Here is a 132657-nt window from a genome sequence, read left to right as displayed (position 1 = left end):
AAAACATGATCAATCGGTGTCAAACTGCATCAATTAGAATTAAATTCATGTCGTACGTAGCTAGGTGAAAAAATTAAATACAAAAATTGTGACACATGCATTTATATATAATTGCATAAAATAAAAGGGGTAGAAGTAAGAACACGACGATGGCTTTAAAAACAAAGATTTGCAGCCATTGATTCGTAAGCAGCAATGTGGCAGCATACAGCTCATATATATATATATATATATATATATATATATATATATATATATATACACAATTGAAGCATATCAAGGCACTGCTGAAAATGAATGCTTTGATCAGCATATACAGCGAAGGAGTTGTTGAGGGCTATATATATATATATATATATATATATATATATATATATATATATATAATACGTATGCATAGAGTCTAATTATGCCAAAAACGTACAAGGTTGGGCTAGTTAAAAGAAGGATTCACAGGAATGTGTCAATGCAATAAGAAGAAGCCTTCATTGCTGTTGGGACCTGTTTAGGGCATAGAGGAAATGAGAATGATGGACAACAACCATTGAACCATGTCTTGCCATAAAAAAGAAATGTTGATTTGTATCGTTGACGCATATAAATAATCATTAATTAATGTCGATATATACGTTGATTAATGATTTAGATCTATGAGTTATCGACTCACAAGTAGTCGCTTGGTTAAGGGAACCCACCAAACAAGTCTACATAGGGCATGCAAGTACTTGTTAGTTTCCTTTTATAGGAGTAGTGTTTAACTACAATTAGTTGTATATAACTTTGTGTTTATCTCAGGTAATGAAAGGATTATTGTTGTCTAATCAGTTATAGCTCCTTTTGTAGGATTGTAAGTACATGAATTTTATTTTTTTTAACATAAAAAAAAATAAAAAAAAAAGGAGGTGAAGAAAAACAAATGAAATCATCAAGAGCGTGTGTATGTGTATGTGTATGTGTATGTGTATGAGTGGTACTGCCCATTATATTTATAATTTTGACTTGAACACATGTCATAATTTTCTTTATAATTAATGTCACTTGTGCAATTACTCTTCCCTTCCACTTACAGGTGGAAACATTAACTTTACAAAAACAACAAAAACAACAACAAAAAAACAGATTCTTCTTTTAATCAAGTACTTGACATGTACTCCAATTCCTTTTTTCAAAATGAAACCTTTATCCACAAATAACTCTGCACAAACAAAACTTAGACTGTTCAATTTAGACAGGACAGTAGTTATACAGATGATTTCTTTTCTAATTTTTTTTTTTTTTTTTTTTTGGGGGAGGGGTCTTTAATGTACGGAGAGGGGGATTGAATTCGGGTACAAAGAAGCGGGCACATTATCTTAACTAACTGGCCTAACCCACATGTACCATTTCCTATGAATCATTGCTGACTCTAAAAACCAGATGAGACAAAAAAAAATGTGAATTTGTTTGTTACACAAACTAGAGAGTTGTGAGAGATGCTGAAACCGAGAATCCAATGATGAAAGGTCACACTCAGCTGAGTCAGCTCAACTGATGGCACTTGGATACATATGAGTTGTTGTTCCATTAACAGCAGGTACATGAAAACGATCACTCAGCTCCCATTACAGCTCAAATGGCCCATTTAGAAGAACCACTATAGACCTCACCAATGGCAAAAAGAGGGATCTAAGGAGATGCTCATGTTATTTCAAAGGGTCTAATAATACGAACACATTTTTGGGAAACATTGGGTGGCCGAGAGGTTAAAGCGATTGTTCAATGGATGGGGTCGCAAAACAGCTACCTTTCTTTCGTATAGTTCCTGTTTTTTCAAACTTACCTTGTAGTTGTCTAAGGTTTGCGGTTCGAGGACATATCCTTATTTCCGTCAATTGAATGGATGGTGTGGTCATGTGCCTCTCACGTGATTTAAGTCAAATCATATTAAGGGAAAATCGAGCCAAAATGTGTGTTATACATCACCATGTTTTTAAAAATAGAAAAATTCATTGAATTGTAAGAGATACACAAACTCTATGAAGTTTCTGTGAAAATCAATTGAAATTACAATTTCATTTCTTATATTTTAGCCTTTCTTTACTTGAACTTTCTGACTATTAGGTCATAATTAAGGTGCGTGACACCGTGCATAAATTGAAATAATCATCATCTCTTTTCGTGTCGAAACAATCTTAATTATGATATCAAGTTTGAAAAACGATTACAACTTGGGTGAAAGGATCATGTCTAACATTGCAAAAAATTGATCAACATTAATGGGATATGTCCCCTCAAGATCATACCAGATATCAATTTTATATTAAGGAACAAATTTACCAATTTCTAAGAATTACTCAGAAGCAATTCACTACTACTTTTGTCCCCCACTATCAACCCAACAAAGAATGACCTTTGCCGTCAATCACATTTCTTTTACAGTTTACTGCTGCCACATCTGACATCTGACATCTGTCTATTGCTTCAAGGAAGATTTGAGCCACATGATGGGCTTATTATTGCTCACCATAAATTTCTTTTTTTAACCTTCCTATAATTTTAACCAGACGAGAATATTCCCAACCAAACAACTTCAAATGGACAAATGATTCCAACGAATCTCACTAACAACTACAGCTTTTTCCCACTAACTTATTCTTGATTTCAACTAATTTTACCGACCGCTTGGGATATCGTTTGGTATTTGTTTTCAGTTTGAATAGTCTACAAAATTGATTTTGTACTTATATCTAAAATTAATTATACGCATCTTAATAGTGTGTATTTACTCAATTTAAGTCGGAGTGTAAAAAATGAACCCAACCTCGAACTTAAATTAAAAAGAAAAAAACTGAACCCTAAGTCCAAATAAAATGAAAGATACGATATATGACAACGTTGTATAGAGTGCTTAAGTCCAAGCACACCCAAATGAAGAATAAAATAAAATCAGTTTTTTATTGCTCAAAACTCTAACTAGCAAGACTCAAATGACAAGGCCATGTTTAAGCATAAACTTTGTCAGTTATTTTTAGGACAATGAGGTGCAGTTTATATGTCTGATTTGATAGACAAAAAGATCTATGAAATCACCCTTTAGTTTCCACCAAAAGTATTGCCACTTCAAATTTGCATTCAAATCAAATATCACAGGTTCCATGATAGATGGGAAGAAAATGACAAAAAAAAATTAAAAAAAACTGTTGATCAAGGGCTATGATTTTTTAGCAGTCAGCAACAACATCATCATAAGCTACCCACTTCATATGATTGAAATCAAAAGTAACATGATGGTTCATGGAATTTAGAATTAATAAATGAAGTCATAAACAATATTAAATGTAATTAATTTCATGATTATGCTTTGCACTCACTCACTAACCTCACAAGAATAATCCAAGGAATTATGAACCAGCCAGCAGCATCACCAAGGCTTGATGCCAACAAACACCCCATGATCAAGAAAATGGTCAACATTGCAGAACAGAAAAGTCAAAAGGTGCATTCATCAAGCTCATATAAAATAATTGTCACATCAAATATAATGACAAATAAAGAATTGTGGGCGGAAAGCTTGGTTTGATAATGCAGCAATGGAGCAATCTGGATGATGTATTTTTTTTTTTTTTTTTATAAAAAAAAAGTGGAAATTAAATACTGGAAAGGAAGGCTTACCCTTTAAATAAAATTAATAATTATTGCTTCCACTTATGAAGATTATGATATACTTATTATTTTAGCAAATCTACCAAATATCCCTGCCACAAGAAAGTGATGGAAGTATTTGATGCATCAAAAGTCAATGTGTATATCCACTGAGCCCGATATCAAATGTGCTGCTTTATTTGAGTTACTGGATCTGATTGCATCTCCCCTGACCTGAATAATGAAAATTGACAAAGTACCAACCAGTCAGCAATGTGCTATCTAGCTAGCAAACATCATTTTTGGCTTTGAACTTGGGATTATATCATAATTGCCTTTTGATTTTATGAAAATGACTTTTATACTTTTTTGTTATTTAGATTTTGAACTAAAATGCTCGGCTAGCAGAGTTTACTCAATTTCAAGTTCGAACACACATAGCACCTTGATAGTGTCAATTTAATTTTTTGTTTTGGGCCTTTGATCCCCACTGTTACCAAAAGAATTTCAAAAAGAAGAAGAAAATCATTTAGCATTTACCTCATTTTGATTCTATTTCATTCCAATTCCCCCTTCTATTTTAATTCCAAATAAGTAAATTTGTGAGAGATTAGTCTGACTCGCCCAAACCGGCCTACCCGATTTTCGGAGGACTTGGACTGCAATCCGACCTCGACCCAAATTCTGAACTTAAATTAAGAGTAGTCTAAACATGCTTCAGTTTGTTGACAGACAACAGCCTCTACTCTATGCTCTAGTTAATATACCAGGAACAGGAAGCACTTGAACATGTTGTCTATACCTCCTACACTCCGACGGCTGAACATGATTATGACTGGTATTTATATATAGAACACAAAGAGACAACATCTTTGCCACATGGGGCGGTAGTCAATGTGCAGAGAACAGAATCTCGCAGATTAAAGAACATGGCCTGTTGAACATAGTCTTTAGTGACTGTTTGGCATTGCTTATTTAAGGCGATAAGTGATTTTTAAAAAAAATTGAAAAGCTCAGCTCGTTTGGTAAATAATGAAAAAATCACTTACTGTTAAAAATTATTATGATAAAAAATTATTAAAAAAAATCAGCTAATAAGATACTTTAATTTTCTGATTATACAGAAATCAATTTTGAAGAGGCGATGAATTTTATGATTATGGGGGAATCAATACCAACATGATGTTTAATAAAATGTATACCAAATGCCAAACTGTCTCACAGCTGATTTCTCTCACAGTAATTATTTTCACAACACAGCAATGACTGCAAACGTTGACTGAGTTATTCATAAATCTGGGACAGCCAGGCCAGGCAGCAACAAGACCTATTTATGGCCCGGTACGAACCCAGCCCAATCTAGCCATTAATGAAGAACAAGGCTGAGCACGAGGTAGGGTAAAGAAACCGGCAAAAAGGGAAAATTTGTGACATTACTGAAAAGGAAGCCTATGAAGAGAGTGATGAAGAAGCATTACATGCAAGAACAATTACCGGCATCACAAACTTCAACTAATTGGCTATAACATTATGAACTCCACAAATACTAATATTCTTAACATGTTTTAAGATGTTTCATAATAAACAGACTAAAAAACAATGGCTCTTTTTTCTTTTCTTCAGACAATCAAAACATCAAGAAGACAAGATGCTCAACGTGATACTGCCATCCAGCCCGGCCATACTCTGTGTTCTTCCTTCCAAGTTCCAACTTTTGCAGCTTACTCCTCATTCCCCACGATAATGTTCAATTGAAAATGGGAACCCGAAACAGTCGATTTCAGGCACCGGCTAGTTCCTGTTTTTGGATTTCTCCATGGCTCTAGGAGCTAAACAAAAAAACAAAACAACAAAGAAGGGGCAGGATAAGAGTACAATTTACCATTTAATTAAAAAGGTGAAAATATCAGAATGTTTATGAATGCTAGAAAGTTACTAACCAAGCTTCACACATATTGATCTATCTTGCAAAAATATAAGCTGGGACTATAATAATCCAGAACTCTAATTTGAAGCAGTATTTCCTTAAGTGACATGGCAAATATGCAACTAGCACTAACAAATGCAAAAGCCTACTGTGATGATACATAAAGTTGTGTGGCAACAAAGCATGAAATTGAAACCATCATTTCAATGCATTCTACTTCGCACAGATATTGCAAACATCATTTATTCTGTCAAATTCAACCTTAGATAACTCCACTAGAAAATAGTTCCATGTCAAAATACCAACTTTACTTGTTAGACCCTTTCACCGCAAGGGCTCGGAAAGTCGAAACAGATTCTCCTATATCACATGATCATCTTTGCTTAGCATTCAAGTCAACTAAGACGGATATATTCATTGCTGGATACCGATCCTCAACTGGCACAAAGTAAATAGGAAATCAACAAACCTGTCTACAATATTCACTCCTCATTCACTGCCTCAAAAAATTTCAGCCTATATTGTTTTATAATCATTTAATTCCCAATATCCATCTGATAAGCACATGAAAATATTTATCAACCGGTCCAGCTGAGCACGCCAACAAGATAAATTTGGTAAAACTTAGAAATGTATCTTACTACCCTTTTGTTTATGCAGACATAAACACTCTCCCAAACCTAATACGACATTTTTGACCAAATAAGATGATTAATATCAGCCCAATCAGTGCAAATAGTAGTAGGGGAGATCATTAAAGACAAACCTAAGCCAATGGCATCGGAGCCCTTCATTATCTTCAACCTCTTGCATGAATCAATAAACATCCTGTTAAAAAGTCGAATTGGAGTTAAAATTGCAGATGCATTACATAAATAATAAATAAAAATGCCTGAGATGAGTATCATGGCCAATTGATACATGATATTAGAATGAACTACTTTTCTTGCCTTTGTTTTTTTCCCCATTATTTCCCTTCCTCTTTTGTCTGAGAACAATTAGACTACTCATGATTGCTGTTAATACTTAAAACTCTTGAACATTTTTGCATCCATAGAAGGATATAAATTATACAAAACAGAAGAATTTAATTTTAGCATATTCAACAAGGTTTCTTGAGTTGGTAGTTCATCATAAAGTAACTAGTTGAAGTCAACCTTACATCCTTGGTCACGGTGGCTTTATCTCTCTGTAAATAGGAAAATAAGGGTTGCATGATAACTTTGTTGTCCATCTCATCTTGCACCCCACATCATATAATCAATGAACTTGCATACATTCTCATCGCATGGACACAATTTGATGTAAAAATCAAAGATAAAGAAGGATTTGAATGTAGACTAAAGCAGATTATCCAGTCCTCGAGATGCTTCAGAATCTCAAATCTCTAGTTTCTTGGATGGTTTAAAATGTACAATATACTATCACCCTCCTGACATGAGGTGGGTAATGAAGTATTTCATTGATAAATCTCTTGCCCTTCTAGTATCACCCTCCTTCACAAATGAACTATAATATTCCTCACTCAACCATACATGTAAATTTTACCGATATACATCAAATTTTTACTGTTAGTTGAGTAAAAATGGCTATAAAATTTATAAATTCAAATTATATGACATATATAACTTCGAATGAAAAGCTTAACTTTTTGAATAAAGCAACAATGTTTGTACACTAAATCAGTTTAAAAAATTGTCTTTGTGGATGGAAAGCAATAAGAGAAATATTGGAACATTAAACGGGTAAATCAGAACTTACTCCCAGGGGACATCCCCAACAAGCATCCAGTCACCATCCTTATCCTCATACGTAAGCACATATTCTGATCCATGAAGAAGATCTCTCAGCTTACTCTCACTCAGTCTTTCCCTTCCCGGAGCTCCATGGGATCCATATTGCCCTGAAATCACAATAAAAAATGCACAAATTGGGTTTGTGCAGAAATGGAATGGTTTTCTCTATTTGCACTTTAGACATCTCAGATTGCAAACATCCATCAATATCCAAGCATGAAATGACCACATTGATAAGAAAAAGAAAATATAGGCACGATATTACTATTAAATAAACTAGAGCAATAGTTCACCTATGGTAAAACAGCTGAACATCTTCTCGAGAGCAGAAGACAGCTCTTGATATGTAGAGTAGGTTCTCAGATCTACCTTCCTCAAGTAGGGAGCACCATCCATGCTGACCTTGACAAAAAGACCACCAGGACCAGGTTTTCCATTAACTTCGTCATTGTTCTTTGAGGTGGTGGCCAAAGAATTTTTCCTAAATGATCTAATTGGAGGCCACCCGACAACTTGTGCCCTGTCAAACAAAGAAGAAGATACGATTACAAACAACCACAACTTTCATATAAAGCTTCACAATCCTCAATTGAAAATTTCATCTTACTTAGCAGCTGGGGCACTGCTGTTGTTAGAAGCACCCAAAGGGTTACGGCTGGCTCCATTCGTAGCATGAGACTGTTCTTGTAAAACTTTAGTGAGCTCCTCTTTTGTCATGGTTGGCTGAGTCCCAGAAGGCCTGGATGATAGCATTACATTGATTGAATTCACAGGAAACTTCCCTTGTCCAACAGAATCTGGAGATTCAGAATCAGAACCAGCTGCATGATACATCCAATTTCCTTCAGTATAAACAGAACTTTTCACCTCTGAGAATCCATCCATGGTGTCAGCAAAGCCCCTTTTGTTGCCTGAAACAACATTCTTCTGTGATGAGGAGCAGATTCCATCTTTTGACGGAAGCAAAGGAAACAGTGGCTTCTCGTCAAGTTTTCCTGAGCTCAACAAGTTAAGATCTGGTTCCCGTTCTTGTGTTTGGGATCCAGGAAGACCAAGCCTCAACTCTGTGGCCTGAAAATTCAGCTTGTTCTTCTTCTCTTCTGACAAGCTCGAAACTGTGGAGCTGTCAACCGAAGAACAATCTGACAACCCAAGGTAGTTGCGTTCTTTCAGTCCAGACCCGTTATGGGAGATACAGTCCATAGAGCGTGAAGAAGCTACCATAGATCCATTGCTCTGTCCTTCCTCCTCACCACCCAACAGTGGTGGAGACATTAGAAACTACACTGCTTTAAATGGAAACAAAATTAACAAAATTATCAGATCTATTGCTAGCAAAACCAACACAACACTGAAAACAAAACATGAAAATCCTGACAGCACAAGATGGGGAAGGTTCACTTATTAAAGGTCTAACTATTTCATCTGATGGAAATTAAATTCACAAAAAGTAATAATAGAGTTCTGGAAATTTTGATCGATTGGACATCATGTATTTTCTCATCATGATTGCCCCACTAAAATAATTGAGGGCATGAATAAAGGTTTTTCAGTACGCAAACTTCCTGCTAAAAAAAACAGTACCTAGCAGAAAATTAATGAAATTTTTAGCACCACAAAAATCTCTAGCCACTAGGTTCATGAAAGGGTAAAAGAGACAGCTTGGGCCAGTGGCCAGTGGTACTGCACATATAATCATAAGGCTTCAGAAAACATAGAAATCAAGATTCAAGAGTATTGTTTTCTAACGCCCAAAAAAGAAAACATAGAAATGAACCAAGAAGAAACTTATACAAAAGATCATACCAAAAATGGAAAAGTAAATTCATCACCAATGAAAGGTTGTAACAACACAACAAGTAAGCTCCAGAAAGTCAATTTCAGAACCTTATAAGAAACTAGGTGTAATAAAATTTCAACGCTCCATCCAAAAGCCAAAACAAATGCACAATAAAAACAAACTGAAAAGAAGAACCGCGTTTTTCTACTTCCTTTAATAGGAAAAAGGTCAACTCGGTTCTGTAGCATTTGTCTGCATGAGCTAAGCTTTACCTTTTCTTAAAAATTTGTAACCCTTTTTCTCTCATTTCCCAATTTTTTCTAGGAAACCAAACAGACAACGGAAAAAAGTAAAACATTTTTTCTGTCTATAAAAACAGAGAAAATTGTAAGATCCACTACAAGCTTAAAAAATCTAAAGAAAAAGGGGGAGTAAACTGAAAATGCTCGAGACCTTGACCTGAAATAATGAACAGTGAAATGCAGAAGTTAAAAAATAAAAACTCAAAAACAAAAACCAACCCAGAAAGGTGTAATTACAGAGAAATCAAAGAAGACTAATTTCCAGAACGAACTCAAACTTAGACAGTATCAAGATCTCAGAACACAAAGACCCAGAATTCAAACAAGCAAAAAAAGCTTAGTTTGAACCATATACCAAATTACATACAAGTAATAAGTGTATAAAAGAAGCTTCTAAGCATGAAAACAAAAAATAAAAAAGAAGGAATTTTCGTAGCTCGTACCTGAGGAACTTGTGTGGATCAGACAAAGAAGAGAAGTCCGACGAACCCTTTTCTGAAATCTCAAAGAAAATGCAAACAAAGCAACAGAGAAGAGCACAGAGAGAGAGAGAGAGAGAGAGAGAGAGAGAGAGAGAGAGAGAGCTTAAGACCCTTCCATTAAGCAGAAAGCAACAAAAGCTTTATTTTTTAGGCTGAGCTCGCCGAGGAACTCGAAGCTCACAATAGTGATTTGTTTTTTCTTTTGAAAAGTAAAAAAAGCAAGTAGGGGCAGAACCGAAAATACGGATAAAAGGTTAGCTTTTTTTATTATTTTGATATATGCTTTGTCTGCGAAATACGGACCGGCTGGTTTTGCACGGCGCCGATCTGGGACAGGAATGGGAGGATTGAAGGCTGAGATTGACTAAATTTAATGAATCTGAGCCGTCAATTCTTGGTTCCAGTGAGAACTTTATACTATTTTCTTTCTGGTCTTTTTAGTTTCGGAAATGAGCAAACAAATAGAATTTTGGCGCACAGACGGTTTGGTTACAAGGGCTTTAAGGACCCGTTACGTTATTGTTCGTGTCAAAATATTATAAGGCTTTTTCTGTCTTCCTTCAATTATTATATCTCATTGCTCCTTTTTTAAAAACATTTATAAAAATTTCACTTCCTCGACTATAATGAGGTATACATGTTGCACGGACACGGATACGAATGTATGATACAGGAACACGAGGAAGACGACAAATCTTAAAAAATTAGGATATGAGGACATGACAATTAAAAAATAAATTATAATAATACTTATATATAAAAACAAACAAAATATTAATGTTCATACTCCAATTTCACAATACTATACAGTGAAATTCAAGTTTTCCAAGTCTTTCAAATATAATTTATTAAATTTATATGAATTACAATTGAATTAACACATTAGTTGACTTTGAGTATGAGTTGACCCGTGTCCAGAGAGTTGCTGACTATGTATGGGGAGTGTCTTGACTGTGGACACAGCGTTGACTGTTGGACATGGGTGTCCAAGAAGTGTCTGTATGTCCAACACTTGGAGTTAGTAGAGTGTCCATACAACATGACTTAGTCTCCCAACTCAAATTTAGTTAATATAGTCCTTCAACTCGACCATATGTCATACCTTTAGTCATTTTCAACACTTTTGTAAATTTTTCAATTTAAGGGTAAATGAGGTTGAACTTATCCATGACTTACATATTAGTCCAAGAACTTGTATTTTAGTTCTTGTAGTCCTGCAAAATAAATTAAAAGAACATAACATTTAATAAAGTAAAAGGCAATGGAAATACATTAAAAATTAATGTTGAATACTATATAATTGATTTAACATTGTCAACGAGGTTTAGTCCAACAGAAAAAGGGTCTTGACTTGCAGACCATAAGTATCAGGTTTGAATCCTCACGACATCATAGTATGTGTGTGTGTGTGTGTGTGAAATCTCATTCCCCTCTAATTTATCCACTTTCAAACCTCTTTAGGCCCATCACCTCGAGCCTCCCTGACCACCAAGCCACTGCAAACATTGACTCATGCACCATAAACTCTCACTGTATGCCTCTAGCTTTTACCTTTAATAATCCTATTCTTCCATAACCTTTTCCTACACTAGTCAAAAGTCTAACCAAGCCAAGCTCGCCGAAGATGTTGGCTTTTTTTTTTTTTTTTTTTGGTTGAGAAATTATATGATTGCATTCATAATTCAATCAAAAAAGCCACTAGCCACAAGAGCCAATACAAACTAGCCACAAAAAGAGCCATTACAATAACAGAGTGGTCTAACATCAAAATTAAGACAATCTGGTGAGCCTTCACTAACGATCATGTAAGATTGAAGAAACTCTAGCATAGACATCCCAACTAATATTGCAAACTTAGAATAAAAAAGAAAGAAAGATAAAGCTTGAAAAAGCAAAGCTATAACAATACAAATAAAACTCTCACAAATGAGAAATGAAAAGCTCATCACAATGGAGAGGTGAAAAGCTCTCACAAAAGGAGAGATGAAAACTACACAAAGAAACCGAAAGAGTCTCTGCAACTTATTCCAAATATAAAGAAACCGCAAAAAAGATGGTGGTGGAGATCCAAAGCCGAAATGTAGCCGCATGTGATAGTTGGATGAAAATCATAACAAAACGAATACAAATAGAGAAAACCGTTTGTCGTCTTTGAGGGGGAAGAGGTGAAGGGAGGAAGAACAATGGCTTCCTCCCCCCTCAAAGTGAAAACGGCTTTATGAGTGTTTTTTGTGTGAGAAAGAGAGAGAGAGAGAGAGAGAGAGAGAGAGAGAGAGAGAGAGAGAGAGTGTTTTTCAAAGTGAAAACGCCTTCCTCCCCCCTAAACCCTAAACCCGAAGATGTTGTCTCTAGCCTAGAGGTGTCAAACGGGCTATGCCGGGCCGGCCCATCCCATTTAAACTCATGTTTTTAACGTTTTCGCGTCGGGCCGGGCTGGCCTATTTAATTTATCGGGCCGTGCCGGTCTATTTAATTTATCGGGCAGTGCCGTGCCGGCCCATTTAGTAAAATCATTAATCCCAACCTGGCCGAAAGCCCATGTCCATATTGAAACGGGCCGGGCCGGGCTTGTGTCATGCCCGTGCCGTACTCAGGCCCAAGAACCAATCCATTAAATTTAAATTTTTTTCACTTGAATTTTTTTTTCCCACTAGATAATTCAAATTATAAACATTAAAATATAATTAGAGGCAAGAAATGATAAACTATTTGAAAACATTAATCAATCAAACACCCAAACAATATGAAATGACGGAGGGCAAAAAGTGTCCAACTCCACAAAGTCCACTTCAACTTTTCATCTTTAAACAAATTATTATTTTATATGTGAAAAAATGTCTTACTTTGATTATAAGAGAAGCGTATATGTCATATGTATTGATTAGATATCAAGTCCAATATTGTTTAATTCATTTGTAGTTGATACGTTTAATTAATTAAGGACCCAAGTAATTTCCCTAAAATGAAAGACATCAAATATATATTTATGATTATAAAAAAAAAAACATATAAACAATGACATTAGATGTCAAATTATTGCATTTTGACTTTTGAGGAAGAAAAAAAGGTTAAGTGGGCCGTGCTTGGGCTCGTGCCGTGCTTGAAGCGTGCTTGGGCCAAGCCCGACCCGGTCCATTGGACATCATTTTTTGATTCCGGCCCCGGCCCAAGTTTTCGTGTCGTGCCAAGTGCGGCCCATTAATATTCGTGCTCGTGCCGTGTCGTGCCTCATTTAAACAGGCTAGGCTCGTGCCGTGCTGGGTCGGCCCGTCCCGTTTGACATCTCTACTCTAGCCCTTTGAAAAATTATAAAAGTTTAATTATTGAAGGTGACTCTACGGTTTTAATTGTTGTCTGAATTATTTGAAAAATTAAAAAGTTTGTTTATTGAAAATAAACTAAAAATTAATGTTGCAGACTATATAATGGATCTAACATTATTACAAACAATTAATTTAAGAGATAAAGCAAAACATAAGTAAGTGGCGACAAGTCTTTCGTATTCAGAAGAGTAAACCAAGGCATTAAACCAGGAATGCGATTTGATAATCAAACCAGATATCAATTAGTTTTGTATGATTTATGTCCTTGGTTTTGGCAACTTGCGTTGCTATTTATTATAAATATTAAATGCTTCCTTGAAGAAATCAATATAAAATGGTGGATTTGGTTGAGATTTTACCAAATTAGTAGGGACAAAATGGGGAAAAAAAATCAGAAAGCGCATGGATGGAGTAGGTGGGACGGTGACGCAAGGGGCAATTAATGGGGAGAGAGAGTAGGGAGGGGGACAGGGAAAAACAGGGGTTGGGAGTGTGATTGGGGGACAAGAAAACGGCAGTTGACGTCTGTTTGCCGGGTTGGGAGCAGGACATCTAACCTCCCTCCTCCATAATTTTCTTTTTTCCACAATTACCCTTTTAATAATCAATTATTATTATTATTATTATAAATGTCTAAATGAAAATAAAAACAAAAAACAAAAAACATTTGGGGTTATAGTTTGGTTTGGTTTGGTCTAAACGAACGAGAGCATCATGATGAAACTGGCAGTAGCGGTCTTGCACGCTTGGGCACAAGCATTCATGTTTTGTGCATGCCACAATGTTATCCATCATCACCCTGACATCATCCCCCACGTCACTTTCACCTACTATTTATTTATTTATTTACCTTTTATTTGGAAAAATAATTGTATTACTATTAATGGTAATTTATGTAGCTAGCTACTAATAGGAAGTGTAGGGTGGTGGGTTCATTAAGAAACATGGGGCAGTGTCATTGTTGGCAAAAGACAAAAGCATATTGGTTGCTTTCTGCTGGAGAAATTCTAGGTCGCCTGAAGCCCGCCTGGCCTGGCCTGCATTTTCCTAGTGATGAGTTCCCTGGCAAAACCAAATTTAATGCACGAGATTTTGATTGGGTTGAATTATTGCTTCAGATTAGACAAAGTTTTTGGTGTCATATGAGATTGGACATTGCATGTTTTTGGTGTCATATGAGATTCAAATACTTTGATTAATTGAGTAATGTCATCTTGCGTTTGGTATTGACACATCTTCCCCATCTTACTCTGCGGCCTAGAGTAACCTCGAAGTTGATGCATGTCATAGAGGAAAAGAAGACAAAACCATGTCACACAAATCGACTCCACAATTCGTGCAACGGTTAAACCAAGGCTCATAGAGTCGATCGAACATGAACCGGATGACGTGTGAGTTTACTGTTCATAACACCGTCGTATTAGGGTATTTTGGGTTGTAGCTCAAGTCACTCCACCCACTCATCCAAGCCCAATTTTCCACACTAGCCCAAGTTAGATCCCAATGAAAGAAAATTCCTACCTAAGATTCTAGGCTTAAAATCCCCAAGCCCAATCAAAGCCCATTTCCCCCCACCTCAAAGCCCAATGCCCTTTGCTTAGATTTGAAAGTTCCTACCTACAATAAAACTTTTTTTATTTCCTTTCTAGAAGAGCTAACAAGGAAAACCTCACGGCTTATTTTACTATTTGGGTCCAGTAAATCTGAGTGTTGCATCTTTGAATCTTGATGGAGATAGTTGAAAATCAATTGACAGCACCCAATTCCGGATTGGGCTTGATATGAGTTGAACTTGGGTTTTGGTTGGGTTCATATCTCAATTTGAAGCCTTCTTTGTGGATGGGCTCCATCTTCCAAGGCTTTCTGTGCAACAAATTACAAAGTTAATAAGAATGGTTTTCAAGATAGAAAAAGTAAAAACTGACCCATTACTTAATAGGAAATTGCCATCCATACAATGGATTGGAATAGACCATATCAATTAAAATCTTAGACGTTGTTTGGTGTGCTTAGTCTGTATTTGTTAAAATGGATAACAATTTAACATATTGTAAAGACTAGTTTGGACTTAACTCTAATCCAATCCAAATCGAGCCACCAAACGAAGTCGAAATGTGTATGAATAATTGTTTTTAACCATCTAAGCTACAAGTTCCTTTCACAAGAGATAGGCTATCATGTTTGCTTGCTTGAGTATAATTTTCTTGAAATGTCAAACAAGGTAAGACCAAAAATGAAGCTACCAAGAAGTTGCCTTGGTGTGGACTCATCAATGCTCCTCCAACTGAAAGGAGACTGTTTAGGCACCCTTCTTGGGAAGCAACCCAGCTCCGTTGGTTCTTGCAGATCTCTGTCGAAAGCATATGAAAATGACATACATATATGACCTCAATTAGCACAGAGCTCTTCATAATATTTGGAGTGTACCTAAGGACTGGCAAGAAAAGGCAGAGCCATATTTCACTCGGCTCCAATAAGCACTAACAGCCCGGTTGCTGATGTTGTTTTGTCTTTTTAGGGTTTCTCCTTTTTTTTTTTTCCTAAGGATACAATGAACGCATCTAGTTCGAAATCAATTGATAGTTAGTAATAAATATGCCCGATATCTTATACACTATTATGAGAGGCTCTATTTTCTTTGGGGAATTGCAAGAGTTCAATTGTTACTTTTCCTCTTCTCTTTTTTTTTTCCACTGGGTGTGAAGAGCATGTCAATGAAGTGAAGGTGAAACACACAAAACTCAATCAATTGGGTCAATCTTTTTAGCTTCATTCGTAGAACAAGTCCACATCGTGAAGAGAAAACAGTACGGAAGGATTTTGCTAGTCATTGTCTAAGGGAATTTGGAGGTTATTTACAAGTTAAAAAAAAAAACACAAGTCAAGTCTTTGCCAAGTATTTTCAAAATTTGAGTTCCACACGGCATATCTTCTAAGATAGCAGCAGCAACCATGTTGATGTTGTTGTGCTTGATCACGTTCTTTTACGGTCGCTGAAATAAGACTTTGGTTGTATTGGCAACCACATGGTATGGTCGGTTTTTGGGTCCATATTTCTTTAATTAATTTGTTCACAACCGTAGCCATCTCTTCAAAAACACTCAAATGGAATTGCCCCATAGTCCAAGGCACCACATTAAAAAAATCTGAGTACTTTTTTTGCAGAATCCATGAAATCCTGATCCCGTTGATCATTCTTTTACTTTTTCTCAAGATTCCATGAAAATTTGAAATAAAAATTGTGCAAAATTTTTCTTTATCCAAGAGTTGGTTGACACGTTGGGGATGTAGGTTTGTATGGAAAAAGTGATATCAGTCTCATAATTGGAAAAACTCACCAAACTCCCTACACGGCTGCTTTTGCTCAGAAAAGCTCATATGTCTTAGGTGTCTACCATTTTAGCCAAAAAGAGGAGGAAAGAAAAGGACTACGGCTCCACCCCGGTGGTAAGGGATAAGCAGCACTGCACAAAATGGGCTCCCCTTCATCATATAGCACCTACCACAAAAAGAAATGTTAATTCAACACAGTTGTTCTTTTAATTGAGACTTGCAATAAATCCAAGCGGTTAAAGGTTTATGTACTTTACTTGACGTTTTGTGTTCGATTTTCCCCTATGATCTGCGCAGAATACTCACCGACTTCATGCATGCATATGATTGAATGATTAAAGGAGTCTATTATTAGAAAGCAGGTGGTTACCCAGTAATGATTTACACATGCTAATTGATTAACAAGTGCTTGGGAAACATATTAAAAAGAGGGTTTTGGGAATACAATAATTCTTCCTTGGACACAATAACATGCACCAGAGCCATCCATACCTGAACAAAAAGATGAATGGTTTCCGTTTCCTTCAAATAGTAAGCATCAAGGCAGCCAGCTCAAGGGCATCTTTCCAATTCCATTAAAATTGCTTTCACATTTAGATCCAAAAATTTCCCAACTATTTTTAATGTTATCTTGTTTTGTTTTTTCTATCATTTTGTTTCTTTATTGCCAAGGAAACAATCAAAAGCATAACAAAATAAGGTCCAAAGTCTAATTCATTATGCTTAGCACCAAGCAAGTAGACCCCACTCTCATTCCGTACCATGGCCTGGACATTTGAGTGTATCCTTTACACGTACTCTCTCTCTCCCCCTCTCCTACTCATTTTTATAAATCCCCATTTCCACACCCCAAAAACCAAAACCCATCTCTTTTAAATTCCCAGAATCCCATTTCCTCAACCCAAAACCAAACTCTGGCTCCTCTGAGTCCTCCTCACCACATGAGTCAAGGAAGAGGACCATCACCACCGTCGTCTTCGTCAGCAGCAGCAGCCTCAGATTCAAGTGATGGAGAGCCAGGATTTTTCGCCACCCCACGTGGATGCATCTCGGCCGTCCTTGGGCTTCCCTCTTGGCACAGCACTCCTCTTGATCATCATCTTCAGCCTCAGCGGAATCTTCTCCTGCTGCTACCACTGGGACAAGCTCAGATCACTCCGTAGATCTTTCACCCAAGACGCAGACCCCGAGGCCGATGCTGAGCCACAATCACCCTCCAAATCTAAGCCTCCTCACATGGTAATTGCAGTAAACTGTAAATTCATTCATTTTACAGTTACCGTGCATATTTTGTCATGTTATATTATCAAATTATCAATTTAAATTACGGTTTAAGTTTACAGTTTTCGTCCGTAACATAACATGTCGGATATTTAAAAACATTTACCCTGTTCTTTATATTGAAGAAATTAATGGACTCTGTGTTTTTCTTAGGATTTAAAGCAGAAGCAGAGGCAGAGCTTGCCTGTGATAATGCCTGGGGATCAAATTCCAAAGTTCATGGCATTGCCATGCCCCCGAGAGCCTCCAAGAGAAGAGAAGATTGTTGTGAAGGTGCAAAAGCAGCCAAAGCCACCTCGCTTTCCTGTGCCTTTGTATTAGCAATTTAATGACCATTTTCGTGTGTACATAATAAATATATAATTTACCATTCAATTAAATTTTAGTTCACTTATTTATGAGACAGAGCTAGAAATTTAGAGCAGGCTACATGATCACCACTCTTAGTCTAGGACCATGATTTGGTAAAAGTGTTTAATTTGAGTGGTTTTGTTACTCTTTCTGGGACTTTGTAGGTGAACATTTTCTAGAAGGATTAGGAATATAATTACATTTTTAAAAGTAAATGTTGTTTGCCTTTTTTCATAATTAATTGTTATCCAAATTTGAACAATTCGGTGCAACAATATGGTGCCAAATTGCCAATTCGAACATTCATTGCCATTTGGTGTTCCCTTGAAAAGCCGACTCCATGAGAATCCTTTAGCTAGTCCGGGTTTTTTTTTTTTTTTTTTTTTTGGGGGTATGGTAGATAGCGAGTTCGGGTCTTGGTTCTAGTGGATTCTCCCCCTCTATGTATATGCTTTGGTGCGTTTTGTTCAAGTTGTGTATTCCTTGTCCTTCATGAGTTTTCAATGCACTAATTTCGAGAAAAAAACAAGCCACCTCTGCACTGGAGGGTATCAAAGAAATTATATTAACCAAAGATCCTACATTCTCTGATTAGATTTAATTATTGATGTCCTCCCTGTGCTTTACCAAAAATTTCACTTTGCCCATTATAACTCAAACTAAGTTATTATGCACTCTGAGTTTTAGTTCGCATCATCCGTTCCCCCATTCCGTCGATTTTGTCAATAAAATTGTTAACTTAATGACGTAGCAAGGACTTTTTAGTAATTTAAGCATTTAAAAGTTTTACGAAAATAATTTTTTTTTGGTCTAAATTCAAATAAAATATTATTTTTTCTGCAATAGTTTAAAAAAACAAAAATACTTACCCCCAAAAAAAAATCTTTATATTATATATATATATATATTAATATTATAGAAATTATATATATAGCATATCGTGATAAATATTTGCACAAGAGTGTATCTGGTGGAGTTGTCTCCAACACATATCCACACTATAGAAGCGCCAGAGTTTGATGCTCACTGAAGTCAATATATTTGCACCTTTTCACATTATTTTTGCATTATAACAACAAACTTTACATAATTATTATATATATAAAATAAAAAAAACTGAAAGCTTTTTTTTTAAAAAAAAAGGAAACATCGAAGCTAACCACATAAGGAGTATATATAGCCCCAAACACTTTCTACTCCTCACCTATAAGTAATCACCACAAAAGGAGTATGTATAAGTAATCATCATCATTCGTCAATCTCTCTTTGGTTCTTTTTTCAATCCTTTGACAATTTTTGTTATTCTTTCAATTTCAGGAATTTTAACACCAAAAAGAGAAGACCCTAATTCCGAAATTTATAAAGACCACTCAAAATCAAATAGTCATATTCAAATCTCAATTCAAATTAAGGTATGTATCTAAATTTCAATCTATTCTATATATTACATGACTTATTTTATTAAATTATTATCATGTTGATGATTGGTTATATGATAATATAGTTTTTATAAATATTTATCTATTTCTTGTTGGGGTTTTTGACAGGACCCGATCCAAATTTCACTTTGGAATTCGAGCCGGACCCTGTGCGTGTCCGACACCTGGCGAATGTCAGGCACAAATGACCTATTTGCCCTTCTATACAAAACATGATAAAATAACAAGGTTGACTTCTACCGAAAAACCGGCAGAATTTCCCTTGTAACTGGCTTAATACCAATCATTTTCACCTGCCAAAACAAGTATATATATTTATACAACCAACTACCAGCATACGTAAATATACATTCCAACAGTTCAGTTCTCGATCTAGGGCAAAATATCAGAGCAACTACTAAGAATTTACAAAGGAGTTAATCCTTTTACAAAACAAAACTTCTACATCAAAGGAAAGGCGCGGAAGATGGGAAACGGCCCGGTGATGGATTCATGTGCACGTCTATTGCCTGGGGGCGCAAAACATTCAAAAATGTGAGTGGACAAAAATAAAGGTCTAGAAAATAGCATATGAACATACTAACCCCACTGTAAAAACAGTTATGCAAAACTGAATTTTACTCTTCATTATATTCGTACTAAAATCAATGCATCCACATATTTATATACGTATATGCCAATCATATTCAAGGTCAATAAAACTCTCTTAAAAGCATTAAAATCAATTTAAAACTAGCACCTAGGTGTACCTCTTTAATTATGTCAATTCCTGATATCCGTCAATTCCCGATAATCCGTCAATTCCCCTGGCAGGTCTCGGTGATACAAAGTCAACCCGAGCCGCAAATTGGCAGGATTCAGGGGACCGTAGTCAGCCTGATCCGCATTCCTGGCTCCCACGGTCCGGGAGTCCCTAAAACTCGTGAGGCAAATGTCAAGCGCGCTGACAAAACTGAAGGCAAACTGGATGTCCGTGAACATCGTCATATCTGAAGGCAACATATACCGAAGGCAACCTGTTTCTATAACTGGGTACCTAAGGTAGATTTAGAAAATATAAAATTTCTGAAATATCTGATGAATAATTGAATTTTTGTTAAATCTAGAACTCTGCTGCCATTTTATCTGATAAATATCTTAATCTTTACTTTCCATATCTTTTTAGCATTTTCAACTATCCAGCATATAAATAAAGATATTTAACTTCAACAAATCATGCTAGGAAAACTATAATCAATAAAACTTATTCAAGATCAAATAATGAAATTTATTTGCATAAAATCATTTATAAAAGAAAAGTCCACTCACTCCTGGTCCGAGCTAGCTAGACCTCCTGAAGGTCCCTCCTGCGGGTCTGCCTGGCCCCGGGTGCCTGGTTAAACCACCATGAATATTTAATTAATAAAACTGCTCGGTATAAGTATTTAATTAAAACCCTGACCCCCGGCTCCTAGAAGTGCGTGCACTAACTTTAAAGTCATTCTTATGCCCACTTAAGCATTTCGGATGGTTAGAACTGTCTTAAAAGACCCGAGACTCACTAAGTGATAAACTTTCATATTGGTCAAGACGGAACCTCGTGGGGTCCACGATCTCCAATTACCAATCCGAGAGTTCCTATAAGTTTCTCATATTTAAATAACCATGTCCTGCAAGTCTGGTCTGAATCAGACGATCGGATTGACCACGATCGTGTAATCGCATAATTGTGAGCATGTGATGGTTAAATATAATGTCAAGCCATATTTCCCATGCTAATGATGGCTCTCCAGTGTATCAAATCTTTCAAACGATTGAGTATGGTTCTTTCTAAACAGTAAATCTATTTTAGTGGTCTAACAATAATAGTTTAGCTTCCTTTTTTTTGCCAGACAATAATTGTTTACCCTTCAGTCACTCAATTTTATGGTCAGAAAATGTGCTGATGTGCTTATGCCCTAACAGTAAATGTCCCCAAAAAGACCCACTACTGAGCCGAAAAGTGCACATCATTTGCACAATTGCAAAAGTACCCAATCAATTCAAGACCAAAAAGCAACAATACCAGCAGCATAACCTAATTAAACAACTAAACAAGCACACAGTTATGTGCACGACAGATTACAGTGACACACAAAACGACCACTCTCTCATAAAATTCGTATGGTCCTCCTGACCCTAATTTCCTTCTTTGTCAAAATCAATTAGGTATGGAATGCAATGTGGAACATAAACGTCCCATTGTGACACTTAAAACACAAGGAATATTCTAGGTAAGCTACTTGGAATTTGTGTTGAAGAATCACCACAACAATTTGTGTTGTGCATTTATATTTTCTGAGTAGATTATTTCATTGCATGAATCACGACTATTTAAAGAATAAATCCCACAAGCACAACCAAAATAAATCTGAAATGGGGAAACAAATAATATGATATGACATGCAACACAAAGGGAGAAGTTTCAAGGAAATTCAAGCATTTTAATTAGCCGATTAATTTGACGTCATGGAAAGTGACCCAAGACCCAAAAGAACATGATGGCCAACAAAAACTATCCAACATTCTTTCAACCACTAAATTCCGATCAGCCCCACATTGATCAATGATCACCCTTCATTTTCATGTCCTAATTTCACTGTTCCATGGACCATAGTGTTTCAAACTTTCAAATATATCCATGACGATCTCAACACCTTTTTCCCTCTCTGTACTGAAACTTCGTACTCTCCTCCCCTTGATGTTGTTGTTGCCATAGTACACATCACTTTTCCAGTTCTATCTGATCTTTTCACCAACAGTGCCGTTTTGATGATCCAATTCGTTGCAAAATTGCAATCACAAACCAGCAAGTGGGCACTATCTGGTGTTGGTGTTGTGAAAAATACCCTACAATCACATTCTTTAGTCTTTACACAAGCTATGATATGTATGCACCCACGTTCTCATTCCTAGGGCATAGGGGTTAAGGGGGCTCAAACAAATATCTTTCCACTCTTACCGTATATATGAAAAATCACATTTTCCAACTCTTTTTCTATATTTTTGAAATGTTATTGACCAACTTTTTTTGTCGTAAACTCAAGTCTCGCTTTCTGTTGTTGTACATAATATTTTTGTGCTCATAGAAGTCGTTCATATTGATTCATCACATTATTTGTTAGTTTATGATATGTGAATTAATTGTACACGCTAAAAATTGGTATGACAAGTCCACCTGAAACGGACGCTCGGTCTTACTTTACCCGCTTAAACTGAAGTTTTCTCACTTACTCCCCTAAATCTCTAAAAATTACTGAAATTTTCTCACTTACTCCCCTAAATCTCTAAAAATTACTGAAATTTTCTCACTTTTCCACTTCTGTCCATTTCCATCCACAAAATAGTTAAGTGTGCTGACGTGACATGGACATTCTAGTAATTTTAGCTACTTATCTTCTCTCTTCTCTCTCCCTCTGTCCCTTGGCTTTTCTTCTCTCCCATCCCGAATCCAACCTCCATCACATATGAAATTACTATCCATGCTACGTCAGCATACTTAATGGTTTTTTGGATGGAAATGGACGAAAGTGGTAAAGTGAGAAAATTTCAACAATTTTTAGAAATTCAAGAGGTTAAGTGAGAAATTTTCGGTTTAACGGGATAAAGTGGGACCGAACATTCATTTTATGGGATAAAACGGTAAATAAGCCATATTTTTATGTCATGTAGTGTGCTTAGATATGCTTTAGTGCAATAACAATGTTCTCTAAAACTATATACCCTTATAGAAATTTCAGTTCACTTGGTAGCTAAAGATGAAAAACGGGATTTGACTTGTTATTTTTTATTTTTGAAGAAACCCCACTTGGATTATGGTGAAATCATATTGATATTGATCCCGTGGATCAAAATCCACCTTGAAACAACACATTTGACATGGTAGTTAGTTAGTGACTTTTTTAAGTAAACGCCATGATGATCCAAGTGACTTTATCCAATGCTTGGGCGACCAATTTTGAAGTTTCGTATACGAATTACAAGTTTGGGTTAATCTTACATAACCCCAACTGCCCCAACTGAATTTATCTTAAAACACCTCATTTCAAATCTGTCCTCCAAATACCAACTACATTATAGAGCATGAACTAGATCCCCTCCCCCGCGCGAGAAGCAGCCAGCGGCTAATTCTTTTCAAAGAAAATCAAGTGAAAAGTAAGATTTGTAAACGTACGGGGATGATAAGCAGGCTATGCATTTGGGTCCCAAATTGCACTAAAATCACATGGGGACACAGAAGCTTTTGAGGGACAATTGTTAGTGGAATCCCTAGTGGTAGTCACTTATCTCAACAGTGCCCTGGTGATGTAACATGCATTTTTGTTCTTACCCATGAGCCATCCTCTTAATTATAATTAAATGTTTGATTAATGCATGTTTTCTTGTCCTAATCACTGCTTCAATAATGCCGGGGGTGAGCATAATTGACGGAAAAAGAAAAAGAAGAGAATGGTTGATATATATTCTTGGATCTTGATCACTAGTGTGTGTGTATATATATATATATGATCACCACTCTTAGGCTAGGACCATGTTTTGGTGAAAGTGTTTAATTTGAGTGGTTTTGTTACTCTTTCTGGGACTTTGTAGGTGAACATTTTCTAGAAGGATTAGGAATATAATTACATTTTCAAAAGTAAATGTTGTTTGCCTTTTTTCATAATTAATTGTTATCCAAATTTGACAATTCGGTGCAATAATATGGTGCCAAATTGCCAATTCGAACATTCATTGCCATTTGGTGTTCCCTTGAAAAGCCGACTCCATGAGAATCCTTTAGCTAGTCCGGGTTTATTTTTATTTTTTTTGGGGGTATGATAGATAGCGAGTTCGGGTCTTGGTTCTAGTGGATTCTCCCCCTCTATGTATATGCTTTGGTGCGTTTTGTTCAAGTTGTGTATTCCTTGTCCTTCATGAGTTTTCAATGCACTAATTTCGAGAAAAAAACAAACCACCTCTGCACTGGAGGGTAGCAAAGTAATTATATTAACCAAAGATCCTACATTCTCTGTTTAGATTTAATTATTGATATGCTCCTTGTGCTTTACCGAAAATCTCACTTTACCCCTTACAACTCAAACTAGGTTATTATGCCCCTTGAGCTTTAGTTTCGCGACATCCGTTCCCCCATTTCGTCGATTTTGTCAATAAAAATGTTAACTTAATGACGCAACAAGGACTTTTTAGTAATTTAAGCATTTAAAAGTTTTAAGAAAATAAATTTTTTTTGTCTAAATTCAAATAAAATATTTAAATTAATAAATTTTTTCTGCAATAGTTTTATAAAAAAAAATACTTACAAAAAAAAAAAAAAAAACCCAGCAGCCCCTCATCCCTCATCCCTTTCTCCACCCTCCACCCCCTCTCCCCAACCACTCGTCAGGGGCAATCCTGGGGTGGTGCAAGTGGTGCCACCGGATAGGGCCCCCTATTCTTGAGGGCCCTAAAAAAAAAAAATCTTTATATATTATCTTTATATATTATATATATATATATTAATATTATAGAAATTGTATATATAGTATAGCGTGATAAATATTTGCACAAGAGCGTGTCGGTGGAGTTGTCTCCAACGCACATCCGAAAAAGGAAACATCAAAGCTAACCACATAAGGAGTATATATAACCCCCAAACACTTTCTACTCCTCACCTATAAGTAATCACCACAGAAAGAGTATGTATAAGTAATTATCATCATTCATCAATCTCTCTTTGGTTCTTTTTTCAATCCTTTGACAATTTTTGTTATTCTTTCAATTTCAGGAATTTCAACACCAAAAAGAGAAGACCATAATTCCTAAATTCATAAAGACCACTCAAAATCAAATAGTCATATTCAAATCTCAATTCAAATTAAGGTATGTATCTAAATTTCAATCTATTCTATATATTACATGACTTATTTTATTAAATTATTATCATGTTGATGATTGGTTATGTGATAATATAGTTTTTATAAATATTTATCTATTTCTTGTTGGGGTTTTCTTCCAGGTTATAGGGTTTTGGAATTTTTCTTTGTAATCTAAACATGCCACCTACTAGAAAATACGTTTCTGGATATACAAAACGACTTAGAAAAAAAAATTTTCAAGGAATTGACTCAATCTCAAAGAGGAGCTCTTGATAGATTCATTGTTAAAGAATCACATGCTACAATTGATGAAAATATTTCCAATGAACAACAAGATGATGTTGAAATCGTACTTGCGATCAACTATGTCGCAAAAAAGATTAAACGGATTAGCTTTGATTTCAATTGAAAGTAAACTTCTAGGAAAAAGCTCTCGTAATAGTTTTAATTATTCAAATATAATGTGAATGATTTTTGGATAGTTAGGTATGTTTTTGTCGTTGCTTTTGTGTTTAATGCAATATAATCTAATTTATTAATGACATTTGTGTGCAACTACTCTTTAATTTGTGATTGCCAATTTTTTTTCCTATTAAACACAAATTGCTTATTGGAGACAGCAAGGGACCTTATAGGGCCACAAGGAGCTTATTTTTATACCAAACATTTAACTTTATCAAATAGAAACATTTAAATTTTTATGAATTTGATTTCTGATTGTCATTACATATTTATTGATGGTGACTTTTAGTTATTAAAAAAAAAAATTTATGACATTATGTTATGGAAATTTTTTATTTATAATATTTATATCTTTTAGCATTTTCAACTATCCGAATATAAATTTAAAGATATTTAACTCTCAAAAATCATGCTAGGAAAACTATAATCAATAAAACTTATTCAAGATCCACCTTCCCCATCCACCTCTCCATTTATAAAAGAAAAGTGCAACCCATCCCCAACTCACTAATCAAGAGAGAGAGAGAGAGAGAGAGAGAGAAACCAGGGGGAATATTTAATTAATAAAAGCCCTCTTTTTATATTAGAAATTTAAATCTATGTTATTTTTATACAAGCGATGGTCTAAACTACAAAGGATGTGATTTTTCACACACACACACACACTATCACAGTGTCATGCGGGTTCGAACCTAAGACTACTGATATGCAAGTTAATGACATTTTTCACTGAACTAGACCCCATTAACTCTATAATATTATTTAGATAGATAAAAAAAAAAGGTTTCCATTCTTATTGTGAGCATGTGATGGTTAAATATAATGTCAAGCCATATTTCCCATGCTAATGATGGCTCTCAAGTATATCAAATCTTTCAAACGATTGAGTATGGTTCTTTCTAAACAGTAAATCTATTTTAGTGGTCTAACAATAATAGTTTAGCTTCCTTTTTTTTGCCAGACAATAATTGTTTACCCTTCAGTCACTCAATTTTATGGTCAGAAAATGTGCTGATGTGCTTATGCCCTAACAGTAAATGTCCCCAAAAAGACCCACTACTGAGCCGAAAAGTGCACATCATTTGCACAATTGCAAAAGTACCCAATCAATTCAAGACCAAAAAGCAACAATACCAGCAGCATAACCTAATTAAACAACTAAACAAGCACACAGTTATGTGCACGACAGATTACAGTGACACACAAAACGACCACTCTCTCATAAAATTCGTATGGTCCTCCTGACCCTAATTTCCTTCTTTGTCAAAATCAATTAGGTATGGAATGCAATGTGGAACATAAACGTCCCATTGTGACACTTAAAACACAAGGAATATTCTAGGTAAGCTACTTGGAATTTGTGTTGAAGAATCACCACAACAATTTGTGTTGTGCATTTATATTTTCTGAGTAGATTATTTCATTGCATGAATCACGACTATTTAAAGAATAAATCCCACAAGCACAACCAAAATAAATCTGAAATGGGGAAACAAATAATATGATATGACATGCAACACAAAGGGAGAAGTTTCAAGGAAATTCAAGCATTTTAATTAGCCGATTAATTTGACGTCATGGAAAGTGACCCAAGACCCAAAAGAACATGATGGCCAACAAAAACTATCCAACATTCTTTCAACCACTAAATTCCGATCAGCCCCACATTGATCAATGATCACCCTTCATTTTCATGTCCTAATTTCACTGTTCCATGGACCATAGTGTTTCAAACTTTCAAATATATCCATGACGATCTCAACACCTTTTTCCCTCTCTGTACTGAAACTTCGTACTCTCCTCCCCTTGATGTTGTTGTTGCCATAGTACACATCACTTTTCCAGTTCTATCTGATCTTTTCACCAACAGTGCCGTTTTGATGATCCAATTCGTTGCAAAATTGCAATCACAAACCAGCAAGTGGGCACTATCTGGTGTTGGTGTTGTGAAAAATACCCTACAATCACATTCTTTAGTCTTTACACAAGCTATGATATGTATGCACCCACGTTCTCATTCCTAGGGCATAGGGGTTAAGGGGGCTCAAACAAATATCTTTCCACTCTTACCGTATATATGAAAAATCACATTTTCCAACTCTTTTTCTATATTTTTGAAATGTTATTGACCAACTTTTTTTGTCGTAAACTCAAGTCTCGCTTTTTGCCGTTGTACATAATATTTTTGAGCTCATAGAAGTCGTTCATATTGATTCATCACATTATTTGTTAGTTTATGATATGTGAATTAACTGTACATGCTAAAAATTGGTATAACAAGTCCACCTGAAACCAACGCTCGGTCTAACTTTACCTGCTTAAACTGAAGTTTTCTCACTTAATCCCCTAAATCTCTAAAAATTACTGAAATTTTCCCACTTTTCCACTTCCGTCCATTTTCATCCACAAAAGAGTTAAGTGTGCTGACGTGGTATGGACATTCTAGTAATTTTAGCTCCTTATCTTCTCTCTCCCTCTGTCCCTTTTCCCCTTTCTTCTCTCCCATCCTGAATCCAACCTCCATCGCATATGAAATTACTACCCATGCTACGTCAGCATACTTAATGGTTTTGAGGATGGAAATGGACGAAAGTGGTAAGGTGAGAAAATTACAACAATTTTTAGAAATTTAAGAGGTTAAGTGAGAAAATTTCAGTTTAACGGGATAAAGTGGAACAGAACATTCATTTTATGAGATGAAACGGTAAATAAGCCATATTTTTATGTCATGTAATGTGCTTAGATATGCTTTAGTGCAATAACAATGTTCTCTAGAACTATATATCCTTACAGAAATTTCAGTTCACTTGGTAGCTAAAGATGAAAAAGGGGATTTGACTTGTTATTTTTTATTTTTGAAGAAACCCCACTTGGATTATGGTGAAATCATATTGATCCCGCGGATCAAAATCCACCTTGAAACAACACATTTTACATGGTAGTTAGTTAGCGACTTTTTTAAGTAAACGCCATGATGATCCAAGTGACTTTATCCAATGCTTGGGCGACCAATTTTGAAGTTTCGTATACGAATTACAAGTTTGGGTTAATTAATCTTACATAAACCCAACTGCCCCAACTGAATTTATCTTAAAACACCTCATTTCAAATCTGTCCTCCAAATACCAACTACATTATAGAGCATGAGCAGGCTATGCATTTGGGTCCCAAATTGCACTAAAATCACATGGGGACACAGAAGCTTTTGAGGGACAATTGTTAGTGGAATCCCTAGTGGTAGTCACTTATCTCAACAGTGCCCTGGTGATGTAACATGCATTTTTGTTCTTACCCATGAGCCATCCTCTTAATTATAATTAAATGTTTGATTAATGCATGTTTTCTTGTCCTAATAACTGCTTTAATAATGCCGGGGGTGAGCATAATTGACGGAAAAAGAAAAAGAAGAGAATGGTTGATATATATTCTTGGATCTTGATCACTAGTGTATATATATATATATATATATATGAGACCCCATATATATATATATATATATATATATATATGTCAAACAAGAATCAAGAATCTTTCATGGAAAGATCTGCATGTTTCTCGACTGCATGAATAAAGAAATTGCTTGGGCAGTACATCATTGAAATTAAATAAAAATTGCATCATGTTTCTTGCACAAACTTATTTTTTTGAAGATTAATTATTTATATGTAAAATTAGTTCCATGGTAGTGGAAACTTGACCTCAGTCATTAGATCGAGAAATAGAGGGAATGAGATATATAGGTCATGAGTATTATTTTGTGTGGTTAGAAATGCTTATGATTTCATTCAGGATGTCATGATTAAAAATTAGATGGAATGATTCTTTCTCGTACCATCATTCTTATAAAAAATACGGACAAGGTAATATGCATTTTAATCATTATATACAAACTTAGAATATTCTTGAAAAAAGTTGAGATTAAATGCAATATGTGCGAGAAATATTATTGAGGTTTACACTTTGTTTCTGCACCAAAATACTACTTGACTTTCTTAACTAAGATCTAGCAATTGAAAGAAGATAACATTTTTAATCTCATGCCCACAGTATTTGTAGCCGGAATGGGATATGGACACTAGTATATGTGCTTTTTAACATTTTAATAAAGGAGCACAAATTCTAAAAATAAAAAAATAAAAAAATAAAGGAGCACAAAGCCATGGCCCATGTTAAAAATATTTATCTATATAAGAAAATCAATTGGCATCAAAAGCTTTGTAGGAATGGAACTTCAATTATCATCAAAAGCTTTGTAGGAATCCCCTGTAAAAGATTATTTCCTTTCAATTCAACCACCACCCACAAAACTTCAATTAGCATCAAACCCTAAGTTTGTAGCTACGGAATCAAACAACATTGGCTTCCACAAAAGATTCATTTTCAAAAGAGCATAGCTAATTTGTCAATTGTTAAAACATAAAATGAGATTCGCAAAAATGATCGATTAACAATCGTTTAGAATTTCCATTTTCAATGGATAATCATTTCAAACTAAATAAAGTTGACACTTTCGGAAAGGTTGATAATTGGATTTGAAAAAATAAACCTCATTAGGGCAGCACTACATCACAAAAAAGGGCAAAGAACATTACCATTTGGGAAGGTTAGGTCTTTGCTCCTTGAAGCTCTAACCTAATTCAGTAAGCTGATGTTGATGGTAGGTAGTGGGGGTACTACAGGCAGTGAGGCACACACAAAATTCCATCCAGTGGGTTTGTCCCAGGATCAGTAGCAATACTAATAGTGGAAATCCATGTAGAAAGTAAATTAGGTTTAAGTCATAACAAGCATGAATTTTGAGCATTTGCTTTCATTTTCTTTCCTTTCTAGTGGCTTGTGGGAGCCAATCTGAAATGGATGGATATCTTATTTTTCTATATCTTGTGTTTTGATGGGCATTTAGATTTTGATTTTAAGGTTCCATGGGTTTGCCCAGCCAATCACATACCTAGTTAGATAGGTGTCCTATCAAATATTTTACTAAGAATTTATCAAATTGCATGAGTGGGATACTTGCTCCAAAACACACACCCTCTACTTTTTTTTTCCTTTCCTTTTTTTTTTTTTTTTTTCATTTCAATTCTTGTTTGGTGGGGGGGTTTATTCTGTATATTTTTTCTTCTTCTGTGTCTCTACTTGACATGAAGATTCTGAGACTTGTACATGTAGTATATAATTGTATATCTTTGTAGGCATTTGTTTTGCCTTCTTTTCTTCGGCTTAGAATCTTGGGCCTTTGTTTTGTTTTCTACCTCCCGTTTCATGCTGTATTCAGAATAAACTTTTATTAATTCAACAAAGAGAAGCAATCCATATTAGACCTTATGCTTGGCTTCTTGTAGAGACTAGACATATATATTTATAGTTCTTTTCTCCATCTGGAAATATGTTTATAGTTTTTTTTTTTTTTTGGCTAGGAAAATATTTTATAGTTTAAGGAGCTCATTTTGACTTTGATTTTTGTTTTTGGTTTTTTCTGAAGTCTACGTTGTGATAGGCACATATGGTAACAATTTTTTTATGGCAAAAAGTTTTTTTATTTTATTTTTATTTTATTCTATGTAGTTTGCTGGTTTCATCATTTTGGTCCTTGTAGTTTCAATTGTGTCAAATTTATCCTTGTATTTTTCAGTTTAGAGCAATTTCAATACACGACGTCTCAATTTCTTTCGAATTCCTCTCAATTCCATTACGTTCTGAGCATGTGCGCCCCTCAGGTGGAAGAATATATTTTTGTTTACTGCTTTAATCCAATGTGTCACTATCATTTTCAACACTTGACATGTGTCCATATACATAACCATAGTTTCATAAATACAAAGTAAAAAGTTAACCATGATTATGCCTTTAGATACATGACAAGTATTAAGAAAGATGGTAAGAATGCACTTTGGGTTAAACTGATAAACACAAATATTTCCCATGTGGAGAGGTAATTTGGCCCACTCGAGAAACCAAAAATAACTTTTATCAAAGAAACCAAATCAACGTTAAAAAACAAACCGGTAAATTTGGGTTTAGAATTTGGTTTTGTTAATTTCTGTTTTGCGGCCCACCGTTGTACCGTATAACGTGTGGACTTACAGAGAAGCCCACTTAGCAGTTTAAACTTTTGAATACCATATTATTTTCCCTCTCAAAAACTCTCTATATGAAAAGAAAGACCACCAAGTGTTCGCGAAAATGCCCGAGAGAGACTCCATAGTCAACACACCACAACAAAACATAACTCTCCGAAGGTCTCCAAGATTTCTTCAACCCAAGAACACTCTAGAACCAGAGAAACCCCCCAAGACTCTCTGGAAGTCTCAGAAGCTTGTCCACCGTGAAAAGAGCGCTTCAGAATCCAAAAACCCGAGAACGCCCAAGTCCGAAGGAAAAAGCAGATCTGTTGTTCGCTCTTCGAGTCCTTCACTCAACTCTAAGAAATCGAGTAAAGCTCATGGGACCAGAAAATCTCCAAGATTGAACACTGGGGTTGAGCAGTTTCAGAGTCTCAGACGTTCTTCAAGGATTTTGAATCGGCAGCGCGTCGTCGTTGATGCTGGTAAGGATTTCCCACAGAAAGTCTCGAATAAATTGGTCAAATTTGATAATGGGTCGAGTAATTGCACGGATTTGAGTTCTGGGTCAAGAAAATGTGGAAGAAAATCTCTGAGATTTTGTATTGAGCAACCTGTTGTTGATGTACGCACGAATAAGGCAACCAATACTAGATCTAAAAGTAAAACAACTAGTTTCTTGGATAAAGAGGAATTCTCAGGTGTTGGAAAAGATGGAGCCTCTATTAATTCACCCGAAGGAGTTCCGAAAAAGAGCAAAAAGGTGACTTGGAGGAGTTCAGGTGGTGGTGAAGTGGTTAGTTCAGAAGGTAGAGAAAGGAAAATGCAAGAGTTAGATGGTGGAAATAAAGAAGTTAAGGTTAGGAGGAAGAGAAAGAGAGATGAAGAAGGTATTGGGGTTGTTCATGGATGGACAAAGGAACAAGAATTAGCCTTGCAGAGAGCTTATTTGGTAGCAAAGCCGACACCCCATTTCTGGAAGAAGGTTTCTAAAATGGTAATTTGCTACTCTTTTGATGATTCTTAAATTCAGAAAATCTTGTTTTCATGTCAAGCCTTACAGAAATCTTTCATATTACTGACAAGAACAAGGATAGATACATTATTGGTTCGGATACTTTAGGCCGAATTGCATTTGGTTTCTGTACTTCTGTCTTAACAAAATCACCCTTATAGCTTGGTAACATATTTTGGTATGATCTAAATTTTCATTTCCTCCACATTGTTGATGAAAAACTGAATTTTCATCCCCTAATTTCACCAAGCCGCAAAAACTAATGTGACGGGAATATAGAACCAGACCATGGTGAATGGTAAATGTGTTCACTTTTTGATAATTTTGTTAGCCAGTGTGATAGATGTGTATGCTTTGGACCATATTGAAAACCTTAACAAATTACAAGGGCAAACTTGTTGGAATTATAACTATAAGGATTCAGGTGGAGTCAGTGTTAAACAATTGGGATCAAAGTATAATTTAGCCTCCTAATATTTAGAACAATACTGAAAAAGAGTAATAAAACTTTTGCATCTTTAAGTAGAAGCTTTTGAAGTCTACAATTTGTATTTTGTTATGAGTAAAAATGGTAAACTTTTGTCATCAATGTTGACAGTCTCTCCTGTTTTATTGGTATGGTGGGACTAGGAGTACTGCTCTTGCTTTTGTTTCTTTTACATATGCAAGTTTTCTGTTCCAATGACACTGAAAGGCAAGATACTGGAGGGAAAGATGTTATATTGGGTGTGAAAGTTCATATAATTAAATTGTGTAATGAAGATCAGTCTTAACTCTTGAAAGGATAATTTTTAAGATATAGGGTACATGCTCTCTCCAGTGAGTGACAATATTGGTTACATGCTGGGAGCTGGCCTTGATAGTTGTGCTCAAATTCAGTGTGATCTTGGATAATTTCATATACGGAGTTGTGGAGCTGATACGGCAGTCCACCTAAGTAAAGAACTCAACAGTAATGCTAGCCTGAAAAGGCTGGTTTAACGGTAATTAATGAGCAGATTATGCAAGTATGGTGATAGGTCCTGCATGATAATCCTTTCAGTTGTAAGAAAAGGCCATACTGGTGGTATAATTGGAGTTTCACGCTCCAATAATTAGCATTTTAACGTTAGCTGTAGTGTTACCCTTTTTGAATTACATCCAACTGCAGTTTTCTTTTCATTTTCTACCTTGCGAGTTACTGATTTGAAAGTTAGTTGCCATTGAAGCTTTCAGCTATGAATCGATGCTTTGTTTCAAAGTCCCTTGAATATTTTGTGGGCCCATTTAGATTTGTACTTGAGACAGTAATTATATATCTTTGTCGTTTGACATGCATAGCCAAATTTATATTTCCAGTGCTTTATTCAGATCATATATAGAGAACTTATGTTTCCATACAAATTTAATCTTAGGTGCCTGGAAAATCTGCACAAGAGTGCTTTGATAGAGTCCATTCTGAGCATATAACCCCACCTCCACCTCCACCTCGTACCCGATCAAGGGCAGAGATCTTAGAAAATTCATCCCCCCTTGGACAATTTTCACTCTCTGCAAGTAAACTGCTTAAACCCACTGAGCCAAAGTCTAAAAGGTCAAACTGCAATAAACAGAGGAGTCATATTGCCCAGAAAACTGTCAGAAAGTTATTACAAAAGCATCATCAAGTGTACCAGGATTATGAGGCAGATCTATTTTCAGTACTTGAGCCCAGTCTAGGTTCATCTACTGAGAGTCAGCCTAGTGTAATACTTTCTACCCCAAAGAATTTAAAGGGAAAACAGGGACTTCTTCAAAAGTGCAGTCAAAGATCTTCAGATGATAATAAGAAGCCCCCGTCGAGATTTAGTAGCTCATGTGGGGAACCTCTTGTTAGCCCCCCTGTATTGAAGCAGATCAGAAATAGGGTCTGGCATGAGAAGTATATTGACCAATTACATAACAGGGAAGCTAAAAGGAAAGCAGCCTCTACATGCACTAAAAAATCCACTGTCCAGGAAGCGGATACGGTCAGAACTGCAAAACTTGCCCTGGTTTCTGAAGCAAGAGATGCTATCAATAAGCTCCAACATCTGCAGGCCAATGCCATGGAAAACTCTTCTGATTTGGATGAGGATGGGATTGTAAATGATGATGAGGAAGGCGAAGACGATACTTAGTAATGTGATTTATCTCCTTTCTTTTTCTTAGATATGTAACATACTAATAGAGATGTAGCATTTCCTATCACAATAATTGAAGATGCCTTCTGTAACTGCTTACTTTGGAACCTGTAGTGTATTCTATCATTGATCCCTAAATTTTGTAATTTTTTTCTTTGGTAATAGAAATCCAAGTTCTTCTTTGATGATTTCATTATTTGTTTCATATCCTCATGCAGTGTATTTAAAACTCATCTGATTTCAGCTTAGGTAATTAAGCAAATGGAAGACAATGACGGGTGAGATATGTCGGGTAATCTTTGACTAATTAAACCCTATGAATCTGTTTTTATGCATGTTGCGTCAATTGTGGACTTAAAGAATGTTTGGTGTAATTTCGCTAACCATACCTTTGTCGTTATAAAGAATGTTTGGCCTTGCAGTGTTCCATCTTGAATTATCTAAAAAGATGAGGTCTGTATCCCACAGAATGTCTTGTTCTCGGACTATTGGACCCGACATTCTGATAGTTATATTGTCAAACTGTGAATTGAATTGCAGATTCAAACAAGAACAGTTATATTGTCGAACGTGCAAAGAAATCTTTACCCTTGATTGAAGGTGAGGGATCACATCTGATGAAGATTTCTGGGGGAAAACAACAAGGTTTTGCTAATTTATTAAACATGCACAGTCCTGGTATCTCATTAACCAAGAAGTGCAGATTAAATTAGCTAGTTTGGCCAAGTTAACTATCGAGTGAAAGGAACAACAATTGTTTTGGCTTTAAGGCCTCGTTTGTTAGGAGGACTGGACTAGACTAGATTAGCAAAATACCTACATTTTATGTGCAATCCATGCATAATTTGGATATTGTTGTCTAACTTGGAGGATTAAAGAGGGCTATTCATAAGAGGTTGATGACTAAAACTTATCCCTCATAATCCCACCATTTTTAAGGGATTAAGGGGATAAGTTTTAGTTATCGACTTCTTATAAATAGTCCCCATTATTCCTCCAAGTTAGGCAAAATATGCATATTATGCCTTGATTGCACATGAAATATAGACATTTTGTTAGTCTAGTCCAGTCTAATTCTCCCTATCAAACCAGCCCCGCATAATTGGTGGGAAAAAGAAAATTTTGATGACTCTTCATGAATTAATTTCTCTGGTTGTTGTCATGGTTTCTATGCAGTTTATCATTTCTTGTGCTTTAGTTATATTCTTCAGAGATTTAGGGACAACAAGTCTCTGCCCGTAATATAGCAACAAGAAAACATCATGTAGCCATTGAAACGCAGAAAAGAAGCAGATGAAAATCAAAGGCCAAAATCTTTATTATCTCTGTCATCTGTTTTGGTTAGAAGTGGAACTAGTGACCCTTATGTTGGAAGATATATATATACCTCAACTGAAGTAGATAATACAGAATAGACTTCTACAATGGATCTGATAAATGGACATTTATTTAAAACGACAAATATAATCACAGCTCCTCACTTGGAAAATCTCATGGAGACATGTAAAAACCCATCTCTCCAGACTTCAATTGTAATTTGTAAGCAGCCCTTTTCATTTTGCACCTCTTGTTCCTACAAACATCTTCCTCCATACCCTGCATTTCTGAACAATGCTTGCTTTATGTCCTCAGGACTTAACAAAGTTCCCTGCTCAGCTCCCTAAAAGGTCATTAGAGAAACATAAACATTAAAAACCAAAGTTTTATTGGAAGCTTTTGCACAACCACCTAACATATGCATAGGCCAACCAAGTTTATATACACAAACCTCTGAACATGAAGCTTGCATCGAAAAATCATTGAAGCAGCTTATAACACACTGTTGAATCTCAAGGCCCAGTGCTTCTATAGTATTCACTGTTGACAGCAGCAATCCTGGCTTGGCTGCACAGCAGATGTCTATCCGGGTATCCATGTCTCTCCTCTCCACATCAAACTGTATATATGGTCAATGAGGCAGAAGTGAGTGAGAGAGAGAGAGAGAGAGAGAGAGAGAGAGATTAAAGAATTGAAGTAGTTGGATAAAAACTTGATTTTGAGGTCATAATGTGAAATTTGTGTGTGAATTTTACCTTGGGGGAATTTCTGACTAATACCTCACTGGGCTTTAGATCCTTGGAGATGTCCATTAAGTTGATCTGATTAGTACCCTCTTCAATTCCTTCTTCTTGCAACTTATTGATCCTTTCCAAAAGCTCTTTCATATAATCTATTGTGTCTCCAAGTATAGATGTTCTGTCCATCTGAGACAAATTTCTCAATATTATTAGTAGTGAGGATTTGGCCAACCTCAGAAAGCAGATAAATTCTGTTTTATCAGTGGAACATCGAGAACAATGAAATGAAATGCCACCATTATTGATCTTGCACAATAATGATAAAAGGAAAAAGATGGAAACTTTCAACAAATGCAAAACATAAATCACCTTGCTTATCTTGGGGACTATTGATCTGAGCATGGAAAGGCGGTCATTTAAGCGCTTCCTCCTTCTCCTCTCTGCCATAAGATTCTTTGAAGGCTGCCCTTCTAACTTCTTAGCCTTGCTTCGTTTCTCACCACACAACCCCATATTAAAAGCTGAAGGAATATGATCTGTGGCTTGTTGTTCCATCTCAACTTTGCAAGTAGCAATGTTCTTGCTTTCCTCCAAACAGCTTCTCTGATTCTCACTTCCAAGAAACCCCCCAAACTCCTCATCTTCCACCATTGAAGGGTAATCTTGATCTTGTGATGGAAATGGGGGGGCAATAGTGTCATTGTCCTTGGTGTATGATGAATCAATCTCTGGCACCGTACAGAGTCCATCAACAAAAGGGTAAGAGGAGGAGGCTTGATGATGGTCAGTAGAAAATGGGCTTTCTTCAAAGCTTGGTGGTTGATCTGTTTGTGTGGAGAACCCAGAAAATGGAGGATTATTAACTGAAGAAACCAAAACTGGGTTCTCTTCAAAAGAATCAAAGCTCCATCCATTAATGGGAAATAACTCATTCAATCCAGAGGAGTTGGAGGAGTAGGTGCTCCAACTGTCTCTTCTTGGTGCCAGTAGTAGCTCCTCTAAGAAACCATGTTGGGTAAGCTCCATCTCTCTCTAATCTCTCTCTCTCTCTCTCTCTCTCTCTCTCTACACTGTTTAAGGAGGGAGTGGGGGAAAGGAAATCTATAAAGGAGCAAGGCTTAAGAACATGAAGTTGCAACAAGTTGAAGGAAATTCAGATATAAACATATTTATAAAATGGTCCATTTTCCTCATCAACAATGCACTATTAATTTATTACAGAATGCATATAACTATATTAGAGTGTGTGTGTGTATGTTGTGTGTGTAGCAGCACCACCTAAGAGCTATAGCCTAAGGCCCTAAGATTGAAATGGAATCTGCTTTTTCCACTCTCTCTCTCTCTCTCAATCTCAAGGTGAATTTATGTCTTTTTCACCGAAATTATTAATCAGACAAACTTGTTATTTAAATATCCATACCCTGCAAGCTTTGACCCACAAATCTGTCTGAACCGAAAAAGGATACATTTTAGCATCAGATTGTCAGGTATTTATTTATTTTATTTTTTCTATATCTTCTCAAATATGACTGGATGAACATGCAGAAATAATGCATCTCTTTGTTTCTCTCTCTAATGACTAGGCATGGATAATATACGCCTAATTTTGTTCTATATGTGATTAGTGCATGTAAGGAATATTCAACGAACAGGAAAATAAGAGTGCATGTACACTAAATTCCTATTACGGAAATTAATATAAGTTCTTTGCTATTATTTTATTGCTTACCAAAGTTTTTGCTCTATTGCTACGGTTGCATATAACATGTGAAGAAATGATTTCTTTAGAGCGGACGTACTCCCTACTTTATGCCTAAATTTGAATTCTCTTTTCGTAGTTTATATTATATTAAAAGTAAAATATTGTTTATATAAAAAATTAAAAAATTGCTCTGCTGCTACAGTGGATATAACATGTGAAGAATGGTAACCATATTTACTTGCTCTCAGAACGAACATTAATTTATTTTAGTAAAATGCCCAATATATCCATTAGTCAGACCTAGTTTGGGACATGTCTTTCGTGTTCCCTTATATACACATACTTACTCACTCTAACTACATGTAAGAGTACATATTAAGAATATAGAAGTCTCACATCTGATACGCATAAATAAATTTTCGAGTTTCATATTATAAGTTTAATAAATTTTCTTTTACCCAATTAGAAACCTAATTAAGAACTTGGTAGCACATATTGATTTATGGGAAAACAGAATTCTTGCATCAACATGCATTTCCTGTAGGCAGTATGCATATATATATATATATACACACACACATACCTATATTCAACTTTTAACGAATTGAAAACTTTAAGACTTAGCTATAGGAATTGATTCTTTTCACTCATAATCGTAATAATGTATTGCCTCTAGGAAGCTAGCACAACCTACAAAGTATAAGTATATCTATATATTATTGCAGCAAGCACATGTCAAAATGTAACAATGTGTCTGTTTCGAGTGCTTCTGCAAGAGCTGAACCGCTTTTTGACAAACAACAAGGTTTATGAGTCATAAAAGCTTTTTTTGAAGAAGCATTTTCAAACTAAAAACGGTTTTGGAACGTTTTTAACAAAAAATTCAACGTCCTTATAATAAGAGGTAGAAGTGCTTTTTATAAAAGTAGCTTCAAATCGACTATAAATTTTGATTATTAATATATTTTTTAATAATTTAAAATATATAACGTTCGCACGATATTCCATGCATTCACTCCATGGCTACTACTAGTACGTACTGGCTTTGTCATTAATTAATTACAAATTGTTTTATGTGCTGCAGAGTGCAGACACACAGTGCGACAATAATATTGGAGGAAGGGGGTAAAGTAGCCGTTTTGGAGAAGACATGGAATAATTCTACTTTTTAGCTGGCAGTGGCACCATCGTTAACCCAGTTGTTTACACATAATTGATGTACAAAATTACACTAATTTGTATGGTTGACATCACATCCTAATGTTAGGTCCTTAATTAATTATACATGCATGTAAAAGTCTTACGTGAAACATTATTAATCTTTGCGCCAACAAGACAAGTGGGACATTATTATTATTCTCACTGTGATCTTCTAGCTAGGAGGATACTGTTTATGTATTCTTTTCCTTGTCAATCTTTCCATTTTTCAAATAGTAAAACAACACATCAATGCAGAAAAAGATGCTATCGATGTATATCAAGCTACCGATTTAATCCTATCAAACATATATTATTAAATAGAAAAAACTCAACTCCTTAAAATTAAAGAGGAACTCATTCTCAAAGTAGATGAAATTTTGACAGTTGCCAAATTTTGAATCTAATTTAAATGCAAAAACTGACTGAATTGTTTCCTTACTTGTCATGTCACATAACACAAATTTAGCATTGTTTTGGGGTTTCGCACACCTTTACACCTTTTTAAAGAAACTTTTACAAAGGTGTTTTTGCTTTTGTTTTGGGAGGAGCTCAAATTTACAATCTTTGAGGATATACACAATCATTTGGTAACACAAAATTAACAAAATCATTATAGTTATCAAATACGATGATTAAACATTATTGTATCATATATAATTGAGATTTTAGAATTATAATTTGACGCTTGTGGTATTTTATTCTAACATCACACACATTGTAAAATTAAAATCAAGAGGCCAACACAATTGATTTCACACACCTTATAAACAAAGCACGTAGCTCAAGGGGCTAATTGTATGGGAAGGAAACAAACAAACCGACCCAAGAGCACGTGAGTAGTGAGTGCTACAAGATGATACCAAATGGCAAATGGGAATTTGTACTGTATATGTATATTTATGTAATTTTGTTTATAAGTTTTAAAAAAAATATTATATAAATTCAAATTCACAATTGTAACATAAAAAGAACAATTGATATGTAATTTACACAACAACTTTATAAAATGCATCAAAATTTCACTTAAATATTACTCGTCTTACATTTTTTGATTCAACACTTAATCAAGTTTTTCAACCTTTTTTTCTTTCTTTTCAATTTCCTAATTCATTCATCTAGGTATAAGTTTACAAAAGAATTCTTTATTGAGTTTTCTCTTTTTAATATTGAATTGAGTAATTTGACAAGTTTTTCTTTTTCTTTTTTCTACAATGAGTAAACCTTCATTGAAGTTTTTTTTATAAAAATTTTGAATTGAATGATTAGGTACGTTTTTCATATACAATAATTGGTTTGGGCCAAACATAATATTTATATAATATAGTTAAAAAAAATAATATAGATGTGAATAATATAGAAGGTATTATATAAATTCGGGGCCCTAGACGGCCGCCTTGCTTGCTTGTGTTCAGGGCCTCCCTTGATTGTGGATATCTAGGAGTACATTCTAGATCAAAGAGTAAGGAGCCAGACTAGGTCAGATTCAATTCAAATATAAAATACATCCAAGATTACACTGATATTGTCTTTAACTTACGACATGTATTCAATCATTTGGATAAAATGAGGCGTAAGAACCATCTAAATGTGGTGTTTTAATTTAAAATGTCTTTATAGAATTAGTAATGGACCATATACTTTCAAGTAGTCAATTATCATGATATTTCCATGGTTTATATCGAGTCACACAACCTAAACACCTAGTTACCAAAGTCCTCAGTACCAACGAAACTTGGTATATAATCTTTTCACGTCATATCAGATATGAAGATATGAAACTGGTTACCAAAATTAGACAAGAAATGGAAATGTACATTCAGTCGTTCATGTGCCGTAGCCAGCTCTACCTAGAAAACATTGGTGCGAGGTCCTTTTCTGCGCTACAGCCTAGGACAGATTTGCCCGAACATATATGGTGCCTTTGTGTTTGTGTACATCACATTCACATTGTATTTTGAAATTCAGACATCACATATAATATACATATAGCATGCGTAATAACCTTTTATTTATTTATTTATTTGTAAATTAATTTGTACATCACATTTATATTGTGATTCGCACCAAAGAGAGCATCTCCTCACAAGGCAGGAGGCAAAATAAACGGGATGGAAACCGCGGCTGTGAGGCCAATACCGCCAATCAAGAAAGCGGTTTTAGTTTCATTTGGTGTGGTTGGTTGGTTGGTTGGTGGTTTTCATACGTATGATTGTGCTTCGTTTGGCATTTGCATGAATACAAGAGGCAGCGCCCACAATATTATCTCACTCTCTCTCTATCCCACATCAAAACCGCTTCTCATTCCTTCACTGTTTTTTTGTGTCCTTTTTTTTAATTTGACCGGCTCCACACTGTCCCTTCTCCTCGATTATGCATTGCCTTTGAGAGTTGTGTGAGAGAGAGAGAGAAGAGAGGTGAACTGCACTTTTTGCATGAGAGCGTTCGTATGTGTGGGGGCTCCACGCGATGGGTGTGGGCCTCCCACTGCCACGTCAGTGTCGTTGTTTGCACAAGAAGTGCATGAATGAACACATATATGAATCGATGATGGGAAGCTTGGTTGTGCCCTTTTATGTTTTGTACTCCGGTGTTCTTTTACTTGCCTATCTCTTGTATCAAACTCTAGTACTAATTCATTTCTTTTTTCCACGGAATAATGTTAGCATCCATCGGTCACAATTGATCCTGAGTTGTTATATGAGTTTCTAAATTTGAAATCACTCCATCAAAACATATCCAAAGATTATTAGGTGATGAAATGGTGCAAGACCGAGAAACTTATAGCCAACTAAACAGTGGCAATAGGTATTATTTATAGTTATTTTGACATTTAAGCCTATTTAGAATAGAGCAATATTACTATCTAAATAATAAAAATTTAACACCCGAATTAAATGAATTCGTTAATTTCACCTCTATCGTTAATAAACTTTTATATTCTTGAACTGGGTATGTTATAATTTTCTTTGTGTTGGGGCTCATGACTTTTAGACCTCTTTAAAATTGTATCAATAGTATCCCTAATTTAATCAGCTTCATTTGAACCTCCAAGTGTGAACATGCATTTTAACAAGATATACCAATAAACTTATTTATGGACAATCACTTCCCGCAACGTGAAGCAATTGTATATGATCCACAATTCCCAACACTTTTTTTTTATAATCATATTTGCATGATATGATTATAATCAAATGAAACTTGCAACAGGAAAAGAAAACGAGGAAAATATTAGGGTAAGGTTCATCAACATGGAAAAGAAAAAAGCAGAGAGAGAAAAAATTGGATGAATTAGCATAAGCTTTCTTCCACCAGTTATTATTATATGGTGGAGGGGTTGCGCGTGGGGATGGTATGGTATGGTATGCTTAGAATCAATTGATGATTCATGGAAAGAGAAGGAAGATGTTTTCCCCCTGCATTCTGCATATTCTGCAAACGTCAGAAAGGCATGTCGCTGTTCGGAGAAGGCAAGGGGAAAAATGGAAGAGGTCCCCACTGAGAGTCACATCAGCACAAGAAAACGAGGGGAAAAGAAAAAAAGGCCATCAAAAGACGTGCAATTGACCTACAGTGACTGTAACATTATTATTAATTCATTCTAACCAGTAATTTATACACAGGTAAAACCATGGTAAACAACTTACTAACTCAAATAGTTAAAAGTATTTCTCTTGTAAAGAAGTTCTAAATTTGATTCTTCATTCTTCCATTATTAATTACTAGTATTTACGAGAGGTTTTTTTTAAAAAATATTTAAATTTATTTTAGAATTAAAAAAGATAATGAGTAGTTATGTTCTATAAAAATAAAATTTTTTATCTAATTTTTATTTTTATTTTTATTTTTTTAAATATAAAAAAATTTGAATTTACCATATTATCCTCAATTAATTAATAATTTTAATTCTTAATGTTTGCATTAATTAAAAGTATTTTCTGATATTTTAAATGTTTTACCATTATCTGTCTTTTGCTTTATATATATAGATATTTACAAAAAAAAAAAAAGAAGTAATTGGTGGTACTAAATTGATGATTTAGAATGAGCATGAGAAGGTAAATTGTCTAAAAATATAATATGGAGTGTTAAATTCCACTACCGTTATAATTAAGGGGATATTCGGTAGTTTGCCCTATCTTATAATCTCTTTGATGATTGGAAAATTGTTTATGGACTTCAAAAATAGTTTATTACCCTCCTCCCAAATTTACACAAAAGGTGCATGCAACTATTTTTTTTTGGTTGCCCCGACACACAAAAAAAATAAAAAATAAAAAATAAAAAATAAAATGAAGTGCTCGGCAAGGTAGGAGACTTTTGCACATAAACACAACATCCATATACGTGACAAGAATTGAATGACGAAGACAAATCTGCAAAATAGGGCAATGTGTCTACCTTGAGAGTGACTTTACGTATATAAATTAGATTGGGGATTGAAATTTGCATCTGTGCAGGCTTGAACACACACTCTTCTTTGATAATGACTTGGCCACATCCATCCAAATGTTGCCTTGTCTTTGCAAGTGATCAATCTTTCAGGATTGTAATTTACTTCAACTCAATAATTTAGGTATATATATGGGAACAGGGGAAAAAAGGATACGAAGAAGAAAGAATGTTCGGATTTAGATACTTATTAGAAAATTATTTGAAGCTTGTGTATTATACAAATTTGGACTAGGCATTAGCTAAACTTGAAGACGTAAAAATTAGTATTCGATTTTAATGAAAATTTTCCAGTGTTGTGACCAAAAAAAAAAAAAAAAGAGATTATTTTTAATTAATCTTAAAAATAAATAATAATTAGTCATGTGAAGAGAATTGCGTACGTACCTAACATAAATGATAAAATAAACGGATTGAATATGGTTGGCTCCCCTTATATGACAATCTAGGCTCTCAATGTTTAATCAAAATCTTTATGAGCTTGTAGTGAAAATAACTTAGGGTGGTTATAATTAGCCTTAATTAGCATTCTTAATTTCTTAATCACTACATCGATGTTCTATGAGTTCTTAAAGGGCCATACTCCAATATTGGCTATTATCTAAAATAACCTAAACGATCATATCGCAGTACATATTGAGCTTCTTGTGCTCAAAGCTGCAATATATTTTTTTAATTAGCTGCGGTGGGGACAAGGAATATTGCATGCAGAAGATAGCATGCATACATATATGACAAGTAATGATGAAGAGTGAAGACATTTTATAATGATATCTTGTAGAATATATATCATCATTCAGGTGATTGCCAAAGAAAAAGAGGAATAGCATTTGCTTTTTTCTTGAAGTCAATTGGGTTCTGTCAGCAAAATCACATACACTTAAAAGTCAAATGGTTATCTTAAATTAGGTACTATTTCTTTTAGTATGGAAATGCTAGTTATTTCATCTTTCTACCTGCTACATCTTTTTACATCTCAAGAATATAATTTAATAATCGAAAGGCATTCTTCAAGAATTATTCTTACAAAAATAAAATAAATTGAAAATCCTTCAGTATCTTATCGAAATATTGTGTTTATCTATTTATTTGATAACAGTTTATTTTACTAATTAACGAATGACTTTCCATGAACTTTTTTCCTTTGAATTGTAACACGGGAGATGAGAAAGAAAAGAAAGAAGATCAATAATTGTACATTTTTTTTCTTCACCTTTATGCTCTTGTAGATTCGAAGCCCTTGAAAATACTCCAAGCATTGGTAATGATCATGTCTAGCTGATAAATCATATCAAAATTGGTTGGACTTTTTTAGGAGATCATATGAACCCAAACTTCTGATGAACTTTTAATTATCAACACGTGACTCTGTCTGCCAAATCCTCAACTGGGTTTTTGTACCTAGTTATAATTTCACGTTCTCATTTTGATCATCGAGGAAAGTTTATAACCTTTACTTACAAAGGTGCTATTCTGTGGTGGAAAATTTTCTAGGGTTCTAGCACACTTGAACCTAAGTTCATGCAAAAGCTCTAGCCCCAACTGTACATTTCTCAACTTTACCAAATCAAATTTAAACTTCTATGTCTTTAGTGTGTAATTACAATTTACATTAATTCACGTGTCAAAGTTACAAAAAATTATATTCTAATCATCATTGCTTTGAGTACGTTTGTCAAATTCATTATTGTAAATTAGTGAATCTTTTGCAGCAAGAATAAGGATCGTGTTTTTTTTTTAAGAAAAGGGAATTCCTCATCATAACAATTTGGCGAAGTACATGTTTGCTTATAAAGTTCAAAGTATGAGTTGATGCCACTTTATTATTCACAAGGCACACTTGGACAGAAAAAAAAAGGTAGGTTCTAATCATAAATTGCAGACTAAAATGACCAATGCAGCAATAAACTTGTTGATTTCTTACGTTTATGGTGTCTCATTATGGTTCAATAAAGGATCGATGGAGCATGTAGAGGTTTATGTGGGTATGAAGCTGAAAGATTTGGAACCAAAGTGATTGGGAATATAATGCTGTCTTTTTCATATATTTATTTTCATAAATTAGCATCATCCATAAAGTTCCAACATCTTCATCAGAGGATTTCTGTGAACCCTCTATTTCCAAGATTATCGAGGTTTGGCAAATTGGCATGTTGATCCCTGTTGCTAGTTGGTACTAGAGTCAAGGTGTTTTTCGGAGAGGATGTGAAGTGGTGTCCTACGTTGGAAAGTTAAGAAATTTTGTAAGAAGTTGGGCCATTCTTTTCCATTGCCATTTGGTTTTGGGGTTGGGACCTCAACTTCTTTTATGGTATCAGAGGCATGTTTGCCCATGTGTGAAGCCCAATGACGTCTTTCATTTAGCTTATAAGGATTGCCAATTGATTTTGGGATTTGAATCTCAACTTCCTTGAAAGGTGACCGTATGCCAACCATGATCACATTGAAATTTGAAGGTGTTAGTCATATCTTTCTAATACTTAATCGTAACCGAAAATGCTTAATCTGAACTCCAAAATGAAATTGCTAATTCTGGACACAAGCATAATATCAGGAAAAAAAAGAGTAGAGTCTCTTAAATGTTGGACACCTGAGAAAGCTGTGAGAAGGGGGAAAAGATCTCTTGTTTGAATTATTTTTCATAATTTCAGGAGGTCTAGTTTGACAAATTTGTGGATGCGTGTGAGTCATGGCACATATTAAACACAGCCGTTGGGCTGAAGCAACTAAACCTACATATAAAATCTTATATTTCCACATTTGATTTGAAAGCTCCTCCAAATGTCTGGTATAATATAGTTATATTTCCAGAAAAATTGATGTCCATATATGGCATCTGTCAATCCTACTACACAAATTTTCAACTACTAGAGTTCGGAATTTTTTGTGATTCACAGATCATTTACAAGTTGATCACTTTATTTTATTTGAACATTAAATCTTCAATTGTGTGTTGCTCTGAAACTTATTCTTTGGATGAAGAATTTATAATTATTACAATGGCTTGACTTAAGCAAATATTGGATCACAGAAGGTCATATATGACATTCATGAGAATATTTGTGCCCTTATTTACATGAATTTATATTGAATTGGGATCTTTTGGCTCAACTTTAGCCAAATTTTTTTAGGGAGCAACCCCATTTTTCACCTTAAATTGATCAAAATATGTGGAATTTCTTACTTCTCGTGGAGGATTACATCCAGTAACTGGAGTTCTATGGTTAACTAATATTGCACACCATCATTTAGATATTGCAATTCTTTTCCTGCTCCATACGTATAGAAAATATTTTGGAGGTTCATAAAGGCCCATTTACGGTGAGGGCCGTAAAGGCCCATATAAGATCCTAACAACATAATGACATGCTTAATAGTTGACTTATTAATCAAAAGAAAAACTTTTCTTTTACCAATGGGGTGTTGGTTTGATTAGCCCAGGCTTTTAGTGTGCTCTCAAGTGTGGTCTTGTGTGTGTAAATTTCCCCCTCCTCTTCTTAACTTTCTAAAAAAATAATAATAATAATAATAATAAAGAAATTCAAGATATTAGCTTACTAAATAATTTGACAATATAACATACTAGAATACTATTCTAATAAAGCATAAGAAACAAGAATAGCCCAAAAATAATGGCTCAGATTCCATATAGCCCAAGTAAGGTAGAATTTCTAAGAGCCCTTTTGATAACTATTTCAATTTCAATTTTTTGTTTTTTTGTTTTCGTGCTATAAGTATAGAGGAAAATGAGAGTGAAGATGAGATCGAGAGAGATGATGAGAGGGGAGGGTGGGAGGTAGGAGTAACAAAATTGAAAACAAAAACTTGAAAGTGAAAACAATTTCAAATAAATTTCAGTTGTTACTTTTTGTTTTCACTTTTGTAGTGCTGATTTTCTGACGGATCGGAATCAGGGAATTCCAATTCCAAAACAAAAAATTTTGAAATTTCAATATCCATTCCAATTCGGAAAACTCGAAATTTTCAAAAATTTTCAAACTTATATAATTCAGAAACTAGTTCAAAATTTAAACATGCCCAACCATGTGAATGGTTAGAATTGGCTCAAAATTTAAAACTCATATTGAACACTTGAAAAACTATTATATTCTAGTACTTGGATGTTGTTATTCTTTATGGAATAACTTGTCTATGTCTATTTTTGGTCATTAAAATAACATTCCAATTCCAATACATATATTTTCGGAATTTTTGGAATTCAGAAGTTTCATATGTTGGAATTTATTGGACTTGCAAAAATTATAAATTTTCGGATTGGAATTGGTCGGAATCGGATTTTCCAATCAACTGTGCATCCTTACTTTTGTTACTCCTCCCTCCCATCCTCCCCTCTCATCTTCCCTCTCAATCCTATCTCCACTCTCATTCTCACTTCCATTCTTCTTTTTTTGTCCTCTACACTCAAGCACAAAAAATAAGAAATAAAAACTAAAATTGAAATGGTTATCAAACAGGTCTTTAATTTTGCCTTACACTATATGAAATTTGAGCCATTATTTTTGGGCTGTTATTGTTTCTTATGAGTATTATTATTAGAACAATATTCTAGTATATTATGTTGTCAAATTATTTTGTTAGCGAATCTCTTGAATTCTTTAAATGTAGCCTAAGTAAGGCAGAATTTCTAAGTAGGTAGGTCATTTTTTAAAACATAAATTTGTCCATTATGTTGAACCCATTCTCGTGAAGGCTTTGTTCGTTTCCTAAGTCAGTGTGATTAATAGGAACATATTCCTACTTCTCATATATTTTGGAAAATGTCTAATGGATCAAGTGGGAGAAACACAAGACAAGTGCGACACAGACACAGGGCTAAGGCCCAAATTGAAAGTAAGGCCCTTGAAGAATTAAGGAAAATGGGCTTCCAAATATATACCCAAAAACTAATTTAAAATGTACACCAATAGCATATTTACGTATTAATAATGGGTATGGAAAGAAATAGAATGATTTCTATTCCCGATTTTGTCTGCGTTTACTTGCAATCAGGAATGAAAAAAAAAAGTGGGTCCCGCCTCAAAATCCGTAATCACATCCCCTCAAAACTAAGTATTAGATCAACTAGAGGGGGATAGTTGATACAATTCTCATTCCTGTTTTCCCTTCGTAACTTCCAAAAATACCCTCACCACTTTATTATAATTCCAAAACATCCAAAACCCTAAAATAATACACGCCAAGAACTTTATCATAATTTCACGCCAAGAACTTCCAAAAATGATTTCCTTCCTATTCCTATTTGCCTACCCTATCTATCGACATTATCATTAAACTGAGCTCTTATTGTTCATCTTGTTCAGCATATTGATTCCTGATGTTTACACCGCCTTACTGGTTTGCTACAGGATTAGTTTGGTCTCCTTAGCAAATTTGAGAATTATATATGTGCAGTGGTGAAAATGTGCAGGGCATTTTAGTAATCAAATTAATTTAGATTCTGATTCATGAAAATTAGTAAACAATAACAATGAGAATCAACCCCATTCATTTGTTAATTCCATATATTTAGTAAACAACTTAATGGGAATGATTTTTCCCATATCGATTCAGTACTTCCCCGATTCCTAAATTCTCTGATTCCTTACTTTCTCCATTACTAATACGTAAACATGCCCCAAAAGGATAAATTAATACACCCAGCTCAAAATTCCAATTCTGCCCTCACTAACTTTATTACTTCTTCTATTTGACAAAAAAAAAAAAAAAAAAAAACTTTAATACATCTATAAAAAATTCAGAAAAAAAAATGAATCCAAGTTTCTCTTATCTTAAACTCTGTTGTTGTTAAGGATCGCTTTCTAATGGTGGTCTATCTGTTCATGATCAAGATATCTTAATTGTTTTATTTTTGAGTTCCATCACGAATATATACGTCCATCTATTCATGATGAGGAGATCTTTTTAACTGTTTTCTTCTTTTGGGGTAACATTGTTTCAAGATCCATCACAAAATTACTATATATATATATATAGAGAGTTTTCATTGAGAGATTTCTTAAATAAACTTATATTTATATAATAAGTATAGTGTTTTGAACAAAACAAAGATATGGTAGTAACATCGGCAAACAACTCAGACACGGAATTTAGCCACCCGCAGTGATTGAGCGGCAACTTTCCTCCCTTGGCCCCCAATTATCACCCGAATTCGAGCCACATGAGATGGTATCTTTCAACAAACCCACCCCATGTATATTACTCTCCTCTCCCTTCCCAGCGTTTGACCCAAAAAAGCATCAGCAAACAACTTAAAATTAGAGACAGATACTTTTTTGGCCTTTACATATGAAAATATACCATGACAAAATCATGTACCGACATAATAACACGACACGAAAGAATAATTAATTGTTTGGGTCCAGCATTATTGGTTTGGTAACGGATTGACACGATACTGTACGATTATTAACAAGTTGAGTCCATGTTCACTGCAAATACAGGACCATCATCATCATCATCATCATCATCAAGTCATTTCTCAACTATTTTTTACAGTATTTCCCCCAAAACAGGACCATGCTGACTTTGAGAACTCAAAACACTTCTCTGAACTCAATGTCTCCTAACTGGAAATCCCTCTTCTTCCTCCTCCTTCTACAACTCTTCAAATTATGCTTCAGCAAATCCCAGCCATTCACATCATCATCATCAAATTCAGACCTTCAATTCCCATGCAAGCCACCCCACTACAGCTCCTACCCTTTTTGCAATACCTCCCTCCCAATCACAACCAGAGCTCAGTCCCTAATTTCCCTCCTTACCCTCCGAGAAAAAATCCAACAGCTCTCAAACAATGCCTCTGCAATTCCAAGACTTGGCATCCCACCCTATGAATGGTGGTCTGAGTCACTCCATGGCATAGCCACCAATGGCCCTGGTGTCTCCTTCAATGGCACCATCCCTTCAGCCACAAGCTTCCCACAAGTGATTGTCACTGCAGCTGCTTTCAATAGGACTCTCTGGTCCTTAATTGGGTCTGCTATAGCTGTTGAGGCTAGATCAATGTACAATTTGGGGCAAGCTGGGCTGACATTTTGGGCACCCAATATCAATATCTTCAGGGACCCAAGATGGGGCAGAGGTCAAGAGACCCCTGGGGAGGACCCCATGGTTGCTTCTGCTTATGCAATTGAGTTTGTGAACGGTTTCCAAGGTGGGAATTGGGGAATTAGACATGATGGGTTTGGAGAGAGGAGAGTTTTGGAAGGTCATGATGGTGGGAGTGATGATGGTCTAATGCTCTCTGCTTGTTGCAAGCATTTCACTGCTTATGATTTGGAGTTGTGGGGGAATTTCAGTAGATATAGCTTCAATGCTGTGGTAAGACTTTCTTTAACTTTCGGATTGTCATGGAATTTTAGCCAATTTCAATTTCAGTCGGGTTTTACTATGTTTTAGCTTGTGCAAAATCAGTTTTGTCTATATCTGCAAAATTATTCTGGAGGTATCTCTTTCCATTACTGGTGGAAAAATTTAAAGAGATTTTGAAGTGGAGATCAAACAAAAAGAAGATATCCAATTCTCATACCATGGAAACCAGCAGCAACATTGAAGCAAACATTTTGGATAAAAATTTGCAATAAAAGGACCTTCTGGAATTTGGAGTCTAATTAATTTTTGTGTACTAGGTTTCAGAACAAGATTTGGAGGATACGTATCAGCCACCTTTTCGTAGTTGTATACAACAAGGTAAAGCTAGCTGCTTAATGTGTTCTTACAATGCAGTAAATGGGGTTCCTGCTTGTGCACAGAAGGATCTCTTGGACAAAGCTCGGAATGAGTGGGGCTTCAAAGGGTAAGAAGTTTCTTCTTGCTCTATATTTGAATAGAAGTTGGAAATAATAGATATTTCAGACAGTATATATATTAACACATCATCCCTTGTGGGTTAACGACAGATATATCACCTCAGACTGCGATGCTGTGGCCACAGTCTATGAGTATCAGCATTACACAAAAAGCTCTGAAGATGCAGTTGCTGATGTTCTTAAAGCAGGTCTTATGATTGTTTCTTCCATTATACTTGTCTGTTGTTTTCTTTTTGCAATGACCATTGACAACAAATATGTGGATTATTTTTCTTAAAAAGTTATAATTGAATTAGTTATTTGTAGGGATGGATATTAATTGTGGTACATTCTTGCTTCGACATACTCTATCGACGATCAAAAAAGGGAAGGTGCAAGAGGAAGACATAGACAAGGCTCTTCTCAATCTTTTCTCAGTTCAACTCCGCCTTGGGCTGTTTGATGGGGATCCCAGAAATGGGCAATTTGGTAGTTTGGGACCTAACGACGTCTGTACATCAGAGCACAAGACTTTGGCACTTGAGGCGACAAGGCAGGGAATTGTGCTTCTTAAAAATGATAAGAAGTTTTTGCCTTTAGAAAAGGGTGTTGATTTTTCCTTGGCTGTTATTGGTCCATTGGCAAACAATGCAAGTTTGCTGGGTGGGGGTTACACAGGTATGATTTGCTACATGAATTACTAGTGTGCAGTATCACATAAAGCTTCTCGGATTATTAATAGATCTTCAGTTATTGAAGATTCCTCAGGCTTTGATACCTGGTAGAGTCATCATAGGTAGAAATAATATGTACTTGTGGACTATTGTTGGCAATTTGATCATGAAAATTGGGTATCTATGAGCCAACAACATTCTTTACTCAATCTTGAATGTCATCCACTTTGAAAAGAATAACATTTCTACTCTGGCTTCCAAATCTTTTTTCCTTTTTTCAAGTTTTCCTGACATTTCACATTAAACTAAAGGGTTTGCTTTGGTTGTATAGGGATTCCCTGCAGCTCAAAGGGTCTCTTTGAGGGTCTTCAAGAGTACACAAAAAGAGCATTGTATGCAGCTGGTTGCCTTGATGTACCATGTAAGTCTCGTGCTGGGTTCCGAGAAGCAATTCATACTGTCAAGATGGCTGATTTTGTTGTTATAGTTGTTGGTCTTGATTTGACGCAAGAAAGAGAAGATCATGACCGAGTTAGTCTTCTCTTACCCGGTAAACAAATGGCCCTTGTATCTTCTGTGGCAGCTGCAAGTAAAGAACCAGTGATTCTAGTTCTTACTGGTGGTGGACCACTTGATGTAACATTTGCCAAAGAAGACCCGCGAATCGCAAGCATTCTTTGGATTGGGTACCCTGGGGAATCTGGCGGGAGAGCACTAGCAGAAGTCCTCTTTGGAGATTTCAATCCGGGTAGGTTATTGGAAAACATGAGTTTCCTATTATGGAGTTTATGTTTTGCATGAAATGAAATCACCTCTATTTATTGTACTACTCTTGGATGGAGTCACTTCCTGAAATATAATCATAAAGATGAAATTTAAACATGACATGGAAAGAGGGACTCATCACAAATGCTGTGAGTTCTGTTTTGTGCAAGTGCTCATCAGATTATTTTATTTCTGCTAGGCATCCAAACACATACACTTCAATTTTCAAAGGCAAAATTTAACATGATTGCTTGATATGATTATAAATAGGTGGAAGGCTACCTATGACTTGGTATCCTGAGTCATTCACCAATATACCGATGAATGATATGAACATGAGGGCCGATCCTTCTCAAGGTTATCCGGGAAGAACCTACCGATTTTACACAGGGAGCAGGCTGTATGGATTTGGAGATGGCTTAAGCTACAGTAAGTTCACTTACAACATCGTATCAGCGCCAAAAAAGTTAAGGTTATCAAGACCTCTTAAGGTTGATTCCAGCAGAAACATACTACACCAAGCAGGAGATACACTTGATTATTTGCACATTGATGAGGTGACATCTTGTGATTCCTTGAGATTTTTTGTTGAAATCACTGTGACGAATATAGGAGACATGGATGGAGGCCATACTGTGATGTTGTTCTCCAGAATGACAAAAGTTGTCAAGGGTGCTCCAAAACAACAGCTGATTGGATTTAACCGTGTGCATACTGGTTCGTACAAATCTACTGCAACAAGCATTCTAGTTGATCCTTGCACACATTTTAGCTTTGCAAATGATTATGGGGAATGGATATTGCCACTGGGTGATCATAGGTTAATGGTAGGAGATATAGAACACACTGTCTCAATTGAAATTAATTGATGCTATTTATGTCAAACAGGTGACACGATTGTTGAAGCACATGTATCATTCATTTTGTTTTACAGAAATTAAAGTTTTCGGAACGTATTGATCTCTGATACTGCTAAATATCCATAAAATACAGTCAGTAGCTAAATGTATATTTTGAATTTAGAAAAAAACTTTATGCTAACGTGAATTTTCTAGATAAGATTCAGATATGAAATTGAACTTTTCTCCATGGCTGTGTGACAGATGCTTTGTCACTGGGCTATAAGCATGTCATTTTTTGTATATTATTATTTAATAATTCAAAAGCCATTAATAAGAATTGAGACGGAAATTCTTAAATGAAAATGAAGACCCCTCAACTAATGGAGTTGGTAGAATGATGCAATTTGGAGGATATAAGGTCATAAAATAAAAGGTTGCCCACAAGAAGCCTGTGGATTAGTCAGTTAGTTTAGTAAGTGTTGCTTTGGGATGAAGGCTGCAGCAATGACCCCAGTTAATAAATTAATAATCATTTCGAAAAATATGTCTTTGCTCACCTATTAGAAAAGAAATGCTTACACATTACTCAACTTGGCTATTCAATTTCAAAGTGTGAATTGCCAGAGCATAAACTTAACCTAGTAACCCACGAACTTAACAAAGTGATTTTTCCAAAATCAGATAAATTTTTGTAAGTGATGATGATAACACTACGTGACATGCCGATAATATAATATAACATGCGATTAACGACATGCAGGTCCTTTATGTTTTTTTCTTACATTATTGGTCCTTTATGTTACACCTCACACATCAATTTGGTCCACACCTTGAGATTCTATTAAAATTTATGTTAAATTTCTGACTTGGTATGTATGTGATGTCCACATATCCAATGAAATAATACCACATGGATCTAAATAAAGAATATATATTTAAAATAGTTTAAGATTTAAAATCTAAAAACATTTGAAAACTAAAAAAAAGAGAAAAAAAACTACTACTCCCCTTCTTCCCCTTCTCTCTCTCTCTCTCTCTCTCTCTCTCTCTCTCTCTCTCTCTCTCTCTCTCTCTCTCTCTCTCTCCCCACCCACCACAGACCTCCCCATCCACCCACCCCCCCTCCCTGATTCAACCCCACTGCCCCAAATCAACCCCACAAAATCGCCCACCCCCCCTTTCTTAGCACTGCCGCTGCCACTAGAAAGATTGCTTGTTTAAATTGAATGGTTTCAAACTCCACAAATTGTAGAAAAATATATTTGGCTTGAATGAATATTACATTAATAACATAGAAATATATACACGAGTTTTCCTTGTACAATAAGGAATCCTACAATCTAGGAATTCCATCTAAGGGAAGGATTGGATATATGAATCAATTACAAATTTCTTTCCTATCTAAAATACATTTACTTTCTAATACTCCCCCTTAAGTTGGAGAGTGAATGTCAAGAATGCCCAACTTGCGTAACATAACTGAAAACTTCTCCTTGCCCAAAGGTTTCGTAAATGTATCAGCTAGTTGTTGTAAAGAATTCACATGCCATGTAGAAACAGTACCATCAAGTATTTTGTCACGAATAAAATGACAATCCATCTCAATATGTCGTGTTCTCTCATGAAAGACTAGATTTGCTGCTATATGTAATGCCGCCCGATTATCACAATACATACGAGATGCTCCCGAAGATGGCAAGTGCAAATCTTGCAACAGAAAACTTAACCAAGTAATCTCACAACAGGTGCTAGTCATGGCCCTATATTTGGCTTCTGCAGAGGACAATGAAACTGTCCTTTGTCTCTTTGTTTGCCAGGAAATCAATGAATTACCCAAGAATACACAATATCCAATAGTTGAACAGCGGGTTATGGCACAACCCTCCCAATCCGAATCACAATAAGCAATTAAATCTAGCTTGTATTCAGACTGAAAAAGCAAACCTTGACCCGGAGTAGACTTGAGATATCGAACAACCCAAAGAGCGGCATCCATGTGAGGTAATCGTGGCTGGTGCATGATACGGCTTAGGACATGTACCGAATAGGTGATATCTGGTCGGGTAATAGTTAGATAAAGCAGTCGTCCCACCAATCGTCTGTATTTTTCAGGATCTTTGAGTAGTTCACCTTTGTCAAAAAGGTTGGCTTCCTCCATTGGAAAGTCAATTGGTCGGGCACTTAAGAACCCATAATCTTTGAGTATCTCAAGTGCTTATTTTCTTTGTGAAACATAAATGCCTTTCTTGGATCGGGAGACTTCAATACCCAAAAAATATTTCAAATCGCCTAAGTTTTTGATATGGAAACAGGTGTGTAGAAAACTTTTGAGAATATTAATGGCATCAATATCATTTCCTGTAATTAGAATATCATCAACATAAATTAATAATGCTATAAAAGACTTGCCATCTTTGCGGGTGAAGAGAGAATAATCAGCTTTTGATTGGATAAAACCAGCAGCAAGGATGGCTTCAGTAAACTTGGCAAACCACTGTCGAGAAGCCTGTTTGAGTCCATAAAGAGATTTGTGGAGGCAACACACGAGATTCTCCCTCTGTTGCCGAAGATCGGGAGGAGGAGACATATAGATTTCCTCATGTAAATCACCATGAAGAAATGCATTATGAACATCAAGTTGATGGATAATGCAGTGCTGACTGGCGGCGACAGCCAAAAGGCAACGAATTGTGATCATCTTGGCAGTGGAAGAAAAAGTTTCATGATAATCCAGGCCCTCTATTTGAGTAAAACCTTTGGCAACAAGACGGGCTTTGTACAGCTCGACAGAACCATCAGCACAGCGTTTGATCTTGTACACCCGCTTGCAGTCAGTGGGAAATTTACCAGGAGGCAAATGAGTAAGGGTCCAAGTGTGATTGTCAGCAAGAGCAACAAGTTCGGAGTCCATAGCCTCATGCCAGCGAGGATCGCTGTTGGTCTTTGCAAAAGAGGAAGGTTCTACACTTCAACTGATGGAGTGAACAAAACAAAGATGTTTGTGCGAGTACCGATGGTAAGAAATAAAATTACAGAGGGGAAAACGAGTACCTGGTAGTGGACCTGTTGGCGAAGACGAGGAATGATGTGGGGGCAGAATCACTTGTGAGCAAACGAAGTCCTTGAGGTGTGTGAGGGGTTGCTTGGGACGAGAGGAGATACTGGTGGGCTGAGCTTTGTCAGGTGCGGGCTGGGTAAGGGGTACATCAGCAGGAAGTGGTGCTTGGATGCTGGCGGAAAGAGTTGGCTCCGTTGAAAGAGGGAGATCAAGAATGGGTTGATTGAGGAGGTCTAAGCCCGGGGCAGGGCTGATGGCGGATGGAGAAGAAGGAGAAGGGCCGTAGTTCAAAGGGAATGGGTCCGGGCCAGTGAAGGGCAATAAGGGGAGGGAGGGTCCGGTGGTATGTGGTCGTGTGGGTGTGTCGGGGCTGGAAAAAGGGAATTTGTCTTCCAGGAAGAGAATGTCGCGGTTAGTGAAAATTTTATGGGTTTCAAAGTCATGGAGTTTGTAAGCTTTCTGGCCAATGGTATAGCCAATAATGGGCTCAAGGAGCGAATTTGGAGCTTGGATGAACATAGGTGGCATAGGCAAGGCAATCGAAAACTTTTATATGGTGGTAAGAGGGTGCTTTGTGGTAGAGAATGTCAAAAGGGGTTTTGTTGTTAAGGAGAGATGTAGGGAAGCGATTGATGAGGTAAGCGGCAGTAAGAACACATTCCCCCTAAAATTTTATGGGCAAATTAGATTGAAAACGAAGGGCTTGTGCAGTTTCAAGGAGATGGCTGTGTTTGCGTTTGACAACTCCATTTTGTTGGGGTGTGTAAACATAAGAGTGTTGATAAATTATCCCATGGCCAGAAAAGAAATTGCGCATGGAGAAAAATTCTCCTCCATTGTCAACACGGATTTGTTGAACTTTGAGATGAAATTGTGTGTCAACATAGGCAAAAAAGGTTTTGAGGAGGTCTTGTGTTTCATGTTTATGTTTCATAAGGAAAACCCAAGTAAAACGAGAAAAATCATCAATTACGGATAAAAAATAATAAGCCCCCAATAAGAGAGGGATGTTTATTATGACCCCAAATGTCACAACATAAAAGAGAAAAAGGTCTAGAAGTTGAAATAGAACTAAGTCCAAAAGGTTAGCAAGTTTGTTTCGCCAACAGACAAATATCACAAACATGACGTGAATCAAGGGAGCAATTTAAAGAGGTACTAGCTAAGAATTGCAAACGGGCTGGGGAAAGGTGTCCTAACCGGCGGTGCCAAAGGTCAGTGGAGGCGGTGATAAGGTGACAGGAAGATGGACAGTCATTGGAGGTGGTGGAGGCGAGCGCCACTAGGTAGTAAACATCTCCTCGTCGCTTACCCACACCAATCGTCGTCTTCGAAACCAAGTCCTGCAAAATAACCCAAGAAGGAAAAAAAATTACAGAACAACGTAACCCATATGTAATTTTACCAATGGATAAAAGATTAATGTTGAAACTAGGAACACATAAAACATCTTTCAATTGTATATGGGAATTTAATGAAACTACTCCTGTCAAAGTGATCGGAGCCTCGTCTCCACTAGGCAAGGAAACGAAAGGTGAATGAGTGGTGGGAGTGCTGTTCGTCAATAATTGAGAAGAACATATGATGTGATCTGTCGCGCTGCTGTCAATGTTCCATGGACAATGAGAGGAAACGATGGGTGACAAACCTTGAGAAAAAGAACTGGCATAAGCAACATGTGCTTGCAGGTTGGAAGGAGAGGAACTGGATGTCTCGGCCATCACGGACATGATTTGTTGATATTGGCTGTTGGATAAGTGGGGCATCACGGACTGAATATCTTGGAGAGTTGGGGCATGGGCGGTGACTTGGTGGGCAGCAGAGGAGGCATGGGAACGGTGGCCGTTGCCGTCGGTGCTGTTGGTGTTGTGCCGACTGCTGTTGTTGTTGTTATTGTGGTTGCGGCGTGGAATAGGCTTCTAGCCATAGCGGGGGTGACCGGGTGGGTACCCATGAAGTTGGTAACAGGTATCTCGGGTATGGTGATCATAGTTGCAATGGGTGCAGTGGAGTGGAGGTGGATCTCTTCCTGGACGGGAGCGAGAATCATGACGAACGGCCATTCTGCAGTCTACTTATCTGGAGTACGTGTGGAGCCAATTCTTGTTGTTTCTCTTCCTGTGAGATGAAGGAATATGCTTGTCAAGCCTACGAGAGAGGTTTCATCAACAAAATCTGGCCACGGATGGCACTATAGGATTCAGGTAGTCTCATGAGAAACTACATAAGTCTATTAGTTTCGTTCTGTGCGCCGCATGTGCAAGATGTGGCCTCACTGAAGGATGCCAACTCATCCCAAAACCCCTTTAATTTGGTGTAATATGTAGCAATAGAAAGCTGTCATTGGGTGAGAGAAACAATCTCACGGTTGATTTGAAAGAGACGAGGGACATTGTTTTGAGAAAAACGCTCGCGAAGGTCATCCCAAATTTCGTGAGCGGTGGATAAGTAAATGACGCTGTCAGCAACATCTGGTTCTAGAGAAGTCAAAAGCCACGACACCACCATGTCGTTGCATCACTGCCATGCCGCAGAATCAAGAGGGTGCTTATCTGCCTTTGGTTTCTTGATGGATCCATCTATGAACCCAATTTTATTTTTAGCACTAAGAAGGTCCTCATCGAGCAAGACCAGGTGTTGTAGTTGTCGCCATTGAGTTTCTTTGAAACAAGAACCAACCCGGGGTGGTTTGAGTGGTTGAGAAAAAGAGGGTCAGCAGCTTCATTGCCACCCTTTGCGGAGGAGCTGCCGTCACCCATGTGTGAGAGACGAGAGAAGGAAAAATGCTAGGTTTTTTGAAACCTACTCTGATACCATGTAGAAAAATATATTTGGCTTGAATGAATATTTCATTAATAACATAGAAATATATACACGAGTTTTCCTTATACAATAAGGAATCCTACAATCTAGGAATTCCATCTAAGGGAAGGATTGGATGTATGAATCAATTACACATTTCTTTCCTATCTAAAATACATTTACCTTCTAACACAAATCGACTGCTTCATCTTTTTCTTTTTGGTTTTTAAATTTTATGGTAAGGAAAAGGAGTAGAAGGAGCCATCGCTGTTGTTGGGGGTATGGGGAGAGTGCGGTGGCGGTGTGGGGTGCGAGGGTTTGTGGTGAGGTGGGTAACTTTATGTGTGGGTATGGGGGATTTGAGAGAGAGAGAGAGAGAGAGAGAGAGAGAGAGAGAGAGAGAGAAGCAGCAAAGGTGGTGGTTGAGCGTTGTGGAATGGGTCTCATTGACATCGAAGGTGGTGGGTTGTGGTGAATGGTGATGGAGATGTCTCTGGGTTAGCTTTTTTGGTGGAGCCGTGTACTAGGTTAGCTTGAGAGAGATGAGAGAGAATTTTTTAAAATTAATAGTTTTTATTTAATGTTAAAAGCTTTATTAATATTTTAAGCTATTTTTTAGTTTCTAAAACATTTAAATATATTTTTCAAAAAAAAAAACCTTTAAATATATATTGTTTGATTCACATGGCATGCCAAGTCAGTAATTTAACAGAATGGAATGGGTCTCATTGACATCGAAGGTGGTGGGTTGTGGTGAATGGTGATGGAGATGTCTCTGGGTTAGCTTTTTTGGTGGAGCCGTGTACTAGGTTAGCTTGAGAGAGAGGAGAGAGAATTTTTAAAAATTAATAGTTTTTATTTAATGTTAAAAGCTTTATTAATATTTTAAGCTATTTTTTAGTTTCTAAAACATTTAAATATATTTTTCAAAAAAAAAAACCTTTAAATATATATTGTTTAATTCACATGGCATGCCAAGTCAGTAATTTAACAGAAATTTTAATAAAATGTTACGATATAACTAAATTGATGTGTGAAGTATAACATAAAAGACCAATAATGTCAACAACAACAAAAAAGCATAAAAAACTAAAAATAATAATTTCACAATGATAAAAACACTATTAATAAATACACACGTACTATAACATAAATACATCATATGGATGGAGAGATAGAACCTATTCCTCTTAAAAGCAAATCTCTTTTAAATTTCAATACGCGTGGCCGAAAGCAGAATAGCAAACCGCGTAGGCACTTTGACAACCATAAACAAGTAAACTACTGAGAGCGTGACATGTCAAAATAACCTTAACAAAAAAGCAGGATTTTTCTAGGGGAATAAACGGTATTCATTCCAATTGGGTCATTTCACATCATATATTCCTTTAAATTCAGATTAAAATATTTCTTTCACATTCTTTCCCTCATCAAATCAAATAAAGCCTGCCCTATAATATAGCATATCGGAATATGTGGTATAAAGGCCATGGGGTATTTTCACATATGGACTACTTCTGGAGGAATTGTTAAAGTTGATATCTTGATGTACATTATTCTCTCATTTTCTAACATGTTTTTTTATATAAAAGATTTAGTTGTTGTTTTGCGTTGTATTACAATTTTGATTTCATAAAGGTACAAAAGAAATGAATCTTTTTTGTTTTTTATACAAGCGATAGTGAGTAACGATATATATATATACAGTCCCGATCTCTTGGACCACAGGAGTCCAAGAGATTGTGGTCACTCACCGTTGGATATTAATCCAATGGTTCAAAATGATATATATAAATGCAATATGACATAAATGATTATTATCCGATTCAAGTCATAAATGAGTGAACCGTTGAATTTACATCCAACAGTGAGTGACCATAAATCTCTTGGACTACAGGGGTCCAAGAGATCAGGACTATATATATATATATATATATATATATATATTGTTAAAACAAAGTTTAGGAGGAGATTGGCTATTCTTACCACCAGCGTCAGGGCAGACCCATAATCTCCAGTCGAAAGGACTTATGCGTGGTAGTCAACTACCAATTACCATCCGTATGGATTTATCTAGGTAATTACAAATCGCACACCAATAAGAACTGCTGGCAGCGGGACTCGAAAACTTGTAAAGTTACACAATATATAAATACCTTACCAACTGAACTAACTCTCGTTAACAAACATATTTGGATATGTTTTTTCATACTCTAAAACTTCATCTATGATGAAGTGATTAAGAGTAGTATCCTGTATTTATCATCTTGAGGTTTCAAAATGGTAATTAATAGATGGTAAATTGGTTTCTAGGCATGCCTTGCGAATTGAATGGTGAAATGAAAGGTTGGAGCGAAAATCTTATCCAATGATAATTTTATCAAGGTTGATTTCCACAATTGCCGCCCCCAGGTCCACTTTAGTTGGAGCAGGATCACTTTCATTATTTTTCTTCCTCCAAATATATTTTCTCTCTAAAAAGAATTTGCAAGAAAAATGGATATCTTTTGATTTGGGCACTCCACTGTGTTCTTGATGGCCATATATAATTGATGAGAATTGACACGTCAACAGTTGAATATCTAGGTGTCTTCTGACAGGACTTCACGAGTCCACGTGAGACATGTTCTTGTTGTTATCCACACCATACGTTAACAAAGAAGAAAATACCAAGCTTGAGAGGAATTGACTTCCGTTGCACTGTAACAAAGAAGAAAAAGAAGACGTGGAGTGGACTAGTGGTTTGCCTTCCTCTTTATCACCCACCTGGCCTGGGTTTGAATTCAAAACTCCCCCCTCTTTAGAATAGAATATCGTTGTAACTCTAAATTAAAATATATATATAATAATTTCAAAGTATAAATTAGTTTTAAAATATAATTAAGTATAAACAGTAATGATAAAGGACTTGTAATTTAAATGGTTACAAATATTTACATATGCAACTGAGGTTCTAAATTCTAGATCCTATGTAACAGAGCAACTAAGCCCATGCACCCCCAATATATTTGTGGCTCTTTGTAAAGTGTTGGAACATGTAATGAATCACAACTAAGGGTTCCTTTGATAACCATTTCAATTTTAGTTTTTTTATTTCAATTTTTTGTGCTATAGTATAAAGAAAAAATAGGAAAATGTGAGAATGAGAGTCAGTGGCGGACCTATGCAGGCGCAAGGAGGTGCACCTGCACCTCCAGTCGCCGGAAAACTCCATTAGAGCTGCTGGAGTTGCACCTCTGCTTCAGACTAGAGATGCACACAACCTGCTCGACGAAATGCGCAAACCAACTGTGCTGCGTTGCTGCTGCTGTGCACTATATATGCGCAGCGCGTGCGCTTGTTTTCTTTTAAAACAAAGCCTAGCCAAAACTACGTCGTTTTGGACCAAGGTTTTTTGAAACCAAGAAAAACAAAGGAAAAGAAAGGGAAACTACTGGGCCATTTCGTGGGCTTTTCAAAGGGCTTCTATAATTCCTTACTTAATTGGGTTTTAATTGGGAGTTCTTTTTATTCGATTGGGTTTTAGGAATTCCTTATTTAAGTGGGATTGTGAATTCTCTTTATAAAGGACCAATTTAACATTACCCAATTTCATCAAAGTGTGTGTGCATCACAAGTATTGTAGGTTAATTGTAATGTTATTTTTTTAATTAATTATGAATAACATTAGTATTGTTTAAATTATAAGGATGTTTAGTTGTCTTTTATTTTATTTTATTTTGAGCTCTTAACTTTTAAAAATTGCACATCCGCTGAAAAATTCTTGGCTCCGCCGCTGATGAGAGTGAAGATGAGATTGAGAGGGAAGATGAGAATGGAGGAAGGGAGGGAGGAGTAATAAAAGTGAAAACCAAAACTAAAAACTGAAATATATTTGAAATGGTTTTCATTAAGTTTTTGTTTTCACTTTTGTTAGTCCTTCTTCCTATCCTCCCCTCATCATCATCACTTCCATTCTCGCTCTCATTTTCCTCTCTCTAGGCTCTCTAACACAAAAAATAATAACTAAAAACTAAAATTAAAATAGTTATCAAATGGGTCCTAAATTATTCACATCCCTAATCCCTCTTAAAATTAGTTTCTAGTTTTATTTTCTTCGACAAGAAAAAATAAAAAAGCTTTATACCTCAGTTAAATTAATGTTACTAGTTTCTTTGTACACACTCACCGAACATGACATGAGAGCTTACACCAATGAATTTTTTTTCAAATATAGATATTAAGAACTTTTCATCAATTCTGGTGACTTATTTGATACGAATTCGATCAAAATTACTCATTTTATACAATTCTGATAAAAAAAATTAGACAAAGTTTCCCGTATATAGCTAAAGGAAAATACTTTCATATCAACTTCTATATTTCTGTCAATGATAATATAACATGTATGTATAAATTTTTCTTTTACATTTTTAATGAATGAGTTTTATATATATGTCAAACCGTGATTTGTAAAAAAGAATACCTCTAATATTGATAACTAAAACAAACAAAAGAGAGAGAAAAGCAGGGTGCCCGAATCAAATCCTGTGGGTTGTAAAGAAAAGAAAGGAGAGGTGAGGCAGGAATGTTAAGTGGGTGGAAAAGAAAGTAAAGTGCATCAAAAGTGATGCATGCAATTTTATGAATATATGTGTTCATATTTAATTGGTTTGAAACCAGAACCTTCTAAATATCAGTATAAAAACCAGAACCTTCCCCATCTGCTCTTCCTCATAACCCTCTCAGAGTTCTCCATCCCCTCAAATCCGTCCTTCGTTTCAGTCCAAAAACTTGTCCGCGTTTCATTAGCAGAGATGAACGAACCAAAGTATGGTTATCCCTACGCTGCTCAAGGTCAAGGAGGTATTATTTATCTCTAATTAAAATTAATTAACTTATAGCTATGTGTGGTATTTTTCTCTGGGTTTTTCTTGTTCTTAATTTGTGGCCGATCATCATCAGTTAAGTATTTTAGTTTGAGAACATGGATTAATTATCTGATTAATAAATTATTTTAGTTTGAAGATATTAAGCTTCTGTATATAATATATGTTACTGTGTGCTCATAGGATTCTTGGTTGAGAACTCAAAGTTGTCTCACCAATAAACCAAGTCCCTTTTCATTATTACGTTTCCCTGTTTTGGATTTTTAGAAGAAGTACCTATTACTTAACCTTTTTTTTAAAATAAAAAAATAAAAAAATATTTTTCTTTTATTTTGTAATTTAATTTTAAATTATTTGTTGGCCAATCTTGTAGGTTATTACCAAGGCCCTCCAGTAATGGCACCTCCACAGTATGCTGCTCCACCACCCAGGAGAGAACCAGGATTCCTTGAGGGATGGTAAACTTCCTCATCCATCTCTATGCATCTGCCATCTCTGTCATTTTTACAGTTAGAAAATTAATTTTCAAAGTTTGGATTTGTTGACAGTCTTGCTGCTCTGTGTTGCTGCTGCCTTATTGACGAGTGTTGCTGCGATCCCTCCGTCCTCTTTTTCTTTTAGAATATATAATGTATCCTTCAATAATTCCGCTCCTATTGTAATGTTTGAAGGTGATCTTGTTGGATCATTTTAATTTATTTAGGTTTTAGGGTTGATTTATGTACAAGACTTCTAGTTGTTTCTATTCTGCGCTGTATGTGACATAATCTCTCACTCACGCTTATCCAAAATAGTTATCTTCTTCAGAGTCAAAATTCCAATTCAGCCAAAAGGAAATATAAATTTAATTGGGTAAATTACTCAAATGGTCCTTAAACTTATATCTGATTTATATTTTGATCCCTCAATTAAATTATTCATTCAAATGGTCTATCAATTTTATATTATTCATTATAGTGGTTCTTTTGTCTAATTTTTTTGTTAAATTTAAACTAATTTTAGGGTAAATAATGACTAATTTGCCTTTATATTTAACGAAATATTGACAGAATGTAACAGTATGACCAATTGAGTGAATAATATAGAGTTGATGAACTATTTGAATGAATAATTTAATTGAGAAACTAAAATGTAAGTCGAGTATAAATTTGAGGACCATTTGAGTAATTTATTCAAATTTAATTTTATATTCAGTATATTTATACATGCATGTGGCATATTTCGTCCCTTACACGGCACCTTATACCGGCAAACCTTGCAAGTCCTGCAAGATTTCTCAACTTTCTGGAGTTAATACCCAGCAATTGATATTCCTTCATTGGTGCATAACTGGAGAAGGTAGATGGAAAAATTCAAAACCAAACTTTGGGCTAGAATTTGGAAATTGGAATGATGCAGGTGATGACGACGGTTGAGTCCCCACATTTTGAATTTTGAATCAAAAGCTGAGGAGGAGATGGGGTTGGTCCCGTTGTCCTCCAAGATCTTCAAAACTGTGGGGCATGAAAAGAAGAAAGGGTTGCTTTTGGAAAGAAATCAGAGTCAACACAAATTGATCCTTTTTTTTTAACGTCAATTTAAAACTCTTTCAAACATCTGAGGTGCTACTCCCTCCTTCCATTTAAAAAAACTATTTTTAAACAATAATTTATTTATAATAGCTTCTTCGTCAGTGAGGTATAACTTACGTAGGAATGGCAGAAATTCCCGCCAGGTCTTCAACTCTAATGAGGTAGATTTCAGGATAAAATGGGAATCGGGTATGTGGATTTTCGAATTTTAAAATTCCCTGTTAGGTATGGGTCGGGGATGGTATTGGCATCCCAGTCTCCGAATCTGGTCTGATAAATAAATATATAATTATAATATAATATGCTGTTATCCTAGCCCAATTCCTCATTCCTCCTAGCGCCGCAACCTCTTTGTTGGTCCTATTCATGTGACTATTAGAGAGTTGAAGGCCCTGAGCTCAATGGAAGCATACCTACTGAAAATGGTGGGGCCTTTTCATTTAAGGAGTTGGGATTCACACACGAATCCAAATTCCATTAAAACATTTTGGATACTTGTTATTGAGAACTAATTTGCACAGAAAACTTGGATTCATGTTTTGTTTTCTGGATATTTATCTTTGATGTGTGGATGATCCACACAATCCTATGTCCTTAAGTTACGGTTCCATATATACAAAGTTTCAGGACTTGGTAGAGCAAATATAACTCGACCATATTGTAGATTGCGGGTCAACGAGAATGGGGAGAAGATGGACCTATAGTATAGGAGGAGGCAACAACATGTTGATTCGGGGATTCGAGGCAAGTTTGGGGGATAGTTCCCTGATGGGGGTGAGAAAGGGGACTCTCCGAAAATTCTTATAGGGGACGACGCTGGGGATTGGAAGAGGAAAGGGGATGGTATTGCCATACCTGGCTCCTGTCTGGTTCGTTGCTATCTCTAAGCTCAGTTGGTTGAGCTCTTCCACTTCCATTTATGTGGGTAGAAATTCAAAAACTCTAGACACCTAATAAATATTTGTGCAAACACCATCTCCCAATCGCTTGTATTAAAATATAAAAATAAAAACTTGTTCAGAATAGATTTTTGTATGTAAGACCATCTCTAACCCAAGGGTAGAAACTCAAAATTTGAGTTTTGAGCCCAAAATTAATCTCCAACCCATGTATTTTAGGGGGTGAAAATTTAAAATTGGTGGAATTTAGGGCGGAATTTCAGAAGTTTTGCCTGAACGAATAATTTGTGTGGAGCCCAAATCCTTGTTTTGCAGCACACATAAAGAGGAAAAAGAGGCGGGCTTGGCGTGGCAACAAAGCTGTCCCCCTTGCATTCTTATTGTGCGACAAGTGGCAGCTTATGGACAAAGAGCCATTGCAATCAAATGGCCCAATTTGAAAGCTGAATTTTTATTATTATTATTATTTTTTTATAAGGCAAACTTGTTTTTTTTATTTATTTAAAAAAAGTCAAATTCTATTATGTTTTGAAATTTTAATTTTTTAAGGTTAAAATGTTCAGAAAATTAGATCACGAATGTTGAAATAAAAATAATTTTAAAAAAAACTAACAAAAAAAGAGAGTAGGGGTTATTCATTCTTAAACAATTTAATAAAGTTGCAGACTCAAATTATAAGTCTGCAAGGTTGGAGGAAAATAAAATTTGAACCATAAAATATATGAATAGTTGTATTTTAGAAGATAGAAATTTGAGTTTAGTCCCGACATGATTGGATATGTTCTAAAAATTTGAGTTTGTTTTCTTTATTTTTGGTTGGGTCGGAAAGGATTGAGTCTTTATAACAGCCTTTTGCTTGTCAAACCCTTATTGGACTCATTTCTTCGGTACACAACAGAGCCAGAGGCCCAATAAAACAACTAAACAAGTAACCCAGGCTTACTTGTTAGGTTTGTCATTAGTTGGGGAAGGGATTTGTTATCTCTTGAGGGCACGTCCTTTGTAATGTAAGCCTCTGTATCGCATAATTTTGGGGCATGTCCCTTGCCAAAGTATACATCCCCATATTCACATCTCACCATTAGAGAGAACTCAATTTACACTTTTCGGAGATATAAACAAAATGTAAAAATGATTTTACACCCTTAATTTTACATCTCCTCACTGAGATGCCCTCACTATAACATAGTGGAAGTATATACTTACTCATATTGGGTTAATTTTGTTTAAAGCCTCCATTTATGTGTACTTAGTCGTACCATATATAATCAATATTTATTTATCAATAAAGAAATAATCCTAATTTTCATAAAAAACATAGAACCTTGAAAGTCTTTCAAAAAATGGAGGAAATAACATGTTAATTGCTACGTATTTTAAAGGAGGCACATGTAAAGAGTTTGTAGTTCGAGTGATTAAGAGCGTTTACCTTTGCAACTAAGATTCCTATGTTCGATTCCTCTCTTCTTCTTTTTTTTTCTTTTTTTTTTTATCGTGTGTATTTTTTTGGAAAAAATAAATTTGAATTTTCCCCTTCAAACTAAATTTTTTCTTACCTGCAACCCATAACCTTATATTTCTATAAATAAAACATGATTTTTATAAGTAAAACCTTAGGATCCAACTCATTAAGTTACCTAATCAAGCTTAAAATATGATTTATTGTACTTTTCAAATTCCAAACGTACCCCTAATTACATTTTAGGCTTAAATAAAAAAATGGTCCTTGTGTTTTATCACATTGGCCAATTTAGTCATTATGTTTTCAATTTGGGCAATTCGGCCTTTATGTTTAGTATTATTAGCCAATATATTATACATTAAATTTTTTTAAAAAAATTTAAATATAAATTAAAAAAAACATAACTATTTGAATACAATTCAAAGTTAAACAAATAAGAGCAAGACTAAAAAAAACTAAAAAAATAAAAAAAAGAAAGACCCCAACTCGCCACCACCACCTTCAATCCCACCCACCAGCCACCATTCACCACCCTTCTCTCTTATCTCTTTCTCCCAACAACAACCCACCACCCCAACTCCGATCCACCTGGCGGATCCATTAAGGCGAAGGAGGTGCAGCTGCACCTCCCTTCGCCGAAAAACCATTGTAGGTGCTTGAAACTGCCCATTTGCTCAACTGGTGTACAGATTACCTTATTTGCATTTTCAACATTTAAGTAAATGTCTTTGTCCTTTTACTTTAATTTATTTTTACATTACTCCATTTACTTAAGTTTACAATGTAAATAAGGAAGTACCCGCCATTTGGATTCAAATAAAAATACTAGAAAATCAAATTCCTACCAAATCAAAATATGAAAAATCGGTTTTAGTGCAAAATACGATTTAGGCTAAAAATGATGGCTCATTAAGTCAATATATACTTCATACTAAAATCCCATAAAATCAAGTTTTCTTATTTGATTTGTAAGGAATAAAAGCCGCCAAAAATTATCTTGAGAAAATGATTATTCCGAAAAACCATTTTTCATACTCAATTTTGCACCTCCGCTAAAAAATTTCTGAGTCCGCCACTGACTATATATATATATATATATATATATATCTCTCTCTCTCTCTCTCTCTCTCAATCCTTACCTTCATGTTTTTGAATGTTTCAGTAGGTAGTGCCTTGTGGGGTTTTCCTTGTATTAGATTTTGGTTTTGTTTGTTCCTTTCCCGCTTGGTCTTGCCCCTCCGCTCATCATTCTCCTTCCCACCTCTCCATTTGCTAGGCAACACCCTCCCGTCCCCGACAACATGTATATATTTCAATATTTTTAGATTAATTTAAAAAAGTTGTATTGGTTTTTAAAAGACACAAAGATGTTTATTACGTGTATTTAACAACAAATTTAACAGAATTGACAACATTGACTAACAGTCCTAAACACTAGGACCGAATTGGCCAAATTGAAAACACATGGACTAAATTGACCAATGTGGTAAAACACATGGTATGTTATATGAGGTGAATTCAGTAAGAATGCTGCTATTTCCACCAAGCTGTCCTATTTTCTTATTTTTAAAATTTTAAAGACTAATTTACCCATTCATAAAATGATTTCTAAGGCCTCGTTTGGTTCACATAACGAATTTGAGGGGAAATAATTTCTCATGTCATTTCCCAAGGGATGAAAAATGGAAGATTCCTTTCCCATGTTTGGTAATGCTGGGAAAGTAACCTAGAGATATCACTTTATTTCCTTTTCCATGTTTGTTTTGAGTTGGAATGGAAAACAAAATTTGTATAAATTTTCAATTATAACCATATTAAATCAAATAAAAAAATAATACATTTAATGATATATTGTAATTCTAAATTGTTAATGGGGACAAAATGGTCTTGAAAAATGTTTATTTAGTATTGGCTCATTTTCCCAAGCTTTCCAATGAGGAGGGAAAACAAAACCTAAGTTGGGAGGATGGCTTCACTTTCCCCCCAACTTTCTCATGGGCCAGGCAATGATTTCTCATACCTGAACTTACTAAACATGGGAAAACAATTGATTTTCCATCTCCAAGTCTCCTTTCCCATGAACCAAACGGGGCCTAAGGACTATCTAATTTTTTGACAATATTCACTTTTAATAACTAAAAAAAAAAAACTAAAATTATTTCGTAAAAACAAAACCAAAAACCCAAGAGCCACCAAAGCTCGTCCACCCCAACCTGACTTGTCAGCCATCCCACCGGCCAGCGGCAACCCCCTCCCCTTGTGTTGTCGACAAATCCTCATTTCCTATCATCTCTCTCTATCTCTCTGTCTCTTTGTCTCTCTGTTTCTCTGTCTCTGTCTCTTTAGAGCATCTCTATGAGAGTCTCCAAATTTTGGCCAAATTCTAGCTAAAATAACTAGAAAGCTATTATAACAAACCACTTAAAAGGTGTTTCCTCCAACAATGTTCTCTATTTTGGCTAATATGAAATATTTTATTATTATTATTTTCTCTTTCTCTTTTTCCCTCTTTCTCTTACAAATCAAATTTAATTTTTTTTAAAAAAGTAAAACCCCAACCCCATCAACCTCCCAAATGTCTCTATATCTCTCTCCCTTTTTCTCTCTCCTCCTAGCCAAATTCTCTCTCCTATTGAAGATATGGAAAGATTACAAAATATATTGTACATTATTTGTTACCTTGTATAGGAATAGTCAACTTCTCTGTTAAGGCTTGTACAAATTAGTGCCTTTAACTTAGGATTTAAATTACCTTCCTTAGGTAGTCTTATTGGCCATATATATTGGTCTTCTTCTGTATTGCAAAGATATAACAAATATACGAGATATTATTTTTACATGGTATCAGAGCTTGTATTGATCCATTAAAAATTTTCATTCTTCCTACGTTTTTTTTTCAACCATGTCTGACACTGCCTCCACTGCTTCTTCCAAATCTAATGGGAAGAAATCAGTTAATAAGGACACGCCGCTGTCCACAGAATATGCGGCTTCTTCTCCCCTTTATTTACATCATTCTGATAACCCTGGTGTGATTCTTGTTACACAGCTGCTGCTTGGTGACAATTATCCTACATGGTCTCGTGCCATGAGGATGGCTCTTGACGCCAAAAACAAACTTGGGTTCATTGATGGCAGTATTGCCAAACCTGAGGATGCTTCAACCAAATTTCATCAATGGACCAGGTGTAATAGCATGGTTCTATCTTGGATTGTTAACGCTTTCTCTCCCGAGATATCCAATAGTGTTATCTATACCGCTACAGCACGCGAAGTTTGGGACGATCTCCGTGAACGTTTTTCTCAAAAGAATGCTCCTAGGATTTTTGAGATTCGTAGCGCCATTGCCAATCATACACAAGGTAACTCATCCATAGCCTCTTATTATACTATTTTGAAAGGTTATTGGGATGAGTTATCTTCATATATTTCGTTAACCTCTTGCACTTGTGGAGCCTCTCAAACTAGCATGAATCACATTCAAGAAGAGCATCTCATGCAATTTTTGGCTGGGTTGAACGAATCTTATTTTGGGGTTCGTAGTAATATGCTTCTTCAGGATCCTTTGCCCACTGTCAATCGTGCCTACTCCTTACTCTTACAAGATGAACGCCAACGTTCTCTTCAACCTGTAATCACAACATCTCTCGATCAATCTGCCATGGCGGCTAATCGACCGCAGTCTCATAAACCATTTTATCATTGCAAATTTTGTGATACCGACGGTCACTCAGAATCTCGTTGTCGCAAAAATCCTGCCAGCAAAAATTATATGTTTTGCACATTTTGTGATACAGCAGGGCATACACAGTCTCATTGCAAAAAGAAGAATGGTACTGCCAAGACCAATTCTTCTTCCTCACATACTACCTCTACTGGTTCTTTTGTCGCAGCAACCACTAGCACTCCAGCTGCACCAACTCTAACTCATGCACAATACAATCAATTGATTGCCATGTTGCCATCCGGTAAAAATAATTCTATGGCTAATGTTGCAGGTAACCCATTATGTTTTCATTCTTCATTCAATCTCAGTTCTTGGATAATTGATTCCGGCGCCACCGATCACATGGTTTCTAGTTCTAATATGTTAGACAACATGACCACTCTTCATACTGCTCCTATTAAATTACCTACTGGACAAACATCTAATATTACTCATATTGGCTCTTCCAAACCCTTACCCTCTTTACCTTTACATAATGTCTTATTGGTACCTGATTTTCATTTTAATCTTCTCTCCGTTAGCAAACTCACTAAGCTACTTAATTGTTTTATTACCTTTTATTCTGATCATTGTGTTTTGCAGGACCTGAGTTCGAAGAGGGAGATTGGTAAGGGATTGGAACGTGGTGGTCTTTATTATTTGGCTCCTGATGTACCCTCTATTGCTAATTCCGCTGTTGCTTCCCCGAGTTTCAATCTATGGCACTGGTGCTTAGGTCATCCATCTAAATTTATTCTTCCCCACCTACAAAATTTTCATTCTACAATTTCTATTCCTAATAATCATGTTTGCACCATTTGCCCTTTGGCTAAACATTGTAGACTTTCTTTTCCCTCAAGTACTATTTCAACGAATGCTTGCTTTGATTTGATTCATTGTGATGTGTGGGGGCCTTATTCTGTTCCTGCTCTTTCTGGTGCTAAATATTTTTTAACCATAGTAGATGATTATTCTCGTAGTACTTGGCTTTATTTAATGCAACATAAATCTGAAGTCACTACCTATCTACCTCGTTTTTTTGCTATGATTAAAACACAGTTTAATCTCACTATTCGCCAAGTTCGTACCGATAATGGAACTGAATTTTTTAATCACACCATTAAACATTTTTTTTCTTCACTTGGTGTCATTCATCAACATAGTTGTGTGGGAACACCGCAACAAAATGGCGTTGTCGAGCGCAAACATCGTCATCTTTTAAACATTGCTCGTTCTCTTCGTTTCCAATCGAATTTACCTTTATCTTTTTGGGGAGATTGTGTTCTTACTGCTACATATTTAATTAATCGTTTGCCCACAAAAATTTTACAAGGAAAAACACCTTATGATGTTCTTTTTGGCAAGTCACCATCTTATGCACATTTACGTATTTTTGGTTGCCTTTGTTATGGGCATAATCTTTCCCCTCACTCAAAGTTTGATAAACGAGCCACACCAGGCATTTTTCTTGGTTATCCACCTTCTCAAAAGGCTTACAAAATTTATGATCTTCACACTAAAAAGGTTTATACTTCACGTGATGTCACTTTCTATGAAACTGTATTTCCTTACAATTTATCCCACACAAATACCATGCCTAGTGTCTTACCTCTTCCTATACCAGAATTTGAGCCCTCTGATCATGCTACTGCTTCCGCACCTACACCACCCCTTAACCCCATTACAGAGACCACACCTCCTCCGTCTCCAATTACCACCCATTCCTCCCCAATATCACATACTTCTTCTCTCCCTCCTATTCCGTCCTCCTCTCCTCCATCTATACCAACACCGTCTGACTCTACTCCCCTTCCTCCTCGCCATCGAAAGCCACCAGGTTACCTTAGTGACTACCACTGCTACCAATCTCAAGTTGATCTTCCTTCCTCAACTCCGGTTCAACATGGCACCAGGTACCCTTTATCCCATTATTTATCTTATGACAAATTCTCTATTAAACATCAAAGTTTTCTTGCTTCTATTACTACCATTGTTGAGCCTAACACTTTTGATGAAGCCATTAAATATCCTGAATGGCGTAAAGCTATGCAAAGTGAACTTGCTGCCTTGGAAGCTAATCATACATGGACCCTCATGGCCTTGCCTGCTCATAAAAAAGCCATTGGCTGCAAGTGGGTCTATAAAATAAAACGGCATTCTAATGGCACTATTGAACGATGCAAAGCTCGCCTCGTTGCCAAGGGATATACGCAAATGGAAGGGATTGATTATCATGAAACTTTTTCTCCTGTTGCCAAGCTTACCACTGTTCGTGTTTTATTATCTTTGGCCGCTGCCAAGGGTTGGTGTCTTCAACAATTAGATGTCAACAATGCCTTTCTTCATGGTGATTTACATGAAGAGGTTTACATGCAGCTCCCTCCAGGTTCTCACGGCAAAGGGGGAAATATGGTGTGCCGTCTTAACAAATCACTTTATGGATTAAAGCAAGCTTCTCGGTGTTGGTTTGCAAAATTTTCCAAAGCATTACTTGATGCGGGATTTTCTCAATCTAAAGCAGATTACTCCCTTTTCTATCGTCACAAAGGTAAGTCCTCAATTTTCTTACTTGTATATGTCGATGATATTATTATTACAGGTACCGATACTGCTACTATATCAATTATCAAGAATTTGTTGCACCAACGTTTTCATTTAAAAGACCTTGGTGATTTAAAATACTTCCTTGGGATAGAAGTGTCTCGTTCTCCAAAAGGATTGTATTTGAGCCAACGGAAGTATGCACTTGACATTTTGAAAGACTCAGGTCTTATTGGTGCACGTCCTACTTTCTTCCCCATGGAACAAAATCTCAAGTTAAATAATGAAGATGGAGAACTATTACATAATCCAGAAACCTATAGAAGATTGGTGGGTCGCTTGATATATCTCACCATCACCAGGCCAGACATTGTTCATACAGTTCATATTTTGAGCCAATTCATGCAAAGCCCCCGTACAACTCATAAAGATGCTGCAGATCGATTATTACATTATTTGAAAGGGACTCCAGGCCAAGGGATTCTGTTATCATCTTCTAATAATTTTCAATTGAGAGCCTACTGTGATTCTAATTGGGCTAGCTGTCCAATGACAAGGAGGTCGACTACAGGTTACTTTGTACTTCTTGGAGAAAGTCCTATCTCATGGAAAACAAAGAAGCAAGATACTGTATCACGCTCATCAGCCGAAGCAGAATATAGAGCGATGGCTATGGCAACTTGTGAACTCCAATGGTTACGATATTTACTTTATGATCTTGGTCTGTCACACACCACACCAAGCTTACTTTATTGTGACAACCAAGCTGCTTTATACATAGCAGCTAATCCAGTATATCACGAGCGCACCAAGCATATTGAGATCGATTGTCATGTTGTTCGAGAGAAGATTCAAAATGGTTCTTTACGTACTGCCTATATTCCTTCAACGGAGCAACTCGCAGATGTCTTTACCAAGTCTTTAGGTAAAGATCAATTCCAACGACTCAAAAACAAGCTAGGTATTCTTGATCTCCATACTCCAGCTTGAGGGGGAATATTGAAGATATGGAAAGATTACAAAATATATTGTACATTATTTGTTACCTTAGGTAGTCTTATTGGAATTAGTACATTTTTACATTCTTGCTAGATGTAGAGAGCCAAAGTTGGTTCTCCGAAATAAAGACCTAAGTAAGGAGTCTGCTAGAGGAGGATTTTCCTTCTTTTTAGCCAAAGTAGCTAGGGATGAGAGGATATAGAGTCTGTTGGAGATTGGCTCTCTATTTTAGAGAACCAACTTTTGGCTCTCTGCATCTAGCAAGGAGGAGAGAGAATTTGGCTAGGAGGAGAGAGAAAAAGGGAGAGAGAGATAGAGACATTTGGGAGGTTGGTGGGGTTGGGTTTCTACTTTTTTATTTTTTATTTTTAATATATTGAATTTGCAAGAGAAAGATGGAGAAAGAGAAGGAGAAAATAATAATAAAATATTTCAAATTAGCTAAAATAGAGAACATTGCTGGAGGAAACACCTTTTAAGTGGTTTGCTTGCTATAATAGCTTTCTAGCTATCTTTCTAGCTATTTTAGTTAGAATTTGGCTAAAATTTGAATACTCTCCTGGAGATGCTCTAATAGATTTCTAGTAATAACATGTTGGCTTTTTAAAGGGCAAGGAGGAGTTTGGTGTTGGTGTTAGAGATGGCCAAGGATGATAGATCTAATATTAAAGACAACTAACTCATCAATAGGTGTATCGATCGAAAACTGTCGTTTTTATTTATTTCAACAACTAAATAATTCATCAGTTTGTTTTGTTTCTAGAGATGCCAATACAGTGGCACATTGTCTTTCATATTTCTCTATTTCATTGATTGACATGTTCTCATGGGATAGGGACCCTTCTGCATTCATCAAGAACTTGTTAGTTGAGGAGGATATGCTGTAATATGTTTCAGTTTTATTGAAATAAATACATCGTTTCCACTAAAATATAGAGAATTTGTATAAATTAATAATTAAAGGGTATTTTAAAAATAATGGTGGGTGAAAAGATAGGATTGTGTTTTTTCAAATTTACATGGTGGATGGGAAGATAAGGTGGATAGGAAAATATGATAGGAGGTGGAAATAGCAGCACTCTTAGTAATCTTTAAGAAATTGCCATTATTATTTGTCGATTTGATAGTATATTAATTTCAAATATAGGTTTTTAAATGGGCATAAATATAGAGATTTGTTAAGCAAATTGTTTCCTTTTTTTTGTTAGGGCAGTTTCCGTTGAGATTTTGATACCCCTTCTCGGCTTTGTGTCGTTTGGCTAAGTAGACTCTACTTTTATCTATTAAGAAAATTCCTTTGTTTTGGCGAAAAAGGTACACTTCTTCCTTTCTTGTTGTTGTCAAATTTAAAATAGGAAAAAGTCATTTGTTTAAATGATTTTTTTAAATTTGAGAATAATAGTGTCCATATTTGTTATTTATTTATTTTCTTTTTAAACGAATGATAATATACTTATTAAATTTTTATTGTACTTATAAACTTTTATCAATAATAATCTACCTATTATCTTTTATGAATTATAATTTACCTATTATTCTGACTATTCAAAATATTATGTACATGTCTTTAATTTATAACAAGTGTACATAATTTTTTCATGCTTTATGAAAAGAAGATATCAATGAACTTTCATGAAATGGTTTCACGGGATTCAGCCAATTGTCTTGATCGTGGGATATCATTGAGAAATAGGAATCCATGTTATCAAAAGATTTCCTGCGATTATTTCTAGTATGAAAAAATGTAACTACGTTAATGATTTAAGGATATTTTTTGGTCGAATTTGTAGGGATTTTTTTGGTCGAAATTCGAGGGTTTTTATTTTGTCGAAATTTTAGGGATTAGAGGGAACATCAAACAAAAAATTGGAGTCATTAATGTGCTAAAAATCAGGGAGTTAATGACATGCTTTAAAATAAATTAAATACAAAACATGAAGGTAGATCGCATATATTGTAATTTAGTTAATAATAATAGGGCATATCTATCTTACAAGTTTGGGTTTTAGTTAAATGTTTAAATTACGTGAGTTTATCTCTAGGATATAAAAGTTGCAAGGACATCTATGTGAAGAACCCAAGATGGTACACTGTAATGGGAAGCCTGAGCACACAAAAATGACAAAAAGCCAAGATAATTTTATTCAACTAAAGAAGGGTACATATGCTTGAAATTGGAGATGACGATCCACGCTAGTAGGGAAGGAGCCCCCCTACCCAGCCAACTTAAGGATCTTAGATAAAAATGTTAACTAATTAATAATATTATGGAATAGGGTTGAAAGAAAATCAACATAAGCAATGGCAATGATGATGGTCGCCAAATAGTTTGCAGATGCCTCCTTTCTCACAACCTGAAGTGCAAAATTTCCAGCATTTTCCACTGTTTGGATTGTCATCCGCACCAGGGACACACTTTCCAAGTTCAGGATGATCAGTACAACACTTGGAACCTTCAACAGTTGCTATCTTCCAAACTGAAATTTTAAAAAAAAAAAAATACAATTAATTAATTCTTCAAAGAGATTATAGTCTTAGCGCGACATGAACCAAAAATTAAAAAACAAAAAGCCTCTTAAGCGAAAAATGGTAATCAATATAGTAACATAGACTTGTGCAATACATAAAATTATATTACAAAATATTTACGGAAAAAACAAGTGTAGACATGGGTTTATGCACTTGAATAAATTCTAGATTCTTAAATTAATAGTAATTAAAATTGATCCAATAATATGAGTTTTTAACCGAGTCATACACTGATATGATCAACCAAAAAGGAAAAAGAAATTAAAAAAACCCTAAGAGCTTGCATGCATGGACATCTGTTTGACCATATATATAGGAGATTGTAAATACTTAGTTGAAAAGCCTAACTAACTGGAAAAAAACACAAAATATATATGATTGAAGATTATTGAAACAAACCATTGGTGGTGGACAAGAGCACCAAAATGAGGACGAAACAAGGGATTGTAAACTTAGCCATCGTTTTTTTTAGAATTCACTTCACTTATTCTGCTAAAAAGTTAGGACGATGTGCAATTTATATAGGGAGTCAAAATATATAGTCATAAATATATAATTACGTTCAAAATATATATGGTATTTTTAGGGAATTAATTGACCTTAATTACGTTGTTACAAATGCTACAAATATATAACGCTGAGTTGACTTTTGAGAATTAACCCTATAGTCTTCAATCACGTCGGCTGCAAAACTAGGAAAGGAAACGCATACTTTCTTTCTTTTATGGGGTTTTTATTATTATTTCAAAATAAATTATCTTTCCTTTCAAGATGCATGCTAGTTATTCCTGGTAGTATGATAATTTCCCTTAGGATAGGAACATTTTTATTCTTGTAATTTGCTTCACAATAACGTTTCCGTTTCTTCTATAAAAAGTAGAAAAAGAAAATAATACCAAAATCAAGCAGAAATTATATCTTTTCCAGCTCTTGCTTCTAATAGGTATTTTCCCATTAGAATTTGCTCCATTGATAAACAAAATAATATCATTGATAAACATGATCAAAGAAAGGATGGAGTATCTTTCAAAATGCCCATTCTAATACCATACCTCTTATTTTTGAAAGTAGCCGTTACTAAAAATTTATCACGTTTACTTACCTTGGTCTGGCCGGAAGATGACCTAGATTGGCTGTAATTTGCCTCTCTCTAAGCTTTCTAATATAATTATTTTGAAAAATGAAAGAAACCAAAACGAAAACCTTTTGTACTCCAAAATATTCAGCTCAATTTACATATAATCTACCAATGGGGTATTAGTTGGATTGGATCAGGCTTTTGATGTGCTTCCAAGTGGTCATGAGTTCAAGTTCCCATGGTAACCATGTGTGTGAATTTCCCTTTCCCTTCCTAACTTCGGCCCAAAAAATAAAAAATTTACATTAACCTCTTCCTACAAAATATTCAACCCAAATTTATATTTACATGCAATGCAACCACAGAGAGCACGAGAGTTCAAACGGAATGGAAAGTACATGCGCAATTATAACGCTCTATTTTATTTCATATGATACAATTTACAACGCAATAGATGATAGCATACAACAAGAATTTGAGGATTGACAATGGAGCATACAAGAAGTATGAGCGCTGCATAAAACTTTATTATGATGCGCGTAATTTCATCATGCTGATGTTCCGGAATCAAGCAACGGCTACCTCATTCACACGAGCGGATGCTTCGTTTGGGTGTTGATTAGCGAATGAGTTACCGGGCGTGTTTGCATGAGCACATGTATCACCAGAACCACTGCCCTTGAATAAGTTTTCCCATCCGCCACCGCTCTGCAGAATGCTTCCACACCCACCACCACAACCACCGCATCCACCACTACTGCCGCAGCCACCACAGCCACCACTCTTCAGCATGCTTCCACATCCACCACCACAACCACCACCACAACCACCACCTCCACCACACCCTCCACAGCCGCCACTCTTCACCAAGCTTCCACATCCTCCACCACAACCACTGCCACATCCTCCACCACAACCACTGCCACATCCAGCAGAGGCACTCCTTATTGCATTTCCGCACCCACTGCCACATCCTGCACCACAGCCTCCACCATTTTCCGGCATCACTACATCTTCAGCCACCTCATTATTCAGCCCTCCTTCGGTCACTCCTGAAGAGGTCAGGTTGGTTGTTTTGCCTTCCTCATGATTCTCATTAATTTCTTCAGCTACATTACCTATCTCCTTCGCATTAACAGAAAAGCCATCATATCCTTCCTTCTTTAGCATATCGCAAAATATGAAAGCCAACGTGATCCCAGGAACTAGCATCGAGTCTTCCTTTACCTGTTCAATTTTGAAGTAAAATAAGTCAAGTGTTTAATTAACTGTGACAAATCAAAGGGAAGTGATCCGACAAAAGAAAAAAAATCAAGGAAACTGATCATACAGTACCTGGACAAATCCGGATTTTAAGTCAAGCAATGCCACTGCTTTGCCGTAAGGATCTTCAGCAGAGAATTCAACCAAGGTCATGAACTCTTGTTCACTTTTATGTTTCTCACAATGTTTAGATTCATACTCCAGCTTTCTTCCGCGGAATAATTTGACCTGTACGAAGAGATAATTAGGATACATAATCTAGTATTCCATCTCAGCAATTTATTCATACCGAGATGAAGCACTCCAATATCTCCAAAAAATTACTGTGCATGCTAGTGGGTAATAACAATGACCAAGAGAACGTTATATCTGGTTGAAGAGCCCATCCATATATGTGTATGACGGCAGCAAAATAAACTAAAAAGCTCTACAATTACGATGTGACTTGGAAATACATAAGCGCATACCATATTTTTTCCCTGGAGAAGAAAGAGGTGGCCATCTCCATTGGGAACTTTTTTAGGGTGAAGGAACCAGTGAGAATCCATCAAAGACCATCCAGTCCCTACAGACTCCGCAAGAGTAGATATTTTTCCAGACTTGGTAATTCCAATCACCTCTTTCTTAAGAATGGTGTTTGCCCTTGGATTTGCCTTTTCAGGATGCCTGCAAATACAATCCATCCAAGCCGGCACAAAGTAAAGGTCAGAGCTTCAGAATACATCATAAAACGCAAAAACATTCACAAGTTGCATGAGAAGCAATTATCATTCTGAACATACTTTCATACTACATATGTATAAGTTTCCAGTCCAGTGGAGAGAGAGAGAGAGAGAGAGAGAGGGAACCACATGCGTGAAATTCGTCACATTAATGCATTCACACAACAACATGTATACCTCATTTGCAGACTGATAAGCTTTGTGCCAGTTTCATCAATCACATGAGTGAAATTCTTAGCATCTTGATCCTTCCCAAGAAACGGCAGGAAGCAAGAACTTTTGGACAATGGCCGAGAACGAACCATGTGGAGTGCATGTTGTGCTAAGGCTGGAACAGTAAATGACACAGCAATCCGAAGGTAGATTGGTTTCGAGTTCTCATTTCCAGAAGTTGGCACCACCTCCAACCATTTTTCTGCATCTAATTTAGAGAGTGGGATCAGGAAGTCTTGAAGAGAGAATGAAGTAGAACCCAATGTTTTATATGTCTTTTTCATCGGTAAGTGGGAAGGTGAATGGGATATCAGTTCAAAAAGCAGCTCTCCAGTAGGTTCACACTGGAAACAAGCAACCTGTTTCTCTCCAGACTGGGACAAAATACTCAGTCTCCGCTTAGCGTGAAAGAATAGATCATGTTGGGTCTTACTAAATGAGACAAAGAGACTTCCTTTGTGTCCCTCTGGTAAGTTCCTAACTTCAACAAACTCCAAAAGGACCTGGAAAACGAATAGGGAAACAACTTAGGAAAAATAATTACAGTATAATTGGCTCAGGTAGGAGGCAGCATGTGTCCGTATTTAACATCTGAAAGAAAAAAAGGTACTCACATATATGAGCATTGCCTCAAAAGTATAAACATATAACAGAAATGAAAGCCAGCTACGGTGCTCATTAATATATCAACACACTTAATTCAAAATCATGCTCAAATTTTGCTCAAAGTACCATCTCGGTTCTCAATTTTCACTGGAGGCGAAGTATTCAATCTTTACATGTAAATTACGGTTTCGACCAATGAAATGATGAAACATTTCTAAATCCATATTCTTAAGGGAACATTCTACAAGCGCACTGATCAGGAGTCCTCATGTGCTTTTCATGAAGTCAACTTCTAAAGTGAGAATCCACAAGTAAGAGGAAGCTGTAGACTAAGTTCCATGTTTAAAATTAAGGCATCTCTTCAGTCATTTCTATAGTATTTCCTGATTACAAGGAATATAAAAGGGAAAAAGAAAGCATGCGAGGTAAAGAAATCTACCTCCACAAATTTAACCTCGGGAAGCTGAAGTACTTTCTGATACTCGGTGGATGCAACTACATCCTTGCTCATCATGCTAGATTTGTAAGGTGTGGTTGTGACAGGACATGGAGCACTGCCTCTATGCATGGCCCCTGCCTTCCAATACCTTGTACCAAAGGCCTCTTCCCATTGCTTGGTAGTTCCAGAAAACCCAACATCAAGTTTCTTCCCTTTGGTTCTGTCAGAGTCCATGTCATCATGCTCCAATACCTTGCCAAGTAGTTCATTCAGGTCTTTACAATAAGATACAGGATGCAACTGGTGAGAATGCCAGATAAGGTCAACGTCGTATGTGGGAACACAAAAACGTTTTAGAGACTTCTCTCTGTTTCTCTTGATTAGATGAAGAAACCCTTTATACCTAGCCACAGCCCCTTGAAGAAATACATCATGGTTCATATGGGGTCTGGATACCTGTCAAAAACACAAAAAGGCAGGTAAGCCAGAAGAAGCAAAGAAACAGAAAAAAGAACAATGGACAGTTAGAGGGGAGAATCATTCGGGGGGGTCTTGGTGTGTTTATTTGTGGCTACAGGTGTTATGTGAAAGAAGGATAATCTATATATAATACATTATGCAACTAAATTTAAAATGTATGATAATTGCACAATGCTTCTTTCGACCCTTGAATTTGAAATGCATGCAGGTAATAGCATACTATATAAATTCTCCTTGCATCCAGTTACCACAAGGAAATCTTTCGATGGCCTCACAACACCAAATAAGACTCTAAGAATGTGTTCCAATCTAAAAGCACTCCAAATGATAGTTCCTTTTATACCGATAATATGGAACCGTATAAGCACTTCATTCCAAGACATATTACTGTTAACACTTGATAACTCAACATACGTATTCTATCCATTATATTAGCTGCAATCTCATTTTACCTGGTAAAAGAAAGGACTCTGTCTTTTAACAGCTGAAATCAGATCATATTTGGTGCATTTTTCAAGTCCAGAAATCCGTTCAGATATATCCTCTGACAATGCCTTATTTAAGTCTAAGTTGTAGGGTTCTTCTGGATACATACTATTCCAAATTTCTTCAGTTTGCCCTTTACAAGAGCCTTGAACCGAGGATAACACATTAGAATTGTCAAGGATCTTTCCATAAAGTTTCTCACAGTCAGTCTTGTATTGAACCTGAATAACAAACCAAAAACACTAAGCTTAGCAATTCAAGTCATCAAACAAAGATAACCAGGACCATAACAGTTCAGAGAAGCCTACTGGATTTAGTCTGTGACAATGCCAAATCCATTCACAATCAAGAGGTACAACCAAAGGTCCTTCAGAAATTTGGAACTCAGAATATTTGGCAAGCATCGGAAGCCAACAAGCATTATACCTGAAAATATAATTTTTGGAACATGAAGTGTAAAGATCAAATGCCACAATGAAAATCCAATTGAAAACACAAATAGATTATCATTTTTTGAGACTATAAAGCAAACCCGATTAGCTATATAAAAAAAAAACACTCTCCTCTACTCCACCACAATCGAACAACCAGAATTGAAAACAATGGGAAACCAGAAAACAATATTAAAATTTTACAAATGAAAAACAAAAAATGGGATCTGGTACTGGTACTGCCCAAGAATCTAATGCACCCAAAAACTGAAGAACTGAACCAAATCTACAGGATGTGTACCTATAGATTGCCCTTTCAAGAGCAGGCCCTTCATATAGAAACCGATTTCTATCTACAGCAGCAAGAAACAGAAGCTGCTTTTGGGCTGCAGCCACAAGGTCTACGCTTATGCCAATGTTCTGAGCTTTGATCCACTCAACCTCTTGTTCCTTCTCCATCTCTCAGCTTCTCTAACAAAAGGAACACCAAATTTCAGTACCTTCATAATTGTAGTTACCATTTCTCATCATCAATCTAATAGAAATAGAAAGCTTCAAGATTCTTGAAATTCAAAAGCAAATAACACAGAGTCAACGCATAACCACAGTAAAGACCCAGCATAAAATTCATGCACACAAGCTTGCGAAAAATCTCAATTTTCCATTTTTTGTTTATTCACTTAGTAATTAACACGAAAATAACCGCTGATAGGAGAAATCAAACAAACAATAAAAAAAAAAGCTTCGAAAACAAATAGAGAGAGCATCAAAACATCAAATGCCAATTCGAATTACCAGAAAGGATTGGAAGCCTAAGTTTGACCAGTTCGCCGGAAGGTTGACTTCGCCAACGGAGAGTTGTTACGCGCAATTTGACGACTGATTTTTTTTAAAGCTTCTTCGGCTTTGTTCTTCTTATTATAATTTACTACAAAATAGAGATTTTCGATCAGATATTTATAGTAAGGAATTTGAAATAGTACATGGAGGATCGTCCTATCCTCAGTACAAGTTATTTTTAAATGACAGAAATACCCTTTATGTTTCAGATAATTACCAGCTAACTAATATTTTCTCCATTCGCCCTTGTACTTGGAGATATTTAGTTTTCATAAGTAAATTTAGGTTTTAGCCATAAAATTTTTTTTGGAAAAAGCTAAAGCTTTTTAAAAAAAGATAGAAAAATCTCTCAACTTTCAAATCAAAGACATGCAAATGTAAAGAATTTCTTATGAAATTTAAAAAATAAATAAAGACAATTTTGTCCATTTTTGTCTTCTTTTAAAAAATTTCTCTCTCCTTTGGCCTTTTTTAAAGTCTATTCATTCTTAGCACTAATGATATAGATAAACTCTATAAACAAACTCAAAAAAAAACTTAAAAAATGACAACTGGTCCTATTGAATTTAATTTTGATTATTAAATTACTTTGATGCCCTACTGAGTGTTTTGAATTTTTTTTTTATGAGGTTTTGAGGTTGGGCTTATTTTAAAAAATTGGTGACAATTTTGTAATTTATGAAGTTAAAAACCTTTTTATTATATTGTAAATGAATTTTTGGTGTACTTCTAAAATCCATTTTATATATGAATTTTTAATAATTAAACCCTTATATTAGGTATAATAATAAATCTTCCTCATTATTATTCGTCTCATATGAACAAGTTAACGCATAAGGTCATTTAGAGGCCACTTTCTTTATTTATTAAACAACGACTGTGATGAGCTCGTGCACATGATTTCAATATGGGACCTTTTCCAATAAAATTAAGTTGTTTAAATATCATTCAGAAAAAATGAAAGAACAAGTGACATTCAAAAAGGAAAAAAAAAATCATTTTTATGGGATAAGAGATTTGAATTCGGGTATGAGAGACCATACCTACTATCCTATTCAACTAATTTATACTCAGGTTTGCAAATAACAAATCACATTGATTGTATATTTTTCTAATCCTTTAAATGTTAATTGAAGTGTAGAAATTTAGAACAAGCTCTTGAGCTTCAATTTTTTTCCAACTTAGGTTCTTGTGGCCTTTTAGAACCCTTATAAAGATGGAAAGGGTCATTCAACAAGTGTTTGATAATGTATTTAAAAAAGAGATATTTAGTGATATACCCATTTCTAGCACTAATATTATAAATAAACCCTACACAATTGAATTCCTATAAACAAACCCAAAAAAAAACCCAAAAAATGATAGCTAGCCTTATTGAATTTAATATTGATTATTAAATTACTTTGATGCCCTATTGAGTGCTTTGGGTATTTTTATGAGATTTTGGGGTTGGGCTTGTTTTAAGAAATTGATGGCAGTTTTGTAATTTATAAGAAGTTAAAAGCTTTTTTGTTATATTGTAAATGAGCTTTGGGTGTGTTTCTAAAGTTCATTTTATATAGGGTATTTTTATAATTTGGGCCCCCATATTGGGTATAATAGTGAATCTCCCTTTAAAAAAAGGTTTATTATCACAAAACGTCTATAAGGTTTACGAAACTATCAGATTGCATCCTTAAAGTTTTTTTGTGTCACTCATGAGCCTCAAGGTTAGTATGTGCAATCACAAATGGTTCCTGCTATTAGGTTCCGTAAAAAACTCCGTTAGTTTGCTGACGTGGCATACATATATATCACAAAATATCCCTAAGGTTCACACACTTATCACAAATGGTCCTTACGAATTTTATTTTATTTTTAATTTAAAATTCATAAAATTTTGGGTTTTCTTTTTAAAATTATTTATAAATGAAAAAATCATTTATATAAGGATTTTAATCTTGGGAACCATTTATGAACCCTAAACCTTTAGTTTTTTCATTTTTAAATTTTATAAAATATAAATTATTTTTAAAAAACTCCATTAGTTTGTTGATAAGGCATATATATGGAGCCCACATCTATAATAATATAGTGTCACATGTATTTAAAATATCATATATATTTTAAAATAATTTAAATTCATAAAATTTTAAAAAGAAAACAAAAATTTTATGAATTAAAATTTTTAAAAATTTTGTAATGACCATTTGTGATAGGTGTGTGAACCTCAGGGATGTTTTGTGATACATATATATATATATATGCCACGTCAGCAAACTAACGAAGTTTTTGACGGAACCTAACGGCAGGGACCATTTGTGATCATGCATACTAACCTTGAGAACCATGAATGACAAAAAAATAAATAAATTAAGGATGCAAGCTGATAGTTTCGTAAACCTTAGGGACGTTTTGTGATAATAAGCCTTAAAAAAAAAAAAACAATAGTCTAAACTATAAGGGAAAAATGGCTGCTCACATACACGCACTATTAAGGTTCAAATGTGAGACTATTGATCTGCAAGCCAATACATTTTTTCACTGAGCTAGACTCTATTGATTAAAAATTATTAAATTAAACAAGAAGCATTTTGCAGAGTGGTTAGTAATTAAAGAAATGGTTGGGGATAACAATAATTGAGCATATATCTGAACATCTCAACATCTCAACATCTTATGTGTATCTCTTAGCTAATGATTAATTTATAGGCAGTCAATCTTCAACCACAAGTCCTTAATCTAAATTCTGGTTGGGGAAACATACGTGTGTACAGTGTGTATATATCAGAAACCGATAACATAAATAATTCCTAAATATCAAAATAATAATATATACTAATTTAGTCCATATGTACAATTATGTAATTTCACTTCCCAACAACAGCGGGCCAGCTTTTTTCTCGCTTCTGTTAGAAGGTGATGAAAAAGGCAAAGTGAATGACCTTAAAAAGACATGGCAGTTATAGCTGCTAGAATTAAGCTTGTTATCCAATCTAGAAACAGACAAATAGAAAACGCATGCAAAATATGCCCATCACGCCATGCGTATGCAACTTTTTTTGTTTTGTTTTTTTATATTAGGTGAGACTTTTCGTGTGCATGCTAACCTTGCTCTACATCTTTCTCCTGTTTTTCCGTGTACGACACAAATTAGAGGTGCTTGTAGTACAAAGAAGGGAGCAGTACCAATCACCAAATAGGTGCGGTACAAGCAGGGTTGGAATTAGGATTTTATATTTGACGAGGTCAAAATGTTAAACACAAAAAATTTAGTTGTATGTTTTTTTTGCCTATTGAGTAAACTATTGCTTACAAAATCACTAAATTGAAATGAGTGGTTTTCTTTCATAAATGTAGTATAATTTTACTATTATATTCATATTAAAATACAATTTTGACAAGTATTGATTTGTGGTGACGGGGCCATAGGCTTAAGTATAGCAATTTTTCTTTGCATTTGTTACCACATCCGATATATACATTCAAAAGGGTTAAATAAATTGGAGGGGCCAGGGCCATCCCAGGCCTTAGTACAGCTCCGCCCCTAGGTACAAGAGTGCTTAATTCTCAGACTTGAAAAAAAACAAAACAAAAAACAAAACACCAACGAAGAGTGCTGAAATTACATGTAGGGGGATTGAATGAATAGGCGTATTTAAGATTATAATCAATAAATAAAAAATAAATTTCGGTAGCATAATTGATATGACTTATTAATCATGACACGTGCTGAGCACAAAATAAAAGAACACGCAGAGAATTATTTTACGATTGATTCTTGATTTAATTGCTATATTTAAAGAAAACCATAATTTAATTCATGCAAATAAATACCAAATTTAATACATAAAATAATTAAATTAACAATATAAAGAGAAGTTTAGAAAAAGCTAAGTACGATTGAGTCTAGAACTTGGTTCTATTTCCTTAAGATGAAATTGCCCTCACTGGTGCTTCAAGATTCCAATGGCAAATGTCTTCCAGGATAAAACCACCTCCTTCTTGTGGTAGTAGCACTTCAAACCACAGGAACAACGAATGCAGACTTCTGTTTGAATTCTCTCAATATTAATTTTCATTATTAACCACCTAAATTTTATAAAGTGTAGTAATTTGTCGCTTACGTGTAACTCCATAAAAATTTCCATTAAGTCAAATCACTATAATTAAAAAATTTGAAACAAATTTAAAAAATGACAAAAATCAAGCATATTATCTCTCGCCTCTCCCTACATCTTTCTCCCCCACTACCAATTTGCAATTCAAGGTGAAGTCCTCTAGAAAGTGAAAGCTATGCTCAGAGTGCTAAACATTAAACACCTAGCAATCATGTCGTTTTTCTTTTTTCTTTATGCTGGTAAAATCCAACTTTGGCAATTAACGTTGGTAAAGAAATCAATTAAATATTACTGAATTTGTTATTGATTTGCAGAGTGTATATAGTAAATGTACCAAAAATGGTTTATTTTTCAAAAAAAGAATATTTTAAGAAGGTCCAGGCCTAATAGCTTTTGTCTTTTCTCTCAAAATCAAAGGGCCCTCGTTTCTTCGTGGGCCATTAGTATAAAATAAGTTAATCTAAGGCCCAAAATTAGGAAGTCCAGAATTTTGAGTTACACTAAAGTTAAAAAGATCAGTAATCGTTATACATAGGCCCACGTGAGGGTCTGAAGGAAGTTATCACCATTAATGACGACTTGACTCTCTTCTCGTCCAGCAAGGAAGCAAGTTGTAGAAAGCCAGTAGAACCAGAAAATGACCAAATTGCCAACTAGATCTTCAAGTACAAAAGGTTCAAGTTAGAGGATCATCATGAAGGACCAGTAGTTCTTGTCAGAAACATTCCATCATTCCTTCTACGAACCAGTTCAGATCAGTGAACCAACAGCTGACTTTGGGCAGCAAGCCAAATATCCTTTCTCAACTTCCATCATCGCAAGGTCTATCCTTGCCTATAAATAAAGAGCTTCCACCACAGAAGAAGTGGACTCTCTCTCCAAACTAGACGCAACATCTCAAAAATACTTGAAAAGCTCAAGATCTTTTCGAATAAGCCTGCCTAAATTTCCAGAGAACCAGTTGACAACTCTTGCGTTCATCTTTTGTTGCTCTGCCATCTTCATGGTATGATTTTCTTGTAAAATGATCAATTTGAATTCATGTAATCATCTAACTGGATAGAGAAATCACCAGTCTTTCCTTGTTTTGTAATTTATGTTTGAATTAATCAAATGGATTAGTTAAAAAGAACCTTTGTTTTCTTCTTGTTATTTAAGTTAAGATTAGATGAAAAGATTACAGAACCTGTTTTAATTGTTTCATTAAGCACTTGTCATTTAATCGCTTATATATAGATTATAAATCATTTCGGTAGATAAATTTAAGTTCCTGCTTTTGCACTTCTAAGTTTATCATTCGGACCCAAAGGAGGGATCTGGGCCCGAATAGAGTCGTGGTGGTCCAAAAGACAGGAAGTGGATTCAAGCCCAAATTGACTGTTGGCCCAGTCCGAGGGTTATACGAATCTTGAATCAGGTTGCTAAGCCCATGCATGGTGCTACTAACCACAATCTTGGTCTCTCCCCTTGCTTGCTCAGGTACCACTCATACTTGTCAAGTTGACATACACGAACGAAAGAATATCGAAGTCCTCCTAGTTGAGGCATATAAAAGAACTAATCTAGGCAAGTACCCTCATAGGAGCACAATGGCTTGAGTAGAGGTCCAGAGAAAAAGCGTGCACATCATCAAATCAACTCACAACACTCCCTCATACCAGGTCTATTGGACTAGTCTCATATCCAATAGTGGCACGCCTATGCAACCCCACAGATCAGAATCGAGAGGAGTCTAGGGATAAGGCCCTATCCGAGCTCGCTCGATCCTGTCAAACTGATTCAACTTTCAATTTTGTTCAAGAGTTGAAAGAGTCCTCATTGCAAGCCTAGAAACATCAATCGGGGCATTGGTGTTGATCCAACAACCTCTCCGCTCTTATGGGCAAGCCGATCCCTCATCTGGTAAAGGGAGCGCTTGACAGAAAAAAGGAGCAACACAAAATTTGGCCCTTTGTTTGTGCAGTTGAGAGAGAGAGAGAGAGAGAGAGAGAGAGAGAGAGAGAGAGGAGTTTTAGAGTAGGGGAGGAGGGGGCTGTAGGGGAGTGAAGGAGAAGAGGTGGGGGAGGTTGGAGGATTATTAATTAGGTTGAATTCTTGCTTTTTTTTCTTTTTTTTTCTTTCTAGTTAGTTAGTTTTAAAAATGTAAGTTTTTAATTCTAATAAATTGCTGAAAATATGCTTTAAAAAATATCATAGGTTTAACATGTGACTTTATTTAACAGAAATTTTTAACGGAAGGTAAATTACTATACTCAGAGTTTAGGTGGTTAATAGTACAAATTGGAAGTTGTATTTATGCAAAATTTCCCTAGATTTTTAATTATAAATTACGTTGGTGGCATAAATGAGTCGAAACGACGCCGAAGTGGTTTCCGTGTATCTACTCAACACGGGCTCTCTGTATCCAGCACCCACTAATTATCACTTTAATCTTATCAGTAACTGCTGCTACACTCATCCACTACTTCTCTGCTCCAAAGCGCGCAGCAGCGAGGCAACACCATGAGCAATTTCATGGCATTAGAGCTCTCAAACTCCATAACCAAGCCCTCTATCTTCTTCGACGCCACAACTTTCTTCCCACTCAACGAAAATGTGCCCCCAACAACCCTTCTAATACCACCCATATCCTTTGCCTCTCTTAAGTCCAAGCACAGAAGAAAGACAAGGGCAGCCCAGTCAAGCCCCACTACCAGTAAGTACTTTATCACCTTCGTTCAATTTTTTCAGTACTGCCTAGCCTATCTTTCTTTTCTGAGCTTACTTTGGTTGTTGAAGAAGAAAGAAAGAAAGAAATGAGAGAGTAAGAACCTCTATTTAGATTTGCCACTAAATTTAGCTGGTTGTGGTGGGTTTTTAAAGTTCTTTAAAACCCAAAAAAAAGCCCAAGATCAGCATTTTAATTTGTTGGTTTACCCTTTTCATTTTCCCCCATTGGCAATTGAACAATTGTAATGGTTAGAATATGTTGTTTATTTTTTTGGGTTTGTTTAGAATTTAAAAATGGGAATCTATTTTCAGGTCCTCAAGCAAGTTACATAGCCACTGCCCAAGTGGCAGAGCAAGTAGAGGTTGAAGTTGCTGAGGGTTACACCATGACTCAATTTTGTGATAAGATAATTGATGTTTTCATGAATGAGAAGCCCAGGGCAAAGGAATGGAGGAAGTTTTTGGTATTTAGGGAGGATTGGGAGAAATATAGGGAAAGCTTTTATAACCGGTGTAGGACACGGGCAGATATGGAGGGTGATCCAACTATGAAAGAAAAGTTTACCTCTTTGGGGAGAAAGGTGAAGAAGGTATGTAAATGTGTCTATCGTGTTCTTTTGGTTATATTGATATTTCTTTGTCTCTGTTAAAAGTAGGGAATTAAAAGAAGAATAAATTTTTTGCAGCTATGCCTTTTGTTACCTTGGAGACCCCAGATTAGAGATTTAGCATTGGTTTTAGTTTTCCAGGCCCCAAGTAATGGAAGTTAATGAGATTAAACACTTAATTCCCGTTTTTTCTACTATTTACCAAACATCTGAAAGAAAGGGTAAATATTCTTGTAAACATATGCTTGTTTGTGTTTAGAGGTCCTTTCGGTTATATTTGATCAGGAGTGAGCATTGCAGATTGATGATGAAATGGAAAGGCACAGTGAACTTCTGAAGGAGATACAAGACAATCCAACTGACGTTAATGCAATAGTTGCACGGAGGCGTAAAGACTTCACAGAGGAATTCTTTCGCCACGTTAACCTACTTTCGGAAGTTTATGATAGTTTGGAAGATCGTGATGGTAATTGAACATGCTCAATCCTCTCAAAGTTTGTATTTGGATTATTTTCGTGAAACAATTGCTGATGACTTGATTTTGACCTACATGAACTTGTGAGGGTGTCTCTGGTTTTCATTATACTTTTCAAATACACTAAGAAGTTTCACAAATTGTTGCCAAACTCTGACCTGTGTGACTATGGGTGGAAAAATATGATGTACAATTTACGTCTTGGACTTTAATTACTTACAATGACAGATTCCATTTTCCATCTAGAGATCAATTTTGTAGCTTGTTCACCTATCTTATATGATTGTCTCAACTTTGAGCAGCAATGGCCCGGCTGGGTGCTAGATGCTTGTCTGCCGTCAGTGCTTATGATAACACGCTGGAATATGTGGAGACATTAGATACTGCTCAGGCCAAATTTGATGACATACTAAATTCTCCTTCAGTTGATGTAGCATGTGAGAAGATTAAAAGCCTTGCCAAGGCAAAGGAGCTTGATTCTTCGTTGGTATTATTGATAAACAGTGCTTGGGCTTCTGCAAAGGAGTCCACAACGATGAAGAATGAGGTATGGTCAACAACCTTGTATTGATGAGCTTATGTTGGATTATGGGATATTTTTCATAACCCATCAATGTGTCACAGATGCACATGGGAAGGATAAATTAGCAGTTATTCTTAGAATGGTTAGAAAATGCTTAAAGAAAAAACCAAGCAATGGATTTATTCAATTATTTCTGAGGTACTAATGTGTATGTCATTATAGAAGCTACAGTAAGATACTCTTGAATGTTTTCTCTGAGAACTGTCAAGTATTATTAGAATTTAGAATGACTTGAGATGCTACCTTTTTCATAGAAGCACTTGAAGAAATGAAAAAAATAGCGTTAAAGAGATGTATACATGCTTGCGTTTGTCATGTCACAACTCCTACAAAATAATTTTATTCTTCTATTGGTGTTCTATTGAAGCTACTAGGGCCATCAAGCAACTCTGGTTTCTTTAAGCCATGCTTTGGCCATTATATAGTCTTTACTGCAATATTATGTTTGCCTTCATGTGCTCAAATGCTTGCTCTTCCTTGTATTCTTAAGATTGGATGTCTTAATGCAGGTCAAAGACATAATGTATCATTTGTACAAAGCCACAAAAAGCAGTCTTCGGAGCATTGCACCAAAAGAAATAAAACTACTCAAGCATTTGCTGAACATTACAGATCCTGAAGAGAGATTCTCGGCATTGGCAACAGCCTTCTCCCCTGGTGATGGACCTGAAGCCAAGGACCCCAAAGCCGTATACACGTAAGAGAGCCCCTTGTTTCTTCTGATATTTTTTTGGGCAATAGCAATATCTGTTACATTTTTGCAATGTAACATGTCCTGTGTTTTCCTCTTTGTGGTTGAGCAGTACGCCCAAAGAGCTTCACAAGTGGATTAAGATCATGCTTGATGCATACCATCTAAATGCGGAAGAAACTGACATTAGGGAAGCCAAGCAGATGACTCAGCCTGTGGTTATACAAAGGCTGTTCATCCTCAAGGAAACTATTGAAGAGGAATATTTGGAACGAAGCACAGATCAGAAGTCTCAAACAGAGGATACCAAACCAGAGGAATTATGAAGTACCTTAGTGACAGCTTTATTTCGGGATGCCATCTTCAGGTGGGAGAAGGATCTTAGTTTTACAAAGAAGCTGAGTAGTGAACTATGGCATCATGCCATACTTCATCTTCTTAGTTTGGCTATGTTTTTGACACTTCAGAGGATGTAATAGAAATTTGAGTGCCATTTATTCTTTCTTTAATGGTGCGTTTGGATGAGGGAAATAAACTTGGGATTTTGACAAAACTCATAATTTCTAAATTGACATGAACCAAATCCGGTGTTTGGATAAAAAAACATAGAAATTTAGAAATTCCGCGTGGAAAATAACATGGAATTTGAAGATCATAAATCCCAAGTTTAAATTCTGTCGTCATTTCTAAAATCCCAAGAGAGATTGATTTTTAAAAAAAGATAACTTTACAAATAAAGGTTAAATACCGTGTTTTAAATCAGTCATCCAAACAAGAAACTTTACAAATTCTAGAACATGAATTTTCGTTATTTTAAATTCCATTATTTATAAAATCCTTTGTACTTTTAAATTTCCTCATTCAAACGCACTGTAAAAGAAACCAAACCAAAACGATAAATAAACAAAATGTCTCAATACAAAATGCAAGGTAAAATCTAGTTCTAGATCTAACCTATCCCACTAGCTGCTTGCTGGTGGAACAAACCAACAATCGAGCCAACCTTGTGTCAAGTAATAATAAGGGGGTGGGTAGAGTATGTTTTTTTTTTTTTGGTCTTCCTTTTTACCCAAGTCCCTAGATGTCAGTTAATATTTTTATTGAATGGTGGGTGGTAGATGAATAATATTTGTGCTCGACTTTAGTCCTCTTTATGAAAAAAAAAAAAAATGTATGAGAGAAAATGGAAAAAAAAATTAGGATAGAAAATTGAACTCGGGACCTACTCTAATACCCAAGGAGTTATCCAATCTTCTGTGATGTTGCGTCCATGGTAACAGACAAGGAGAGAGACGAAGGGTTGCTCCGCCTTGTTATTAAAAAAACCATTTCAGTTAATTGTAGAATTAATAATAAACTTGATCCACCACTAGAACAAATACTACAATTAAATGTTTTAAATAATTGTGATTAAACATTGTATTATTCTAATCCAGAAACACTCATTCTTCTTCCTTGTTCTGCGGTTCTGCACTGCTCCCCACATTACAAGTCAAACCATATTCCCAGATCTCTTTCCCTCTCCCATTCTTCTGACCCCTCGATGCTCTTTTGTCTCTAAAGCTCCAAGATTCATATTTTCTGTGCCAAGAACCCAGCTACAGTACTTTTGTCACATGCTTGAATTTTTTTTGTCATGATCAAGATGCTTTTGTTTCAGTTATTGCATCTAATTAATTTGTTGGTGCAAATTAGTTGAAGGTTTTGTGTCAAGTTGAATGAGATGAGGAATTACAAGGCAGGAAGAGGTTGAGTTTCATGAAATTCAGAAGGGTTTTTGTTTTGGTAGTTGGTGGAATTTAAAATAGTCACATATGTTGGTTTGGTTATGTGTTTGATAGCCAAATGGGGAGACCTCGGCCTAAGATAAAAGGATGATGAAGGAATTAGATTATTGGGTTTTAAGGCTAATAGAGTTTTTCATCCTTTGCCTCTTCATTCTTTCTGGACCTACTTCTGCAGATGAAGGTAAGCACGTAAATAAAACTTATGATCATAATTAATAAAGAAACAAAATTACAAGGCATTAATTTTTTTATTTATTTTTCCTTCAGATTTTGTTCATGATTTTAGATCAATTTTAACTATATTAAGTTTCATCCAGATTAGAGCCTCTTTGGGGTTCAGTTTCTAACCTTATGATATGGTCAAGAAATTAGGTGGGAAATGAGTCATGATCTCTTGTAACTTTACAAAAAAAAAAAAAAAAAAATCATATATGGTCTGCTAATCTACTAAAATTCAAAACCATTGAAAGTGGTTGATCTCAACATGGAGATCAGTCACCTAACCGTTATGTCAAGGGGGATCCTTTCGGAGATGCGAGACTAGGGTTCTCAAAATCTGGTTACACTTATATCTTGATTGTTCTTAACAAGATCTAATTTAATTTCTGCTGTATTATGCAGGCAGCTTTGTGAGCATTGCATGCTGCGCCGAATCGGATTATAAGGATAGTAGAAACATTAGCTGGATATCAGACTTTAATCAGTTCCCTAATAACAGAGGCTGCCACACTTTAGTTAAGGCAGTGGTAAACAATTCTGGTTACAACAGAACCAGAGTATTTTACCAAGGCTCAGGTCACAGAAGATGTTATAAGCTATCAACAACAAAGGGTGAAGACTATCTGATAAGGGGCACATTTCTATTTGGACCTCTTTGGGGCTCACACTTTAACTTCTCAGTTTCAGTTGGAGTGACCCCAATTGGTGTAGTAGATTCATCTGAGGACTCAGTAGTGGTTGAAGGAATTTTGAGAGCCACTGAGGACTTGACCTACTTCTGCTTGGTGAATGGGAAGGGAGGAGCTCCTTATATTTCAGAGCTTGAATTGAGGCCTCTGCATGGCTTGAAAAAATATATACAAGACTTCCCTTCAAGTGTTCTGAAACTGGTCGCAAGAATTAAATTTGCAACTTCAAAAGAGGAGATCAGGTATGCTTTCTAGAACTTGATTTCTTTAAACCCAAGGAATGAATCAAAATTAGAAACATAAATGGCCTAATTAAGATGGATTATGACCATAAGAAAAGAATGAAATGAAAAATTGGCTCCCCAAAACTCAATAACCCAAATCCAAAAGCATACCTTAATTTGCTAGTTTACATATATCTAACAGGAGAGAGTACTTCAAAATTTCAAATTATGCCAAACCAAAGTAGAAAAACTAGCATTTATACTTCTTATACTGCCCAATGCAGTCTTGCTCTCACTTTGTGTTGCATGTGACTTGTGAGATGCTGACATGCATCTTGGAATGAATAATATTGTAATTGTGATTAAAGGAATAATGGCATGTGGAAATCTTACACAAATTCTCTCTTCTCTTGTCACAAATGTGCAATTTTCTTGTTTAAATATAACATCTATGATTTTTTTAAAACTTATTATGCGTATGATTGTACACATTAAATTGTATAGGAAATTTTATTATATCCAATTCCAATGTGTCATACCAAGCATTATAAGACACCCATTGTACCACACGTTCTCAATAGTCAATTAATTTATACATCTATGTGATAAAAGGTCAAAACTTTAGATGAACTTCTTGCACAACATCATTAGTTACCCATCGGGAGAGTTTTTATAAGAAGCATTTATGTTCATAAGGAAATTTTCACGCACTTTTATTAGAAGCATAAAGCACTTGAAAAAGGAAATATGTCATGTGATGGGCGTAAAAAAAAAAATGGTATAGTATGATAGTTGTAAAGTAAAATGAATTGGGTCAACATGGTCTAGTCCAGTCAAAAAAGGGCATTGACTTGCAAATCAGTAGTCTCATGTTTAAATTTTCGTGACACACTGGTAGTGTGTGTGAGAAACCGTCTCTTTGTAGTTTTCTTTATAAAAAAAAAGGGTCAATTGGTGGAACCCGGCTTCTCTATGGGCCTCAATTGGGCTCACTCCGCTTTCAAAGGGCCCATTGAAATCAGCCCACAGAGCGAGACAAATTTAATATCAGGCCTATTACATTTTGTCGTTAATTTTCAGGTACCCAGATGACCCAAGTGACAGAATTTGGACTTCAAATGCAAGTGACCTTGGAAGTGGAACCTCTCTTATAACCACCAATGTCTTCATCTCCGGCAACGCCAGTGTGAGCGTGCATCCACAAGTCCTACAAACAGCTCTGGTGGCTTCAGACCAATTGGTCATTCTTCGCAATGGCCTTTCCACAACAAGCTACCTGTACCTTATGTTCCTCTACCTTTATGAGGTCAACCAGACAGTTCAAGCTGGGCAAAGGGTGTTTGATATTTACCTCAACAATGAGCTGAAACAATCGAGATTTGATGTCTCCGGTAATGGCTCCAACTACAAGGAGCTTGCTTTCACTGTCACAGGAAATGGGTTTCTCAATTTGACACTGGTTAAGGCTCCTGGGTCTGAAAATGGACCCCTTTGCAATGCTTATGAGATCTTGCAGGTGCTTCCATGGACTCAAGAGACTAACCAAAGTGATGGTAAGTTTTGTTTGCCACTAGAATTTCTAGTTTCCAATTGGGTGTTTATAATAATTAGTGGGTTTTCTAGCCTTCACTATGTCTTTTGTCTTATGACACATTATTTCTTCAGTGGAAGTGATTTTGGAGGTGAAGAATGAGTTGTTGAAGAATAACCCACAAAATGAAGTTTGGGAGGGTTGGTCCGGAGACCCATGTCTTCCAGTTCCTTGGGATGGTATAACTTGTGCAGCTATTGATGGTTACCTTGTCATTACCAAACTGTAAGTTATTTATTTTCCTTGCTTTTGAAAAAGTTCTGCAAATGGCTTGGATGGAATCATGACAACTTAGTGTTTGTATTGAATTATACTAGTTTTCAGTTAGGCGAGATGCTTTGGGGTTTAAAGATCATAATTGTACAACTTCTTGTATAAAAAAAATACCGTAAGTTCAAATAGGTAAATTTTTTGAATTTTGTTACATAAATTGAAAAGAATTTTGATTGCAAAATAGGTAAAAAGTAGATAAGTATCATATTTCACGGAAAATTGATAATTATAATTACTATTGCTTTCTTATAGGTATTTCATGCTTAACTTTGCTCATTATTACAACTTTCAGGGATCTTTCTTCTGGCATTAGTAGAGGGTCTGATCAAAATAGCATTCTTAAAGGGCCAGTTCCTTCAAGTATCACTAAGCTGACCCACCTAATAGCCCTGTATGGTTAAAGCGCCATTCCTTTCGGTTTTTAGTGTTGGATTCTATTGATTTACTGTAACTCTAATTTCAATGCATTGCTGTCTTTTGTTTGTGATATGTAGGAACCTCAGCCACAATGGCTTTACTGGCGATATTCCAGCATTTCTTCCTTCCTCCTTGTTGATCTCAGTGTAATTTTCTCTTTCAAATTCTACGTTGATGGAAATTTCTGTTTGCGATTTAATAAATAGCTATCCAGCTGCAGTAATGAAATACTAACACATGCAATATTTGTTCACCGAAGAGATTATTATGAAAATTGCAAATAGCCTGCATTTCTTAGGTAGGCTCCTTTAAGGTCATTATGTGATGTATTAGGAAGGCCTCCACACCTGGCTTACTTTATAAAATCTCTAGTATTACGCTGCATGAGCCATTGGCATTAAGCTTTGTAAACTAGCTTAATCCATTCATCCAGCCGGGAGCTGCAGGAAAGTGTCATTCTCTTACATGGATCAAGTGACTTATTCTGGGCATAGTTAAGAAGATGACACCCCATCTGTTGTGCTGATACTGAATTTACACTGACACACATACACATTTCCGATTTGTACACTTGCATGAAAACATACCACGCTCAAATTGTGAAATATCTACTAGGATTATACAAGTCCATATGTCAAGTTGTAGTTTTTCTTGGCATTTCCTGTGTTTATACTTGCATGGGAACGCATGCGCAATTTCTGAAATATCCTATATTTAAGGCATATAGGTTGAATTCTCAAGTCAGTTAGTTTTGGAACTACCCATTGGAGTCAGATTTACCGGATATATAATGATTGTACTTTGATGTTTGATATTTTGATTCTATATTTCAACAAAAAAAAGTTGTTAAAAACTAGAGGCTCAAATTTTTTATTTTTTAAAGGTTTCACATATTCTTTTCTTTGTGCTCTCCTCAGTTCTATGTATTCTGAGCATTCCATTGAGAGTGTTGTATGACTCTTTTGCGAGTTTTTTTTTCTTTCTTCTTGATTGGTTTGCTTCATATTGTCAGAGATCTGAGCAGCAATGATCTTTCGGGGTCAATTCCAGTATCTCTTATCTCACTGCCCCATTTGGAAACACTGTAAGTTTTTACTTCGATATTTGTTTTCACGTACGAAATTAGTGACATAGCATTAAACATGCCACCATATATTCATGTGCATGTGGTTGATCCACAGATATTTGGGCTGCAACCCTCATGTTGCAAAAAATATTCCCTCCAGCTTCAATGGCTCAAAATTTACCACAGAGTATGTATTTATTCTCTATGAATTCAAACAAAATTAGTGAATTGAAGAATAACTAAAAGTATTTTAATATAAAAAAAAAATAATCTGAAATGCGTATGTCTATATTACAGCCATGGAAGTTGCAGTGTTCTAGAATCTTCTAAACGACGAATCATCATTGGCGCTGCTGCATCTGGGTCTGTACTACTAACCATTATAGCTGGGATAATTTTTTGCATTTGGAGACAAAAATTTCTGCCTCAAGGAAAATTTGATGCGAAAATACATCATCCTATGGCAAAGAGTGAGTGCACTACGTGTTATATTGTTCCTGGTATTCCACTCATACTTCTAACATTCTAGGAACAGTTATTTCATTTTGGTTTTTGACTTCAACGGTAAGAAATACAAATTCCAATTGTTGGTTGCCAATCTGGAAAAGTAGCCCCCACAACAACAAAAAGACATCACAGATTCTTGTTTCATGTCCATTCCTGCAATTTTCAAGATTATTATACTAACACACATTACACAGATTATAGAGTACTAAATGTATGTAAAAAAAATTGTGAATAAAAAAAGAAAAAGAAATGAATCAAATTAAAATTAATGCTATTAACTATTCAATTGTATTACAAATGTGGAATTTCATACAGATCTTGAGAGAAAGCATTTTCTTATACAATAATTGTTAGTAAAAATCAAAATATATTACACCTATTATTAATAAGTTATTTTAAGTATAGATTTATTCAGTTTATACCACGTGCAGTCTAATATAAACTTGCCAGAAGTATGCAAATTTTTGCTGGCTTGTTTTGGGAAATGATTTTGCAAGTTAATTTGGCACCACACTTGAATTAGGGAAAATAAAAAGAAAGTAAAATTTGCACCATACAATGACATAATGTGTAGTTACAGCTTTTCTTCTATAGTTTGTAGAGTAATTACTGGATATATCACACTTGGATGTAATTTTTGTCTAAGTAATTTAGCATCATCATGTCACCGTGGTGTTTGAAAATGTGCAACTTGGCATAAAATAGAAGGCGTGACCATGAATTAGAATTTTGAGTTTGCATCCAATATCTGTGGGGATGAATGAAAGACAAATATATTTCAATTATACCCTTGTATATTCAATAAACAAAAATTGTTGGGTGTGGTTATGATCTACGAAGTGAGCACATTGTTTACATTGTCAGGCTAGTTGAGGAAGTTTTGCAGATTATATAGTTTGCTTTTCTAAAATACTAGCCTCTGAATAAAGATATCCTTGAACTGCAGATTTAATCTTCTCATTACCCAGCATGGATGATCTGGTTTTAAAGTCAATATCCATAGAAACATTTACTCTTGAGTACATAGAGGCTGCGACCCAAAGGTATAAAACATTGATAGGTGAAGGAGGTTTTGGGTCTGTTTACCGTGGAACTTTAATTGATGGTCAGGAAGTGGCAGTGAAGGTTCGATCAGCAACATCAACCCAAGGAACTCGGGAATTTGAGAATGAGGTTGGAGATTCAATTTTCATTTTTGAGCACTTTTGGTCATAGCTTTTGATAACTTTATGCAACAGTCCTACAGTTATCATCTAATGTGATTTAGCTATTTTATATGACTCACAGAACTTGAAATATCACTCCTATTCTCCCACTCCTTGTGGAGCAGGGAAATTTGTAGTCAGCTACCATTAGATAAAATATAAGGCTTGCTGTGCATTCTAGATTACTTAATATCTTTCTATTTTCACATTTGCTTTTCCCCCCCCTACAATTTTTCACTTCTTTGCGTTCATTACTCATCCCACCCAAGAATATTCCCGATTACCCCTATATCCTAACCTACTTTATTTGGGGTTGTTTTGAATGGTGGTGGTAGCCATGGTCACTGCCCATGTCAATGCCCCGATGGGCAGGGCCCAGCTGGGGTGTTGCACCCAAGAGGCAACCCCTACATGGTTCAAGCATTTCCAGGGAAAATGCTCCTTGGCTAACAATCATAGTTTTTCTTTATTTCAAGTTTGTCCTTTTAGGTGATTTTAGTAGAGGTTTAAATTGTAATTAACTACTGATAACTACTATAATATATGACAATTCATGTTAATGTAGGAAATCATTACCTATCATTCTTCCATCTTTAACTTTTGTCTATTTATCTCATATCAAGAAATGAATTTTTTTTTCCTTAACTGGTGGATGAACTATCATGTTATGTTTTGACATACCTTAAAAGCGAAATGACGATTCTTTTAATGTACTTTACAGCTAAATCTTCTTTCAGCTATTCGCCATGAGAACCTCGTGCCTCTTCTTGGTTATTGCTGTGAAAATGACCAAGAAATTCTAGTTTATCCATTTATGTCCAATGGCTCTCTACAAGATCGCCTCTATGGTACTGGTCACCTCACTCTTTCTCTGGACTCATACCTTTTGATTTTCATTGTTACTGAAATCAAATAAATTAACAGGGGAAGCAGCAAAAAGAAAAATTCTGGACTGGCCAACCAGACTGTCAATTGCTCTTGGTGCTGCTCGAGGCAAGTTATACATAGTATTCCATATTATTTTCATGGACTGGATGTTCACCGTCTTTTCCCATTAACATTTTGAATATCAGAAGGTTTGAAGAGTACTTTCACTGTTCAGGTTTGACGCATCTTCACACTTTTGCTGGGCGTTGCATTATACATAGGGATGTGAAATCAAGTAACATTCTTCTGGATCATAGCATGTCTGCCAAGGTGGCAGACTTTGGTTTTTCAAAATATGCTCCCCAAGAAGGTGACAGTTGTGCTTCTCTGGAAGTAAGAGGGACAGCTGGATACTTGGATCCAGAGTAAGATTGTTTCTTCAGCTTAAGTTGTTCGGTTTGAATTGTTTTTGGGTTTTGTAGTTTCTTATTTTAGTTTATAATCAGAACTGGTAGACTGTAGTGTAGAGATGTCGGACTACAAGAACACTCTGCCAATTTAAATAAAATAAATAACTTTAAGCTTGCATCTACATACAACGTCAATCTGTCACCATACCCTTGATGAATGTACATGGACATGGATCCGCTAGGTACACGGACAAATTCAGGACAGGCTAAAAATGTCTCCTACTTTTTGCATCATGAAGTTTTCAGGTAGTGCAAAAAGCGTAAACTGTAGAAAACATTTACCTGAACTTAATAATCTCAATCTGGTATTGTTCAGGTACTACATGACCCATCATTTATCAGCTAAAAGTGATGTATTTAGCTTTGGCGTTGTTCTGCTTGAAATTGTAAGCGGCCGGGAACCTCTGAACATACACAGGCCACGTCCCGAGTGGAGCTTGGTTGAATGGGTATGTTTGATCATGTTTAGAGTCCAGGGAATGTTGATACATATATTGTTTCTAAGTCAGATGTTTTATGTAAAGATCAATGACCTCTTACATGACACTGCATTTTGATAGACTGGCTGGAAATTTTTTCCTATCCTTTTTGCCCCTCGAAGATTCAAATCATTGTGAATAAGCATAGCATAATTATCCAATAAGTGTAAACTAACAAAAAGACACCTTTGCATGCAGGCCAAATCCTATGTAAGGGAATCAAAGATTGATGAAATTGTTGATCCAAACATAAAAGGAGCGTACCATGCAGAGGCTATGTGGAGAGTGGTGGAGGTGGCAGTGTCATGCATCGAGCCCTTTGCAGCTTCCCGACCAAACATGGTTGAAATTGTACGGGAGCTGGAGGATGCTTTGATTATAGAGAACAACGCATCAGAATACATGAGATCCATAGAGAGCTTTGGATCTAATCGCTTTTCTGTGGTCATGGACAGAAGGATTTCACCACCCTCTCCTTCAGAACCTTCACCTATTTTATCACAAATGGCTCCTCCGGAGCCAAGATAGTGAATGGTTTTATGAGATTTTTCGTCACTTTGTGAATGATTGTTTTGTTGCTTCGCATATAAGTGATAAAGGAGAAAATTAGGATAATTTCCAAATGCTCTTTTTGAATTTATGCGCCTTCTTTGTGTAATATATTTTTCTTACAGTGAAGGAATCTACTTAACGCTATTATAGTTCTGAAGAACGGTGTGGGCTTTCTTTTGCATTGTTTGACCCTTTTAATAAATGATGAGAACAGCCTGCCAAAACCAATGCAATATATCCAGGCATCATAGGGTCTCAACGTTAGACTTCTTAAATGTGTCACTGAGAATTCATAATTGTACCAAATTATGCTCCACGAAACTTAACATCATAGCACTTTTGGAAGTGTTAGAAAGTCTTTAAAGTGCAAGTGCTTCTCCAAAAGTACTTGGATTTGTGAAAAAAAATGTCCCTGTACTTGTAATAAAAGCACTTCTAGAAAATTTATCTAGAGTATAAGTTCTTTTTAACGTAAGCAGTCCCAAACGGGTCTAGTGAATTTCTAACACGGTAACGGAGCTCTGGATGTAATAGATCTTGGATTTAAAGCCGTCACCCCAATTTTCACTTGTTAATTAATTTGCAAGATGGGGATGTATGCTAAGGAAAGGAGTTAGCTTGAACACGTGTCTGATCAAATTACGAGGGTAAGTTGTGTAAGCAAAACAGATAGGAAGTGAAGGTGTATAAATTCATTGATTCTTATAATAAAAGGATCCAAAGTCAATCTTGAAAACTATAAGTAGCAAGCACCTAAAACCGCAACAAAAATCAACATTGTTTTGCAGACCAACAGGTCCGAAATCTCTGAAGAGTAACCAATTAAAAACATTGTAACACAATAGCGTATAGCTGCTCATCTTCTTGACCATAGTAACTTGTTTGCAGATAAGATGAAGCTAGATGGACAATAGGGTTGATCAAAGAAGACTGAGCTTATACTAAATGCACTGGACTGAGCTATGGGAGCAGCAAGAAGAAGATGAGAGAACACATGCAATTCAACCAGAATGACTACAAAGAATGAGCGAATGATTTTAATGAAGGAAAAGAAGACCACAAAGAATGACTAACTAACGTAAAATACCCCAACTGGCAAAATTGCAACTAGGGTTCTACATAGCTGTATCTGACAGTATTTGGGCAAGGCCTTGTTAATCAGAGACTTGCATCGTCTTTTATCCACTATATCAAGAATTGCCTGCGCTGTCAGATTCTCTTGCGCGATCCTCTTACATTCGTGAAAATGCATCCAATGCATACGTATTTAAGAGAAAATAAAAGACCTTAAACAGAGCATGCTCTGTTTGAAGTGTATACCCGCAAAATAACCTCATGACGAACAAATTACTACTATTACTCAACATAAAGCAGAATAATGGATAGATTACTTTTGAACTGGGCTACAAGACCAAGAAATATGTTCACGTCCACACTATAGACAAGAGGATGTTTACAGTAAAGCGGTATATTATAATCTAATAAGAATGGCATGATCTGCTAAGCATCACGTGCAAAAAGAGAAGGGTTGGCTGATGCAGTCACCACTTGAACTTCAAGAAGTTCTAGCTTTCGTTCCAATACGTCAAGCTTCTCATTCAGTGATGCCAATTTGCTCTTCGTTGTAGCCTCTTCAATAACAAGAAAAACAAAAATTAGCCCAAGAGTTGTAGCATTGATTACATTCCAAAAGGAAGAGAAATTTCCAATTTGTCCAACAAGTAGATCAAGTTAAAACAAACCACCACCATCCTAAAAGGAAAAATCAAATTCGAAACCAGATGCAAGGACTCCAGCAAACTAAATTATTGCAGAACAACGGATTGCGCTGAAGCTGGGCAAAGTAGTCATTGCAACTATGCACCTATAGAAAGATTCGAACTAGGGCTGCAAGAAGAGCTCAGTTAAGAGAAAGCTTGGTGCTTGAACAAGATGATAATTAACTATCCTACATTCGTTGTTTCGGGTCACGAAATTCAACCAAATATATGTGCACTCCCATTTAAAATAGATAAATTAGAACCAAATCTTTGGGCACAACAAGGTGGAATTTTGGCTAAGGTGCTAAGTTTCAGGCTAATGTGCAATGAAAATATATTAAACATATCTTTAATGGTCTAGGACCCTCAAGGGAGGTATATTATAAGTCTAATATCCACTCAAATCTCAAAATGACAGACGCCCAAATCAGCAAATTCACTAAAGCATCAGCAACTTAGAGAAATTGGCCCAAATATCAGTTGGGTCATCACCAAAATCAGCAACCACCATGAAACCAACTGAAGCAAGTCAACAACATAGACAAGATTTTGAGACATACCCAAACCAGCAAAAGACTAGAAACAAACTAGGACAAACAGAAAAACCAAAAAATAAAAACAAAAACAAAAATCAAAACCGAGAATATAGGTTGGAAAAGGATGTACAGAATTGGACCAGGAAATCGAAGAGGCGGCGAACATTGGGAGAAATGTGGGAGATGAACTCGCTGTTTTCCCAATCAGCTTGGACCGCTATCCCAACGTTCACTGCATTTGTTATTCCACCTGCCCGAGCCATCTTGATCTGTCTACTTGGTGCTCACCCAGCAAATTCAAAGATCTAAACAAACTAATATTATATAATATGTATTTCTCATCTATCTAACTGAGGTGGGTACATACATCCTTTATGATTTTTTGTTGTTGGCCTGTGATTGGAGTAAGTTGATTTTTCTTTTTCTTTTTCTATAGAATGGGATCAAATTGATTTTTAATGCTTTTGTATGATGGTGGTGTGAAGATGGCAGGTTTCCTTCCTTTATTTCTTCCTATGTTTGTTGTCTTATTTATTTGTTTGGTAGTTTGTAAAAAATGAGTGGAAGGGTTTGAAGTTTGAGGTGAGGTGGGTTGCTTCTTGCTATATCAACTTTCACATCATAGATAGATTGGTACTGGATTGCTTATGACCTTTTGTCTTATGATTTGTGAGTCTTACCTTCCAAGGCAAACCCTCCATTATTTTGTTCTCTTTTTATTTAGTGTTTTTTTTTATTCTTTCATAATATGCTCAATTTTTTATAGGACCTTTGCCTAGCATTTTCGTTTATAGACAAAAAGGTGAATAGCACAATGTTTAGCTAATAAACAGCCTAATATCTATCTTTTCTGTTTTAACAATAAATATACTAAGGATAGTGTTATTTTCCTTCTCAATATGTAATCAAGTTGGAAGTGTAAGATGATACTGCTTACATTAAGTTTGAAGCGTGAGATGACAAACTGGGAGTCTGAATAATAATTGCCCCACTGGGAGTCTGAATAATAATTGCCTTGACAAAGTACTAGTTTAAAACACAAGTGGGCTAGGTGCAAAAAGCAATTATTGTTCTTTTCCACACCTGAGATTCTAAGTTCGATTTCCATCTTATTCAGTATCGCTTATATCAAAAGTATTAACTGAATACATTGATTGCAACTAATTTTTTTCGTTAATTGTAGTTATTTTTTTAATTCTTACCATGGTAAATTCTTTGGAAGGTATGTATGTAAGGAGGAAACAAACGAAAAAGACCATAAAATGACTTCAGCCAAAATATAAAATGAAATTGCAAGATGAGGACCCTCATTCCACTGTTGCAATTTTTTATTTTTTATTTTTTTTGTTGTGTTATTTTCAAGTTCTTGGACAAGCAATCTTATTGAGATGAATGACGCTTACAACATCATTTAGTCATTGACGCAAAAGACCCCTTACAATGGGTTTGGGACAATTGATACATTTGAACTCAATTCTTTTTCTGGCCACACGATGCCTTTCAACTCCAGGCAGAGCCAAAAATAAATTAAAGGTCAAGTAAACATTATAATTCATCGTAATTCATCTTAGTTCATGCAGAAGCCGTGGCTAATAGTCCATTGTGCCTGAGCAGTGGCTCTGGTGAAGGTTCACGACCCCGGAATTCCACGAAAACCTGGAAACAAACAATCAAAACATTCAGAAAGAAACTTAGGAGGAGGGTATTGGATATAAGATTAAAGAAATCTAAATCAGTATGCTCTTCAAGAGCACTTATAAAAAGAACGACAATGAATGGATCCAAAGCTTGGTTAAGCACTAGAACAATTATGGACAAAGCCATATATTATTTCATTACAAAGCAGAGATGGTTGAAACCAAATAAAACTTTTCCCACAAACAAATTGTGGGGAAAAAAATATAAGGAAATCATGAAAAGATATGCATGCCGTAACGAATATAGTTTGTCTAACCTCTAGTGGTGCTTTCCCGCCTCCAAGAGCAAGGATGGTTTCTCTGAACTTGTGTCCGGTTTCTTTAACAGCCTGTTGCAAGATTAAACATCATGCGAATAGATCAAACTTGAAAAGAAGGCAGATGGCTTAACCAAGTCCAATGTCATAGTGTGTTCAAGCATGTAAAAAACCCATGAGGTGAGCAAAGCAGCACGACTTCTACGGGATATGATAAATATAAAAAATCAACAAGGAGCTACGGGGAGGTGATGCATAATCTATTCATGAATTATTACTCCCTGTTACACAATGTAAGTTGCAAAACTTGTCCAGTTCTTATGCCCAGCTGTTTCCAGCTTACCTTGCTGTTATCCAAGCCAGCATCCTCAAATGCAGAGAAAGCATCAGCAGACAACACCTCAGCCCACTGAAAAATAGAGCAATTTCCACTCAAAATAAAATTCCATAGGAAATGGACAACTAAAAATACAAAGCAAGGCCACAAATCACAGGGATATGATAAAATATTACAAATACTTTGATCAGTCAACAAACTCGAGCCAGGGACTGACTTGAAGACATCATTATAAGGTACTAGAGTTTTTTCTCTTTTTTTTATTTTTTGGTTCAGAAAGTTGAACACAGGTTATCTTAAGAGAAAAAACAAGAAATACCTTGTAACTGTAGTACCCAGCTGCATATCCACCTAATATTCACAGAAAAAAGCAATATACAGATAAACATTTAAGGTCAGATGGATTTAAAAATTAGAACACTGCTGAGAAGTTGAAAGTCAGTAAGTAGAAGCAAACCTGCAAATATATGTCTGAAACCACAAAGGAACCTGTCTTCTGGAAGTGGAGGGATCACTTGTGTTCGTTCACTAACCCTGCGATCAACATCGAAGATGGATTCTGATCCACCAGGTATGTAATCAGTGTGCAACTTCAGATCTACACTTGCAAATCTTATCTGAAATATGCAAATCAAAGACAAAATCTGTCATGTATATGAATACAGATGACGTCCTGAAACTATGGATAATACAAGCAAATTACTACAATAAAAAAACAAATATATGTAGTGAAAATCATTCAAAAATTAATGTACAATGAAGTGCATAAATGCTATGAATCTTATCTACAAAAAAGAACTTCTATTAGGCATTTTCTTATTTCACTACAAGTAGTTTAGAATTTGTATTCCCTTTATTAGGTTTTTCTCTGTATTGAAGTGTTCAGCTTTTATTTTATTTTTCTTACTTTTGCACGTAAATTGTATATCAATAAATGCAATTCTTCATCTCTTTGATTGTCTCTTGCCTATCTTAGTTTGGTTTTACCGAAATTTTACAGGTACATTTTATTAAAAGTTGGAACATTCTATAGTTATAATAAAGTTGCACAAGAATGTCGGATTCAAACTTTTGACAAGATGTTTGTCATAAAGTCTTCAAGATGCCAGAATGCACAAAGTTGACATACCTCAGTATAACACCACAAGAAAGACATTCCTCACGGAGAACAAACAATACTTCAGTATAGCACAATGATAAGCAAGACAAAACCCCGCAAAGAATCCAGATTTACATCCTCAATAAAAGTAGAACCAAGTAATATTTAAATCAATAGTACAAGAATAGAACAATAAAAAAAGCCAACACGATGTCTGGAAAAAGTAACACCCAGATACTGAACTGACCTGCCGAAGGCTTAGGGAGCCTGCACGGAAAGTCCTAGCTGCGAGAAGCTTTTTATATGTTTCTTCTGGAAGAGTCTCCCCAGTTTCATAATGTTTTGCAATGCTCATTAAAGTGTCTCTACAGCAATTCAAGAAATAAAACATTAATACTGTGACAAAGAACATAGGATCCTACTGTCACTTGATACAGCATGGAAGGGAAATCAGCTCTAGGTTTTAGGACAGAATTCCCACATATATAAAGTTTTAAAGCATAGCACGCATATTTGACACAATCAGTATAAAGGTAAGTAATTTGAGAAACAAGGGGCAAGTGCGTGATGAGATGATAAAGCAACTACATATTTCATACATGTATCCCTTTCCCCATCTGATTCTTTGACACAATCAGTATATAGGTCTGTCATTTGAGAGGTAAATCTAGAAGATTAAAAGCATAATAGTTCAAAGTATTTTAGCAGACAAGATTACCTATGGTAACACCAGTTTTCCATGAACTGAGAGGGTAATTCAACAGCATCCCATTCTATTCCTCGAATACCAGCAACTAGACCCTCATCTTGCTTAGTCAGCATATGCTGAAGTGCATGACCAAATTCATGGAAGACAGTCTCTAACTACAAAAATAATCACTATTTTATAACTGTGTAAGACAAAAATATACAAAATTGTTGCATTCAGTGCCCCACCCAAAATTTCCCAGATTTTCTTTCTATAAAGAAATTCGAAGCCTTCTTAATAGTTGATTATATCAACTTTAAAAAAAAAATACTCATTGGCATTCTACAAGTAGAAGAATAGGACTTGTTACCAGCAATAGCACAAGCCTAGGCTTGGCAATACTTGCATGCATTCCTCAGACCAAGCCAGTCAGAACATCAATAGGAAAAGTGTTTATGAAAATATTATTTAAATTTGGGCATGTGTTGATTGGATACCAAGGCCTTCACATAAACCAATCAACACTTACTCATGCTGAACCAGAATTAATAAAGTAACTCCAACCACTAGATGGATGGACTCTGATCAGTGCATCTCAATCTGAAAGAGGGATCCATAATACATCCTTGGATCTATGAAACACACGTTCTGTAATCTATATCATCAAACTTTCATATAGCTCCGATACAGGAGGAAGTGAAATGATGGGCTTGATCTCCTCATCAAAAAATATGATGGGGCTCAAAAGTAGGCACATTCCTTTTCCATTCCCACTTAACCATCCCCTGAACCCCTTTACTTTCGCTCCCCTTCTAATTACTCTAGCTTTTGGTCATGGCCAGTTAGCTAAAAATGAATGTAATTCAATTTACCTCGCGGAAGGTCATAAGGCTGGGCTTGTTTCCCACTGGTGGTGTTTGATTGCACACCATGTGTGCCACAGGCAACCTCGCAGAGGCACCATCACGTGACAATACATGACTCCTAGCAAGAACTTCACGCATCCATGCACCTCCCTTTTTCTCTGATGGACGAGTATATGGATCGAAATAAAAGTATGCAATGGGACTCCCGGAAGAATCTTTGATGCGATAGAATCTAACATCATTGTTCCAAACCTGAGAGACGTGTGTATATATATATATATATATGTATATGAGTACAGGATGCAAATTTATATCTTCATTAAATGAACCAAAATATAGCAATTCCAAAAAAGCATACATACCGGAGCTAGACCATCAGCCGGTTCAATATTAATTCCAAAAAGCATATTTGCTAGGTTAAACAGGCCATCCATGACCTTGGGCAAGGAGAAATATGGACGCAATTCTTCCTGTAGAATACAAAGGCAGGAATATAAGTCTTGTGAACAAAAACGGTGGCCTTAAATTAATGGGAAAATGATAGCACACAAAAATTTAAAACAAAAAAGAAAGAGTTTGACAATCTCCAATTATGTTTCATTAATAAATGCTGTCACACAAAAGTGACAACAAAAGATTTAATGAAGTGAATGAGAGTAGTAGGTACTAATTACACCATTTGATGTTACACATGTAATTCCAAACAGATGAAGATTAGAAGTTGCACACAACACACATACGAGCAGAGAGAGAGAGAGAGAGAGAGAGAGAGAGAACCTCATTGATGTCAAATTTAGACTCACGAAGCCTCTCACTCCAGAAGCTGGTGTCCCAGTGATTCAAATCATAAGCTTCTGGAGCATCTTTACTTTTGGAGAAATTCTTAAGATCTTCCATATCTACAAGGATATAAATAAATAAAAACGTCAGTATATTTTCTAACATAAAAGACTTTTTGCTGAATATATTTTCATTAAAAATTATCTTCATTCTCCTCCTTTTTTTTTTTTTTTTTGAAAGCTAACAAAGAATGATAAACTCTATTAAAAAAATCATAGAAATAACTTTCCATAAAGTAGGAGCTGTCAATAATCTACCTTGAACTGCAGCATTCCAGGAAGCACTTCGAAGCTTTTCTAGGAGCTCTTCTGCTTTTTCAACAGTAGCCATTTTGGTTGCCATGCTTACCTGATACATTATATCTCAGCAAGCCTATCATAAGAAAGTGTGTTTAAAATGAATAGACGCACCTCAGCATAGTTATTGTAATTCAGAAGCTTGGCCTTTTCCAACCTAAGCTTCAAAATTGAGTCAATGATAGCAGTATTATCCATATCTCCACTGGATGCACGAGTTACGTAAGCACGGTATATTTCCTCACGCAAAGACCGGTTTCGAGCATGTTGCATAACAGAGAGAAAACTTGGGCCATCCAATGTAATTATCCAAGGCCCATTCTCAGCAGTTGCATTTTCATGCCCCTGATGACATACACAGATGCAACAGATGATACTAAGTAAGATAAATAACAAGTCTAAAGAAAACTCGTCAGGGTACAATTGGAATACCTTTGACACCGCTGTTTGTGCTGCCATTCCCAGAGCAGTGGCTGGCAATCCTTCAATTTCATTCTTATCAGTAACTAGCTTTTCAAACTTCTTTGTGGCATCCAAAACATTCTCTTCAAATTTGTGAGACAGTCTTTCTAGTTCCTGCAAATAGAAATGCCAAAATCAAGTAATGGTAACACCGAACTAAAATGAGAATATCATCATCAAAACCTATTTGTTAGTCTTACTCGAATTAAATAGATATTAACTCATATCCGATATTTCCAAATTGAAGGGAAAAGCCCAAAAAAATTAAATAAATAAATAAACTACAAATAAAAGGCAGCGCAGAAGTTTTCTGATATAGATTAAGTCAAACAATTGCCTCCAACCCCCTCCAACCCCCTCCTCCCCCTCCAAATATATAAGAAAGGGGTAAGCAATGCTCATACAAGCCCATATGAAACTATGTATCCAAGGAATAATATGGCATAAGTTAGCATGCGGTTGTAGCGGTAGCAACTCATATAGTGATGCCAAAACCTGAGTTACCATAAATGGATAACAACCTTCTTCCAAGATTTTTTTTTAAAAAAAAAAAAAGAAAAAAGAAAAAAGAATTCAAAGACACAATGGAGGATGACGTTCAAAAAGACTGCTACAGTACTAGCTTAATAAATTTATTAAAGCACACCTGTTTAATTTTGTTAAACTTGTCTCTTTTATCATCCTCTAGAGAAACACCACACAAAACTGCCTCCTTTATTTGGCCTGCACAAGCACAATAAGAGAAATGTCAGACAAGACAAGCATAGACAAAAACGTAAAGGTAAAAGGAAAACCACACTTTGCATGGATAATGTTTAAGCAGGATGCAAAGATGTTAATTTTGTTAGCTTGTGAAATTGTAACTAAGCCTTCTACAAAACACGCATTGAGGAAATAACAAGTTTTGCACACGGCTTTAAGTCCTGTGTCCAGTTCAAGCACCAATTGCAAGCCATCCTTTTTCAAGTGTAAAATATAGCAAGGCCCACTGGTACAGGTATAATTCATCAAACATCACAATTACTTTAGAATTGAAAAACCAATGAAAAGGTCGTGAACCCCGTATTCCTTCTAGATTCAACTTTTACATGGTACAAAATATATGAATACTCACTTTCAACTATACGTTTGCGGGCCTCAGTCAGCGTCTGCCAATCAGGAGATTCTAGAATAGCTTTAAATGCATTGTAAATTGGTTTACTTTGCCCCAACCTAAGCTGAAACTTAACTTTCTCTGGCTGCAGAGCACCACCGAAAAAGAACCCAAAGAAAAATCAAAACAAAGAAGCCAATTCGGGGACCACAAAAAGTGATTCAAAATAAAAACAAAAATGGAACTTCAAGAACAGACGAGGCACAGAAGCAAAATTTCTGAAAACAAAATCCATACTTGGACTTCTTCAATAGCAGAACGAAGCTCCAAGGAGTCCTTAACAGACTTGAGGTGGTCGACTAACCCCCAAACCACAGTTAATCGGTCAACGATCTTCTCCAGCGGCACGACCAACTTCGGCCAGGTGGGCTCCACCGTACGCTCTAATTCCTCCAAATCACCCTCCTTTAAACCCCACCATGGAAACCATCAAATCCAAACCCAGAAAAAACCAGAACCCAATAAGAAAAAACACGAAGAACCCAGAAACCAATACAAAACAAATAGCCAAAAATACAGAAAAACGAAGAAAATCATAAAATCCCAGAAACTCAAATACGATAAAAATAAAAACAAAATGAATTTTTTTGAAACTGGAATGAAAATCGTACCAGTTTCTTCAAGAGAGCGCGAATCCCAGGTCGCACGTGCTTGGCATCGACGACATCGAAGGGAGGGAAGTCAAAGTCTTGGAGAAGAGGATTGGTTCCGAGAGCTTCGTCTACAGAAGCAGAGGAGGCCATTGCAGTTGCAGATAGGAAAGAACAAGGGCGAGAAGCGAGTGAAGGATTGGTAGTGGCGGATTTGTGGAGTCTGAGGCAGAAGGAGAAGGAAGAAGACCAGAGGGGACAAGACTGGGATTTGGGTAGATGTTTAGGGGCAAAATGGAGGAAAGGAGTGCGCTTTGGGAGGAGAGGGTGCACTGAACGAGAGAGAATGACGCGAGTAGCCATGAGCATGTTGAATATAAGAAGAGAAGCCAACAGGGCTCTCTTTCGTACGTGGAGCTTTAAGATATGCCTCATTTCTGTTTTTTTATCTCTTTCGTTTTGTGCATTTGAGGTTTAAGATATGCTTCATTTTGTTTTTTTTTTATGTGGAAAAATGGCACACCACTAATGGAAGTTGCTTTGTAAATTCGGATTCTGACTGAAAATTTTTTAATTGGGCACACTTTAATTAGAATGGGAATTGTGTCAACGGTCCATAGTTTAGTGGTAAGAGCTCATGAAATCAAGGAAAGAAATTTGATGAATCTTTTATGATTGAAATAAGAGGAACCTCTCAGAGTTCATTATGTTCTATACTTATTTTAACTACAATCATGCTTTCTATTTTTTAGTTAAAATTTAGCTAAAAACACATAAAGTTATTTTATGAGCTCTCTATAAAATTTCAACTTCAATCATACTCTCTAGTTTAGGGAGTCATAAATGCTATAATTATATTTTAATTCAATATAAATGGTCCATCTCTATAAAAATAAATAAATAAATTATATATATATATAGACAATATTGATTAAAGGTTTTAAAATATTCAATAAATAGGGTAGCATTAAATTATAGGAAGTCATTAGGAGTTCATTTTCTCTCAAATTTAAGAGCTCCTAGAGATCTCTCTATTTTAGGAGCTGAATAGGGAGCATGGTTGGAACTTGGAGGTGGATTTTCTTACTTTCTCCCTAAATTTTATTTAAAGAGGTAATTTAGGAAGTCCATTGTAGATGCTTACTAAACCAACATTTCAGATTTATTCTTTGAAATTGTTATTGTTCAAATGTATATGATATATGTTTTTACATTTCATAGTTTAGGCAGTCTCATTGGAAATATAACTTAAGATCTTTTGACTTGCAATATATACTTAAGATTCATAAATAGAAAAACATAGACGTGAGTTAGAACAGTTGGCCAAGGTGCTTTTGATAATATGAACAGTTCATTATCTGTAAAACTTGTTTATTTTAGTTGATTATCATCTTTTGGGTTGTGAGATCGCCTCATGGTGATAGCTTTTTTTTGTTTTGTGTTTGGGTATTAAATCAAGGCAGGTTTATTGCATTACAAAGTTTCAACTAATACATCTATATACATTCACCAGGATCCGAATCAAGGTTTGCTGAATTTAAATACAGTATAACTCTTCATCTTGACGTACGATCCTTCTGCTTTCTCAACCAAGAAAAGTCCGTTGATGACTGCTTACCGTGCCTGTTCCACAAAGATAAATTAAAACACATGACATGCCTGTGGACTTGCTTCAATTAAAGTGCAAAGTTGTGGTTCAATGTTTCAAGTTAGTTGCTTGAATTAAAGCACAAAGCGTAATCTGCAAATATATATCACTTGAATAGTATTCAGGTAATCTCATACCTAACATTGTTCTTCAGTTCTTGTACTTCAAGGTTTCCTTCTCAAACCCAATTGTGGGAAATTGCTTAGCATACTCCTCGACATCATGTCGGAGCTTTGCAATTTCAGATTGGAAGTGAGGGGCGGGCAGTGCGGCCACAAAGTCCTTCAACTTTGTTCCTGGTATACAGAAACGAAGGAAACGCAGTTCCATATTAGCCCATGCAAACACCAGGATTATCAACAGCCAACTATTAGATACCACTTGTATATGAATGACAACTGGACAAACAAAAGCTTGGTGAGCATGAAATTTATGATATCAAATAGTTTAGGAACCTTGGGCTTCCCCCTTGATCTTCACTGCCAACTTCACAGCAGCATCAAAAAAATCTGCAACTTTAGCGAAATCCTCCTCAACAAATCCCCTAGAGGTTAGAGCTGGGGTTCCTGAAGTTTCAGAAAAATCACCGAGTAAGGTTACTGAAATTTTATGAAAGAAAAAGAGTGTAAGAAGAACCAAAATTATGAGAAGCCTTTACCCATCCTGATGCCGCCAGGAACCATGGCAGACACATCTCCAGGAACAGTGTTCTTGTTGGCTGCAATGTGAACAGCTTCTAACACCTTTTCGACCCTGGAGCCGTCAATACCCTGGAAAATGAGGTTTTAACAAACAGACAGTGCTGTCACTGCATCTTTTCATGATAGAAAAACTGTATGGTACACTATTACATGGAGTCAACAGCTCAGATTGGTAGTTTCAAAATTTCTCTGACTATAAAGCACAACTAAGTGGTAGACTTAGATGATTGCACAAACAAATTTTTGAAACCCAGAAGCTTCTCTATACAGTATTAAAAAAAAGAAAAATTCTGTTACCTTGTTCTTCAAATTCACCAAAACTAAATGGTTCTCAGTTCCGCCAGAGACAAGTTCGTAGCCCTTCTCAACCAAAGACTGCATATTTTTTTCCAATTTTTAGCTATTAGAATGCTGGAAGTAAATTATAGACCTATGTCTTAACAAGAGAACATTATATCAAGGAAAATTCTAGCATAGGTGAACAAAAGGAAATGTCTGAAGCTGTTATCTCTATCTCTCTTTTCCTTTTGAAATATATATGCACAGAAATTCTCATATGTTGACATCCAGACGTTATTATCGTGCGGACGCCATGTATTTTGTACTACCCCTCCCTATTTTCCTGCCTGTTTACAATAGCATCCGCACAATAATAATGTGCGGATATCCGGATAAGAGAATAACTGATATACATAAATTCTCCTATGCGGACATCTAGACGCCATGTATTTTGTACTACCCCTCCCTGCTTTCCTGTCTGTTTACAATAGCATCCGCACGATAATAATGTGCGGACATCCGGATAAGAGAATAACTGTATATATATATATATAAATTTAAGATCTTGTCTCAAAAACAAAGATTCTTGCATCTCAGAATATGATACCTGTGCAAATCTTGAGCAATTGCTGAGAACTTGCTCTTGATAAGCTTTGTACTCTGGTGTAGTAGCCTACATTTAAACAAGAATCAGAAAATATGACCAATAAGATTTCAACAGAACTTGAAAAGTAAAATTCTCAAGTATCATTGGTAATTTTATGAAAGAACTGGGGGAATGAGAGTGTGAGGGTAAAAGGGTAAGGTCTGAATTGGCCATGGATGCTAAAGGCCAAGAGAGTTAATACTTCCTTAAAATTGCTTTGGATGTAGCCAGTAAACCATGCATATCTTACATCGGACCATTTGCAAATAGGAACTTCCACATTTTTTTTTCTAATTCAGTGGTCACAGAAAAGTAAAGCAAGTACTTCAAACAAAATTTGCAGTTTGACAGAGTATGTGTCAGTTCCATAAGACAATATAAGGTATTTCAGTTTCTGATCTGTATAGATAAATACTGTCTTGGCCACCTGAGTTCCATAAGATATTTGCACGGGCGGGGAGCTGAGACTCAACTCAAGATGCATAAGAAACCCCTATTCTCAACATCAACAATAACTACTACAGATCATTTATTGCCATAAATAATTAAATATACCGCATTAACAATGGAATTAACTTCTACAAAGAAAATAAAAATTAAATTCCTGGTTATCATAATCAGCATGTACACCTGTTTCAATGCAACTGCCAAACCAGTAATTGTGTGGTTGTGCGGGCCACCTTGAAGCCCAGGAAAGACAGCTTGATTGATTTTGTCTTCGTAGTCATACAGCACCTTCAGGAAAGTATAAACATTGGGTGAGTTTACTAAACTGCAGCTTAAAAGGTAAAAATAAATAAGTTCGAACTGTGATCTTTGAAAACTCACCTCTTTCCCCTGTTTGTTAATCTCTTTTACCCCCTTCCTGAAGAAAATCATGGCTCCACGAGGGCCACGAAGCGACTTGTGCGTTGTGGTGGTCACCACATCTGCATACTCGAAAGGTGATGGGATGACACCAGCTGCAACCAACCCACTGATGTGTGCCATATCTGCCAACAATATTGCTTTCTGATTGTTGCATACCTGTCAAGTCCTTAAAAGGTAAATCTTGGACTTTTCCACCATCACATGAAATCAAATTCCGAATGAAATTATAGTTCTTCCTAGTTCTAGTTTTCTCAAGAAAAGAGGTGTAAGGGTTTCTTTTGAGTTTTTTCTTTCTATTATTCTTATTCAAATCCAAACAAGCTTACCTTGCGAATATGTGCATAGTCATACAGACGTGCATAGGCACTAGCACCAGCAACTATTAATTTTGGCCGAAATAGCGTGGCACTTTTCTCCAACTGCAAATCATGGTTACTCTTGTCAGATGAAGCTTCTACTGGCACAGGTAGATAAATTTAAACATAAAGTTTCTATATGACGAGCAAGAATAATAAGAATAAGATAGATTTCATCTTGGTAACCTTTCAACAGAATGTTGTGGTTTAAATAATCCATTACAGTATTTCAGCAATAAGTTTTTGATAATGTCTTTTTTGGTCTTTTGATAATGTATCAAAAGCTGACAGTTTACTAATCCTACAGCCTACAGGTTTAACTAATAGGTTTGAATTTGCACTGTGTTATTATTTGGTCTTTATTGATCTTCATAAATTCCTCTGTCATGCCAAGGCTAAAAAATAAGGTAGTTTAAGGCATTTCTGAAGTAGGAACTTGGCAACAAAGTAACATTGAAAAAATGAGTTGTACCCCAAGAATCACCATAACAAGAAAACTTCTAAGCTACCTGGTCGTAGTCAATATAGCCAGTGCTCTCATTCAATCTGTACGGCATTGTTTCGAAAAAGATCGACACAGCAGATATCTTTTTAGTGTCAGTCTGCACATTAACAAAAAAACAAAAAAACAAGAAATTTAAGAGGAATGTAGTTACTGTCAAGTATTGAAGTAACAAAAATTGAAAAATTATAAACGGCATGAGGTTCAACTTTCTTCAAAGTCAATAGATGTTACAAGAACAGTGATACTATTCTAGTGCAGCTATTTCAAGTTTCTAGAGAAAAAAGAATCTGCAGATGTTACAACAGAACAGAGGAAATATTTTCAAGTACACCCTTATGTTTAGAATCAAAACAGATGAACACTGATCATAGACTGATTAGACATTTCATCACAGCAGAAACTGCTCACCGGAAGTTGTAATTACCTGATAGCCATGAGAAAGATGTCCACCATGAGGAAGATCAAGTGCCATGATTCTATCATGAGGTTTTAACAATGCAGTGTAAACCTGGAAATTAGCTGGAGACCCTGATAAAGGCTGCACGTTGACTGCAATATAGGAAGATGACATCATGTAAAAAAGAAAGCTTCTATGCGGTTAACATATATTAGATATTGCTGAACCTACTATTCAGGGATTTGATTGACTTGAGTTAGGGGACTTGGTTTGTGCTCAACTTATTTAATACATCAGACTCTAGTACAGCAAGACAATACTGATTATAAATACAGAGGCTAACCCTACTCTATATATATTTTTCATGGTAATTCTTCATGGATTTTGCTCTCTGCCTCTTTTCTTCTCACACCTCCTATCTCTCCGTCATCTTCTCAGTTTCTTATGGCTACACAATCCTCTTCCTCTTCCTCTTCTTCAATTGTCACTTCAACCTTTAATCCTCTACCTAATCCTAGTCTGTAGAATATTTCTAATCTTGTTTCTGTAAAATTGGACAGAAACAAATTTCTATTTTGACACACTTAGCACAGGCAACTGTATATTAGCAAAACATAAGCCATCCAATCTTCAACCCCAAGCAAACACTCATCTCCAATTACTACCAACATTATAGTATTCTCCAGATTTTACTAACTTCTTGCAACTGATACATTCAGTGGCTCCAGGAAGGTGATAAGAATGGTAAGTTCATTCACACAGTTGCTAAAAATAGTCATAGAGGATATGTGATAGGAAGGTAAAGCTAGAAGTAGTGTTGAGGACTAAGATGCAATTTGGAGATGATGGTAGGAAGTTTTTTGTGTAAGTTTTATCTTCTGAAACCAACTCCATTGATCTTCCAAGACATCCCAGGCCTAATTTTGGACTCATATAGTAACAAATAGCTGGAGGCTGTTCATATAGATGTCATCCTGAATCATATAGTAGATGTTCGAAAAGTGGCCTGTGAATGTGAAAATATGGTCCTGGTGAATGTTGAGATGCATACTGCCCGTATGCTTACTTTTGGACATTGTAACAAATAGCTGGAGGCTGTTCATGAGTTATGCCATATGAATTTACCTCCCCATTTTGCTGGATCTAACCGAAATGCTTCCAAAGCACGCTTTTGGCATAAAGATTCTGCCATGTCAATGAACCTGAGAATTTGAAGAGTTATTTCTTAATTAGTTTCTAGCCCAAAATAAAACATAAAGAGTTGACTATGTAAACACCCTGCTTTCAATCAAAGGGAATAGTTGAGAAGATTTCACATACTCATTTCCTCCATAGTATCTAGCACCGGGGTATCCTTCACTGTATTTGTTGGTCATCACTGACCCAACTGCTTGCATCACAGACAGCGATGTGAAGTTCTCTGAGGGTATCAGCTCTAGCCCCTTCAGAAATACAACAAAGAATTCTAATCAGAGATGAAGTTAAACAACATACCAAAACTTGATATCATGCTGAAGAGAAACTTGTTTCCATCATTTAAATTCCCACCACAAAATCATAGAAAATGGAAAGAGATAAAATTTTCTCAATTGTGGCCTAGATAAAATTGTCAACATAGACTACTAAAAGAAAGCACTATTCACAAGTATAATTGTTCACTGAAAAATAGGCATCAAACCACATCACTGTCCATTCTAACAATCATTGTTCATACCAAAGTCTTGATTTTGATTACAGAGTAACAGCATACCTTCCATTGCCTGGTTTTCTCGTGTTCAATGATGTCTGCAATTTCGGGATCCACAGCCTCCAGTGGAGCATTCAGTTGCTTAGGCCACTGTAAGATATAAAGTTCATGCTTTACTATTTAGAAACAAACCACATCAACACACAAAAACACAAAGCAAAAAACCCAAGTCAGATTAAAAACTGGTTATAATGGGAACTTACTGTGACACCGGGCTTCTCCTTGTCGTAGACAGCTTCATTGGGCAAAGATGACTGTAAAATGAAAACAAGTAAGTGGGAAAGTGGTAAAATTATCAGGCATTCAATGACAGCAAAGAACCCAACAACACAAAACAAGAGAAAAAGTAGAAAGAACCATGTAATAATGAGAGGTAGCATTGAAGAGAGGGCGAATGGGCTTGTCCCCAGAAGAGGAAAGCCTGCGAAGCGCCAATGCCATTGCCATGCTGAGTTTTCTCTCGCTCTTTGGCTTCTGGGTTCAGTTGCGTGGGTGAGGTTTTGGTGGTAGTGATTTTTCCCTTTGTGGTTTTTGAATTATCGTGGCTTTTGTCCTTGCTCTCCTAGGTGGGCTTAGTCATGGTTGGTTGCTCAGTTCGACACCTGTTTTGTCTATAGCTTCAGAGTTTAGATTTCATTATCAACTACAAAGATTGGTGCTTTTGTAAACTGGTAACTCAATTATGTGGGAAAATGAATTGGTGTATGAGAGAGAGATATGAGATCAAAGCCATCCATGAAAGGCCTATCCAAAGTTCTCATTTCTCAGCCACAAGGGGACTCTTGCAGATATGGCCTGATCGGGTTTTGTGTATTTTGTGAGACAAATTTGGCCACCGAAGCTTTTGAATTGTTCCTCCAGGAGAGAGAGCACTTCACCAACTCAAATGTCATTTTCGCCGAGGTGGTTATATAGGTTGAGGTAAACTTACGAGAGTAGATATTATTTTGCCAAAGTTATTTTCTTATATGGTAGAGTAATTTGGACCATACATTTCAAGTTTCAACGAACATTAATCATATCAACAAATTCGAGGTTTCAGCTCAAGCGCCCCCTTATTCAAAGTGAGTTAAATTTGACTTTATGTTCAATTTGTGAGATGTAAGATGCATGTGGTTGTTATGGGTTTTTTTTAGGTCTATGATGTTTTTGAGGTTTGTGGGTGCTTGATGTAAAATGGGGCTTATGGGTTTGTTTAGTGCTATGATATTTTTGAGATTTGTGGGTGTTTGGTGTCAAACAGGGCTTATTTGAGTGGTTTTGGGGTGATCGAGTGGCAGTTTGTGTGAGAAGTTTGTCTTGTTAATATGCGGTTTTGGTTCTCCGGTCATATTTGTGTTGTGCAATGAGTCTAAAGTGCATGTTATGTTTTGGAAATTAGAAAGTTATTTGTTTCTTTTTATGTATTAATTGTAATTGAGATAGGAGTAGCCTCCAATTCTACAATGACGGAATTTCGATTTCCATTATTTCAATTTTTGGCAATTGAAGGTTTCAATATTTAGATTTATATATGTTGAATTTTGTAAATGACACTATGAAAATTGTGAAATGACGCATAGTTTGATGAAAATTAAACTCTAGAATTTGATGCTCCAATTTTCACGATTTTTTCGCGCGTCATTTAATAAAGGCTTATTATCACAAAACATCCCTGAGGTTTACGAAACTATCAGATTGCATCCTTTATTATTTTATTTTTTTGGTCACTTATGGTCCTCAAGGTTAGTATGTGCAATCACAAATGGTCTATGACGTTAGGTTCTGTCAAAAACTCTGTTAGTTTGCTGACGTGGTGGCATACATATATATCACAAAACATCCCTGAGGTTTACACACTTATCACAAATGGTCCTTACGATTTTTTTTTAAAATTAAAAATTCATAAAATTTTGGTTTTCTTTTTAAAATTATTTATAAATGAAAAAACAATTTATAGAAGGATTTTAATCTTGAGGACCATTTATGAACCCTAAACCTTTAGTTTTTTTCATTTTTAAATTTTATGAATTTTAAATTATTTTTTAAAAACTTCATTAGTTTGTTGATGTGGCATATATATGGAGCCCACATCTACAATAATATAGTGTCGCATGTATTTAAAATTTAATATATATTTTAAAATAATTATAATTCATAAAACTTTAAAAAGAAAACAAAAAATTTATGAATTTTAAATTAAAAAAATTTCGTAAGGACCATTTGTGATAGGTGTGTGAACCTCAATGATGTTTTGTGATATACATATATGCCACGTCAGCAAACTAACGGAGTTTTTGACGGAACCTAACGGCAGAGACCATTTGTGATCATGCATGCTAACTTTGAGGACAACGAATGACAAAAAAAAAAACATTAAGGATGCAATCTGATAGTTTCGTAAACCTTAGGGACGTTTTGTGATAATAAGCCTTTAATAAATTCCGCACTTAACTTGCCAAACAAGGGAATTGTCAATTTCTCCCTTAAATTCCTGACTTTTAGCTAAATTCTGAGTTATTTTCCCTCATCCAAATGGAGGGTTAGAGCACTTCCACCGCTGCAATTTGACCCGGGCATGAGGGGGCCCAAGTCCCATGTTGCGCTTTCAGCGGGCTTTAGTAGCCTGAGCAAGAGGTGGATCCCAGCAAACTGGGCAAGCCTAAAGCCAAAGCCTGGGGGCATCTGAGGCTAGCTTGGCGCAAGTGGGGTGCACTCACCAACGTTGAAAAAAATTTGAAACTTCTGTGCACTGACGTCATCCCTTATTTCCCCCAACGGCTAAAAGCCATGTGGCTTGTCCAATCGTTATTTGTCCTCCAATCCAATGGTAGAATTTTTATTTTTTTGGTTAAAAAGTTTGAATGTAAAAAAAAAAATTTCTGAATTTTTTTTTTATATAAATACCTACCAATATTATTCACTTTCCACACCAAATCTTCATACATTTTTTTTCTTCTTCCAATATTATTCACTTTCCACACCAAATTTTCTTCACTTTCCAAATTTCATTTGTGTTGAAATACAAATGGCATCTTCCATTGAAGCCGGAGGGGGCGTGGACAACCATGGAAGATATTTTGTTGTTTGAGTGTTGGGTCCAAGTTAGTCATTACCCGATCACGGACAATGAGATGAGGTTCTCTCATATGTGGAGAAAAATTCATGTCGAATTTTGTGAAAGATCAAGTTCTGCTCATACAGAAATTGCCTTGGCTAGTAGGTAGAAAATTTTAAATAAAAAGTTGGAGAAATGGAGAGATGCGTTGACAAAACCAAGGGACAACATTTGAAGCAGCGAAAATCTTGGTAAACGAGGTAAATTATTTTTAATTGCCGTTTTATTAAATTTAATGTCCTTTTTTTTTCCAATTTTTCTTGCATTTCCATTTTAAAAAAAATATAGATTATGCAAGCACAAATGTGGTTCAATGTCATTGGCCAAGGAAAAAAAATCTTTCAACAATCACCAATGTTGGGAGGTGGTGAAAAATTGATCGAGATTCAAAATTATTCCCACAGGTCCGACAGTTGTGTTGAATAAAACGCCTCTCCATGGTTCAACGGCATCATATTTGCTTTTGGATTCCCCGATGAATCAAGACTCACCAATCCAAAAGGAGTCAAGGGCTATTGGGAGAAAGGCGGCGTAGGCCGAGAGAGAGTAATTCCACCAATGATACTGCAAAAATTTTGGAGCAAATTGCTCTGAACAGCACAATGAGAATTAAAAGAGACATGAAAAGAGATGCGGATGAGAATGCAATATATGAAGAATTTGCAAGAGAAAGGGAGTATGCACGCAAACAAGACATGGAAAAGAAGGATCAAGAAACCATAGCCATGGATACGAGCCATATGTCCCATAAAACAAAGTCATTTTGAAAGCTAGAACAAATGGATATTATGAGAAGAAGGCTTTTCCATGACGATGAACCTAGCAACACCGATTGGTTAAATGATGAAGACCATTAGGTTGTATTGCTTGTCTTTTATTTAATGAGTTGTATTTCTGTCTTTTATTTATATTGCTTTTCTTTTATTTAACACATTGCATACATCAAAACACAAAGAAAGCATAATTCATTACAAAACACAACCAAAGCATAATTCAAAACAAAACACAACAAAAGCATAATTTAAAACAAAACACAAACAAAGAATAATTCAAACAACGCATACATCAACACAAAGCATAATTAAAAACTAAGCATCTTCACTTGACTTCATTGACTGTCATTGCCTCTTACTACCCATAAGCATGAATATAAGAAGATTGCATCTCTGTATAACAATCAATCATACGGTTGTTATAACGACTGTCCCTAACCAACGGTTTATGCTCCAGTGGTTATCCATTTGCCCCCACGAGCTGTTCATAAATTCTTGTCAATGCCATGTTTATGGGATCAGGTTCGAACACCTATAGGGCATCATAATCATACTCATCCTCCATAATCATATTATGGAGGATGATGCATGTCATCATAATGCTCCCAAGTACCTCTTCATCAAACATATGAGCAGCCCCCCTAATGATTGTACACTGAGCTTGGAGGATACCAAAACACCTCAACATCTGTCATATAACCCTCTTGATAGACAACAAATAATTTTTCCTTCTCCGATTGAGAATGCAGAATTGTTTTGACGAATATCGTCCGCCTCGGGTAGATTCCGTCTGCTAGGTAGTACTAGGGCTAGGCATCCAAACCGGAAACCATGTAAAATCAGTCGAACCGAACTGACGATACAAGTTGGTTTGGTTTTTTTTTTTAAATTTAAATTTTTGTTTGATCAACAGTGTGAAACCGAACCAAACCAAAGGTATATGGTTTGGTCTCGGTGTGTGATATTCAAAACTACCGATTTAATCAAACTGAATCATAACTGTAGCACTTGTACACGTGTCACGCTTCTATTTGTTGTTGGTTCGGAACCTATAGACCACATCACATAGAATTCCTTCCCCCAGTCACTCTAATCTCTTGAGCTCGACTCAGTTAGCCTAGAATTCTCTGCCTTTTTCCTCCAACGACTGCGACTCATCCCTTTCCTTCCCTAAAATTGCTTCGCCTTTGCCTCGCCGTCGCCTTTTCCACTTCATCGCATTTTCCATCGCCATCACCTGTCATCTCTAATCTCTCAACTCTCAACTCTCATCTCTCATCCCTCATCAAATTCGATATCGAAATCATCTTTCATCCCTTATCTCTCACAGTCTCTCATCGAATCAAAACCACCTCTCAACTCTCATCTCTCATTTTTGCAATGAGGTAATTTTTTATAACTCCAATTTGTTTTCTGATTTTTGCAACAAATTTCTTGGTTTTGGTTTTTTTTATAGTTTTTTTGTTATATATAAGAATGTTATCTAAATTTTTTCTAACTCCGATCTGTTTTCTGATTTTTGCAATTTTTTGGTTTTGGTTTTTCTAGTTTTTGGGTTCAATTATATATAAGAATGTTAACTAGTAGTGTGCTGCATATTTGGGGAAGGAATTGGATTTCTTTGATGTGCTTGCTTAAAGGTTAGTGTGGCTATTACTACTGTGTTTAGTAACTTTAGTTGAATCCTTGCTACTGCTGCTGCTTGTTGAATTGAAACCTTGTTATTGCTGCTATGTTGAGTGTTTAGTTGTATGATAGGTCAGTTTTTGTTGTAGTCCTAAAAGCTTCGTCCAGCGTGAAAAGTAGTTTGTAGACTCATACCATTAACACACCCTTTACCCTAATTGAGACTCCTCTTGCTGATCCACAAACAGTAGAAAAGGAATCACCTAATGTCCCACTCCCTCCACTTCCTCCTAAGAGACAACCTGTTAGGAAACCATCTAAGGTTTGGAAGCATTTTACTAAGGAACTAGTTCAAACGAGCAGTGATGTAGGGCCTAGGACTTCTTGCAACTATTGTCATTCATCTTATGCATGTGATCCTATTAGAAATAACACATCTACTTTAATGCAACATTTGAAGGTCCAATGCAATGGGAGTTCTCCATTGAAAGAGGATAATAAACAAAAAGTTCTTTCATGTGAGAATAAATGAGGCCTAGTTGCACATGCATTTAGGAAGGAGAGAACTAGAATTGCTTGTGCAAAGATGATAATAATTGATGAGTTGCCTTTTAAATTTGTTGAAGGGTTAGGGTTTAAGTACTTTATGAGAAAGGCACAACCTAGATTCAATCTACCGTCTCGTAGGACCATTGCTAGAGATGTGTGGTCAATCTTTGAATAGGAAAATGTCAAACTAAAGAATATCTTGAGTGTAAATTCACAAAGAGTGTCTCTTACTATCGACACTTCGACTTCTATTTAAAATGTGAATTATATGGCTTTCACTACCTATTTCAGTGATGATGGTTGCAATTTGCATAAAAGAATCCTAAACTTTTGTCAAATTTCAAACCACAAGGATGAAGCTATTGGGAGACTAATAGAGAAGTATTTGGTGAATTGGGGAATAGAAAAGGTGTTTAGTATCATAGTTGATAATGCAAGTGCTAATGATGGTGCTGTTAAGTATATTAAGAGCCAATTAAGTAATTAGTACGCACTTTTGTGGGATGGGAAAATGTTACATATGAGGTGTTGTGCTCACATAACCAACTTGATTGTCTTTGATGGGGTGTTTGAATTGCATGACTCAATTAAGAGTATTCGCAAAACTTGTAGGTAGACAAGATCCTCACCATCCTGGTTAGAAAAGTTTAGGCAATGTTTGTTTTTTGCCAAGATTGATAGCAAAGGTTTACTATCTTTGAAATGCAAAACAAGGTGGAATTCCACCTATTTGATGTTAAATGCTGCCTTGAAGTTGCAAAAAGGTTTTGATAGGGTGGCATTGGAGGACTCTAACTTTGAAGCTTACTTTAATGAAGTTGACAAGGATGAAATGCCAAAACAAAAGAAAAAAAGGTTTGGAGGGGAAGCAAGCTCGAGGACAAGGGTGAGAACTCCAACAGCAGGGGATTGGCATTATGCAAGGGCCTTTGTTACTTTCTTGAAAAGATTTTATGAGGCAACATTAAAGTTTAGTGCTTCTAAGATAGTCACTATTAATGCACCCTTCCATGAGATGACTAAAATTGTTAATGAGTTGAATGGAATGATGCAAAGCCGAGACCCTTTTATGAAAAGGGTGGCAACTTCAATGAAAAAGAAGTACGACAAGTATTAGGGACAAATTGGGGGTGTGAACCAGCTTATAATATTGGCTGTAATTCTTGATCCGAGGTATAAAATTGACTATGTGCAGTTAGCCTTCCCTTTTTGGAAGTAGACGAATCCAAGGTTGATGAGAAGATAGTTGAGGTGAATAAGCTTTTAATGCGCTTGTATGAAGAGTACAAGAAAGAAAACACATCTCTTACCCACTCTTATGTGAAAGAAATCATGGAAAATGGGCCAGATCGAAGTGTTGAGAGTGATCCAATACTTGAGCAGTTTATGAGATCAAAAAAAGATAAGATGTAGTACAAATTGGGAATGAAATGGATAAATACTTATTGGAGCCTGCTGATAATCCAAAAAATGTGGGGTTCAATTTGTTGGGTTGGTGGAAAGAACACTCTCCAAGGTTTCCAATCATGTCTAAGGTTGCAAAAGATATATTTGTTGTTCATGTTTCAAGTGTACCTTTAGAATCTACCTTTAGTGCTGGGAAAAGGGTTGTGGATTCTTTTCGGGCTTGTTTGACTCCCAAAACTGTTGAAGCCCTTATTTGCACAAATGACTGGTTGAGAAGTGAGGGTTTTGACTTCAACAAAGAGCCCACTAAAGATGAATTGGAGTTGTACCTAACTTTGAAGAAACTGGAAAAAGGTAATGGTTTTTGTTTGGTATTGTTTTTCATTTTAATTTGTGTGTTTTAACTTTCTAAACATTAACTTTTCTTATGTTTTAATGTTCTTGCAGAAGTTGAAACATTTCATTCAAATGGACAACCTCCTAGTGACATTCTCATTCCCACAGATTGATTGAAGAAACAACATGGCAGCAGCTGCTGCAAGTTTGCAATAAGCTTTTTTACTCAGTTGATGCTTTGTAATTCTAATTTTTGATGTTGCTTTAATGGTTTATTGTTGTAACTTGTAATATCGTAATATCTCCCTTTCATGATGGTTTGAATTTGTTAAATTGATGTTTGATGTTTGTCATTTTGTGTGATGATGGATTGTAATTTGTTAAATTAATGTGTCATGGATTGTAATTTGTTAAATTAAAGTTTGATGTTAAAATATGCTTTGAAATTCATGTATAGTCTTACATGCTTTGAATTGGGCTCAGAAATGTATTTTTTGTGAAATTTGGGCAAATTTCTAATAAAGCCCAAAAATCCAAACTGAACCAAACCAAACCAACAAGTTCGATTAATCGGAGTGACTGGTTTACACCGGCTATGGTTTTCGATTTCAATAATAGTCACACTGAGACCTATGGTTCTGTGTTTAGGTTGGGCCCAAAACCAAACCAACCTAGACCGAGCCCAGCACTAGGTAGTATTCACTCGAGTAGACGGTATTGTTGATTTTATAGGTGATCTGAGGGGCTTGACCTCTCAACATATCGTTGAACATAGGGGATTGACCCAGCATGTTGAGGTCGTTTTGAGATCCCGCTACTCCAAAAAAGGCATGCCAAACCCATGTATTGAATGATGCAACGGCTTCCAGAATGATACTTTTTGGCCTTTCTTATTCTCATAATCTCCTTGCCAGGCAGTTGGGCAATTCTTTCATTGCTAGTGCATACAGTCGATACTTCCAATCATGCATGGGAAACCTCGAGCCTCATCTTTTTGTAGAAGCCTTTGGAGGTCCCTAAGCGTAGGTTTGCGGAGATAATTCCTCGTGTAGAAAGTTTCGATTACATCACAGAATCTGACCAATCTCTCTAGGATAGTGGATTTCCTCATCCCAGTAATCTTATCCACCTGGTTTGCAGATGTGCCAAACGCTAGCATCCGTAGAGAAGCTGTAAGCTTTTGCTCCAAAGGAAGCCTTAAAATCCCAGTAGCATCACACTTCTGAACGAAGTATGCGTCGTAATTACAAACATCATGCATGATTTTATTGAACAAATAGGGCTGCATTCTATATTGCCCTCAAAAATCAACAATATAGTACAACGAATTTGGGATAAAGTAATCTTCTAAAAAGATTTTTGCCCCAAAAATGCCTACGTCTGTCCACATTCAGTCCACGGTCGACTTGTGAACCATGGTGGCTGCCTTGACTTGATAGATCGAGCATACCCACTGCCATGGCAACTTGTTCATCATTTTCTTCCTCCTCTCTTTCTTCTTCAACTTGTCTGCGGCTTCTTTCTTTCATTTCTCGCTCTTGCCTCTCCAAGCACCTCCTCATGTAAGACATTGAGAGTGGACTATGAAATCTAAAATCTAAGAAATGAAAGGATAGAGAGGATATGGTGTGAGAGGACTGAGTTGAGGCTCTGGTTTTATAGAGGGATTTAGAAGATATAGTTGACACATGACACAATTTTAGAAGGTGAAAATCTTATCTAAAATCTAAAATTTGTATTTTATAATAAATATCAACATGTGGCAACCGAGAACCTTATCTGAAATTTAAGATGTGAATTTTATAATAAATATGGACAAGTGGCAACCAAAAATCTTATCAGAAAATTTTATCCTAAAATTGTATCCGAAAAATTTATCTGAAATATGAGATATGAATTTTATAATAAATATTGACACGTAGCAACCGAAAATCTTATTCGAAAAT

At 35.8% G+C, this 132657-nt stretch overlaps 13 protein-coding genes across 17 annotated transcripts; 7 read left to right on the top strand and 6 right to left on the bottom strand.

Annotated features, from left to right (window-relative positions):
* Positions 1–4896: 4896 nt before the first annotated feature.
* LOC117630831 (auxin-responsive protein IAA9) lies at positions 4897–10130 on the bottom strand. Of its 4 annotated transcripts, none has more exons than XM_034363633.1 (6): positions 9870–10130; positions 7952–8633; positions 7638–7864; positions 7310–7451; positions 6315–6376; positions 4897–5450 (listed from the first exon to the last, which is right to left on the bottom strand). In XM_034363633.1, exons 2-6 carry the CDS (start codon positions 8617–8619, stop codon positions 5413–5415), a joined length of 1137 nt encoding a protein of 378 aa, XP_034219524.1. In that variant the 5' UTR covers positions 8620–8633; positions 9870–10130; the 3' UTR covers positions 4897–5412. The 4 variants fall into 4 exon arrangements, with proteins under 4 accessions (XP_034219524.1, XP_034219525.1, XP_034219527.1 ...); XM_034363634.1 differs by having other exon boundaries at positions 7952–8630; positions 9870–10094; XM_034363636.1 differs by lacking the exon at positions 9870–10130 and adding an exon at positions 8929–9084.
* A 7267-nt stretch (positions 10131–17397) lies between these two features.
* Positions 17398–18458, top strand: LOC117631778 (uncharacterized protein At5g65660). Its single transcript, XM_034365079.1, has 2 exons — positions 17398–17803; positions 17999–18458. The coding sequence occupies exons 1-2, from the start codon at positions 17573–17575 to the stop codon at positions 18164–18166; spliced, it is 399 nt and encodes a 132-aa protein (XP_034220970.1). The 5' UTR covers positions 17398–17572; the 3' UTR covers positions 18167–18458.
* Positions 18459–32059: 13601 nt separating this feature from the next.
* LOC117629722 lies at positions 32060–35379 on the top strand. The gene is made up of 2 exons (XM_034362297.1): positions 32060–33029; positions 34442–35379. The coding sequence occupies exons 1-2, from the start codon at positions 32154–32156 to the stop codon at positions 35183–35185; spliced, it is 1620 nt and encodes a 539-aa protein (XP_034218188.1). The 5' UTR covers positions 32060–32153; the 3' UTR covers positions 35186–35379.
* Positions 35380–36482: 1103 nt separating this feature from the next.
* On the bottom strand, positions 36483–38590 carry LOC117632600 (transcription factor bHLH93-like). Its single transcript, XM_034366127.1, has 4 exons — positions 37615–38590; positions 37261–37431; positions 36957–37124; positions 36483–36848 (listed from the first exon to the last, which is right to left on the bottom strand). Exons 1-4 carry the CDS (start codon positions 38269–38271, stop codon positions 36762–36764), a joined length of 1083 nt encoding a protein of 360 aa, XP_034222018.1. The 5' UTR covers positions 38272–38590; the 3' UTR covers positions 36483–36761.
* Positions 38591–51048: 12458 nt separating this feature from the next.
* LOC117631931 (probable beta-D-xylosidase 6) lies at positions 51049–54845 on the top strand. Its single transcript, XM_034365271.1, has 6 exons — positions 51049–51940; positions 52249–52415; positions 52519–52616; positions 52735–53085; positions 53413–53829; positions 54117–54845. The coding sequence occupies exons 1-6, from the start codon at positions 51137–51139 to the stop codon at positions 54713–54715; spliced, it is 2436 nt and encodes an 811-aa protein (XP_034221162.1). The 5' UTR covers positions 51049–51136; the 3' UTR covers positions 54716–54845.
* Positions 54846–65117: 10272 nt separating this feature from the next.
* Positions 65118–66224, top strand: LOC117631775. Its single transcript, XM_034365073.1, has 3 exons — positions 65118–65393; positions 65790–65874; positions 65965–66224. The coding sequence occupies exons 1-3, from the start codon at positions 65162–65164 to the stop codon at positions 66035–66037; spliced, it is 390 nt and encodes a 129-aa protein (XP_034220964.1). The 5' UTR covers positions 65118–65161; the 3' UTR covers positions 66038–66224.
* Positions 66225–72697: 6473 nt separating this feature from the next.
* Positions 72698–73769, top strand: LOC117632598. The gene is made up of 2 exons (XM_034366125.1): positions 72698–73346; positions 73658–73769. The coding sequence occupies exons 1-2, from the start codon at positions 72818–72820 to the stop codon at positions 73684–73686; spliced, it is 558 nt and encodes a 185-aa protein (XP_034222016.1). The 5' UTR covers positions 72698–72817; the 3' UTR covers positions 73687–73769.
* Positions 73770–80518: 6749 nt separating this feature from the next.
* On the bottom strand, positions 80519–85762 carry LOC117631205 (glycine-rich domain-containing protein 1). 2 transcript variants are annotated; one of them, XM_034364231.1, is made up of 9 exons: positions 85637–85762; positions 85143–85312; positions 84719–84836; positions 84377–84631; positions 83445–83900; positions 82364–82902; positions 81932–82130; positions 81537–81692; positions 80519–81428 (listed from the first exon to the last, which is right to left on the bottom strand). In XM_034364231.1, exons 2-9 carry the CDS (start codon positions 85298–85300, stop codon positions 80769–80771), a joined length of 2541 nt encoding a protein of 846 aa, XP_034220122.1. In that variant the 5' UTR covers positions 85301–85312; positions 85637–85762; the 3' UTR covers positions 80519–80768. The 2 variants fall into 2 exon arrangements, with proteins under 2 accessions (XP_034220122.1, XP_034220123.1); XM_034364232.1 differs by having other exon boundaries at positions 85143–85307.
* Positions 85763–92193: 6431 nt separating this feature from the next.
* On the top strand, positions 92194–95344 carry LOC117631458 (uncharacterized protein At4g37920). The gene is made up of 6 exons (XM_034364617.1): positions 92194–92476; positions 92803–93080; positions 93399–93564; positions 93876–94120; positions 94666–94853; positions 94960–95344. Exons 1-6 carry the CDS (start codon positions 92284–92286, stop codon positions 95171–95173), a joined length of 1284 nt encoding a protein of 427 aa, XP_034220508.1. The 5' UTR covers positions 92194–92283; the 3' UTR covers positions 95174–95344.
* A 1377-nt stretch (positions 95345–96721) lies between these two features.
* LOC117630441 (nodulation receptor kinase-like) lies at positions 96722–105353 on the top strand. Its single transcript, XM_034363160.1, has 15 exons — positions 96722–96815; positions 97256–97784; positions 98847–99319; positions 99432–99582; positions 99923–100021; positions 100125–100193; positions 101060–101131; positions 101229–101300; positions 101411–101583; positions 102567–102793; positions 103547–103673; positions 103750–103818; positions 103928–104117; positions 104479–104611; positions 104840–105353. Exons 1-15 carry the CDS (start codon positions 96722–96724, stop codon positions 105167–105169), a joined length of 2808 nt encoding a protein of 935 aa, XP_034219051.1. The 3' UTR covers positions 105170–105353.
* A 1200-nt stretch (positions 105354–106553) lies between these two features.
* Positions 106554–107864, bottom strand: LOC117630111 (protein BRICK 1). The gene is given in 2 exon segments (XM_034362859.1): positions 106554–106824; positions 107620–107864. Coding segments are annotated over 2 exon segments (264 nt in total). The 5' UTR covers positions 107753–107864; the 3' UTR covers positions 106554–106693.
* A 973-nt stretch (positions 107865–108837) lies between these two features.
* LOC117630110 (probable cytosolic oligopeptidase A) lies at positions 108838–116228 on the bottom strand. The gene is made up of 17 exons (XM_034362858.1): positions 115796–116228; positions 115422–115589; positions 115146–115269; positions 114678–114754; positions 114002–114145; positions 113684–113914; positions 113531–113621; positions 113211–113332; positions 112796–112903; positions 112440–112685; positions 111598–111743; positions 111127–111244; positions 110238–110397; positions 110100–110131; positions 109787–109852; positions 109444–109515; positions 108838–109145 (listed from the first exon to the last, which is right to left on the bottom strand). The coding sequence occupies exons 1-17, from the start codon at positions 116207–116209 to the stop codon at positions 109062–109064; spliced, it is 2403 nt and encodes an 800-aa protein (XP_034218749.1). The 5' UTR covers positions 116210–116228; the 3' UTR covers positions 108838–109061.
* Positions 116229–117221: 993 nt separating this feature from the next.
* On the bottom strand, positions 117222–123793 carry LOC117629988 (serine hydroxymethyltransferase, mitochondrial). The gene is made up of 16 exons (XM_034362678.1): positions 123281–123793; positions 123127–123177; positions 122927–123013; positions 122497–122618; positions 122302–122378; positions 121204–121328; positions 120784–120876; positions 120245–120337; positions 119877–120074; positions 119679–119783; positions 119010–119075; positions 118421–118498; positions 118081–118192; positions 117878–117988; positions 117560–117718; positions 117222–117397 (listed from the first exon to the last, which is right to left on the bottom strand). Exons 1-15 carry the CDS (start codon positions 123368–123370, stop codon positions 117573–117575), a joined length of 1554 nt encoding a protein of 517 aa, XP_034218569.1. The 5' UTR covers positions 123371–123793; the 3' UTR covers positions 117222–117397; positions 117560–117572.
* Between the last annotated feature and the right edge of the window lie 8864 nt (positions 123794–132657).

Source organism: Prunus dulcis, chromosome 6 (assembly GCF_902201215.1).
Source record: "Prunus dulcis chromosome 6, ALMONDv2, whole genome shotgun sequence".
NCBI lineage: Eukaryota > Viridiplantae > Streptophyta > Magnoliopsida > Rosales > Rosaceae > Prunus > Prunus dulcis.
This window is presented reverse-complemented; position numbering and strand designations above follow the sequence as displayed.

Bases quoted from the DNA above. Each gene is read 5' to 3' on its own strand.
- LOC117630831 (XM_034363633.1), bottom strand. From the start codon at position 8,619: ATGTCTCCACCACTGTTGGGTGGTGAGGAGGAAGGACAGAGCAATGGA. The intron at 6,377-7,309 runs GTAAGTTCTGAT...ACTTTTTAACAG, and splicing joins GTTGGGGATGTCCCCTGGGA to GATGTTTATTGATTCATGCA. The intron at 5,451-6,314 runs GTTTGTCTTTAA...TTTTTTGTTTAG, and splicing joins CTCCGATGCCATTGGCTTAG to CTCCTAGAGCCATGGAGAAA.
- LOC117631778 (XM_034365079.1), top strand. From the start codon at position 17,573: ATGGAGAGCCAGGATTTTTCGCCACCCCACGTGGATGCATCTCGGCCG. The intron at 17,804-17,998 runs GTAATTGCAGTA...TGTTTTTCTTAG, and splicing joins AATCTAAGCCTCCTCACATG to GATTTAAAGCAGAAGCAGAG.
- LOC117629722 (XM_034362297.1), top strand. From the start codon at position 32,154: ATGCCCGAGAGAGACTCCATAGTCAACACACCACAACAAAACATAACT. The intron at 33,030-34,441 runs GTAATTTGCTAC...ATTTAATCTTAG, and splicing joins GGAAGAAGGTTTCTAAAATG to GTGCCTGGAAAATCTGCACA.
- LOC117632600 (XM_034366127.1), bottom strand. From the start codon at position 38,271: ATGGAGCTTACCCAACATGGTTTCTTAGAGGAGCTACTACTGGCACCA. The intron at 37,432-37,614 runs GTGATTTATGTT...AATTTGTCTCAG, and splicing joins TAGTCCCCAAGATAAGCAAG to ATGGACAGAACATCTATACT. The intron at 36,849-36,956 runs GTTTGTGTATAT...ATGACCTTTTAG, and splicing joins TGCAAGCTTCATGTTCAGAG to GGAGCTGAGCAGGGAACTTT.
- LOC117631931 (XM_034365271.1), top strand. From the start codon at position 51,137: ATGCTGACTTTGAGAACTCAAAACACTTCTCTGAACTCAATGTCTCCT. The intron at 52,416-52,518 runs GTAAGAAGTTTC...GGTTAACGACAG, and splicing joins AATGAGTGGGGCTTCAAAGG to ATATATCACCTCAGACTGCG. The intron at 52,617-52,734 runs GTCTTATGATTG...AGTTATTTGTAG, and splicing joins TGCTGATGTTCTTAAAGCAG to GGATGGATATTAATTGTGGT.
- LOC117631775 (XM_034365073.1), top strand. From the start codon at position 65,162: ATGCAATTTTATGAATATATGTGTTCATATTTAATTGGTTTGAAACCA. The intron at 65,394-65,789 runs GTATTATTTATC...CCAATCTTGTAG, and splicing joins CGCTGCTCAAGGTCAAGGAG to GTTATTACCAAGGCCCTCCA. The intron at 65,875-65,964 runs GTAAACTTCCTC...ATTTGTTGACAG, and splicing joins CCAGGATTCCTTGAGGGATG to TCTTGCTGCTCTGTGTTGCT.
- LOC117632598 (XM_034366125.1), top strand. From the start codon at position 72,818: ATGAATCACATTCAAGAAGAGCATCTCATGCAATTTTTGGCTGGGTTG. The intron at 73,347-73,657 runs GTAACCCATTAT...TGTGTTTTGCAG, and splicing joins TTCTATGGCTAATGTTGCAG to GACCTGAGTTCGAAGAGGGA.
- LOC117631205 (XM_034364231.1), bottom strand. From the start codon at position 85,300: ATGGAGAAGGAACAAGAGGTTGAGTGGATCAAAGCTCAGAACATTGGC. The intron at 84,837-85,142 runs GTACACATCCTG...TTATATTTTCAG, and splicing joins CTTGAAAGGGCAATCTATAG to GTATAATGCTTGTTGGCTTC. The intron at 81,693-81,931 runs GTATGCGCTTAT...CTCTTCGTACAG, and splicing joins TTCTCCAGGGAAAAAATATG to GTCAAATTATTCCGCGGAAG.
- LOC117631458 (XM_034364617.1), top strand. From the start codon at position 92,284: ATGAGCAATTTCATGGCATTAGAGCTCTCAAACTCCATAACCAAGCCC. The intron at 92,477-92,802 runs GTAAGTACTTTA...ATCTATTTTCAG, and splicing joins CCAGTCAAGCCCCACTACCA to GTCCTCAAGCAAGTTACATA. The intron at 94,854-94,959 runs GTAAGAGAGCCC...GTGGTTGAGCAG, and splicing joins GACCCCAAAGCCGTATACAC to TACGCCCAAAGAGCTTCACA.
- LOC117630441 (XM_034363160.1), top strand. From the start codon at position 96,722: ATGATGAAGGAATTAGATTATTGGGTTTTAAGGCTAATAGAGTTTTTC. The intron at 100,194-101,059 runs GTAATTTTCTCT...TCATATTGTCAG, and splicing joins TCCTCCTTGTTGATCTCAGT to AGATCTGAGCAGCAATGATC. The intron at 103,674-103,749 runs GTACTGGTCACC...ATAAATTAACAG, and splicing joins TCTACAAGATCGCCTCTATG to GGGAAGCAGCAAAAAGAAAA.
- LOC117630110 (XM_034362858.1), bottom strand. From the start codon at position 116,209: ATGAGGCATATCTTAAAGCTCCACGTACGAAAGAGAGCCCTGTTGGCT. The intron at 115,590-115,795 runs GTACGATTTTCA...TGGGGTTTAAAG, and splicing joins GCGCTCTCTTGAAGAAACTG to GAGGGTGATTTGGAGGAATT. The intron at 110,132-110,237 runs GTTTGCTTCTAC...TGTGAATATTAG, and splicing joins TTTCAGACATATATTTGCAG to GTGGATATGCAGCTGGGTAC.
- LOC117629988 (XM_034362678.1), bottom strand. From the start codon at position 123,370: ATGGCAATGGCATTGGCGCTTCGCAGGCTTTCCTCTTCTGGGGACAAG. The intron at 123,178-123,280 runs GTTCTTTCTACT...TTCATTTTACAG, and splicing joins CTACCTCTCATTATTACATG to TCATCTTTGCCCAATGAAGC. The intron at 123,014-123,126 runs GTAAGTTCCCAT...TATATCTTACAG, and splicing joins AGGAGAAGCCCGGTGTCACA to TGGCCTAAGCAACTGAATGC.